The following is a 120,471-nucleotide window of genomic DNA, read 5'->3' on the forward strand; positions in this document are numbered from 1 at the left end:
CTGTAGCTGCTAGCTTTTTACCATAGAATATATTACAACATTTTTCATTAAAAATAACTCTAAAACCCTTCCTAGTTAACGCACTGACTGACAACAAGTTTGTAGCTAAGTTCGGTACATGATAAACTTCACTGATTGTTTTGATGCCTAATTTCAAATTTACTTTTACATCACCACGACCAGCAGTAAATAGTTTTTCACCATTAGCCACCTTGACTTCAGACACATAACCAGGAACAAAGTTATTTAGTATATTCCTGTCATGACACATATGACTACTCGCACCAGAGTCTATTAACCATATATCATTCTGCACACAAGCTGATAATGCTGTCAATAGTAACTGGTTTGTTGAGCTCTCCGCCTTAACTGGTTTCACAGATTTACAGTTCCTCGAGAAGTGACCAAGCTTCTTGCACTTAAAGCATTTGATTTTCTTACGTGCCGCCACCAACGCTGTTGAACTCGTGTCACCTTTTTCATCACGTCGATGCTTCTCCTGCATGAGCTTCGCTTTGACCACTTCACTCGACAACTTGATATTAGAATTTTCAAGTGCCATTATGAGTGGATCAAAGTCTTGAGACAAGCCACTCAGTAAGAGAACTGCAACGAAATCGTCTTCCAGAGGTGAACCAATATCGTTCAGCTGTTGACTTAGGTCGCTAATCTTCGCAACGTAAGCTTCCATGCTTTCACATTCGCATAATTTTGTTGCAAACAAAAGACGAAGCAAACTCAGTCTCCTTGACAACCCCTTGTCTTCGTACGCCTTTTGCAAATTAATCCATGCATCCCGCGCCGTCTCTGCGTTCCTTACATGCGTAAAAACCGAGGGCTTTACTGACAAACAGATCTTAGCAAGAGCTTTCTGAGATCTCTTCATATGAGCCGCATCTTTGACATCTTCAGTTTTATCTTCCGAAACGACGTCCCATAAGTCCTCGTGAATGAGTAGCATTTTCAGTTGGAACTTCCAATTACTGTAGTTTTCTATGCCGCTCAACTTCTCCACAGGAGTTAAAGTCGAAACCGATGTCGATGTCGCCATTTTTACATGTATGGACGGGCGTTTTAGTTTATTTATAAAATTACTTTTATTCTGCCAAAACTCAAAAATAATTATATACAGAGCAAAGATAACGTCCTGGGCCCATAACCTGATGGGTTTTGGGCAGGAAAAAGCAAAGATTGTTAAATAAACTTAAGATTCTTTATTAGACGATGCGCGTAGTACGAAGGGTAAAGACGGAAGAGAGAAATTATAAGATGACACATAGGTATTTGACATACACATTTGTTTATACAAACTCTTTTCACCAACAGTTCGGTCATAGAATAAATTTCGTCGAGATACTGATTTTGTGTCTTTAAACATTTTGAACGGACAGATCGTTCAATTTTATATTGTTGCTTGAATAGTTTTTAACTGGATTACTGGTATCATTCATGCAAAAAAATAATAATAATATTAAACAAATTATAACTACTTATAATAATGTGCAATGCAATCAAGATGAAAAGCATCAAAATATCAAGTCACACTTAACACTCTTGTTTTTCCTTGAAAACTACATCTCTTTCAAATTGTTTCATTTTAAATTTATTAATCATAGTTTAAAGTTTTTGTCATGTTTTCAACTCAGTTTTCAAAAATAATTTTTTTTAGAAATCACTAAAATCCTAAGCTAAAATCGCAGAAAAAAAATCACTGACAAGCTTTGACACATCAACAACTCAGGTTTTAATGACAGTTAACTGGCAAGTGTTGCCATTAAATTTTCGAAATAAAAAGCCAGTTTCATCTTTCGAACCAGACGTGACTAGTATAGATTTATTTATTGATTTAATTTAATAAATGAAACGATACCAATTTAAATTTCACACTGTTTATGTATGATGTGCGCATGCCTTAATGCTCTAAGGCGCATGCGCAGGTTTCAATTATTTTATAACTAGTGGTCCGCCCCGGCTTCGCCCGTGGTACGTATTTAGTATCCTATATCCTTCTCCTGGCTCTAAACTACCTCCCTGCCAATTTTCAGCTAAATCGGTTCAGCCGTTCTTGAGTTATAAGTGGAGTAACTAACACGACTTTCTTTTATATATATAGATTTTAATAACATAAATAATTTAACAATTTCAATGATGGGCCTCTACGGACCTAACGGTAAAGAATACGATTTTCATAAAATTCGCCAATTTTGCTATGGATGGGGTGCTAAAGTGTAACTTTTTTATACCTAAAATTAAAAAAAAAATTATTAAAAAAAAACTAAAGGGGACCTAACGAAAAAATTGTGGGACCTTATAGGACCTAACGGAGACCTATCGATTAAGGTCATTTTTGACCCAAAATTCTATGGATGGGGTGCTAAAGTGCACTTTTTTATACCTAAAATTTAAAAAATTATTTAAAAAAAAACTAAAGGGGACCTAACGAAAAAATTGTGGGACCTTAAAGGACCTAACGGGGACCTAACGATCAAGGTCATTTTCGACCCAAAATTCCATAGATGGGGTGCTAAGTTTGCACTGGTCATTCCTTCAATGTGTGAACTAATAAGAATGTCATCTAAACTCAAACAATGGCAATGCCTACTTGAATATTCTCAAGGCGAGGCGCAGTGTTGCCAACTCTACCAACTTTTAGGTAGATCTACCTATTTTCACTTCAGTCTACCTATCTACCACCCTAGACCTAAAATCTACCAACTTTTTAAATTGTTTGACATATCACCACTTTGCGATATGTTGCAACATGCGACGATGCGTCAAGCTAGAGTCCAGGCCAAAAACCCCAAAAACCATAAAAAATCAGCAACAGTTCGTTCGTTCATGGTTCGTTCGCGCCAATTTCTGTCTTTTGGCAATGGCCCATTACCGATTGGCGCCGATTGGTTGGTTTGTTGCGGAATCAATGGTGAATTGAATATTTGTTCCTGTGTTGTGTCGTTTTGTTGTTAAAACTAAATAACTACGTATTAACGGTGCTGATTGCTGTTTGTTCTGTGTTGCATGTATTTATTTATATAATGGATTCTGACAGCACGTTTCGTCCATTAAAAAAGGAGACCAGTCTCCAATGTTTCCCCTGCTATGCGAATTCGTGAGAAAATTACTCACACTTCCACATAGTAGCGCAAACGTTGAGAGATTGTTTTCTGCAATTAATAATATGAAAACCTTCCAGAGAAATAAAATTTGCACGGATACTCTTAAGGGATTTTTGCGTACTAAAAGATTTATAACAAACAATGGGCAGCCTAGTGCCAGAACATTTAAAACTTTTTAATAAAAATATGTATAATTTTAAAAAATTAACATTTTAAGAACAGTTCATGCATTTTTAACCTCAAAAAATCTTCTTAACCCTTATTTCGAATTTGTCCGTACCACCGGACAAGTACTTTAATAAAATCCACCGCCCCGTCTATTTCTATTTTTGCAACAAAAAAACTACTAAACTATTGGGAGGTCGATCAAATTTTAGTAGAAAAATAAATTTTGCGTGTGACAACCCAGAGTTTGACAGTTGGCGAAAAAATGTTCGCGAAACTGCGAACTAAGAAAGTCTTTCAGGTAATTTATTAAAAAATATTATTTTTTGCTTATGTTGCGTAGATTTTTTATTTGTGTTTTGTGAATTTAGTCTACTAACGTTCAAGTAATACGATTTCATAGCTTTTGCTTACGTTATTCTTAATAATTATCGAGTTTTTTACTTGTCCGCCACACCGTACTTCGTCGAAACACCTGTATTTATTGTGTCTTACAGCTTGTCCGTCACGGCGGACCTTGTCGAAATATGGTATGAAAATTTTTTACGTCACCTGAACTTGTTTACCTGTTGCGTGAAAATTATGGTATTTTTTCTGTAAGTAACATTAGAAGCAACCACCTTAGAGGAGCCGAAGAAAAATTGAGTAGCGAAAAGGCACTGAAAAAGAAATCAAGGGAATCTTTCAGTTAAACCGTCTGTAACAAAAACAAGTTGTCAGTTGTGAGGTGGCATGACAACAAAGCTGCTACTCTAATCAGTTCCTATACCGACGCTGAACCAGTTAGTAGGATTAAAAGATATTGCAAGAATGCCAAGAGGAAAATCGATGTGTAGACTTGGCCGACATGTTGATCGCCTTGTATAGAACTCCATTCAGGAGTAAGCGCTGGTACATGGCGATGTTCGCACAAATTATTGATATTTGCGTCGACGATGCGTGGATCCTGTATCGCAAACATGCAAACCCTGCCACTAAATGCATGCGGCTGAAAGATTTTTCGCTACGAAGTGTACCACAGTTTGGTCAGCACAAACAAAAGTGTTACCTATAAGAAAACGGATGAAAGCACGATCACGACCTTTGTAAAACAAGACCGGCAGACAGTTCACGCTACGATGGAGTTTCTCACTTTCCGTCAGTGAAGGAGGAAGGTCGTTGTATGTACTGCAATAAAAAAACTACGGTTTACTGCCTGAAATGTGATACACGCCTTTGTTTTGTGACGGGCAAAAATCCTCGCAACTGTTTTTTGAGCTCTCATGTTAAATAATACAGGCCCTTACAGTTTCTTTGTACTTTTATAAAAAATAAAGACTCTTTTACTATTATATTCTTTTACTTTATACTATGCAACTTCTTTCACGTATTCGATTAAGTACGCTAGGACGGACAAGTCATTTTAACACTTTTTTTACTAAGATTCGATAATGTCCGGTGTGGCGGACATCGCTTTTCTCCATAAGGGTGGGGGGTAGATTTTTTTTTCTTTTTTTGGAGGTTTAGAAAAACCATGAAAACTAGGTTATACAATAAAATTTTAATAAGTTTACTATCACCTTCTCTGTCGAAATAAGGGTTAATTGAGGAGGTAGATCTACCAATTTTGCATTTTACATTCTACCAACTTCTACCAACTTTTGGCACATAATCTACTAATTTTCTAAAATTGGGGTTGGCAACACTGGCGAGGCGTCTCGCGTTACGACTCGGAATCAATAAGTCTGTGCAATAAGTCGAACGCAAATTACTTCACAAATGCCATTTTTATTCTATTCCTTCGTTAAACGCGACATTTTTATTTGAATGACACCAAAATGACACTCGTAAAATAATTAGGTTGACATTAGTACCCACAGAATCGTTAACAATCGTCCAAGCATTTATTTTTTAAATATTTCCCCTCTTTTATAACTTCATGTTTATTTTAATTCTAATTTCTACTAGACTTGCGTCAGCTAAATCGCAATATCTTTTAAAATTCACTATTTCTGTAGACGCACAATTTTCAGTAGGCATCTTACGTTCGAAATTAGTGTAAAAAAAAATTCTAGACATTATTTTTTACCGGTTTGGACGTCAGCCATAAACTGTAAATACTTACGAGGAAATTCTTCAGGCTTGTTGTGCAATGCTTTGTTCTATTTAAGTACTTAAACAAAAAGTGTGTTGAGATTTATTTGCTAATTGTTTTTTTTTTTTACATTTCGCGTTTCATTCATCGTTGTTTTTTTTTTTAATTATTTAAAGAGTTTTTTTTTATTCGTCTAGATAACTAGGTAACTAGGTACCTATATTCTGGTATGAAAAACGCGTTAATAAAAAAATATAATTTATCTAGAAGTAGGTAAGTACTTAGTTAGTTGGGTAATATTTCAGAAAATAAAATATATAAGTACTTAGTTACATACCTGTGCATAATTTTATGATTAGGTAGGTACAATTCTTCACGCTATAAAAGTAAATAATATTAATGAATATTAACCTCAGTGCGTATATTATCATTGCATGCGTAGGTAATTAATTTAAATATCTGATACTTATCTTTAATTAATTTTAAAAAAGTAAAGGTACCTAGGTACATAAGTAGGTACCTAGGTACTACTATATTTTTAACTTAATAAGAATATTAAATAAAGTATTGCCCAGTATTACTTAGGTTGTTTATTATGGAATATATTGAATAAGTAAAATATGCCAGCACGCACCCCCGACCTGAAAACCATTTTTAGAATACTAGCTGTGCCCAGCGGTTTTATACTTTTTATAGTATGATGACATCCATAGGGGAGAGCGGGGATGAAAGTCACATTTTTAACTTTTTTTATGTAACTTCCAAAATACGTTGTTTAGGAATGATATTTGTATACCAAACGATAGTGTAATTATTCTGTTACAAAATAAATAAACGTATTTTTGTATTATATTATCAGTTGTCGAAATATTTTGTATTTCCACCCTAAAGAAAAATGTGACTTATAACCCCGGGTCAGGGATGGTTGTCACAATGCCTAGGGTAGGTAGTCACATACTAAATAACAGGCAATTTATTAATAGAAAGTCACTTTTTGGTCTTATAATTTTACGGAATAGTTTTTAATTAAGAACTCTTAACCAAATGAAACCGTAGACAGTCTTTATTTCAGTCTGAATATTAAGAATCACAATTTTAGCAAATAATAATAAACGTGAGTCAATATAGAGTCATCAAGGATATATGGACTTCCAGCAGGTTTGTTAGGGTGATTTTCCGGTGTTGATTGAAAATTAACGGCTGAAACAAACAACCTCAAAACGCAAATAAAGTCAGCTCGTATATAGGGAGCTGGTTGACATGTGACAACCAGCCCCCGAAAATTTGTGACATCGAGCCCCATAACACGTTGTAGAAAAAAAACATTGAAAATAAATTCCGGTCAAAGAATATCTAAAAAACTGTACTACGATATTATAAAACACATTTCATCATCATCAAATGAACTGAAACATTATTACTGTGAAACAAGAACGTATAATTAGGAGGTTCGACACAGCAGCACAATTTACTTTTGCTGTGCGAAAACAATAAACTCGTGTGAGGCCCTCATGGCAGATCGGAGCGGTCTGAAGCGAAGTGAGAACAGCGTTGTCACTGTATCGCTCTTGCTACGCTGTTCAACAGACTTATTCGATAGTTCAGTTTTGTGTTAAGACCGCTGTGACAACCAACCCGTGAGACAACCAAACCCGGTCTCCCCTACTAATATTATAAATGCGAAAGTAACTCTGTCGGTCTGTCTGTTACTCAATCATGCCTAACCTACTGAACCAATTTGCATGAAATTTGGTATGGAGATATTTTGATACCCGAGAAAGGACATAGCCTACCTTTTATTGCGAAATATGTACCACGGGCGAAGCCGGGGTGGACCGCTAGTAGAATAGAATATATGTATATAGGTACTCTAACAATGAATGGGCACACGTGAATAATTTTTCAAATTTGACTCGAAGTTTCTGAGATTAGTGCGTTCAAGCAAATAAACACTTCAGCTTTAAAATATTAGTATACTAGCTTAAAAACGCATCAAAATCCGTTGCGTAGTTTTTAAGATGCATAAAATGGGACATAGGGACAGAAAAAGCGACTTTGTTTTATACTATGTAGTGAAATAGGCTATAGAGTATAGATACCATTATAGTATTATCTACTAGATTTCCGCCCGCGGCTTCGCCCGCGTTTGCAAAGGAAAACCCGTATAGTTCCCGTTCCCGTGGGATTTCCGGGATAAAAACTATCCTATGTGTTAATCCAAGTTACCCTCTATATGTGTGCTAAATTTCATTGTAATCGGTTCAGTAGTTTTTACGTGAAAGAGTAACAAACATCCATACATCCATACATCCATACTTACAAACTTTCGCCTTTATAATATATATATATTAGATGCTATAGGTACAATACATTCTCTATTTTATCGTATCACGTTTGTATGATATTTAATTTTCACGTTTTACAACCGAAGCCGATCAGCAATGCGGGACAAATGCAACGGCACATGTCTTCGGTCATTGCCAAGGTTACTACAGATTGGTTCTACATTATTTGTTTATGTTACAGACATGTATGGAATGTTTAATTTATATACGTATTGGTATATAAGTGTGTATATAAGTGACTGCATGCCCGTAGACAGCTATATGAAGAGTTAGAAAATTCTTGTTTTCCCAAACTAGGTACTTTATTATCCTAGTCGATAAGTTTATTTTGGAAATATATTATCTACTTTTTTAAACTTAATATAGTTACTTATTATTAAACTTATAAGTTTTTACCGGATATATAAGTTTTAAATATTGGGTAACCGCAAGTTAGTTACCCAATATTTGAACTTTAAAAAATGAAAAACACATATTTGAACAATAATTTATTGAACATCTGATATGGCAATAATATTTGAACTAGGTGTATAATTATTTTAAACAAGGATACAATAATATTAGGTATCTACTAAATTTAACACTGTACAGTACATATATCAAAACACTACAAAGTATACAGATTACATATTTATGATATACTAGCCGCGCTCCGCGGTTTCACCCGCGTGGCTCCGTTCCTAGCGGGATTATATATAGCCTATAGCCTTCCTCGATGAATGGTCTATCTAACACCGAAAGAATTTTTCAAATCAGACCTGTAGTTTCTGAGATGAGCGCGTTCAAACAAACAAACTCTTCAGCTTTATAATATTAGTATATATTGTCTGTGGTAATAATGAAATGTTGACGTAACAATTTACCACAGACATACAGAAACGAGTAATTCTATTCTAACTTGTCTGTTAAATTATAAATTGGAGGGAAGATACGATGAAAATTATTATTTAGCAATTATATAAATCAATTTAAATATGCTGTGATTAGAAGAGGAAGTTCATTTTTTTTTATTAAATTATTTTTGTGACCTTTCATTTCAGCAGTGACATACTAAACAGATTCTTCTCTTTGCCTATAAAAACTACTAGCTACACCTTTCTTATAAATTATTACTTGCAGGTTACAATATTACACCATGTTATATTAATATACACATTGTCAATAAATAATATGGCTCATACATATACAAAACTTATCAAAATTATTATTAAATATTAATGCATAAAAAAGTACATGCAAAATAATTTTTAGATTTATGCTAAAAATTATGTAAAACGTAGCTTGGCTTCAAAATAATCGTTATATAAATATTTTTAATGGATTCATAATATGAGATCGAGTTGATTTCTAACTTGTACTTTTTATTAATTAACTAATGTACATTGCCTGTTTGAGATCGGCTACAAATTTTGAAATAATTAAATATCCTAGATAGAAAGAAAACCTGAATCTATATAAACAGATTATATATTGATTATAAGAGCAGCCGTACACGGGCAGCTCGAACAGTTAACGGCTGAGCGACATACACGGACGGCTCGAGCGGTCGGTCGTTGACTGCTCGAGCTGTCGTTACAAACCGCGCAGTTGACGGACGTAGTATTTGTATTCTCTTTGGTTGACAGCTTGAAGCGGTCGCGACTGCTCGAGCAGTTCATATACGGCAGTGAATGAATGTCTATAGTTCACCGCGCAGTCACAGCTTCAAGCCGTCGGTCTCAACTGCTTGAAGCGGTCCGTGTACGGCCGCCTTTAATGATATAATAAGCACCGTTGCGTTCACAAAATAATTTTACAATAAATAATATTCACGAAATTATCATTTGACTTTTAAATATTATTTATCTATCTGGATTTTTTTATTGAAAGATATACAAACATTATGTTCTCAAACTTCTATTGTATTTTCTTTTTTTTCTAATAATAATAATGTTGCGTCTACACCGCAATTCGAAAATGTGAGTCGTGCAAACTATAAACAGAGTGACGTTGCTTTGCTTAAACGAACCATAAAATATAAGAATATATATTACGCATAAAATTTTGTTTATTTAATATTAAATATGATGAAATATAAGCCTCTTCTTACATCATCTGTGACCGATTGTTTGATAAGTAAATAGTAATAATAACGTTTTGATATCGTTCTTATTGTTAAATAAACACTATAAATTAATTAAAGTATTAATAATATAAACCATTTTAAATGTCAGTCTTACAAACAATTACAACAATATTAATCTCGATATGATATGTGTAAAGTAAATAAAATTAGTAGCCGCACTTATAATAATTAATAAATTGCAATTTTAATAAATAAATTCCTCTTTTAGAATTTGTTTTAGTGATTCTATAATAAATCAGCGAGGTTAGACCTTACAAATAATTAAACAAGATATACTCATTACTCCTTAAACTTGTAGTTGTGTAATCATAGATTAATAAACTTATTTTTTTTTTTGCTAACTGTCAAATTTTAAAATACATACATCATAATGTACAGTGCCACAAACTTAACTGGCCCGGTGGCAAAAACTGGAACTACGTGCCGCCTCTTTGAAATGTCACATTTTCACAGACTTTTCATACGGAATATTTTGTATAAATAAAAAGTAACTTATTAATGTTAATTTACAACATTGGCAATGACATTATTTTTACCCTTGCATCCGGGGAAATACTATTTAGCGGCACTTAAATCGACATTAGTGACACCGTCACCGGGTCAGTTAAGTTAGTGGCACTGTAACAACTTGAAAAGCTATAAAACCATTTGTCTTTGAAACTATTTCCAAACAGACGGAGCGTACTTCTCCATTTCATATTTATCGTATTAATTGGTTCCTTTATTATAGTAATATAACATTTGCTTCACACAATATGTTTACCGTTTCCATACGTAGCGCACGCGTCTTTATAGTTACTCACGTTAAAAGCAGCGAAATAATCATCATGTATAAACCTAACGATATTCTCGATTGGACATAGATATGTATTGAATGTTTTCGTATCATCGCTCGGGTCCACAACTTTCATGTCCACGATTTGTCTATTCCTACAAAAACTCAATTTATTCGTCACATCTTCGCCATTATAAACTACGCGGAAGAAGAAATCTTGAGCCACCGCTTTTCTTTTAGTAAATTTAAATTCATCCCGTAAATCTTTCTTTCTATACACTTCGAATATCATCCTTGCCGCGTACTGTATATTATAATGCTGGTAATTGTTAAGCCCCAAAGCTAAGATCAACGCTTGCAAAGTTTTATCATGACCAGAGTACACAACAAATTTGGGCTTATTCTCAGATATCATTCGAATCATATTCTGCACTATATTGTGTATCAACCCGTACGCTATTAACAAACTTCGACGCCTATTATTAATATTTTTCACATCTTGTCGATAACTCCACTCTAAGTACGCGAATAGGGACATAATATGGTCCTTTTTGATACAAAAACTCTCTGTCACATCTGGTGTGGGCTCTTTATATTCTTCGTCGAAATCAGCGTCTATTCTAGCGTCGTTCGGAAAATTGAAATCTGCGTCTAAATTTTTCTTAACGATCACAACATCGTCGTAATTGTCTGCGCTGTCTAAGTATCTTTGTTGGTAATAGAGAAGTTTTTCTCTTTCCATTTGAGCGTCGAAGTCTAACGGTTGTTTTTGTTTATCGAACGGTTTGATAATATCCCGCGCTTTTCTGCCAATCTCGTTGTTGAAATCTAATTGGTTGTTGATGTAATCGAGTTCCATATTCAAAGTATCGATGTCAACTTCGAGAATGTTCCGAGAGCGGACGCTATCGGATCGAAATTTTCTTTTCCTATTGGTTAGGAATAATTTCTTGTTAACTTTTTGTTCAAAACAAGGCATCGGAGCTTCATGGCACATATAAGCTAATAGGGCATCCCGTACTACATCTGCATCTGTGTATTCCTGGGATTCGAATAAGACCCTTGATAACTTTTTAATCAATTCCTTGATTGCTGGATGTGAATCGAGTCGACTCTTTGCTTGTATGCTAATTCTCCTGAAAATGAAAAAAACATGTTAAATAATTAAATTCCGGGTAGTTGAAATTAAAAATTTGTCTGTAAGTTGAGAATTAATTTGGCATTTATTAAATAACAACATACATATTGCCTTTATATTCGTAAAAATGTTTATTGCGATCGATATTTCATAAGCAAGCAGCAGCTATTGTTGTAAAGTTTGTTTGTATTGTTGAAACAAGCGTGGGCAGGCGTTTTTGTATCTTTCTGCCTGTATGTGCGTGCGTGTGTTCTTGTATTTGTTCGTAAACGCGTGTATGTAAGGGTGCGTAAGCTTGTCTCGTGTACGTGTATGTGTTGTGCGGATTCGTTTTCATGTGTGTGTGTGTGTTTTTTTTTATTATAGAGGGAATAAATACCGTTGAGTATCTCAATTCTAGATCTGTGACCTGGTATGTCGGTCTCAATCATGGTGTCATGGTCCATACCGACCAAAACAACCCTCTTTCTCCAGTCCGTATCCCCGCGGGATGGCCGGTTAGGCTTTACTTCACGGGGGGACGTATAGCATTGCTGCTCTTCTTCTTATTTAGGTATTACGTCGTACGTGTGTGTGTGTGTGTGTGTGTGTGTGTGTGTGTGTGTGTGTGTGCGCGCGTGTGTGTGCGCGTGTGTGTGTGCACTCACTTGGCGAGTGCGTGGTGTGCGTTGCAGGCACAATGGCGGAAGCAGAAGGCAACGCTGTGAGCTTCGCGCGCGTTGGCCGCGTTCCTTGTGGCACCCCACGCGAGCGCCTGTAGCGATTGGAACGTACGACGGTACCGTGTACTGTATGCTAGCCCACCTGAAACATGGAAATCGAATCAAATATTTCTAAATATTGAAGAAAGAAAGAAAGAAAGAATAAATGTTTATTGCCACAAGTTACATACACTTAACAACTACTTACATTCCAAAAAACAATTTAGTACAATGTTAGAAATAGATCCTAGTAATATTATAAATGTGAAAGTTTGTGAGGATGGATGTGTGTGTGTCTTTGTTACTCTTTCACACAAATACAACTGAACCGATAACAATGAAATTTAGCACACAAATAGAAGGTAACTTGGATTAACATATAGGATAGATTTCATACCGGAAATCCCATAGGAACGGGAACTATGCGGGTTTTTCTTTGAAAACGCGGGCGAAGCCGCGGGCCGAAAGCTAGTAGTTGTATATAGGAACTAATATTACCTGTATCTTTTTTTCCAGTTAATTCCATACTTTCCATGCCGAGATATTCACTGTAAGCCTCTCGTAATATGTTCCCTGAAAATTACATAAGTATAATGTAGATTTATAATTTTTATTTATTAAAAGTATTTTGTCTAATGAGAAACTCCATACTATCCATACTAATATTATAAATGCGAAAGTAACTCTGTCCGTCTGTCTGTCTGTTACTCAATCACGCCTAAACTACTGAACCAATTTTCATGAAATTTGGTATGGAGATATTTTGATACCCGAGAAAGGACATAGGCTACCTTTTATTGCGAAATATGTACCATGGGCGAAGCCGGGGCGGACCACTAGTTTCATATAAATGAACAAAAAATAAATCCTTCCAGCTTTCAAAATTATGCAAAATAAAACATTAAAAAAAGTGAAACATATCCAAATTGATGTATTTGTATATTACATCTGAAAATCACACTTACCAACAGTTATCATCTGCAAGAGGCCATTCGGCGTGAGCTGACCTAACGCACAATGTGTAGTTGCAGTCCGAGGTAGGGAAGGAAAGTTGTGAAATGGCCCTGGACCAGCCACCCACCACGCGCGACCAGACGAACTTGCGTTCAACACAAACTCTTCATAGCTGGTGGTGATATATTATTGGTATAATAAAAAGTTCATAAAAAAGTAGAATAGAATAGAATTATTGTACAATGTACACAAAAACAAAATTTACAGAAATATGTAACTTAAAATAAATGTACAATTTGGCGGCCTTATCGCTTAAAAGCGATTTCTTCCAGGCAACCTTGGGATATAGGAAAAATAAATCAGACAAAAAGTATTTAAAATATCACATTTTTTTAATGAAAATACTTTTAGAATTTTATTTAGATTTTCAAGTAATACACTAAAAATTGTTTCATTTGCTGGATGCGATCACATTTTTAGAGACAGATTAGATATATCTCCTTTTTAAACACTTCTAATTTACTGTAAAGGCAGTCTGCTGGACATAAAACCATTCATCAATTTCAAAGATAAATAATGTTGGTTAAAAAGGAAATAATATGCTTACGCAAACAGGTCAATGTCTTAAACTAAGTTAGAATATATATGTTACCGGAAATTTATGAAATCAAGGAATTGTATACAAATCCTAGGAAATGTGTACAATTCCGATACTATTTAGGAAATGATTAAAATATTGTTTAATCCTTCAGCCCCCGGAATCACAGACACAATAGAAAATCTATTGTGTCGTGGACCAATTAGGCGGCTCGGGGCTCAATGGGTTAAAAAACTATTTAATTCATAGATATCCTAGGAAATGTGTATTATGTAAGTATACAATAATTTATTTCACACATTTCCGTGCGATTTTAGGAATTACAAACATTTCCTAGGAATTGTATACAATGACGGATTACATACATTTCCCTTAACATATACGTTAATCAGCAATCTCAACTGAACCTTTTCAATAAAGGAGATGCAGGCACAGTGTCACATGGTAGTTGATCACCCCCCTTCAGATGTGTGAGTGGTCCTCTGTCACCATGCCTGGTAATCACCAGGACTCCTTGTAATAACCATGAATCGGTATCCACTGCAGCTATAAGGTTAAACATATCATTTTCAGTATATCTATACTAAATAAAAAAACCTGAGTTTTTTGTTTGTTTGAACGCACTAATCACAAGAACTACTGGTCCGACTTGAAAAATTCTTTCGGCGTTTGATAGCCCATTATTATCGAGGAAGGCTATAGGCTATCATCACGCTAAAACTAACAAAAGAGGAGCCACGCGGGTGAATCCGCGGAGCGCAGCTAGTCAGAAATAATATTATAGTATTTTTAGTAGTTACATCATAAAACAATATAGTAAATGAGTCTCTGAATACATAAAATACTAATTTTAACAACCTGAAATAAAATGAATGGTGATTAATAAATGAGAAGTAGCATGATTAGGTATGAAAATTTGTGTCTGTTACCTACTTAAACAAAGAAACATAGATAATAAGAATTATAAATAAAAGTATATGTAGTTATGAATACCTTCTGATCCTCTTACTATAGTTTCATGTGGACTACAAGCTCTAGTATAGGTCTTCTTGTATTTAGTATCAATTTTAGATATATACACACTATGATCAACTTTAATTGCAACTGGATCATCACTGACTGTAATATACTTGTAGACAACTGAAAAATAGATCATCATCAAGATATTTGCAATATAACGTTTAAAATATACTAAAAATGTTATAATGATATTAATATTACCCGTTATAAGGAAGAAAATCCAAATGCTCATTCCAATATAGCAGTAAAAAGCTCGATGTTGAAACGAGAACTTCATTTTTGCGAGAAATAGATGATCATTTTGCAAAGGAAAGACATGAATTTTTATGACATTTTGAAGAATTGGTTAAGCCTCATTGTAGCAGTTATATTTCTACATTTTATTGGTATCTTTATATCACAAAAAGTTATAAATTTGATGAAATTTCAAGGGTCTACTTTGCTGCAGTAAGTTTATTGATCAACAAATATACGTCAAAGTCACTGTCACAATGACCAATGTGCGATTAACGAACACGGAACACTGGCTACTTTCAAAACTCTTTGGCACGAAAAAACCGCTCTCCCTATGAATACGCAAATCACAAAGCGAATAGCGAGTGCACCGTTTAGTGTTTACTCATTGTGCTCATTAATGATCTTAGCTCATGGTAGATTTTTGCCTCGCATAACGTCCCGTTATTCGTACGATTGTGTACATACACCATAATTTAGCATCATGCATGCCGTCAATGTCAAAAATACAATGACGATGACGTCTGTGATTGACGTGACGTAAACAAACTGAAAATTGAAATCAAAACAGAAAACTTGTCTCAACTTGTTGTGAATAGCCGATAGTGAACACTGAACGGTATAAAATTTAATCAATAGTAAATACTAAATAGTTACCTAATTAATACGATAAAAATATTAAATTTATGATATTATGGCACCAACAAAGATAGATCAAGGAACATTAATTATCCTGGACATCGGCAGAAATGTTTCGAAAACGGAGGGAAAAGGCGAAAAGAGTTTTTTTGAAAGTGCAAGGGAATGCACTGCTCGTATTATTGAACGAAAAATAATCAGCCAAGGAAAAAATTACCTTGGTATTATTTTGTTAGGATCTAAGAAAAGTACCGGTGACTTTAAATACATAGAAGTATTTTCTGAACTTCAAACACCAACTTGGCAAATGATACGAAATCTCCCAGATCAGGTATAATATTGTTTAATTTAAGTATATATTTTTTTACCCTTTAATAATGTTCAGTGTGTATTAATTGATAGACTACTTATTATTTATAATCACTCTGAGACTAATCTACATTAATTCCAAGAAGAATATTTCTTAAAAAGGTATAGGTATTTATATTTTATATTATTGCATGATAAATTATACTTAATAAGGTTTAACCTATCAAAGCATAAACTGTGGTTAATTGACAAACAATGTTTAATTTCAGCCGACAAAAGCTAAAGGTAATTGGTTTGATGCAATAATAGTGGCAGCCAATCACTATATGAATGAAGTGAGTGGTGTCAAAATAATGAATAAAAAAATTATTCTGATGACAAACTTTGAAGCTGCTTCATATGTTGACAGAGAAGATATAGAGAAGGTATTGAAAAAAAAAATATAAATAAATAAATAAAAAAAACATGCAAAATCTTAATTATAGGAATAATCCTTTGCTATATCTAATCTGTTTCAGGTCTTGGTTGGTTTCAAGGAATCAGGATTAGAAATTGATGTTTTTGGACCAGATATATATTCAGAGAATAATAAAAATGAAGACCTGGAGTTAGCAAGAGAACTAGTTGAAGGAACTAATGGTACTACCACAACTTTTGATTTCATTATGAAATATTTATTATTCCATAAGAAGAAAGTTGTAAACCCAACACCTTGGAATGTAGATCTTAGTATCGGTCCAAATATCAAGATACCTGTATCAGCATATATTAGGCTAAAAGACCAACCTGTTGTTAAGAATTGGTTAGCAAGTGTTAGAGACCCAGTAACAAATACAGCCAGTACAACAGAGGGTATAATGAAAAATAAAATATTTGTCAATTCAGAGAACCAAAGTGTAGTAGAGCACTCTGAAGTAATTAAAGGTTACTGTTATGGTCAAGAAATTATACCTTTCTCTGAGTGTGATAAAAGTATGCTATATGAATCAGGTGGCAAGTCACTTGCAGTGTATGGTTTCACACAGGAAGACAATATAACATGGCAGTGCTTGAATGGGGATGGTTTATCATATGTTTTTGGTCAGAAAAATGATAAGAAAGCTCAATATGCCATCAGATGTCTTGCTGAGTGTCTCCATGAGTTGAAACTAGTGGGTATTGTGAGAAGGGTGTACAATAATGGTAATGCACCCAAAATGTATGCTCTGATGCCTGTTATAGATCCCAACTTTATATGTTTGTCTATGGTTGGGATCTGTTTCAAGGAAGATATAAAAAGCATAGCTTTCCCACCACTCAATTTGAAGAAGTTTGCTACAACAGATGAACAGGTTGATGCTTTCAAAGAACTAATTAAAGCAATGGATTTGACTAAAGCTTATGATGAAGACGAATTTGATGACACTGAAGCATTTCCTATTGCAGAATGTGTAAGCCCTTCAGCACAATATGTACTTGATTGCATTGCCTTCAGAGCAATGAATCCAGGCAAACCATTACCCCCACCCAGGGATGATATAATGATGTTATTCAAAGTGCCACCATTAATTGAGAAAAGATCAAGAGATCCATTAGAAAAACTTAAAAATTTATTTGAGTTGAAGAAAGTTGAAGTAAGAACGAGGAAGAAGCAAACTGTTCCTGAAATGGATATTGAAAATGTTGCAAAATCTGATAATAATGAAAATATGGATGATATGCCAAAAATAAACTTAGATGTTTACAATAAACCAAACAAAGTTTATAGGGTTGGAACAATTGATCCTATAGATGATTTCAACACTTTGAAAACTGAAGGTAAACCTTTACAGGAACTCTACAAAGAAATGGGTGAAGCCATAGAAAATATGATTTTTAGCAACTTTGATGGTAATTATGATAATGCCTTCAAAGCGATGCTATATTATAGAACAGAATGTGTTAAATCAGATCCTTCATACTATAATAACTGGCTGAGAGAGTTTAAAATGGAACTTCATGATCGGAAAAAGAATAATATTCTGAATATGTTTAGTGACCGTAAAGTTGATTTCATTTTGAAAGAAGAAAATGATAAAAGTACCTTTGAAAATGCCGATGAAGATAGTCAGTTATATGAGATGGAAACCATGCCAACGCTTACCGAAGTCAGTATTAGTACAGAAGTAAATGATATGTTTGATGAGATGTAGATCTGTTTTTATTTTGTTTAAAACGATTGTTATTTTTGTATTAAAGTTTGTGATATTTATTAGTATGTTTCATTTTATTATTTCACCATTGTTGACAAAAATTGTTCCAATAAAAGTAATGCTTTATAAATGCTATTTTCTTTAACATTTGTCATAATTACAACATAATTAGAATTAAAATTTGGTTATGTGTATCATCAACATATCCTATTAATTGATAAATCTTTTGATTAGGTATAAGACTTCTATGTATTTTGAATTTCCTGACTCATTTTTTAATTTTAGTTGAGTCATTGTCTTAAAACATTATACCTATCTAAGAATGATCACATTGTTAGATAACAAAAAAATTACATTTATTTTCAATAAAAGAAATATATAAGTGTGAGGATTTATTGAATTCCATAATATAATTATTTTCTAATTTAAGTTTGCACATTGTAAATTCATTCAGGCTTATAATATATCAGTAAAAGTTATTGAACACCACTGTTTGTTACTTTGTTTTGGGAATGTAAGATTTCAAGGAACTCCTGCAGGGATAGATCTTCCTGGCAATCAGTATCAAGATCATGTTCAAGCTGTGCCTCTAAAGAATTAGCTTCAGGGCTTATTACAATATTTTCGTCGAGAATAACATGATTAAGCCGCGATTTCAAACTCTGTAAGATCTCTTCAAGTTCCATACACTTATTTCGTATCGATGTACCAAGGTCCGAAGAAGGGTCAATATCTTCAATAGATGTACTTTCGGAAAAGGAATTCGCAGGTGTTCGCGTTTGAGGAGGCTGAATTATGTTAAACGCATTGCCTAAAGTTCGTGGGGATTGCATCATATTCAGCAAATTCTCTGGAATACTACTGCCATATCTTCCATCAGGTGAACGAGACTCGGTAAATTCGGCCAATATCTCGTCAATTAAATCTTCGGCATTTTGTCGTGGGTCCACTACTTCTTCTGGGGTCTCGGTACCACCATCACCACTTATCATCTTATTATTGGAATCTAATTTCATTTTATCTGTTTGTTTTCACAAAATTCTCAATCAGATAAAATAAAACTGTAAATAAATAGCACTGGCCGTGATAATCAGAAGTCAGATGATTGATGATTAGAATGTTGCCAGTCCAAATAAATATTACAACGAAAAAAAGTTGTGGAAAATAATAATTAAACAAATAATATTATTTATATGTTATTTTTAATTCAGGTTTGTTTTTATTATTTTAAACTATATTAAGTACATCTCCAAAAAATATTGAAATCTAATTGTTACAATAACGACGTTGTGGAAAATATAAATCTAAATAAGCTTCTTTTCTAAGTTTCTTCTCAATCTCTTCAACAGTCATAATTTTTAATGCAGCTTTGCAGCTATTGTGTGCGTGTGCGAAGAAACAATCTCGTATGGACTACAACAAAAATTAGTATATTATTTAATACCTGCGCAACCTCCAGATTGAAAACTGGCAAGAGATGGCGCAGGATAGATTCAAATGGAGGCTCTTTACTCTTATTGTCGGAGGCCAAGACTCACTTTGGGTCCCTGCGCCACTCTAGTAGTAGTATTTAATACCAAATTATATTAAACATTAAATTCTCCCATTACTATAAGATTCGTTTCGAAAGTAAGTATCAAGAAAATGATAACCTTAATCCATATAATATTTCTTTTAGAAATAAATTTTTAACGGATTTTAAACGCGATTTATTCATTATTACCCCGACGTTTCGCTCTTTGCAGAGAGCGTGATCAGAGGAATACTAATAAATTGCGTTTAAAATCAGTTCAAAATCTTTAATTTCTAGACTTATGACTTAGGAAATATAATTTGATGCAGCTTTGAGCTCGCCTTGCGATGAAACATTATTTTAATATTTGTAGATAATTTACATAATACTTCATAAAATTACCTTAAATTCAGCTAGTTTAGCTCCTTGAAATTTGGAAAGACAATGTTTAAATAATCTCGTATAGTGTTTTCTGCAGAGGAATATCCTATTTTCAAATTGCCAATAGTCTCCTTGAGCGGAACACGAACAGCCGCAGACTCCACACGCATCCAAGTTATATGGAACGCATTTTATCTGTGACACAACGAACGATTAAAATAAATAAATAAAAATATATACATATTATATGTATTTATGTTTTCACTAGTTACCCGATTTTATTACGTGTATTTTATTCTGTAAATTGTTTTTAGTAAGTTTTTCGATTCAAAAAAGATGTTTAATAAAAGTGGAAAGTATAATGTACCTCAACAGCACATTTCAAAACTTTCTTTCCTGAAAAGCTGTATGCAAATTTCATTTCCTTTTTCTTGTATATTGGGTAGTAATCACAGGCTCTAAAATGTAAAAAAGTTAGATAGGTATATCTATAAAACAAATATAATCTCACTTTGCAAAAAATTCTTTAAGTATACTTAAATACTAATTCTGTGCTTGAACGTAGTTAGTAGTTAGTGTAAAGTACTCGTTCAAGTTCTAAACTTAACTATACATATAGTTTGTGTGAAAACTTTTTCTACTACAGCAAACCGGGCGAACTCCGTTTCGCCACCAGAGACACCTTTTCTTTGCTAGGTATATAGTTTAAAGTATAAACCTCACGGAGCCCGGGCCGAGACCTTTCCAACTAATGCAAAACCGTGGAAATCGGTTCGTGCATTCTGGAGTTACAGCGCGCGTCAGGAAAGAACACCCGACTTATTTTTATATACTTAGTAGAGATTTTTATATAATAGTAGTTAGGTATTTTTTTTTTCACATACGCAGGATAATCATTCGCATTAAATAGTCCTTTTCTCTTCGATGTGGAATTAAATGGAGCACAATTTTTTGGTATTGGCTTTTCGGGGGTCGGTTCTTTAGGCGGCGGTTGGTATTCGTGTTTAACGACCCAACGAGGTGACTTTGGTCCGTAGTATAGCTTGCTGTAAATCTGCAACACATAAATAAGCAAGCAAACGTAAATACGTATACCTACAGTAATGTAGGTATAGCGCCCGGCAAACTTCTTGGCCAAAAAGTAGCGTGGTGGGGGAAGTTTGCGCATCAAGGTGAAAAACGAGCAAGAAATATTTTGCATAAATTTTGCATAAAATATATAAAATGCATTAATTTTTATACCCTGTGAGTAAGATCGTAGAACGCATCACGGTCATTCTCATAAGATCCCGGACCTAAATTCTGTCGAACTTCACCCGCATTCCTTCTCATAAATGGACTTAAATTTGGTCCTTTTGTTGGAAGAACTTCCCGATCAAGGGTAGTACCAAAACACATCCGAGGTGGTGCCTTTTTCGTTACAACGTATTCAAAATCTGTATGAATAAGTTAAATTAATATAATTATTTTTACTTTCTTGAATAGGTTTACCATTTTCTTATACGTTCAACCACAATTAGGTATTACTATAATTTTCGATTAAAAAAAAAACAAAAAATATATAATGAAGTCGGTTAAAAATCAACATAAATTAATTTAGAAAATATCGATTACATACTCAAAACATTTAACCCTATAAACTTAATACATTACCCCCATGAAAGGCTTCTTGCATATTATTAGGGCGTAAATAACGTCGTTTGTAAGGACGCAACATTTTGGTCTACACGCGACAGTCAATCCGATGGGCGGACTGGCAATAGCTTTCGTGCTTGTAGAAATGTGGAGACAATAAAAAAATATGATACAACCACCATTACGATCCGCACGCTCGTTGTTATGCAGGGTGAATATGATTTTGGAGTTTGTTTTAATAATTTAATGATAAACTAATACAAATATAAGTAACTAAAATACTTACTTCCTCAACTATAGGGACTACAACTGGGGTGACTAGGTCTAACGTAGTAACTATTTAGTATTTAAATATTTTTATAGGGTGATTAGTTATTATTAGATAGTCAAGCAACATCCCGAAATAATCTGCATTTAGTGATAGTAAGTATATAGCAACTAATAATCAAAATAATTTTAGTTAGCACTACTTCATAATCAACTAATGGCCGAATACTGAAACGCAAAGTCGTTTCACTACGTTTACCGAAATACCTATTTAATTTAAATAAAAAAAGTGTCTGTAAATTTGCAACCTACATTCTAGTCTGAGCTTTTAGTATTTCTCTAATGAATAATTCTAAAACTAGTTAAATGTCATTGAAATCCATACTATACTAATATTATAAATGCGAAAGTAACTCTGTCTGTCTGTCTGTTGCTGAATCACGCCTAAACTACTGAACCAATTAGCATGAAATTTAGTATGGAGATATTTTGATACCCGAGAAAGGACATAGGCTAACTTTTATTGCGAAATATGTACCACGGGCGAAGCCGGGGCGGACCGCTAGTTTTAAAATAAAAAAAATTATCCCGCCTAGTGCATGGAGTGTGGTGACTGAAGCTCGTTTACGAATACAAAGCTTCATAACTTTTGTATGACATGAAATTGTAAGAAAAACTTCCAAGGTTAAAATACTTAACATAAATGAGGTAAAGACCAAACCTAATGTTAAATCCCAGGCCATGTTTAACAAGATCAATTGGAGGTACAATTTTGTTTTCAAAATATAAGTAAACTGGATGCCTGGAATGGAAAAATGCGTAAAATCAGTGATGTTTTTTTGTATCGATCTCTTATTTTAAACTTGTCTGTTTCAGCTCTCGTATTAGTTTCAGTTAAGGTTTCAGTAGATGCCTTTGAGGTCCAATTATAAAATAATAACTCCCTCTTCTCGAACACCTTCCGTGTAAAAAGTGTTTACTTACACTCACAGAACGTGTAGGTGACGGTAGTTAGAAGCAGTATCAATAATACTCGTGTGTTTAGAAATTAATATGTTATGATGATGAACTTATAGATTCCTCTTTCATTATATGAATGACCTCAGTCATTCATTACAACTTTCGGTCTCAAAGAACTAATCCTTATAAGGTATTAATTTTATTAGATACATTATAAACACAATTATGATGAAGTGACTGATACCATGATAGCTTAGTAGTCGAATCAAAATGTTTATCATTTAAGGCCAGGAAATTATTTTTATTTCATTTTACCTTTGTATATTTTATTCTGTAACAAATTGTTTCATTAAAAATAATATTAATTGTGTTGAAAAAAACTCCAAAAATGACAATAACATGTCTCAAAGTGATCCATTATCATGATCCACATCAAATTAGCATCAAACGTACATAGATTATGAGAGAAGCTGTGCATCCGCGTCGACGGCGTCTTATTTTATTATAGATTTAGATGGATTTTTTAACACACAAACATCCAAATCATCCAATTACAAAAAAATTCACTTTGCCTTTTTCCCCGTTGCCCCGTTGCCTGACAGAGATCACTGCATAGTGATAAGGCCGCCATTTGTGCTTTTAATTTATTATTGAAACCTTTATATAATATATTTTGTTTCTTGCACAATAAAGCCTTAAATAAATATCATAGTATTGATTTAGATTTGCTTCGAAATTTTACCATAATTCTACATGCGTGAAACGATACATAATATATCAAAAGTTACTGACATTGATGTGACATTGAATTGTATGTGACATGTGTCAAATTGGATATAAATATTCGTTCGAATTCTTCGCACGAGTTTAATTACGATACGAAATAACAGATAAATACATTGTTTGGATATAAAAAGTTACGATCTAAGTAAGTACAGATCAGGTAATATATAAGAATTCCTAAAAATCCTCTATAATAATGATTAAGTGTTATAAATTAAATTTTCTATCGTACTTACCCAGTATCAGATTACCTATGAAGTAACTTTTCTTTCATTATTATGTCATAGCTGCTAATAGATATTGTATCACTTTCATGAATGTACTGCTACATTGAATTGTGATAAATATATTTAATAATAAGTTTTGTTTAAAGGTATAAAAATAACAGCTTTTATTAGGTCAAGGAAAAGTTGTGATTTGAGTGAAACTTTGGACCCATAATACAAAGGAGCTTGTTTGTTGTTTTAAAACATTTTAGAAATGGATTTATCTATGTATTTGTATGAATCTTGATAATATTTATATGAAAACGTAATTAGTGAAAAAACAAATGTTGGTTAACTTTGTTTTGATATATTAGATTTTACGAAATTAATGTGTGTGTTAGTTAGTCGACTACAATTCAACCCTTTTATATTTATCTCCTTGTTCTCATGTGTTTACATTAGAATTACACATCATTGTTAGTTAATTTGTTGTAGTAAAAATGTAGATGTACCTATTTGAGTTATAATGTAATTCAATGTTAAAGGATACATAAAGTTTGTATATAATAAGTAAATTTGTTACAATTGTTTTCATATAAAAATAATAATTAATTAAGTTTTAACTGTATTTTTTGCAGCAACATGCCTTTCAACACTAAATTGGTACTACCAGTGGCTCTTGGTTTCTCCATAGTCACCGTCACAGCATTTGTTGTGTACTATGTGTTCAAGAAGGATGAGGAAAATGATAAAAATGTGAAAACATCAAGAGTGAATGTGATTGAAGTGCATGTGCCTAAAAGTATTGTGCCTGCGTTGATTGGTAAGCCCCCATTTACATTTTAAGTTTCTCTAGATTTTTTTTAATGGAAACGATTGAATAGTTTATTTAATTCATTTGAGTAAACATTCACTTTACTATTACAATATTATTAATAAATTAATTTAGGGAAGTTATAAAGCATGGCATTGAGTTATAGTTCTAAAAATTATCAAAAAAATGTTGTGTGGTTTTATGACACCATGGTAAAAGTGAAACTTTTTTTCACACTATAGACATTTAACTAAAAATTATCGTATTTGTACGATAATTATCGTATGTATCGTGCTTCACGCGACATGCGCTACACAGACCAAAAAGTTTGAGACGATGTAATAAAAGTTTCACTTTAAAAATAAACTACATCATGCATGCATTAACATACCTGGTGCATTCAATAAGTACCTAGCCTCATCGCCAGAGGGTGCTATTGTTTCAAAATAGGTTTACCACAGTGTAGCTCATTCTTTTTTAATTATTTTTTTAAATTTTCATTCCAATCCCTTCATTTGTTTTAATTTGACAACCTATGGAAGCGAACGTGTCGATCGGTTTTACAAAAATGGAAAAAGAGCAATATCGTTCGGTGATTCGATTCCTATTTTTGGACGGGAAAGAGCGTATCGAAATCAAAGACCGCTTTGTTGCTGTGTACGGTGACTCTTCTCCATCGATAGCCACCGTCAAGAATTGGTTCAACGAGTTTGCACGTGGCCGTACGTCGCTTTTTCATGAACCACGTCCAGCTGCACCAAAAACAGCTGCTACGGAGGAAAACATTAAAAAAATCCATGATCTCGTATTGACAGATCGCTAATTGAAAGTTCGGTAGCTAGTTGAGACTGTAGGCATTTCAGAAGGAACAGTCAATCATATTCTTCACGAGGAACTCGGCATGAGAAAGCTGTCGGCGCGATGGGTGCCGCATTTACTCACACCGGAAAACAAGCGCAACCGTGAGTCCACGTCGGAGACGTGTTTGGCGCTGTTTAAGCGGAATCCAGGGGAGTTTTTGCGTCGTTTTGTGACGGTCGATGAAACCTGGATTTACTGGTACACACCAGAGACCAAGGAGTAATCAAAACAATGGATCCAGACCGGGGAACGTGCTCTAAAGAAGGCGAAAACTGTAAAATCGGCCGGAAAAGTTATGGCCACCGTTTTCTGGGATTCACAAAGAGTTGTTTACATCGATTACCTCGAGAAGGGTAAACCAATTACAGGGCTTTACTATGCCGATTTATTGGACCGATTCGACGCCGAATTAAAGAAAAAGCGACCCCATCTGGCTAAGAAAAAGGTGCTGTTTCACCACGACAACGCACCGGTTCACACGTCTGCCGTTGCCAAGGCCAAATTGGTCGAATTACGCTACGAATTGCTGCCTCATCCACCGTATTCTCCAGATTTGGCCCCTGGTGACTTCTTTCTGTTTCCTCATCTGAAAAAATCCCTCGCCGTAATAGATATGGATCAAATAAAGAGGTTATCGCTGCCACGGAGGCCTATTTTGCAGAGTTTGAGAAAACCTATTTTTCGGACGGGTTAAAAAAGTTGGAACATCGCTGGGCTAAGTGTATCGAACTAAAAGGAGACTATGTTGAAAAATAAATTGCCACTTTTCCAAAATTTTCGTATACTTTTTGTAGGCTAAGTATTTATTGAATCGCCCTCGTATAACCATAAATGGCAAATATTTTTCTGGTTAAGTCATCTCAAAAATAATACATATTTACAAATTAATAATTATGAATATGATGATTGTCATTGAGTGTTTGAAAGCCAGTCACAGTTGATTTAATTTGCATATTTTTACCTCTAGAATTGTGAAACTCTGTACATAATTTAATATTTATGTTCTTGTTAGTTAAGAAAAATAATAGAAAATGAGGTCATTCATTTATTTTTCAAACAAACATTATTATGTCGGTTTATTCATAATGTGTTTTGCATACATTTTTTATTAATAGTCCTTGAGAGGTGTCAAAATACAGATAACACAGTTTAGCGTAAATTTGTGAATAATACCATGGACGAATATAATCTATATTGGGTCCATGATAATACTGAGGAAGTTTGTAATATTGTAAATTTTGTAACTGTTATCATTGTGTAGTCTGTGATCACTGATCTCGTAAGCTCATTGCTGATAAGCCGTTGTATTACTGTATAGTTACTACTTTGTTACTGAAAGCCATCTAATATTTTCAATAACAATTTTGTTGATGATGATGATCAATCAGTTTTCAACAGGTAGCAATTTTGTTTAAGTATAATTATTCTCCCAATGTCACATTGAAAAGATGATGTTTTAATATACTTAAATGTTATTTTTGCAAATAATTATTATCTATAGGTATTAAAAAAGTCATAAGTTACTCCACTTAAAACTCTAGAATGGGAAAACAGATTTTCACAATTTTAACTTTGGTGAATTTGTCTCCAAAGTATTGAAGTTGGTATAGCTACCTCACTTTTAGGCCACTCCATTAAAGTATAATTTACAAAATCAACAGACCTTGCTTTTGCAGATTGTGTTTCTAACATTTGAGGTCATCTAAAGTAAAATATAATATTACTTACTGCCAATTGTCATATTGTTTTTACTAAGAATATGCTATAGTAAATTTAGCTACATTATTATTATATAAAAATAATTTTTTAAAGAATAAATATTCGATCATGAGACAGAATTCCAATTCGTCGCCTGACCACCAGCCAGCTTTTATTGTTATTTAATGGATCATATCTAAAATTATACATTTTACTGACTTACATTAAACAACAAACCTACTAAAATATTTTCAGGTAGAAATGGTTCAAACATAAAAGAGATTGAGAAGAAGTCCGGTGCTCTAATCCACTTCAAGAAGTTTACGGACAAAGAGTATGATGTGTGTATTATAAGAGGACGGACAAACGCAACCCAACTTGCCGAGACTATAGTGCATGACTTTATTAAACAGCAGCCTACTATAGTGGAAGACTTTATGGAGGTACCTGGGTGGTCGGTTGGACGAATTATTGGTAAGTTTTATTAGACATGGGACTTCACTTTTCACTTTTTAATCAGAAATAAATAATATTGTATGTATTTTGTATATGATTTGAATCAATATTTCAATAAAAGAGACTGAAAATTATATTTATTCTTACTTTTAAAGAACATTTTTTTTTTTTTTGTTCTTCATCATCGCAATCTATCAATTTTCAGATATTCAGCGATTTTGTTAAGAATTTTAAGGTTGTTTCGTACGGAAGTCGTCCAGTGACTACTCCGTTTATTGGTGATTATATCTTGTTTAATTTATTGACTTTTTATTTATTTTTTTTTATATCAAATCCTGAGGTATCCTTCTTTTGAGTCTCCTGGTGGTTGTCTGGGCGTTCATAAGGTTTACAGCCAGCTGGTTTGGGTGGTTTTTAATACGCTCTTTATATGATTTAGTTCTCTCAACGATTTCTTCCTTAACCGTGCTTATGCAGAGGTCGTGGTGCAATCTATCATTGGACACATACCAAGGGCACCTGTTACTAATCTTAGCATTTTTGACTGAAATCTTTGAACTATATCCACATTAGACTTTGCTGCCGATCCCCATAGCTGCAGGCCATATGTCCATATAGGCTTTATAATACATTTGTAAAGTAGCAGTTTATTATCTAAGGAAAGGGACGATTTTCTGTTTAGGAGCCAGAACAATGTGCGTAGTTTTTGACTCATTGCCAATCGTTTTGTGAAGATGTGCTTCTTCCACGTTAGACGTCTGTCCAGTTATATACCAAGATACCTTACGTGGTCGTGTTGTGGAAGTTCTCTACCGTTAAGAGTGACAGGTGGGCATGTCTCTTTTTTATAGGTGAAAGTTACCTGAACGGATTTACTCTCATTTGCTCTAATACGCCAGTCTTTGAGCCATTGAGATATTTGGTCGAGGCTGGATTGGAGCTTGTGTGAAGCAACAGCTGGTGAGTTATCTGATACTAAGATTGCTGTATCGTCTGCAAATGTTCCAGTGATTACTCCATCGATCGAAGGGAGGTCCGCAGTAAATAGAAGGTAAAGAGTAGGACCCATAACACTACCTTGTGGAACTCCGGCTTGGATGCTTTTTAGTTCCGTTGTTTCTTCCGCCTGTTTTACAAAAAAGTATCTATCACTCAAGTATGACTTTATGAGGCTGTAGAAGTTAGAAGAAAGATTTTTTTACTTTAAATAGTAATCCATCATGCCACACGCGGTCAAAGGCTTGGGATATGTCTAGGAAGGCAGCAGTACAGAACTTTTTTTTTCGTAGGTTTCGTTTATATGTTCCACTGATCGGTGTACTTGTTCTATAGTCCCATGTCTTTGGCGAAATCCGAACTGATGATCAGGCAGAAGTTTCTTCTCAGAGATAATTGGGGTCAATCTACGAAGGATAAGAATTTCCAATATCTTGGATGGTATAGGAAGTAGGCTTATAGGTCTGTATGATTGGGCCTCAACGGGATTTTTCCCTGGTTTGGCAATCATGATAACCTGGGCTACTTTCCACTGAGGTGGAAACGCACTACTTTGTATGATAGCATTGTACAGGAATGTTAGAAATTTGATGCCTTCCTTTGGAAGTTCCTTAAGGATTTTTCCTGTTATTAGATCGTATCCTGGGGCTTTATTAGAATCTAGGTTTTTTATGACTGTTCTTACTTCATTTATAGTGACCTTTTTCATGGGAGGACTAGAGACTTTGATACTTTGATTTAATAATAGGGCCACTTCTTGGGTTTTTAAAGAGCCCATATCTGGATTGGGTGTGAAGACTTGTTCAAGATGTTCAGCAAATGTATCCGCTTTTTGTGCGTCACTAGAAGCCCATTCAGTGTTACCTTTTCGTATCGGGGGATTGCTTGAAACAGGTTGTTTAAGTTTCTTTGAGGCTTTCCATAGAGAAAAGTTTGTTTCTGCTGTAGCGTCCATTCTTTCTAGCGATGTCTGGATGTTTTGGTTATCTATATTATGAAGAAGTGTTTTGAGTTTCATTTGTAGGTAATTCAAGTGCTTTTTATCCACAGGGAAACCCGTACTTTGCCATCGTTTCCGGGCTTTACGTTTTTCTGCCAATAACTCTCGAACAGATTAGATGGAGTAGCGTACCAAGCAGACTGTTGGATACAGTTATTGAAGTGTTCAACAGCTTCTACTATGTCAGGGTCAGATTTTAATTGAATATTTAATTCCAGCTTATCTGCTACGAGCTGCCTAAATAGTTCCCAATTAGTTCTATTTGAGTGTAATCTGCATGGCTTCGGTGTTTCTGCTATTGTCCTTCTTAGTGTTATTTCCACAGGAGAGTGATCAGAGGATAAATCTGTGCTTGTTTTACAGGTAATAAACTTAGGTGATAACCCTCTTATTACATAAAAGTCTAGCAGATCTGGTATTTTACTACTATCCGAAGGCCAGTAGGTTGGCTTACCAGCTGAAACAACGCCGAGTTTTAATTTATCTATAGCCATTAATAGTTGCCTGCCTTTAGTTGTTATTGTACGCGAACCCCAATATTGATGCTTGGCATTATAATCGCCACCAGCGATAAATCTGGTATCAAAAGAGGAGAAGAACTTTTCGTAGTCTTCACATTTTAATTGATGTTTAGGTGGACTATAAACTGCAGATATTGTGAATGGTCCAACCCAATCTTCAATAACGACATTAGTTGCTTGAATTTGTTCAGTGCAGTAATGAATTATTTCATGGTGTTTAATATTCTGTCTTATGAGCACCGCACTTCCTCCATGTGCGGTACCGTCAGGGTGCATTGTATGGTATATTTTGTAATTTGGGATGCTGAAATGACTTTTCTTCGTAAAGTGTGTTTCTGTGATCAATAATATGTCTATCTTTTGTGTCTCGAGATATGCCTTAACCTCAAGGGTATGTTGTGACAGCCCATTGGCATTCCATAGGGCGATTTTCAAGCAGTCGAAGGTGACAGCTTGGTTGTTAGGGCTATTATAAGGTTTGTCAGTGTAGTAAGTTGTTGCATCATTTGTTTCATCAGACTCATTACTTCATGAATATCGTTTTGATTACTGAGTGTTGTAGCTTCTGTTGTTGAGTTCGCCGATTGCGGTTTATTGGTTACAGCATCTTTGTATGAATATGGGTGATTTAGCTTTTCTTTATTTAAAGAGTTGTGACTTTCTCTAGTAGCATTCGAATCTTTGGTAGATAAGTAGGTTTTCCTGCGTTCTGCGGTCTTAGGAAACTTGAGGTTTTGGAGTTCACGATAAATTTTACAGCCTTTGTAATTTGCTGGATGGTTACCATCACAAAGGACACATTTGACACTGTCTGATCTTGTTTTCCTTAAACAATCGCTGGAGAGGTGATCACCAGCGCATTTAATACATTTAGGGCTACGGCGACAGTAGGTTTTGGTGTGTCCGTATTGTTGGCATTTTGCGCATTGTGGAAGCTCGCGTTTCGGCCGGGGAGGTTCAAAAGATACGATACAGTTCATTAGGGTTTTTACTTCGTAAATGTGCTTGTTGTTTGGTTTAGTTTTTAGTTCAATTATGAACAGTGGTAATGGTTTCTTTGTCACTTTTTGCTTGATATTCCATATGTTTGTGCTGGTGTGCCCTATGTCTTCGAGAGCCTCTTATCCTCATATCCTCTGGGTCTGCTGAAGGATGCATCTTCTTAAGTACCACTTTAAAACCCCGTTCGTTCTTAGGTTTGTATGTGAAAAACTCTGTATTTCTAAGTTCTAATTGGTGAACAATAGTTCTATAAGTCTCAGAGTCTTTCGGTTGTATTTTAACTTGATTGTTAGTGAGAACTTTTAGGGTGAACATATCGTGCACATGTTCATTGAGAGTCTTTAAAAGGGGTTGAATATTTTCAACTTTGTCAACAAATATTGGTGGTGGTTTATTGGTCTTATTAGAAGTAGTATTATTATTTTCTGCCTGTTCGTTATCAACTTCTAAGCTGGAGAATCTGTTTGTTGTAGGTGTTTGATGGCTATGAGATAGCCAATATGAGTCTAATTTGGTTTGCTTTTGGGCCCCATTGTTTTCAGGACTTGAGTTTGGCCTCTTTTTTCTTGTAACTTCTTTCCAGTTGTCATGTTCACTTCCATCACTTGGTTCAGTAAGTATGATTTGCGAACTTTGATTAGGATCCGTGTTTGGATAGTCTCCTAGAGATAATGTTCTGGATCTAGATTCAAACATACCTTTGTGGAATATTTGTTGTGTTAGAGTCTTATTGTTAGTATCGTTCATCATATCTCTTTGGTTTGTAACTATGCATGATCTCTGAATAAAGAGGCTCGGATGAAAAGCCTGCTGCACGAGTTTTTTGTTACCAGTAGCATTTGCTGTCGCAGGAACCTGGTGACCCGTTCCTGTGCAGTTTTCAGTCAAAGGTGCTGGCAAAATGTTGCCCCCCCCCCAGAATACGAGGGGCTGCCCGAGGGTTGCTCGGGGAGGGATTCTCCGGAAATACCGGTACCCTCCTGGGGTAGTTTGTTTTTTAATTTTGCCTCCATCCTTCTTCTCTCCTCTCCACTAAGTTTGCAGAATGCCTGCCGGTTAATCCCGCCAACCACTATCTTGTACTGGGCCCTTTTGGCGCACGACGTCCTCATCGTCCCCAGCCAAGTACTGAGAGCACTGCTCACATACCACTCCCAGGAGTATTGATTTCGGCTCTCCAACCTAGGTTTTTATAACGGAGTTAACCTTCTCCGGCCTTGTGGTCCGCGGAGGATTCACCTCTACCCTATGGATGAACACAGGGCGTTCCCCTATCCGCCACCTGGGGACGCGGCCTCTAGGGAATTAGGCTACCCCGAGGCTATAAAATATATATTAAAGAACATTAAAAATTATTTATATAGCGTTTCAATAAGCTTATATTACTATAACTAGTGCTAATAATGACAATTTTTTCCAAAAATTCTTTCAAGTAAAATTCCTCCTTCTGGTGGGAAAGGAACATGTTACACATTTACTATCAGGACCGTATGTATTATCAAAGATGTACAACTTATTTTCACATATTTGAATACTATTAAACCTCCCAGCTTATACAGTACTAGCTGTGCCGCGCGGTTTCACCCGCGTGGCTCCGCTCCTGTTGGTCTTAGCGTGACAATATATAGACTATATTACTCGTGAGTCGTGGAATGTGGATGATTTAGCTTTCGTATGGTGAAAGAATTTTCAAAATCGGTCCAGTAGTTTATGAGCCTATTCATTACAATCAAACATTCAAACAATGTTTTCCTCTTTATAATATTAGTGTAGATAATAAAAAAATATTCAACTTTCATTAATTAAGTCACAAATTTTACAGGCACAGGCGGTGAAAACATAAACGATATAAGTCACCTGAGCGGCGCGAGAGTCAAGGTTGAGAGTTCAGGCGGTGGGAACAATAACGAGCTGAAGAGAATCACCTTCCGGGGGACCAAGGAACAGATTGAACAAGCGAAGAAGCTTATTGATAATTGTGTGAGTACTTTTCTCATAATTTACTGTGGGTAGATTGTAGAAGCTGGATTTTTTTGCGGATTGTGTTGGGTAATAGTTTGAGTTTTGAAATATGTTCATTTTATTAGATTTAGTTGTGTTCATCCCCAAAATAAATGTAGTCCTTTATGATCTAAATTCTAATAGGTTAGGCAATAATGGCTGAAATAAATATGTACCTACTACCAAGATAATTTGAATAAAATAAGTAATGTGAAATATTTTAATATGTTACTAATTCATGTTTATGCTTAGCCGTGAAGATTCTGATTTATACATTTATGATTAAAGCATTGTGCACAGAATTGAGCGTGAAGAGTAAGTCAGTGAAAGAAATTACAAATGGTATGAGGTTACAAAATAACTCATTCCATAACTTGCATTATAATTTCACTATTTTCACACTCGAAACATTATTTTTTTTAAATCTATGACCCATTTATTTAAAAGCATACACCAAAAAATGAAACTAAGTTATGTTTTTCCACTTCTTTAATATCAATCAATCCTATTCAGGTACTATAAACTCGAAAAAGATAAGTTTCACGAAAAAAAAATTTCAAAAAATTCCCAGGTCGCCCAAGAGAAATGCCGTCGTGAAGTCGAACAGGCGAAGCGCCCGCGTCTCCCGATCAGCATACCGGCGGCTTCGCCCGCGCCGACCGCCACGGACACAGGTGACGCCAAGCGCGTGCGATACAAGCGCACGGGTGAGCATGCTTGTGTGTTTTGTGTGGCGGGAAGATGGAGATAGTTTTTTTTTCTAGCTTTGTTTTGTAGGCTGCCAGAAGTAGTGGCCAGTTTTACTTTTTTTAGAGGCCAGTTTTACTTTTTTATTAGTGTCTAGGGCCTAGGCCAGTTTTAATTTTTTTGCTTTTTTTGTAGGCCAGATATAGTGGCCAGTTCTACATTATTTTTTTTTACAAATCTCGCTATGAGTTGACACTTAGCATACCGGCGGCTTCGCCCGCGCCGACCGCCACGGACACAGGTGACGCCAAGCGCGTGCGATACAAGGAAGGGAAGATGATTTTTTTGTAGATTGCCAGGTATAGTGGCCAGTTTTATTTTTTTTTAGTGGCCAGTTCTCCTTTTTTTAAAGATTTTATCGAAATATGGACCCCGTGGCTGCGTCTCTGCCCACTGTCCTCATTTTTACACGCATAATTTTACAGAATTGAGGCAAAGGTTTTATTTTATGACCATTTTTAGTAGTACTATGTGCGATAAGTAAAACATTATGCGAAATTAAAAAAAAATCTCGACAAAAATGCCAATTATTATTATTTTTTTATTAAAAATTACTTCATGGACATTTAACAAGTTTTTTTTTATTGCATCTAGTTTGTGCCTCATTATACTCCACTTAAATAGAATAGAAGAATATTTAAAGGTATTTTTTTAATTATTTTTCGTTTGTTTGGTGGTAATTTGTTAGTTGTGTGTTTATTTTTGCATGTTTTAGTTTAGTTTTAGATTTTGTGTTTGAATTTTGAGGTACAGGGTGATTACGTGTTACAGTGTTATGTATATTGTCTTATGTTTATTAGGGGTTATATGTAGCATATAAAATGGGATAATGTTTTATTGACATAGTATTTTTTTATTATCTATACATTTTACACAATACCACCTATTCCTAAATCTTTAATAGTTTTTTACTACAGAAAGTACAGTGATACTAAATGAGTAATGAAAATCATACACACAATACACTAGCAATAATTGTACCACATATAAATCTGTAGAAGGGTCAATTCTGTACATTGAAAATATTGAAAAAATAAATAGCAGGGGGTGTTACTGGATCGATACCAAACCCAAATATGTGATTAAAAAATTTTTTGTCTGTCTGTCTGTCTGTCTGTATGTTCAGGCATCACGTGAAAACTAACGGTTCGATTTCGATGAAACTTGGTATAATTATACTTTCTTATCCTGGGCATAAAATAGGATACTTTTTATCCCGGAAAAATACGTAGAAAAAAATAAATCTTAATTTTTCCGCGCGGACGGAGTTGCGGGCGGAAGCTAGTGCTTAATAAAAAAAAATATACTTTTACAATTTCTATACAGAATTCGTTAATTAGAATATAAAAGTAGTTAAATTCTTCATCCGTTTCAAAACGACTAAATTATAGAAAACACACATATTTACATTCATACATGTCATAAACACGCACACAGTATACCCATAAACATACACATAATATAATATTATGAATTATCCATACCAAAAAATCATACCCGTTTGCAAACAGTCGTGTAATTCAAAATGACCCACACATACACAATAATATCACCTATTACAATCCTTCTTTATATTATACTAATTTTTATAAATAATAATTTTAATTACAGACACTAGCTCATCAATCGAAGTGTACGTATCAGCAGTATCGTCTCCATCGCGATTCTGGGTGCAATTTGTTGGGCCACAAGTTGCGCAACTTGACGAATTGGTTGCGCACATGACGGACTATTATAATAACAAGGATAATCGTAGTGCACATGCTGTGAGTATTCATGTTTATTTATTTTTCATTTTGTTGAAATAACTTCATGAAAATTTTACAATTTTATTGTAAGGTATATTAAAATACTAATATACTAGTTATCATAGTGTATAAGTTCAATTTTTTATGAATTTCAAATATCGAAGTTGTCTGAAGCCAGATATTCTACAATCTCTATGAATTTTACTATTGAATTGTCTATGGTTTGAGTGATACTGAAAAAGATTACGATAAAAAAACAGCGCTCTTTTGGCGCCAATTCACGAATGCACTATATTTAAAAAAAAAGTTTTTTTTTCATCAGTAAACTTTTAATCAAAATATTTTCATAAATATTCATTTTCTAGTTAAAATCAGTCTCTGTTGGTCAAGTGGTAGCGGCTGTATTCCGCCATGACGGTCGTTGGTACCGCGCTCGCATCGACGATCTGAGACCGAACGAGTTTGATGCTACGCAACAGGTGAGTTGGGAATGAACGAATGAAAGAATGAATTATTTGTAAATAACGAATATAAGTGTGGTGTAGATAATATGGAGACAAGTTCAAAGTAACTTAAGTCGTGCTACTCTGTTATGTTGATCTGAAAGAAAGAAAAAGAATGAATGAATTGAATGGATTTTTTATTTTATATTATTAGGTAACAGAGGCCTTTATTTTATTTCTATATAAGTAAAGGCAAGTTGTGTAGTAAACAATACAACACAATGATTTATTGTTATAGTTCAAACAATTTATTTATTGTTATAGTTCAAGTTATGTATTTTCATTCAGAATTTGAAAAATGATATTTGGGTCATAATGGACTGGAATATTTGGACAATAATTAAAATCTATAAAATCGTACTAAAATTTTAGGTAGCTGACGTATTCTACCTAGACTACGGTGACAGCGAATACGTTGCAACTCACGAGCTGTGCGAACTGAGAGCTGACCTGCTTCGATTGAGATTCCAGGTTCGTACAAATTGATGTTTTAGAAAAATATATGCACTGAAGATTCCTTGAATCTACACTAATATTATAAAGAGGAAAACTTTGTTTGTTTGATTGTAATGAATAGGCTCATAAACTACTGGACCGATTTTAAAAATTCTTTCACCATTCGAAAGCTAAATTATCCACAAGTAATATCTTCTTAATATATATAAATCTCGTGTCACAATGTTTGTCCTCAATGGACTCCTAAACCACTTAACCGATTATAATAAAATTCGCACACCATGTGCAGTTCGATCCAACTTGAGAGATAGGATAGGTTTTATCCCGGAAATCCCTCGGGAACGGGAACTATACGGGTTTTTCTTTGAAAACGCGGGCGAAGCCGCAGGCGGAAAGCTAGTAGGCTATATATTGTCACGCTAAGACCAACAGGAGCGGAGCCACGCGGGTGAAACCGCGCGGCACAGCTAGTACTTGATAAATATATATAATTCTCGTTATTGCCTATAAAACCGTACTACACTGTCGAAATATGTAAATAATTTAACTTATAAATGTTAGCTTAATTATCGAAACATAATGTTATATCTAATCGAGAAAAAGATATTATGTTAATTCGAAATGAAACATAATAATCCATACTAATATTATAAATGCGAAAGTAACTCTGTCTGTCTGTCTGTCTGTTACTCAATCACGCCTAAACTACTGAACCAATTTTCATGAAATTTGGTATGGAAATATTTTGATACCCGAGAAAGGACATGGCTACTTTTTATCCCGGGAAAATGACGCAATCCCGGAAATCCCACGGGAACGGGAACTACGCGGGTTTTTCTTTGACAGCGCGGGCGAAGCTGCGGGGGGAAAGCTAGTACAACATAATAATACAAAACGTGGGCAACGTCATTCATTACTATAAAATGAATATAGCTCATTATACTTTGACATATTTTTTATAATTTATATTTACCAAAAATTACCCATTTACTAGGCGATGGAGTGTTTCCTAGCGGGTGTAAAACCGGCTTCAGCTGAAGAGCCTTTACCGGGACAGTGGCCCAAATGGCATCCACAAGCTGTTGAACGATTTGAAGAACTTACACAGGTATGTGATATTTACCAACTGTAAAAAATGTGTATGCATACTTTAACTTTTAGGTATACGTTTTTACGCCTTTAGTACACCTACGCATTCGTATGCGGCAGCGAATCTCTGCGAAACTACTGCGTAGCGAAATATCTGCGGAACGTTAGTAAACAGCAATGTTTTCGCAACTTTTTCGCAATGCGTCTGTGTAATGGCCATTTCGCAGTTCCTTGCGAAACAATACTGACAAGGACGCAACTATTTCATCTATCTATGTGCTAGAGTGAGACATATCATATGCGAAAACCTGCCATACTACTGACAGATTTTTCGTTGTTTCGCTGCTGCTCGCGAATGCCACGGTGTCCTGACGGCGTTAAAGATGACTTTTTTCTAACTTTAAATATGTAAAGGGACAGAATTTAATTGATGGATAAGCATATGATGTTTCTATTTTGGTATGAAAGTGCGATTCAATTGGTGCATATTAAATAATAAGGAAGAAATAGTTCTTATAATATATTTTTGAGTAGTCTAATATACTCCTAGATTCATAATCACACTCAAACATAGACTTTTATGCGCAGTAGTTACTTCAATAAACTTTGAACGCTATGGTCAAGAGATTATAATTGTTTATTGCACATCATGACTATGACTTTAAATCTATACTAATATTATAAAGCTGAAGAATTTGTTTGTTTTAACGCGCTAATCTCGGGAACTACTGGTCCGATTTAAAAAATTCTTTCGGTGTTAGAAAGCTCATTTATCGAGGAAGGTTATAGGCTATATATCATCACGCTAAGACCAACAGGAATGGAGCCACGGGGGTGAAACCGCGCGGAGCAGCTAGTAAATAATAATAATATTTCGATTAAGACGCCGAATTTGAAAAATCTTATAATATTATCCAGTATATCTTATTTTTTATAAATAATTAACATTCAGGTCGCAAGATGGAAGCCGCTGATGTCCAAAACGTGTACATACAAGCGAACTGCGTCTATGAGAGGGGATATGGACAAAGAGATACCCGGCATCAAGTTGTATGATGTTACTGATGGTAATATATGTATTTATTTATTTATTAAAAATGTTATTGTGAAAATATGATACATTATCGTGAAGAAAAATTGTACTTTAGTATTTTACTGTTGAATATAATGTAATTTTATTTTATTTCATTCAAAATTACTTTATTATTCTGTTCCTCAGATTACTTTGTAATACTTTGATTGTAGTTATGATTTTTAATATTATGTACACGTGATATAAAAAACAAATGTGTAAGAAGTAAATTTTTAATGTCAAATTATTTTTATGTCCCCTTAATCCAACCGAAATAAAGCACTGACATTTTTATCCAAGATTAACCATTACGGTATTAATCATTACGGTACATTGTTCTAGAACATTCCAAAAGGTTCTAAGCACGTAGACATCGTTTTTAACTCGCTCATTTGTTCTAGAACCTTCCACAAGGTTCTAGATACTTCGACTTAGTCATTAACTCGATTTGTTCTGGAAAATTCCAGAAGGTTCGATTGACATCGGTGAGACGCTGTTAGCAGAAGGCTGGGCTGTAGCAAGTACATCACCAGCCAACACTCCACATCATAACACGCCGTTTGGTGATCTGTCTAATTCTAGGTATTGTATTGAATGAATGAATACTTTATTTGCACCAGAAACAAAATAGCAACAAAACACAAACAATAGAAAAACGTACAAAAAGGCGGCCTTATCGCTACTACAGCGATCTCTTCCAGGCAACCTTAGGATCATGAGAATTACGTAATATATTGAGGTCGATGGTGCACAACACTATTTATAATAAATTGTATTATATTATAAAAAATAAACTTTTTAGATTTATAATATTAGCATAGATTTTAGATTTATAACCGAATATTTTGGGACTAGTATGAAGTTTTGATTTTATGTGTAACTAGCGGTCCTGGCTTCGTCCGTGGTACATATTTACGTTTTCTCTACATAAGGACCATCCTCGTACTTCAAGGAATGTAATAAAAAAAGAATTATCGAAATCGGTCCACCCGTTCACGCGTGATGCCGTGACCAAGGAAAACGGGTTTCATTTTTATTAAATATTTTATTTAATTTATATTAATATTTAAAGACTAACATAATCTCATTTTACTGGGATAAAAGTGTAATGATTATTCATGTTAAAATCACTACATAATCCAAAAATAGTATACAAAAATATTGAGTTTATTCCAGCTTATCTCAGGAAGATTTGTTCTGATTTTGTGACTAGATTACTTCATATCTAGCTCTCTTTCAAGATTTATCAAATGTCATTAAATTACGCCTTTAAAAAGTTTTATTTTTAATTTTATCCAGGGTTTTAGGTATGCTAAGTCCGCGAGCGATGTCCATGCCCAAAGACCACAAAGATGACCGAGACATCACGCCCATCACGCCTGATAATCTTAAAGGTATATATTTTTATTTTTTCATTTATCTATGACAGCGGCTTTGTATGAATATACAAATTGTCGCATTTATATATTATTGCAAACGTAATGTTTCAAATAGGTTATATATTTGAGTTAAAATGAACTACCTTCTTAAGATAAATTTAACGGGCACATTTCCGAGAGCATTTAAATCAGCCCTTATTACTCCCATTCACAAAGGAGGCGATAGAGACTGTGTCAGCAACTACCGACCTATATCCATTTTGCCAACTCTTTCCAAGATCTTAGAGCGACTAATCAATAAAAGACTTATTAATTTTCTAGAAATAAACCACCTACTATCATCCAACCAGTTTGGTTTCAGGCGCGGCAAAGCTACTGGTGATGCTGTGCATGAATTAGTTGACTCAATTATCACAAATTTAGACTCTAAAAAGAAATGCTTAACAGTATTCCTAGATCTAGCTAAAGCATTTGACACGGTCTCTATCCCTCACTTGTTGTATAAATTGGAACGAATGGGTATAAGAGATAACTCCCTAAAACTATTGACTGATTACCTATCGGATAGACAGCAACGCGTGAAGCTCAATCATGACGTGGTTAGTGGGGAATTGTCGGTTAATTATGGCGTTCCTCAGGGCAGTGTCATCGGCCCCACCCTTTTCTTGGCTTACATAAATGATTTATGTAACCTATCTCTTTTTAATGGGAAGATCGTATCATTTGCCGACGATACCGCGCTATTTTTTGTTGGTGACACTTGGGACGATGTGTTCAAATACGCTCAGGATGGATTTAATAAAGTCGGGCATTGGTTACGCCAAAATATCCTAACCCTAAACATTTCCAAAACTAAATATATGGTCTTCGCTCATAAGGTCAATCTACTACCACCTCCTACACTCGTAATATCAGCTCATACTTGTCCCCCAAATCACGTGAACTGTAACTGTCCTGTACTAGAGAGGACTGAAACTATAAAATACCTCGGTACCACTATCGACCAATTTTTATCTTTTAAACCCCACGTAGACACTCTAGTGTCCAGACTACGAAAATTGATTTATATTTTCAGAAGTCTTAGACATGTTGCTGACAGAGAGGTGATAAAAATTGTATATTTTGCACTTTGTAATTCACTGATAGATTATTGTGTTACATCTTGGGGCGGTTGTGCAAAGTCACACCTTATTGAAGTTGAAAGAGCTCAACGTGCCATACTTAAAGTGAGTGCTGGACTTCCATATCGTTACCCCACGTTAGAGCTCTATAGGATGTGGGGTGTGCTTTCGGTTAGACAAACATTCATACTTCACACCATTATGAAGCAACATTCAAAGCTGGTATTTGACCCCACTTTACTCAAGAATAAGCGCCATAATAACACAATTTGTTCATCTACCGCTTTTTCATCAACTCATTCACATAATTTCTTTTGCTTTATGGGACCCTTTCTTTATAATAAAATAAATAAGAAATTAAACATTTATCCCTTGAACAATTACAACTGCAAAAAGACAGTTTCTACTTTTTTGAAATCACTGGATTACCAACAAACCGAAGACCTTCTTAAAGACCTCATTTAAAATTACTCTAGAGTCTTTCTGCTGCAATTCAAGAACACTTTATATAAACTGATATAAACATATAATCACACCTACACATATGATTAATCACACAAACATATACACTTGCGCACACACTCACTCACACACACCCACTCATGCGCGCACACACACACTAGCATACTCACATTCATACCTTTAGGATTTGGTAGGATTTAAATTAAAATTAAAATATATTTTTCTTTTCTCTTTATTTTTTTGTATTAGTGTTTTTTAAGTAAAATTGTCTTCTGATAAGATTTGTATAACTTTATGCATTATTTAGGTACGTACACTTGTGTATTCTCGTATGATATCCGCGAGAGGGGCTGGTGACCTGTACCTCAGACTTCTATGTAGTCTATTTCAGGCACCAGTTTCTCACAACGTTATCTTCTACTATACATTGTGTAGTATTACTAAGTTTTTGTAACCTTTTAATGTTGTGAGAACCAAATAAAGACGATTTTATTATTATTATTTATTATTATAAATATTACCTATTCTCATGTACGTTTTTTTAGATAATATCCAAAAAAAACAAGTTATAATAATTTTTTGTAGAGTTTTTTAAGCACACTAAACAAAAATAAATGCAATAGATTGTTAATTGTAATATTTAATTTAATGCATAGTGATATTATTTTTTAATCTGTAATTAACAGACAATCCAACATCAATATCCATGTCCGCCGGGTTAGAAGCGGCTGACAAAGTGAAATCTGTGTCCAATTTCGATCTATCCTACGACACGACAAAAATATCGGAACGACCGCACGTGAACGGGTCGCACGACTTCATCGCGTCGGAACGACAAAATGTCGACAAGGAATTGCCAAGTTCGCCGACTTTGAGCAAAGACTTGAGGGATGAATTTAAAGCCAATATGAATAGAATTGACTCGCACCACAGTAATTTAGACGCGTTGGGAAGACATGAAAAGTAGAATTAATTTAAAAATAGTGTTTTTGTTTTAAAGTACCAGAAAAAATTGTTGATTTTTGTACTGGGTAATGATAAATCTATTGCAGTTTAAAATTATACACTATAAGTTCTATTATGATTTGATGAATAGAAAGCATGTTTTCTGGTACTTTTAAAATAATACTGTCTGTCCAGTGAAATGCCTACTTTTTTATATTGTTTTACAAATAAATACAAAGTATGATCTGTAAAATTCAATGTTATCTTATGTATATGTCGTGGTCATATCGTAGATTTGATCATTTCATGATATGAGTGGCCATTTCACGAAATGGTCGCATATCGTGAAATGGCCAATTTAGTTTGGCCACATCATGATGTGGTTTGGGCAGATCAATGATAAGAAATCGTTTCACGATATGGCCAATTAACGCACGGTTTTTTCATGAAATGACCAAAATTATTTGATCATATCGTAAAATAGTTACATTAATCGTTGGTAGAGGCGCTGCAAGCTCTGTGTTTATGTGATAAGATGGCGGCCGCTGGCGAAAATTAAATTATTCGCAGTTAAAAACTTCATAATTCGTTTAATAACAATATTATGAAGAAAGTCATAGCAAAGTATTTACGACGAAGAGGTACGAGTACTATGGAAAATGTGGATATCTTATATGTATTTAAGAAAAAATGCGACTTAAATAAAATAATTTAAGAAACTACTACTATATTATTATAATTGTTTGTTTTTTAAAAAGCGATTCGCTTCTGGCACTCGCTGGCCGCTGCCGCGGCACGCTCGCTTTGCTCGCTCGGCTCGTGCGTTGTTTATCAAAGTCTAACCTGACCTAACTGTTTTCTATTGCAAAAACGATTCGCTTCTGGCATTCGCCGGCCGCTGCCGCGGCACTAACTTAAATGACATTAAACAAGTTTTTAGAATATAGTTATTCTGAAATTTTTTAATATTTTATGGACTCTTTATATTTTATACGATCTGGCCAAATGTGGATGACCAAATCGTGAAACGTTGACGATTTAACGATCTGATCAAACTATGTTGGCCATTTCACGATATGCGACCATTTCGTGAAATGGCCACTCATATCATGAAATGATCAAATCTACGATATGACCACGACATATACTTGTGAGGCTATAAGAACGCCCTTTACAGTTCTCCAAAAGTGATAATGCGCATAGAAATCTTCGTCACAGTTCGGTAAGGGTCAACTCACACCAAAAGAGCGTCGAAGCGCGGCGAAGCGGAGCGCAGTTTCCGTGTCATATGAATTTTAACTTTATCTTCATTACTATAATACTTATTATCGCATGACAAGCTCGAACGAGTCGCGCGGATGCCCGCGGCGCCGCTGGAATTCCGTGGAATTCCATTAACGGAGCCGTGCGACTGCGCGAGAAGTCGCGGGAATTCCCGAGAATGCTCGAGCATTCGCGAGCGGCCGCTGGCAATATCCCGCCCCTCGCGCCCGCTCCCCGCACGCGTCGGTGCGCGCGAGCATTCGAACTGCGCAATGAGCGACCCGTGAATTCATCGCGGGAAGGCGCGCGGATTCCCGCGACTGCTCGAGAAGTCGCTGGAATGCTCGAGAAGTCGCTGGAATGCTCGAGAAGTCGCTGGAATGCTCGAGAAGTCGCGGCTCCGCGCTGCGCTGCGCTTCGCCGCGCTTCGCCGCTCTTTTGGTGTGAGTTGACCCTAACTGTCCTATTCCCGGAGCTTCCGAAGACGATATGTATATAGAGTGATTAAATGCATTTTCTTCATGCATAATTTAGTAAAATTTGTTTAGTCAAATGAAATACATTTTGGGAATACGACAATTAGCGAAGATTGTAATATGTGCATTATTAATTTGGAGTACCTACTGTACTTAAATTATATGATTGGCTCTTACTATAAGAAGAAATACATAATATAATCTTTAAAATTAAATTTTTTTAAACTTATGTGTATTTGTGAGGCTATGAGAACGCCCTTAATTTAAATTTTATGATTGATTTTTATAAAAAACTATAGTATTTAACCAACCGTTAAAAAAAACTGTCAAAATAGTGTTACTTCTGTAAAAGGCGAGGAATTTATAATGGCGTCATTCTTGAACTAAACCAGAAAGAATAGAAGACTGGTAGAGGTAAGTGGTCTAGTGCAGACTCGTACATTTAGAAAAAACGCACACTAATTTACTAAAAATTGTATTTTAATGTCATATTAAATGATCTGATGCAACCGTAAGGGTAACCCTGAAAGATAATATGGTTTCTTCTTTCAAAAGGAATTAGAAAAAGATTTTTTGAAAAATACATAAGTAAAAATGTTGAAGAAAAACCAATCGAAACACTAATTCGCGACATAAAAGTGAATGTGTTTGTACAAAATATAAAAGATACATTTATTTATTTATTGCAATGTAACGAAATTGCATTGAATACTTAGAACTTATTGTATAAGATGGTGCGAATATAGTGAAACTTAAATAATAATAGTTGCGTAATTTAACTTTCTATTTCTGTAATACAAAACCTGGTGCTTCATTTTCTACTATTTTCTTAATATTGCGTAAAATAAAACTTATTTTATTTGTACTTTCTACTTAAATATTCATTGAAAAAAATATTTTTCAATACTAACCCACCTTAGAAATGTTAATTGTAAATAACATAATTAAAAAAAAATGTGCGTATTATGATGTGTACAATAGCGTAGGTCCTAATTTATCTGTGATTGCCGATTATAATATGTATAGTCTGTAGTTGTTAGTTTAGCGCCCTTTTAACTGTCATTTTTATTTTTTATCTGTTCAGTAGTCGTAACGTTCGACAGCATTTTGTTTTTCTAATAAAGTAGGTAGATGTATGTGTAAAAAAAACAATTATGGTGCTAACAATTTGTATATTAGATACAAGTAGTTATTTATCCTTCTTTGTTTTATTTGCGTACATTTTTTTGTAATATTGTTGATGTTATCGTTGTAAAATGTATGTTTTATATTAAATGTACTTAGTAAATGGTTGTAAATGATCTGCTTTAGCATAATACTAAAGTACAATTATAGTATTTTTGAATATATTCGATTCCGAATTATATAAGCAAAGAATTGGTTAATTATTTTTTGGAAATTCTAATTTAAATACGAAACTGTAAATTCAAATAAAATATACGTAATTTTGATACAATATTCACGTAAGTGTTGCAAAAAAAGTATTTTTCTGTTATAAAATATGAAACATAAAACACACATTTGCGCAAAAACGAATGCCCTTTTTAAATATTCTAAGGATACTTACATTTATACAAAACTTATTTTAAACATACTATTGTTTTTAAGATGTTTAAACTCGAATAGTCTATGTGGAATATTTTCTATGTGTTTGACATAATAAATAAGTTCTTAAAAACTATTTTGTATTATTTCGTCCTCCTTTTTCTACTTGAGCGGCCCGATCAGTCCACGACACAATAGATTTTCTATTGTGTCTGTGATTCCGGGGGCTGAGTTATTAATTTTGATCAAACTCTCGATCGTATGGTGGCAGGAAATAAAACTACTTATAAGTTCATATTAGGTACCTCATTTATTTTAAACGTATATAGAAAAAAAAGTTTATTGAGCGAGACACTGTTAAAAAAAATAAAACACTTTACAAAGTGTGTGATCAGTGTCCCAGAGTACCACAATAAAGTATCAAATTCATCATGTGCCCGGCTGAATTGAGAGTGGAATGAAAACAAATTTTCTCTCCCTAAAAATTTATATTTTTAACTAGCTTTGCTCCGTGGTTTCACCCGCATTGCTCCGGTCTTACGGTGATGATATATGTATAAGGCTAATAACCTTCCTCGATAAATGGGCTATCTAACACCGAAAGAATTTTTCAAATCGGACCAGTAGTTCCTGAGATTAGCGCGTTCAAACAAACAAACAAAACAACTATTAGTATAGATAGACTAACTGCGCTCCGCGGTATCAAACGCGTGGCTCTGCTCCTGTTGGTTTTATCGTGATGATATAATACTAGATTTCCGCCCGCGTTTGCAAAGGAAAACCCGCATAGTTCCCGTTCCCGTGGGATTTCCGGGATAAAAACTATCCTATATGTTAATCCAAGTTACCCTCTATATGTGTGCTAAATTTCATTGTAATCGGTTCAGTAGTTTTTACGTGAAAGAGTAACAAACATCCATACATCCATAAAAACTTTCGCATTTATAATATGAGTAGGATAGCCTATAAGCGTTCCTCAATGAATGGACTATCTAACACCGAAAGAATTTTTCAAATCGGACCAGTGTCAATGACAATACTATGTACCTACCTAGTTCTTGAGATTAGCGCGTTCAAACAAACAAACAAACTTTGCAATTTATGTGTGCATAAATTTACTATAGCGTTCGTTACATAAGTAGGTATAGTTCGTTAAATACCAATAAATTCGTCATAGCTACCAAATGCACTTTTATACAGTAAAAGCCATTTAAAGTTGAATAATGCCGAGCCGATTAATTTTTTAGTCTTTTCAAAAATTCAAGCATGAAATACGAAAGTAACAGTAAATAAGCATGAGATAGCTAATCATTTGTTTCCGTAAACAATTGTTTCGCAAAGACGTTACGGTGGCTGCTGCTCTCTACTGCAGATTTGAACTGCTCGACTGCCGATCCGTGAAAGTTATCAACTAAAATTAAAACACTCTGTAGTACAATAATTGTCAAAACATTTCAGAAATAGTCTAATAGACATTATTTTGCTATACTTAACAATGTACTGTAAAAATAGAACTTCATGCAATCGCTTAAACATAGGTACTTGACAAAAGTTTATTATATGTAATGCGAATGCCAGATGTTGACGATTTTCATATCATATCAAAAGATCATTTATTTTTATTTAAGCTCGCAGTGGACACACTGCATTATGTTTAAGTTAGTAGGTGAAGTTCTATGTGACATTGAATGTATATTATAACTAGCTTACCGTTACCACCCGCGGCTTCGTCCGCTTTGTCTAAAACCTATCTATCTCTTTAATGCTGTTTGTCTATGTTCTTTGCTGATTTAGTTATATTCTATTTATGTAAATTTATTTTCCTCTCTTCTAATATTTGTATTCCTATACTGCTCATTTCTCCTTTGTTTTTGTATAATATTATTTGATTCTTAAGTTATCTATCTATGTATAATTACAGTTTCTTGTATATGTATGTATTTATGCACTATCTACCTTTTTACTGATTTATTTTTCCTATATCCCAAGGTTGCCTGGAAGAAATCGCTTTTAAGCGATAAGGCCGCCAAATTGTACATTTATTATAATAATATCGTTTCTGTAAATTTTGTTTTTGTGTGCAATAAAGTGTTATCTATCTACCTAATAAATCATATACAAAAACGTTCCTTTTGAATCACTTTATCTATTTAAAAAACCGCATCAAAATCCGTTGCGTAGTTTTAAGGATTTAAGCATACAAAGGGACATGGAACAGAGAAAGCGACTTTGTATTATACAATGTAGGGATGTAGTCACAAACAAAAGCTTGAAGCACTAACGTACTAAAAACAATGTGACATTTGGTATTCATTTACAAATTGCTCTAATGCAAGTTGATTTTAAGTTGCTTTCTTTACACACCTACTTTCCAGCAATACAGAAACCTAGTAATCCCTAAGTGAATTGCGAGTTAATACCTACCTACTGAGTATTACCAAAGCGAGCAATATTTAGACTTTCACAAGCACTAAACTGGATCTGTATTCATCGTGCTTTCAGAAGTATACTTAATACGCAGTGAAGCTTACGAAAGCTTAACGAGTACGAACTAGTGAATTTCGTTGCCAAAAGCACTTATTGTAGCTACCTATTAATGAAATTGGGCAATTAACCGTTATAATTAACACAATCGACCCACAAAATTTATGGGAAAATAGGCATAACAAAAATGACGTAAGAGATAATTGTTGAGATTATATAATTGGTAGATAGATTCGGCGCTTACGAAGTTATTCTTTTGTCTTACTGACTTTACTCCGCTCAGATGGGTACGTTAAATATAAATTACAAAGGTTTTTTTATATAGTAGATGTCATACTTGACGGAATAGTATCCTAGTTTTTTTTTAAGAAATAAAATTGATTTAAGCACATTCGTGGACCTGGAGAAAAATATGACTGATAACTGAATGTACTCTGTAAAGTAAAAGTTTTCAGTTTGATGAAAACTCAAGGTGTACAAAAAATATTTATGTACAAATTTCATGTACGTCTAATTATCTCCTCAAGTTTAATTATTTTACTTCCAATTTAAAATTAGGTCTCTTGCCCAAATACATAATATAGACTTTATGGTTCCCATCCTCGGACCCACGACATACATTTTCTGAGTTACGTTTTTATTTCAACATTGTAAAATATAATTATAGTAAAATTCTCAGAGTTTATAAAATTTTATTGTTTGGATTTCAACTCTACCTCGTGCGACCTTACCTTTGTTGAGTAATTATTATTATGATATGGGATAATAAAATAAAAATAATGAATACAAAATGGAAATAACTTATACTATTATAAAGAGGTTCACTTGCTCTTAGGAACGGAAAAAAATTCTTAGCCAATTTTCAGGAAAACCAGTTGACTACTCTTTAACACTTTTCACATGTAAATACAGTGTTCGTAATTACATTGTTAGAGTGAACTTGCTATTATAACATATAAGATCGTAGGCACTATTTAGGATACGCTCTGTTAAAAAAATTTAAATGGATATTTATCAAATCTACCACTCCATTTCCATCCTGCTTTTTCGACCTAAGTTTCTACAGACATTTTAACTACATATTAAGGGCGCAATAAAAATGTGCTTGCTGTTGAATTATAAAACGATTCGATTGTTTTAAGAGTATTATCACTACTAGAGATGCGTTGATGTCTTTTATATTCAAGTAAAATTAATCACGATGTCTCTATATTTTCTATATATATAATTACATTTTCCTTGACTTTGATTGTTATATGTCGCATATCCTTATGCATAACATCCATACCTTACCTTGAAAAAATGTATTGTAACTTATAAGAGTCGTCCAAAAGCCTGATTCGTCGAAAATAGCGAATATTTCAACGTTATAGATTTTATTTGTTTCTCATAGATTGTTTGTAAGTTGAATATTGATTATATTATTTTAAACTGTCATCATATATCTAGTTACAAATTATAATGACACAAAAAAAATAACAATTTTGCACCAATGACCAAAATATCGGTATACTTATTATGTTCGACTTTGAATAGCATTTCCGAGCGTAGAAATTGAACACGCTATACAACAGGTAGATATGTACCTAATTAAGACTTAATTACATGACAGCACGTGCAATGTGTTCTAGCCAAGATCCTTGAAACAAATACCTACAACGGATGGATAGTTTTACAAATGAGCGAGTCGCATGTCGTGAACATATTTCAACAAGTATAGACCAAGAGGTAATTATGTATATTTTTCTCAGATTATCCATGTATTTGAGTAGAATTAGTAGTGCATCGTTAAACGGTAGACAGGAAATCTGTTTTCTTATAAAGTATCCGTCAATAAAAAAAAAATAACTTTAAAAATTGAAACTTTATTTACCTATCCCGTACCACAGATTAATATAATAGGTTATTTAACATCGCTCAATAATAAACAGTACTAGCTTTCCACCTGCGGCTTTGTCCGGTTTGTCCCATAACACTTCTGACTTAGGTATCATACACGACCTTCCTCGAGAACCACTTAATCCTTTGAGAAAATCGCGTCGGTATCCGTTAAAATCAATTTTAAAGATCAAAGCATACATAGGAACAGACATAGTACTTACTTGTTGATCTAAGAATGTCTTACGAGATTAATAATAACATTTAAATTCATTTATCATCACGAATTATTGTTCTTTGTATCGATGCAGATGGTGTAAGATTGTGACATTTAATTCAGGTCAGTGTAGGTAATTTAAAAGCAACTCGTTTATTAAAACAGGATAAAGATAATCGTAAATTACAAAGAGGGCAATAATAAAAATTATCAGCTCGAGCAATATTTATTTTAAATATTGTATTCTGATATGAATGGCTATATTAATATGAAGAACTTAAAAGCTTTAAGCATTACAAATGCCCTGAAATTTTGTGGGTCGCTTGTAACAGGATGGCGGTTCTACAGGGGTCTTAGTAAGCAATGACAAAAAGAAAAATGATGGTCAGAACGCTGATACCGGATACCTTAAGATACTATAACGTTTTATATTAGAGAATCTTAACATAAAATATTATAGTACGGTGAAGACCGTGTGTGACGCGCTTTATGCGACAGGAAATTCAAACAATACATTTTGAAGTCGATGTCAATTTGAAAAGGTTAGCAGATTATTTACACTCTACAGAACCCACTACCTTTTCCAATAAATATATAAAGACTTAATTTAACCTTTAAAATCAAAATAGGTCAAATACAGGTTTTATGATGATTACAGGAAGCAAAAGATATTTTATACGTTTAAATTATGGTTTATTTTTTCTTTTAATATTGTTTCAATTTGTTTGAATGTGGAATAAGTATCTAATATAGAAGTGTTAATAAAAATATTAAGATTATTAAAAGAAAAATCCTAATAGGTATATTCATAAATCATAATATATTCGAATACATAAATAATTATTAAGTGTAATTAACAACAACTCCTTGACTCGATACCCAATAAGGCAATAAAATACGCAAAAAAGGTTCAGTACAACAAAGGCATTCTGTCGAATGAATTAGTTCTCACTCTAGCCTCTAGGTCCTAGAGTCTAGGAAGTAGTGAACTTTATAATAATATTATCTTACAATAAAAAAAATATTACATAACTAAATTATTAAAACATGCTTTCTAAACGTCTTTTCAAATTTATGTACTGAGATAGTTTTTTCCTAGTATAACATCCTATCCAGCCTTATTTGGCATTTATGTTAGCATAGGAGAAACGTAGAGTCAGTAAAATATTTCTAACTGTCAAAAGCTTTCAAGATTAATTTTAATAAAATGATGTTGAACTCTAAGGTTAAATTCAACATATTTTATACATAATGCATTGTTTTAATATATTATGTTACCATTCTTATCCCCATATTAGGATCCGATGAACATATTTTATGATCATATCTTGTTTCGTATAAAAGTTCAACAAAAGTGAATGTCACATGAAATTAACTGACCTCGGAGGTAATATTGTAGGCTGTGAAGTGATTTATGAGCTGAATTTTAATATTAAATAAGTAATTACCGCTAAATTAAAGATGAATGTATTTTATTTATGAATTGAGTATTGACCAATGATTACAAATAATTTATTTAATCTTTGGCATCGGTTATTGAAGTAATAATTCGAAGTTGTTTTTTTTTTGTTTTTATATTTAATTTCCGTTAAGTATGCGTATTTATATTGAGTCTTAGACTTAATTAAATTTAAATTCTTCTTTCTAAATTAAATTTAAGTTAACCGTGTTAGTTGATGAATGGGATGAAATAAAATTATTTATATATTTCTAATAAAACGAGTATCTACCTATTTGTTCTCACAAATAAATATACATATTATTATTATGTACATTATTCTCTACTTATAGATTGGTCTCTGTTTGATACTTACTGTCAAGGTCGAGGGACACCTTGCAGGTTCCGTTTCACAAGTTTCAACATAATACAAGTAGGTACACACTTACTAACTTAAGTTCTAGATGCCGTTTTTCTATTCTTTAAGTACGTTACATGAACAGTAATTATATATTATCATTTTATTGACTTGTAATTTATTATGGAATTGTTATTAGAAATAAAAAGTGAACAACTCTATATAATTTGTGTAGGTTATTATCATAACATGTAAATTATGTAGGTAACAACATAAAGTATTCAAGTAATATTATATAACGGTTCCAATCTAATATATATTATAAAGGCAAAAGTTTGTATGGATGTATGGATGTGTGGATGTTTGTTACTCTTTCACGTAAAAACTACTGAACCGATTACAATGAAATTTAGCACACATATAGAGGGTAACTTGGATTAACACATAGGATAGTTTTTATCCCGGAAATCCCACGGGAACGGGAACTATGCGGGTTTTCCTTTGCAAACGCGGGCGAAGCCGCGGGCGGAAATCTAGTTGTAAATATTTTCAAAAAAACGTAGTTATGTAGGTATATTAAATATTAATTGATAATTAGTTAGCGAAAAATGTTTTCAGCTCGAACAAGAATATCAGTAAGTAATTAAGTAGTACCTAACTTAGGTATAAAAAAATCATAAACATAGTAGTTAAATATATTTGATAATTCACATAATATTGTTGGTATGTGTTCAACAAGTACGAGGAATAAATTTAGAATATATAGATACTAGCTTTCCGCCCGCGGCTTCGCCCGCGCAGTCAAAGTAAAATCCGCATAATTCCCTTTCCCGTAGGATTTCCGTGATAAAAAAATGTCCCGGGGTAAAAAGTAGCCTATGTCCTTTCTCGGGTATCAAAATATCTCTATACCAAATTTCATGCAAATTGGTTCAGTAGTTAAGGCGTGATTGAGTAACAGACAGACAGACAGAGTTACTTTCGATTTTATAATATTAGTATGGATTATCTACCTACTTACGTTGAATAATAAAAAAATAAATTACATGAACATTATCCTTGTAATATTTTTATTATTTGTTAATCGGAAAATAGTCATTATGAATTATGAAAATTATTCGGAAAATTACCTATTTATTACGATATATTAGAGAATGCACAGGAAAATTATTTTAAACTAGCGGTCCGCCCCGGCTTCGCCCGTGGTACATATTAACGTTTTCTCTACATAAGAACCATCCTCGTACTTCAAGGAATATAATAAAAAAAGAATTATCGAAATCGGTTCAGCCGTTCTCGAGTTATGGAATTACAACGAAAAGTGGCATTGATTTTTATATATTAGATTATATACAACAGTTTAAGGCTAGTAGAAAGCGCCACTCCTCCGTTACAAGGCCCATTGATTTTCACAGATAATGTGCATTGATCATAAGTACTAGCCGATACCATTGACTTGGTCTACGTTTTTGGAACATGATATCTACTCTTTCTTCTTAATTTTATTTATCTTTTATTTTTGTATTATCTAATTTAAAGTTGAGTAGTAAGGTTATTCGACTTAACTTATTGTTCCATAACGTAATAGGGAATCAGGATTTCCAATTACTATACGTCAAAACTCAAAGCATTCATCAGATAAATTGATTAATAACCAGTTACCAGGTGTAACCTATTCCATAAACTTAGCGCGTTTACAACATCATGCAGTAGAAATAGGAAGTAGGTTACCAACTATGATATTATACTCCATAAATAGTCTTTCCGATTTCTATTTAAAAATCATATATTTTTTAATTTTTTCCAACAATTTCCTTCCATATCATAAAGAATTTAATTAAGGATATTATATTTACAAATTCTTTTTTTTTAATAATTGACTAACTCAGAGACGTCACAAAATTAGTACCAAACACAAAATTCGATACAGACCCAGGGTAGTACTGCACTAATAAAGGTAAGTTAAAAGTAGATCATGTTTGACTGGGAGAGAAAGTGAAACTTGGTACAGAGGTTGATATAAGATTGAATTGAACAGCGCCGGTTCAGTCGAGCCGAGACCGCGCTAGCGTTGCTGCATAATGGTCAGTTTGTGTTATTATATCAAGTGTTGTGGTGTCTTTCTGTTCTGTTTCTTCTCTTCTATTCTTAGTTTAAGTCTTTCTTCCATGTATGTATCTTGACTAATTCTATGGTGTATACTGTATACCTACTATGGGTCTTTCTTGTCTTCTGGTTCGTTTTACTTTAATATGTATCTTAAATTAACAATTAATGTACGTGTAACGATATTATAATATTGCAAATAAAAAAAACAAACAAAGTTATGAAATTACTTTTTTTAGAAAACGTTAATTAAACTTATCGTTTTAAATATTTTAATTATTATTTTTAATCTACATTTTATTATGACATTGAAACAACTAATATCATGCAATAATAATATAATTATTACAAGTTTATGAATCTAACAAACTCTACATTTATAGAGCGTGAATTCTAAAAACAAACAAGGTCGCAATATTTCATAAATTTTTATATAATGTTCAATAGTTTTGTTAAAAATATATTTCTTTCAAATATAATTGAGGGTTTTAGTGAAAATATTATTTGAAAATATCTAAATGAATTTTCACAGAACTTAGAGCAAAAAAATATAATAAGCTCTACAAATTACTATAACTGCACGTTTAACCAAAAAATATACCTTATTACATTTATACATATAATAAATCTGTAGAAGGGTCAATTCTGTACATTGAAAATATTGAAAAAATAACTAGCAGGGGGTGTTACTGGATCGATATTCGATACCAAACCAAAATATGTGATTAAAAAAATTTTTGTCTGTCTGTCTGTCTGTCTGTCTGTCTGTCTGTCTGTATGTGAAGACATCACGTGAAAACTACCGGTTCGATTTCGATGAAACTTGGTATAATTATACCTTATTATCCTGGGCGTAAAATAGGATACTTTTTATCCTGGAAAAATACGTAGAAAAAAAATTAATCTCAATTTTTCAGTTATCCATAGACGTTGTTCTGTAGTAGGTACCGCGAACACACGTTGCGTATTATTATAGACCTAGCCGTATTTGGGTCCAATAGATATTTATAAGATGTCATTGTCCGAGTTACTCAAAATGGAGAAATAAACCATCCACGCAAAGACCGACATCCGCGCGGACGGAGTCGCGGGCGGAAGCTAGTAATAAAATATAAATCATAACTAAGTAAACAGTACTATACTAAATACTTATTTGTAAACTATACTAATAAGTATATTTTTATCAATTAGTTTATTATCATATTTTAGTGATATTTTAGTTTTGAATAAAAATGCAGTCAGCTTAGTCGATATGAAAGTCGAAAATTGAATCTTCCAAACCTGAAATTATTCTGTTGAAATTACTTTCGAGTCGAAATAATTTCTTTTTACTATGCAACATTAACCTCAATAAGTGATTGCGTGAAATTAACCCTAATTACTGATTATCGATCGTAAACAATTTAAAGGCCCTTGTACTCTTTTGGTCGAGGTTATTAGAAACTTATTGCTAAACAATTAATACCACTTTGAAATTTAAGTTAGTGTAAAATTAAACAAATTTTAACTGACTTGTGTATTGAAATTTCAATGAAACGCTATTCAATAATAGCGGCTACAAAAACGAGTTCAATTTTCGAAACGACTTCATTTTTTCGGTTGTATATTGTTTGTACACGTCTAATTTCCAAACGAATGTACTAAATTAGATAAATCTTTATAAGTTCGCTATCGTAAAATTATTTTAACTATCTAAGCAACTACCTATATAAATAAATAAAAAAGAAAATTTCGACCCGGTAAAGCCCGCTAGATATCGATATGTCGTCACTTAAACAATAATTATAGCCAATAACACTTCCGAAACGGAAGCAATTAACAATTTCTGTTTATCTAAGGCGTGTCAATTATTATATCACGTTTCATTATCTGTGGTAAGTAGTTAAAAAGACACTTTCAATTGCCGTGCAGTAAAAGTGACATTTACGTAACTGATATCGCGCGAACAATTTGGCGCCAAAACGTTACTTCATGGTTAATTTTTTTATTCGTTTTGTACGCGAACAGACTTACAATGCACATTTAGAAAGTGAAATGTACTGAGGTCGATCGTTTGATAAGCGTACTAGATCACAATTGTGTACCTAATATTAGTGAAACCGCTCTTGATTTCACTTTGGATATCAACATAAACAAGTAAAGTTGATTGTAAAGGTTACTTGATATGAAAGCAAGTAGTTACCAGCTATGTCGCTATTCACGACCGATTTTCATATTTTCCTGTCTCTATGTAATGTAAGAGTAGGTTAAAGGTTTTAAATATACACGAAGTAATCGAAGTTTATGTGGTCAGGTATAGACCAAGGTTTTGATAAAATAACTGAACAATAGATAATTAACAATTAATGTATTAAAATATAAAAAAGGATGAATAATAAATTCTGACGACTTTAGGTAACTAATTTATTAACCAATATCATGCATATTAAATTCGACATAAATAGCGACCGATTGTTTATAAAGGAAAAAATAAAAAAGTATACGATAAATTCGTATTACTAGGTATATAAATTCATGTAGGTAAGTAAATACGCGCCATGTGTTAGTTTGCCCTTTAAGTTTTTTCCCTCCTGCCCATATAAAAAGGACCTACAAATAACATTGTCCAATGGACAATTAAGTATAGGAAGTAATAACTAGGTATCAAAGATCAGGCTACGCCCAAGCCTGTTAGCCTTCAACGGGCAAACCAGGGTGAAAGGTACAATGCCGCTTACTTTGAGAAAACAAAGACATATACCTATTTTGGTCGTTACATTAAAATCAAGGCTCCACTATGTCACTTTTACTTATTTATTTTGCCACTTGAGTTCATAAGAACTTTAATATTTTTTATAGTCAGGATATTTTTCCTGTGTGTCGTAAATTTCAATTACAACGTGTAATTGCTTTCGCAATCCACTTATAATTCAAGAGTTTTTACGAGGTGCAATATTTAAATTTTAGTATGGTTACTAGTCTAATTCACTTTATAGTTTCTACCACAGAGCAAGTACATAATATGGTTTCTACTAAACAAACTACTAGTACTAGTAAGTACTTACTTGTTACTCGTTTTAAAAGCTTTTAACTTTTAATAAATAATATTGAGCATTGCTATTTCAAGAAATTTTCCCAATAAAACATGACAATCGTATGATTGATTTTACATTAAACTATGTTCGGGTACTCATAAAGTTATATCCGTTACATTTGGAAAGTTGTTTTTCATAATATTCTATACAATAATGTAGGCGTTAAAGGGCTGTGTAGGAGTCGGACTCAGTTAATGTTCTCACCTACATTTATTTATTTTAATTACATAACTAAATATACATTCTAAGTATCAACCCACACTTGTCAGAAAGTAATAACTTGTTGTACAAAGAATATATTTACAAATCATTATTTTTATAAAACAATATACTTCACTCTATATTTTAAAAACTAGCCAACGCACAATACAAAATGTATTTAGTATTTCATCTTAAATGTCGTGTTCAAAATAATACGTGATTTTCAATACATACAACTAAAGACGTGCTTCTTATCATTTGCCTCGCTCCCAGTATGAACACATTTCATAATTCAACGTTTAGCGTGACTATAAACACAATGTAAGTTATCTGTGAGAAGGCGGGTAACAATATATCCGCGGTCAGCTTGCAGGCGAGCTCCAATTACGGCTTGCGCAAGCGCACCGTCCGTGACGAGACTTACTACATCTTAACTCGATTTGACATACTTTAGTGGATTTTCTCAAGGAAATGTGCAATGCATTTGTAAACATGCGGATTTGATTTTGTTACAAGTAAATTCCTGCAGAAAAGCAAATTCCAAAAATTCAGTTGTTGTTTTAAAATCAGAAATAGCTGAGCATTCTGTGAGCATTACAGACCATAGTGTCAAGTGAAAAGAACGTAGTATTCACTAAGTAAAATTTTGTAATTTGTTAGTACATACCACAAGTACCAACATTCAAATATTAAACCGCTAAACCACGATACCTAACAAAAATGTTTTTGTAACCTGTATTTCAAAATGTAACTATACAATGAAACAACTTGTTATCATTAACCAGTTTTAGGTACACTAGAATACCTATTATCGAGTCCTAAATTATGACTTAGGCAATAAAATTTTCTCAAATACTACCGAGTTTCAGAGAAGCTACTACTACTAGATAGCAAAGCGATAGAGCACGGTTTTGCCATAAAGAATACCTTAGAATACGAATGTTGAATGTAGCCACCTTATCTACTACCTAGGAATGAATCGTGATTATTAAATATTGATACGTTAATATTACCATTATAGAGAATAAGGCCGGATATACAGACGGTATACCAGTGCACATTGAAATAAATAGAAACCATTTTAAAAAAAAGTTCTGTAGCTTTCAAGCTTTAACTTAGCGCAATGAGATTGCAACTATGTAATTGCAAATAATTTTGCAATTACATCCATGGTATAATAAATATATTAGGTACTTATGAATTAATACCCAAGTAAAACGAAATTCGTCAATCGTCAAGAATTAGTGATATGGAAGACAGCATTAAAACCTAGTTATTGACACGGTATTTAACTAAATGATGAATTTTTTTCTATAATCTACTGGTGTACCTAGAGAGCAAAATAAATAAAACAACAATTTCCTTACAGCATTTACTAATCACCATGGCAATATTGGGGGCAGCATCAGCCCTGCCTTCATACATAGCAGTGCCAGCAGATCAAATAGCCTTCGTTGACCTAACAGCGCTGCGGGCGAGGCGGGTCCCCAGACAGACTTTGGAGCCCCCACTGCCACAGGCTCTATACAATGATGACTATCAACCAATACCCTTGGAGCAATACAACCAGCCTAGTAAGTCATTTATTTATTTTTTGTGGTTGTAAATAGGTATTAATTCGGTATTTTTCAAAAGCCTTTTTCCGTACTCTTCAAATCAATAGTCCGTTTGCTTAGGCACTGAAAAGATGTAGAAGATTTGATGTAACAATGTATCCGCTATATTACCCTTGAACGCTAATATGACGTTTGGAACAATATTGTATTTAACATCGCAAAACCATCACCCGTATACATAATACAAACAATGTTTTGCATAATGTTAACCACTTAATATCCGAACACCACCATCATCAAACATTCACACGTGCAAAGGATTACATCAAACAATACTCGATTGCAAAACTATACTTAACCATTACCACGGGACTAAGTGAAAGTACTCTATACAAACTACAAAGGATTACTTTCTAGCAGAGTACCGAGACGTAACTCGTTTTCCGCTCGATAACATTCAGAACTTTCATCTATTGTCCATATCTGATCTTTGTTATGTAAATGAAGGTTGCAGTTCCCTATTGGCACTATTACAAACAAACAAACAAACAAAAAATACTTTATTGTGCACCACAGAGAAAAGTACAAGTAAAGACACAGAACATAAGTTAGTAAAAGAGCACAACAGGCGGTCTTATCGCTCAGACAGCGATCTCTTCCAGACAACCTGGTGGACAAGGAGACGCAGTGCAAAAGTAATAAAAATAGGGCAAAGTGCACTAAAAACAGAAAAAATAAAAAATAAATAATTAAATAAAAAACTATACATAAATAGATATTTATATAAAGCATACAAATATACATAAACATACACATATATACATACATAATATAATCACTATATAGATAGATACAGACATATATATTACAATATGAAAATAAACATACATATAATATATATAGGTAAATAAATACACATACATAAAATAGGAAACGCACACCGACACAATTAACTAATAAAATAAATAATGAATTACCGACTAATTGGATAAATAAAATTGCTTCAGTAAGTTTTTGAACGTAGATAGAGATTGAGCTGCTCTTATGTCTAAGGGTAAAGCATTCCAAAGTCTAATGGCACGCACAGTAAACGAGGAGTTGTAAACATGATTGACATGCGGCGGCATTGCTAGACGATGTTTATTAGAGGAACGCGGCGGGTTGACGTTAGACACAAGGAACTCAAATCTCTCTTTTAAGTATCGCGGAGTTCTCGGATCGAACAGAACACAGTACAGGAGGTGAAGGATATGAGTATTTCGGCGAAGACGGATGGGAAGCCATTTGAGCTTAGCGCGAAACTCGGAGACGTGATCGTATTTGCGCAAGCCAAACACAAATCTTATGCAGAAATTCTGAAGGCGCTCAAGGCAGTCTAGGTGGTATTCGTAGAGGTCAGGATAGCACGCATCAGCATAATCTATGATAGGTAAGAGGAGTGTTTGGACGAGCGCAATCTTAGTCGGTATCGGCAGAAAATTGCGTAAGCGACGGAGCGAACCCGCAGCAGCAAAAACCTTTCTACGAACCTCCTTTATTTGGTGATTCCAAGATAGACACGAATCAATCCAAATGCCCAGACACTTAATTTCGGAACTATACGGTATAGCAATCCCATCAACTATTACCCTAGGCAAAGTAGAAAAGTCTATTTTGGAAACAAAGTATTTCGTACCGCATATTATACTTTGCGTCTTTTTTGGGTTTACGTTTAGGCCGTGGCTAAAACTCCAATCAACAATAGTGGATACGTCGTCGTTCAACTTAGCAATAGCATTCGGCAGGTCTTCAAACGAAGTGTGACAATAAATTTGAAAGTCGTCGGCATACATATGATAGAGAGAAGTGATGTTGAGGGATATTGAATTAATAAATAAACTAAAAAGAAGAGGAGAAAGCACACCGCCTTGCGGAACACCAGCAGTAACGTCAGCCCAAGAGGAAAAAGAATTATCAACTTGGACACGCTGCTGGCGTTCCTGTAGATAACTACGAAACCAATCAATATCTGTTGGAGATATGTTAAGAGAACTAAGCGTGCTGAGAAGGACGTGCTATTACGTGTCCACTTTCGATTTAATTACGTCGCGTTGCGTTGACAACTTCTCATAATTATATCACAAGTCACGACTGACCTATCTATAATGTAGACTCGTTAGACTAATAAACATTTATGTAATATGTGTTACCTTTGATATATAATTTTATATTACGCATAAACATAGGTTTTGCTCTACGATAGGTACTAAAGCATTTATATTTATAAAATACTCTTTTATGATAGTTATTATACTTAATTTATTTGAAACGTATGAGAATTCGGAATGTAGTATAAAGCACCATACTATTCGACACTTCATACTGAAATAAGGAATTTCTAACATCGAAATTTTAGCATTAAGCATCATCATCATTAACATTTAATTTTTTTTTTCAGCCGTAGCACTTGCCCCGCCACCCTTACCAGAAGCACCTGCTAGGATTCAAGCACAAGACAACAGTCCAGCCGCCCTCGGCGCCGTATCTCAATATGCGGAACGACCCTCAGACTTTGGAGAATATGTAGACTTCGGGGCACATACCGGAGACAATGGAGCCTTTGGGTGGTACGCTGACTACCCACTCAGCAATGGACAAAAGAATTAGAAGCATTTAAATCAATCTTGCCACTACGGCATGTTACCAAAGACCGATTTGTGATGAGTGCTGTTAATTAATTTATATTTGTAAGCAGAATTACCGCACATTTGTTTTAGACGGTTAATTCCGCTGTGCACTCTTGGTAGAAGAAATATTTTTATCGTAGTTCAAATTAAAGTTCCTGAAGTATTTTTAGGTTTAAACAAAGTACACTGTGATATGCGCCTGGTAGTTCATTCTTTTTCGAATTTCTTTCTATTCACTACCTATTCACACTTGCCTGCCTTCTACTCACTATCAACACTTGCTTTCAATTTCACTACATTTTTAAATAAATATTGCACGTCGTTGCGTAATAACCAGTATCTACTGTGTAATGTGTATACCTGTCACACATTTTCTTTTTTCACATACAAAATTCGTCACCTACCTATCTCACAATTCTCGAAACTTAAAATAATTTTAACACCACACTGCATACCTACTATAATCTTTTTAAACTTCTTTTCGCTTACCACTTATTTTCTATCTCTTTGCCTTTACTTTATTATCTTTCTTACACTACTATCGTTTGCCATTTCTTCGACGTTATTACACCCGCTCTATTATTTACTTACTATCATATTGGCACATGCTTAGCACATGCTTATCACCTTTTATTATTAAACTTCATTTTTAATTTCTTTTTTCAAACCTATGGCTTCTCTTCACAGCTTCTCTTATTCTATGTTTACTCTTTAACATACATAAATAATTATTATCATCAAATAATAAATTATCATTTCTAAAATTCTATTTTTAAACTTCTGTCTACATATAATTTTTTCACTTAATACTTTTTCATATCTTCAATACTTATCTAACTTCATTCAATATGTTTTTCCATCTTATTTCATTTCAATACTGATTTATTTTCTTTTATCTCTCTTCCTTTACTTTTATTACCTACTATAATAACATCTATTATCTTAATATCCTATAACGTCACAATTACGAATTCTAACCTAACCATTTATATGAGTTTCTTTTTCATCATACGATCACTCTCACTTATTCTTCCACAATATAATTTCATAAATATAATATCATGCCTTGAAATAAACTTCCTACTCTTTCATCGTTTTCTTATTCTCGTATTTTTTCTTGCTATTTACATCTTCACAGTATTCATTACCTTCTTACCCACTACTACCTATTAAATCACCATACTACTTTATCATGAAAATCATGACTTGAAACCCATGCATACCATGAAAAACATATCTCGTTACTTCATCTTACTTAAATCTTAATAACTAAACTCTTTCCACTACTATGTTCTTATCATTACTATCACTGTTTATTTTTAAACGACTTCAAAAGGACTCTCAATTAATCTTGAAGTTTTTTCATTTTATATTTTCCATCTTCGTCTACTGATTTTATTAAATACCACATTTATATTTCTACTTCCCTTTATTTTTCTTTTTACATTATTTCTTATTCCTTTTCATTTCTAATTAAATCTATAGATTTCACATTTCACTATTTCATACTTTACCTTTTACTTTTCTATTTATCTATCTTTTACTATTACTATCTACTTTTTATCTTTTTCAAACTATATCTTAGTAACATGTCTTTATTTTATGTTTCACACTCAAGTCTATAAATCTTCCGTCATTTATCTACATCTAGACTAACAATGAATTCATTTCACTTTAATACTATATTTTACATCCTTACGTTTTGTCTTGTTTGATCTTTATTATTCTACTGTTGTATCTACTACTTACTATCACTTTTCCTCTATTATTTTACTCTGTTATTATTTTTCCATCTCATCTCATTCTTATCAAGTATCTTATCCTTATTTTGTGATGATGACTTTTTAATTAAATTATCATTATCCTTATTTTACCCTTCTTATATTATCTAAATATCTTTCTTACTGATAAGAAATTAAAGAAACATCTATTCTCTTCTTATCTTCTCTATTTTTCATCTCAGAAATAATTTTATGATGTTTTCTATTATAATGCTATTATTTCTCTATTTCCTTCGAACTTTCGTATCTTACAATTTCTACTTATTTCATGGTTTATTTGTTTAAATTCAAATACATCAGAATCTCTTCTTTATCATTTTAGTTTCCTATTTTCACTGTTTTTCATATCAACTTCTTACTGATATTTTTATTTCACTCTCCTTCATGTAACTCTTCTTGCCTATTCTTTCACAGCATATAACTACCTAATCATTGGTCATTATCTATTTTCTTTTCAACAATAATTAACATTTAAATATCTCTTTACATATATCTTTCCCTATTTACTTTTACATCAACTATACTTTTCTTATTTCTAAAAAAAACTATGAAACAGAAAGTTTCTTACTCTTCCATTCTTCTACTTTCTTCTTAATTCACGTATAATTACTATAAACTATAACTATAAACTATTCTATTTACTTATAAAAAATCACTATATTTTTTCTACGATGCGATGTAATAACTATGAATCTTTATCTTCTGTTCCAAAAATTTTCTTAATCTTCAACTCTTCCACTTTCATCATTTTCTTCTTATTCCACTTATACAAATACCTAAAAACTATTATATTTACCTTCATCTATACCACTACATTTTCCATTCTATTGATTTTCATATTTCTCTTTCATTTCTTTTACTCATCATTACGTAACTCTTGCAACTTACTTCTATTACGCCATTACATTATCTTCATTCCTTCTTTCTAACTATTTCTGTTACTTTTAAATAAGTTCTATAACTTTAAACGTACTTCTTATACTTACTTTACATTCTTACATTTATCACTATTCTTACATTACGAGCTATCTTCCTTCATCTCTTTTCTCTTTCCTTCTGCTTCTATTTCTTCTTTTTCCTTTTTATTTCTCACTTCTTACTTATTTTTCTTGCTAATCTTGTATTTCAGAACTATCAGGCGCTCTCTAGAACTATTTAAATAAACTCACAATGTTGTTCTTGTTTTTATTGTTATTAAATTTTTTGTTACTATATTTTCTGTTTTATTAAGGGCCGATTCTTCAATGCTTGGATAAAACTTATCCGTCCAAAAGTATTACACGATAATATTAAAATGTCACGTAAACTGTCAAATAGGGGCAGTTAGAATACCTTTTTAAAATGGTAGTTTTATAGATTATTCGAGGAATATGTTTTAACCAAGGATTGAAAAATCAGCCCTAAACCCCCTTATTTTTTACCATCTTTATATTCTAGGCGAGTAATAACCATTGAAAACTACTGTTACTTACATTTAATCGTTTATTATCATACGGTTAACATACAATTTCATACAATATTTAAAATAGATTTTTTTATTTGAATAACAGTTACAGAATAGGTGATAGTAAATCTAAAATACTACGTATTTATACTACACACACATGATATTTGGGTAACATAGCGTTATATACAATTTTAACAAATACATGAATAATACTGCTGAAACAATATAAATAAAATGTTTTTTATGAACGCGTTCTCATAAGTTTTCGTTAGAAAAAAAAATTTAATTTTTAGCGAATTTGTGAGCGACGCGATGTTTTCTTCAAAATATAACGTAATATTTAAGGCTTGCACTATAATGAAACTGTATGAAAATTATATAATGGTAAATAAAATTCTACACATAATATTCGTAAAACTAAATTATAACCTACTGAGTTGTCAATTTGACGTTTCACGCATAAGTAAAATGTCAGTCAATAAAATTAAGTACAGTGCAACCGACATTTGCCTTATATGAAAATGTGCAAGCCCTGTACTATGTGTCAAAACATCATAGCTATAAACTGACTTAGGATTCCGAATCAAGACAGTATTATTAAAAATTAAAATTTAAGCAGCATGTTCAATAAGTAATAACAAATTCTGCAAGTGTCGTTAGTTCCAGAAAAATGGCTCACATAGCGTTTCAATGATTTTCATTTTCACCATATTTTATATCAGACACAAGGCGGTGGGGTAAAATACATTTTTACACTATGAAATCTTACCTTATAAGATATACGAAGCCAAATTTGGCACGTTCATTAACATTTATTTCTTGTACATTTAACAATAATCCCACATTTAAATTTCGAGTCACTTACCGTCCATTGAAACATATATTTCACATCAAATACACAAAATATTCTAAACACCCTTATAGGAAATAGTTCTACTAGATAAGTTTAATATGACTCCTGATATTTATATAAAAACTCATAAATAAATGACAAAAAATCATAATTCCATTTTTTCCTTACCAGCATTCTTTCTAGAGCTTTCTAGATCACTATGTTACTCCATAAATCTAAGCTAAACCTAGATAGTTGTAAGTATTCAATAGCTTATTATTTAATAAACACATTTTGAAGTACGAACAGTGTCAGAAGTGAAACTTCTTCGGTAAGATTCAAAGATAGCAAAATCGTCACCTTACGGCATTGCCATGACGCGACTTGAAATTTTACACTCAACGGGCCTAAAAAAATTACTGTATTTAAATTTGGCTATTAATACTTACAACTACCTCCCTTCTTATTCGTACAATCCGTTACCTAATAAGACACAGTTAATTGAAAAATAAATAAATTAACATAAAATATGTATTTAAAAAACTATCATTTTACTAAAACAATACAAAATGACTAGGTTTTAAAGCATATTGTAAAACATATCTATAAATCATAAAGAGATACAAATTGGGCTACAAAAACGTTGTTTACAAAATCTTACCATATTAGTACTAAAAATATTACAATAATAATATAATGATTAGCAAAAAATATATTTTACAATATATTTTCAGAAAATATACTTTCATAGGGTTAAGCTAAGAAAAATGATATGATGAGGTTGTGTCATGAAAAAAGTCAGAGGTACATATTAATAATAACAAAATAATAAAAAACAGCTGAATATAGAATAAGGAATTATGTCAGCCCTAATATCAAACTGTTCCTTGTAAAAATGAACCTTTAACTTGGGTTTATCTTAAAATAGAAGAATATTTTGAGGAAAAAATATATAAAATATGTATAAAACAATGTATTTTCACAACCACACGTCTATAACTTAAAAAGTTTTGTGCATATATAAAGCTATTTTTAAATGAGTTTCATTAAAAAAGAGGTTCAAAATTTTATGTTTTACAAATATCTACATATCTGTAAACATCTACACTATTATTACATATAAAACATAAAAAATAAAAATTTAAATAAATGAGGGTAGTATTGAAAAAATATTATAAATTGAGCAACCCTAGATATCACACAAATATAGAGTTCTTATAATATTTACCCTATTTATGCATTAACCATACTAATTTTAATATTCATTCTACAAGTACACAGAATTTATGCACTAGTTTAATAAAAGGTAAATATATTAAAAACACGAATAACATCCATTTACTCTCCATATTCAGTAAATACGAAGGAAAAAGACAAATTATAGCGGGTAGTTACTATTTAACTCATCTATCTTCAAATAGAATTATAAAAATTCCCCAAAACGATAAACTTACATTAAGTACATGCATATTTTTTAAACACTTAGCAATTTGCAGCACTCTTTAAATTTTGTAATATATAAAAAAAATCAACGAATAAACTATTTTTCAATACCCGCAATAAATAAATCACGGCATATATTTATACATACGTCTATGTATATAACTAGCCCATTTAAACATTGAACACTTATTTAGAACATCCAATTATAACGAATTTAGTATTTTCTAGGGTTTGATTTTACGCGAGTATTATACATTTAGAAATTAAAGACTTTTTAACGGATTTTAAACGCGATTTATTCATTCTATTAGTCGAACGAAGCCACACACAGTTGAAAGACAACCGGCCTACCTACCATATGTGAAGGGAGTTACTGACAGAATTGGAAGAATCCTAAGACGAGCTTCAATTAAAACTATATATAAGCCGCATAAGAAGATAAACCAATTCTTGAGACCAATTAAAAGTAATATTCCTCTACAAGATGCAGGCGTGTACAAGTTAGACTGTGACTGTGGTCTCTCATACATCGGCCAAACAAAAAGAAGCATTGCTAACCGACTGAAGGAGCACATTGCGGATATCAAGCATCGGCGTCACAAGAAGTCTGCGGTATGTGAACACACACTGGACAACAACCACTTCATAAGATTTGACCAACCACAAATCCTTGCCAGAGAAAATAAATTTTTTCCAAGACTTGTGCGCGAGGCTATTGAAATTAAAAAACATCCAAATTTCAATAGAGAAGATGGTTTGAAACTTTCTAACACCTGGGATCCTGTTATTAAGAATTTAAAATCCCATGTCAAACGTACCAAAAGACTAGAAGACACGATCAGCCAATACTGCCAACATCCGGAAAAATACTCCAGATACCAACTACGGAGGAATAGGTGGAGGTAGCTCACAAATAACAATTTTTGAATGACCATCAAGACGTACAACATCTCAGTCTCCCCGTGACCACGCTCGCTGTAAAGTGTTCGAAACGTCGGGAAAATAATAGAATGAATAAATCGCGTTTAAAATCCGTTAAAAAGTCTTTAATTTCTAAATATAACGAATTTTTTATTTTTATTTTGCGTCATTTTTTCACTAAAGTTCAATTAAAAATCGTATAATACAAATATATTGTATCATGTATTTGATTAAGTAATAGATATTCATCTTGATCTTACATTATATACTACATAAAAACAATTAGTAACATAAAAAAAACTGTTAACTGTCAAAGTGACATTTCACGCATAATAAATGTGATATGTTTTTTTCCTTGAATAAATACCGTTTTTAGTAAATTGGTAATATTGGTTCAGGTCGTTTGGATTTACTTATTAAATGTTAGCAATAGAAATAGAAATTTGTTTAAAGGTTGCGTACAATGTAAGTCAGAATTTCTGAAAAAAAATAAAAAACATTTATTACTAAAAAGGGACATTTTATCCTCTCTATTATTATCCAGTTCATTTTAACAAAATACCTCCTTGAATAATATAAAACCTACATTGATATTTTTATTAAAATATTTTCTTCAAGTTAATCAATTCCTATTACCACAAAGATTATCCTTAGGCCTTATTGCACTACTGTGAGCAAAAAATCCTAAATACATCAATTTTTAACAACTTCCATTACATTTATTTACATTTAGATACTTGAAAATATTAATACTACTTACGACTTATGATAATCAAATCCACGTCACATCGAGATTATTTCTCGAACAATTTTAACATGTAGTCAATCTGACTCGAAAAAATGGTCTTTCGAGTCAAAAAAGTGTAAAATAGTTCGTCAGTTTGAATTATCTCGGAAAATGGTCCTTCGAGCCGAAAATTCAATTTTTTTAATAAAGTTTTTTTAGTTGGCCCAAGCCATAACCACTTTGGAGAAAGGTACAAAAACTGCAGTATTTTGTGGTGGGGTGAGGAAATATCTCCTGCCCTTGTAAGTGCCGTCGTTCCGGGGTAGCCCTGGATATTCTGTGATGGAAAACTCTGCTCCTACCACTATGCCACTGTTTGCTGCTGTGCCCCCGGCTATGCCTACGTATCTGAAATTTACATATTAAGTTGAAATTTTTTTAAGAGGGTTAAATTAAAGGGATATAAAATGTTTGTTGAATTTTACGCCATAACTAGCGAATGACATTATCTGAAATTTGGTATGGTAGAAAATATGATACATTTATTGAAAACAAATAGAATAAAAATAACAGCAGCAACTAAACGTGGAAATAGGATATAATTGTGTTTGGAATAATGGATTTGAGCGCAATAGATGATTGAATATTTTGTCATAGTATTGCGACGCTAATAAAAAATAAATAATAGTTTGGAAAAACGATGTAATATAGATAAGTATAGGCTAAATAGCATTAAAAATATTTCAAAACATTAATGTATATTGTGTGATTTGATATGATTAAGATATATATCTATCTATATTTACCGAACTCTGCCCACAGCCAATCTGCCCTGTGGAGTAATAAGTTTGACCGCGTGTCCCAAACGCAATTGACGCGCTTCAGCCGGGATGTATGGCTGTCCCGTTCTGTCTAATGGCGTTTCCACTGCAAGGGAAAGGGATAAAAATATGTTTTAACATAAATAACAGAACGTACTTGTGCAATCGTACAACATTCTACATAATGTTAAGTATATCCATACTAGTTCAGTTAGATGTACGGATGATTCGCAATTTTCTAAGCAATTTTCTTCATCGAAAATTTTTAAATCGCAAATGCTATGCAAAAATAGACTTACAGTCAAGGGACGTAGAGCGCAAATTGTCGATAGAGCGACGCAAGTAAACCTCCGAGTCGTGCAGCAATGTCTCTGTATCGTCACGTCGAACATCCGGTAAGGAACCGCGCCATACGCTCTCTGTGACAAAAATATTATTTTACAATGACTAAAATTATAAATAATAATTGGCTGGATGAAATTTGGATAAAACGACACCATATAAGTCAGAACACATGAACTATAGAAATATTTGATTAAAAAACCAAAAGAAAAAAGATTAATCTTTTCTTTTATGTTTACAAATGAGATGAGAAAAAATCTTAAAAATGTTCGTTGTAGCTAACAAGTTTTTACGATAAGACTATTACCACAAATAATATAATACTATTCTAGTATTATTATTATTTTAATACATAAGAAACAAACCTCTCGACGGCTGCATATAGCCGGTTTGAGTAAACTCCGAGCTTCTGTCCACACTCGTACTGGGCGAGCGATACGAACCGCGGGAATATCTAATGACAAAAAATTAAACGTAATGAATAAAAACTCCCTCTTCATGTATCGCTTTAAGTTTATTTCCAAATATCAACGCTAAGATGACACAATGACAATAAATATTACTATTCGTGTGAACAAGAAAAAAAAATAAAAAATGAAGTTAGATCGTAAACACGTAATAAATTTTTACTTTTTTGTAACTATATATTACTTTGGCTTATGATAATACTTTTGCAGCTATCTTACAAATAATTTATTTGACCTGAAACAAATATGTATTTTGCAAAAAAATAAAACACATAACACTGAAAGATATTTAATAAACTTTTACCGAAAAAACTAAATGAGATCGCCAAAAACATGAGGAAATTTTAAGCAAACATACAAAATATGTAAATACCTGTTATCCTGAGAAGATTGCTGCCTCCGCAGAGTCCACAGCGGTTCCGCTGAACGAGATAACTCTGGCACCATCGAGGTGAAACCTGATAACAAAACAAATACAATAGACTTTTTAATCATGTATCATGCCAATTAATCTATCTATAATAATTTGGTAGGTAAGATTAAGTCGTGTCAATATATTAAATTCATAGGTACCCTCAAATTCTACTAACGAAAAACGGAATTTCACATCGACTTTTACATCAAACTTCCTTTTATAAAAAAAAGCTAGCTTTCTGCGCGGGCAGAAAGCTAGTTATTCATTTTTTGTTTCACCCGCGCAGTCAAAGAAAAACCCGCATAGTTCCCATTCCCGTGGGATTACCGGGATAAAACCTATCCTATGTCCCGGGGTAAAAAGTGGCCGGCGTGATTGAGCAACAGACAGACAGACAGAGTTACTTTCGCATTTATAATATGTATGGATATCTACTGTCTAACATGACGGTAGTCGGAAGATTTTGCAGCAAAGAAGGTAGTAGAAAAATATTACCTCACCACATCCTCAAGTGTTTAACTTGATATCTATCCCCTTACAATACGTACCAATATCGCTCAGCAGCACACGCCTCGCTTCATCAGAGCGGCGTTGTACCGGCGGTGTGTCGGGCACTGTCAGTCATTTCAATAATCACAAGTTAAACTGATCTCTACTTGCTTACAATACGCACCAATATCGCTCAACAACACGCGCCGCGTCTCAATCGGATCAATAATCCACAAGTAAAACTGATCTCTATCCCCTTACAATACGCACCAATATCGCTCAGCAGCACACGTCTCGCCTCATCAGAGCGGCGTTGTACCGGCGGTGTGTCGGGCACTGTCAGTCATTTCAATAATCCACAAGTTAAACTGATCTCTACTTGCTTACAATACGCACCAATATCGCTCAACAACACGCGCCGCGTCTCAATCGGATCAATAATCCACAAGTAAAACTGATCTCTATCCCCTTACAATACGCACCAATATCGCTCAACAACACGCGCCGCGTCTCAATCGGATCAATAATCCACAAGTAAAACTGATCTCTATCCCCTTACAATACGCACCAATATCGCTCAACAACACGCGCCGCGTCTCAATCGGATCAATAATCCACAAGTAAAACTGATCTCTATCCCCTTACAATACGCACCAATATCGCTCAACAACATGCGCCGCGTCTCAATCGGATCAATAATCCACAAGTAAAACTGATCTCTATCCCCTTACAATACGCACCAATATCGCTCAACAACACGCGCCGCGTCTCAATCGGATCAATAATCCACAAGTAAAACTGATCTCTATCCCCTTACAATACGCACCAATATCGCTCAACAACATGCGCCGCGTCTCAATCGGATCAATAATCCACAAGTAAAACTGATCTCTATCCCCTTACAATACGCACCAATATCGCTCAACAACACGCGCCGCGTCTCAATCGGATCAATAATCCACAAGTAAAACTGATCTCTATCCCCTTACAATACGCACCAATATCGCTCAACAACACGCGCCGCGTCTCAATCGGATCAATAATCCACAAGTAAAACTGATCTCTATCCCCTTACAATACGCACCAATATCGCTCAACAACACGCGCCGCGTCTCAATCGGATCAATAATCCACAAGTAAAACTGATCTCTATCCCCTTACAATACGCACCAATATCGCTCAACAACACGCGCCGCGTCTCAATCGGATCAATAATCCACAAGTAAAACTGATCTCTATCCCCTTACAATACGTACCAATATCGCTGAGCAGCACACGTCTCGCCTCATCAGAGCGGCGTTGTACCGGCGGTGTGTCGGGCACAGTCAGTCGGCGCGCGCCGCTCGAGCGGTGCGGTAGTGTCGGCGCCGCGCTTGTTGGCGGTGGCGACATCTGTGTATGAATCATACGAATAAATGTAAATTAAACAAAAAAAATATTAAGAAATAATAAAATATTTAGAATATCTAAGGTCAGATTATAACGAATGGCTGTAAATTCCTAATTATGTTTAAAATGAAATTTATTTAATTTACTAAAACTGACGAATTCTTAATTACGGTTGCAGTATTCAATTTGCCTGCGGCAAATATATTTGGTTTTGAATTCATCAGGTTTTAAGTATATTGCAATAATATTATTTGCAACCATATTCAATTTAGCATCTACATACGATAAGATCAGATCGTTATGGATCTATAAAAACTCTTGAAACTGACCTTATAAGCAAGATATCCATCAGAAGTCCATTTTTGTGGCAAAGCGGACATGTCTGTCTGTGCGGAACCCTCTCGCCGTGAACCGCAGCTCTCACGTAGTATTGGCCGAATCCGGCTCGATACCGGCTTCTGACCGCGGGACCCTAGACGAGATGGTAGTGGCCTAGAGAAGGAATAATTAGCATATATGAACAATTATACAGTTAAAATTCTATCTCTGAATTGTTCAATATGTTTTCATTTCATTGTTTCATGAATCCAATAAGAATGACTTAAACTCTACAGAACCATTTTTATAGAATATTTTTTTAAATTTTTCAATATGATAATTGTTTTATTAGCATAAGATTGAAAGGAAGGTAGAATCTTTTCATTGTATGAATCGTTAGTAAAACGACTTAATAAGAAATCAATAACTCTTACCTATACTGGTAAGGATTGGGGCACGTATTCCTCCTTGAATTTATATTTGCAACGAGGTCATCTTCAGATATACCGCATTTGGATATATCAGTTTCAGCAAACACAGAGAACCTGTGATCAAATCTGCTGGATCTATAGAAGCTGTCCACACTCGCTTCCCTATGCAAAATGTCCATGCTGGATCCGAGCTCGAAACTAGATGACTTCGTGTTATCCAGGCTCATTCCTCGATTATATTCCCCGGTCAAACTATCCACACTGTCCAACCTCCTAGTGCTTGTGTTAGGACTTCTCCTATACAGCATATTGTCCGACTTATTGCTGAAACTCTTCAGAATTCCACGTCCAGGAAGATCCAGACTTCCCTTGTATCCAGCGTGTTTTATTTCTTTGTCATTGGGCAAAGAAACCCGTTTTACTTTTAAAGACGGGTCGTTCATTTGGTGGCGAATGTTTTCGTGACTTTTAATAGGAGTTAGTTTTTGGCCAGGTTGGAAATCTGGGTCCAGAGTGTGGAATTTGATAAGAACTGGTGTCGAATGAGTTGTAGAGCCCGACCCTGGAGTCCAATGATCCGTCTCTCGTATAGACACCAGGTCCTCCTGTGAAGAGGGCAATTGATTGAACGATCTTATTAGCTTTGTGTTTGATTAAAGAAACTTTGTGGAACACAAAGCTTCTCGAATCTTCAAGATAAGTCAAAAAGGCCTTAAGTATCTTTCTTACGTAAATTATGCATAAACAAAACAAAATTGTTGGTAATAAAGCAGAACTCAGCAAGTACGCTTACACAAACAACGAGTACTCAAGTATACATAAATATTCAAGCCAAAGTCGTGTTCGCGTACAGTTCCAATGGCATTCACTTGAACAGAACATGCAATTGAAGTTTAGAATTTACGACGTGAGCGTATTGGGGTTCCACATACTTCTGAATGATACCTATAGTTTGCACACGCAAACCTAACCACTTGACAATTGAAAACTGTAAATTATGGGTAGCGAAATGGCTTTATAGCATTTCGATACTCTATTTAGAAGTGATTTAAAAATGAACAACGGATTTTCCTTCTGCTGTTTTCGTTGTTTGGCATGAGAATTTATGATTTTATCTATTAAGGGAAATGGGCATGGGTTTTTTTTTAATATTGTTTGGCATTTGGCGTCAGAAAATATCTGAATATAATACACATACCGAGCGACTGTTAGCAAATATTAGATATCTTTATGAATATTATAGGCAAAATAGATATTTCTATGAGTTCATGATCAAAGCGATATTTGACTCAGCGAGCAAGCTAAATGAACTGTGGAATGATTGAATCTGACAACATCGTTTGGAAATGCCGATATCGACATAATTAACCCACACTTTCCGATACTAAGCTTTTCGCAAATAATTGAAACCGAAGCTTTGAGCCGCAAAAGCGATTACGTGATAAATACCACTTAGGTACGAAGCATTTAATGAAAGTACTTTTTAGTGGTTTAACAGCTACTTTATGTTCATTAGCGTTTAAAAGAAACGAAGGTTAATTCTCTGTAGTTTTACTTGCGATTGTTTATATAAATATTTGTTTATTTGCCCATTGAGCCCCAAGCGGCCCGATCGGGCCACGACACAATAGATTTTCTATTGTGTCTGTGATTCCGGGGGCTGAGTTATTACAATATTGGTTTACCAAGAAACCCCATATTTATTTTATACCTTTAAAAATAAAATTTATGTATACGATGCTAATAGATACCTACTTAATCTATGAATTTAGTACGTATATTATTATGCTAAGTATATCTTATGTTCAATGCAAAAACCTCGATACCAAATTTATTTAGCAACTATAAATTGCTGAAACCACAGCTTTTCATTGCTACTCCTAATAACTTTTGACCACAATTCATCTATACTAATAGCCTGTTGATCGAAACTTTACCACAATATCTATCACGCAAAATAATGGTGCCAATCAAGATTCCATAATTACTCATTTAGAAAATCAATACAAAACAATTCCGAAGTTATTAGACGCTTGCTCAGAATAATGTCTCTCGTCTGCGATTCAGTGCACGTATCGCGATAAAACATAGATTCGAGTAATTTGCATTAGAAACTTAATTTAAATATATAGATAACTAAGTGTGCCGCGCTGTTTTACCCTGAAATTTCAAGTATTTCTATAGCGAGTATAGAAAGAGTAACAAACACGTCATATCCATCCTCACCAATTTTTGCACTTACTAACTGATAACAATACATTCATCTGGCAACTATAAGTTTTTGACTGTAAAACCATGAAAGACCATCTGTCTCGAATCCATAACTCCCTACTTCTACGCTCACGCCAAATATACGTATATATAGGCCACATCTCAGCTTACCATCAGGCGAGATCGTGGTCCAGCACTTCCCTATCATACAATAAAAAAATTAAAAAAATATACAAACTAACAAGTACAATATAACATTCCAATGTTAAACAGTAACACCATTAAAACACTATAATAACTTACCTGTAAGTTGCTCATATCTTTCGACTCATCTGTGGTGAATATAAGTTCTATATCGTCCACCTCCTCTGACTCGTTCCCACTGGCATTATCGTCTTGCTTGTCGTCTGCTTCCCCGCTCCGTTCCCTTGGATTGCATTCCGAGAACACTGAATTGTCACCTTCTGACATCGACCTTGGTATTTAGAAAAAATATTTTTTACGTTTTTGTGGGTAGTTTTATTTTTATGTAAATAGAAATTTTCTATGTACATTATCATATGTCTAGAATTTCACACTCATAAAAAGCTTTTTTCTAAAAATGTTTAAAATTATATTTTTCCCTTCAGTATATGGTTGCTTGACTAAAATACAAGGAGTAATGTATTTAAAAGAAAAATATAATAGATTATTAATAGGCAACAAATATTAATGAATAAGAACATTTCTCAAAGAATATCTTCTCTTTAATAAGATAGAGTTATACTTAAAATGAAAAATGGCAAAAGTACAGAAAGTAAAGTAAAAACAATACACACCTAAGACTCAGATTATCCACATCCAAGTTATAAGTGTCCCTCTTCCGCACTCTCTCTATAGTTTCTTTAACAACAACACTGTCCTCGGATGTTATTTTCACTTGCACATCAAACTTATCAGTTTTGTTCTCAGCTTCACTTGGCACGGCCATTTTGATATTTTCACTAGATACAGTTTTTATATTAACTATGTTTTCAATATTCTCAAAATGTTCTCTGGTTTCTTCAAATTCTTTTGTACTAGTTTTAGTATCTTTTTTCTCGTCCACTGTTGAATCTGTGTCTGATGTTGTACTGGAAAGTACAGTACCTTCCTTTATAGTTCTCACTTTAATTTTCACATCAAATTTCGACAGCAGTTCCAACTTAGTCTTAAAATTTGGTACAGTATCTGTGTCTTGTACAAATTCAGCTTCAGATCTCAATTGGGATTCATCTTTAGCAACTTCAGAGTCTGATTGATTTGATGTCACAGAAGGTTCTTCAATAATCTCTTCCAACTTATTAGTGATTAAATCACTTTGGGGTGCCACAGGGTCACCTTCTTGGTCCTCTTCTGTATCATTTTCAGTAGTAGCTGTTTTTATTAAAACATCACTATAACTCTCCTTTGTGAAACTCTTCTCAGGGCTATGTGCAACTTCCAAATCTAAATGCTGAGGACTGTCATAGCCATCAGTATCAATGATTTTCCTTCTCAAAATATGATTTTCTATAGTTAGCTTTTCTATAATATCACTGTGTTCTAAACACCGTGAATGCTCTTTGTACTTTTCCTTCAATTCCTTGAGTTCACTTTTAGACAATTCCAATGCAGTCCGCAGGGATACCACAGTCTGGTGCAAAGCTCTTACTGTGTCCAAGTGTACCAACCCAGGAGGCAGTGCCTCCAACTTCCCACCGTCCATTCCGTATTACCCGCCAACCATACAAATCTCAACGTCCCATACATGACTGTCGTTCTTGAAAATACGCCTTAATTTTCAATCATAACGTTTTCCATCGTGCGACACGTGCCATCGAATCTTTAACAAATTACGACGTTAAAAATGAAAATTCACCACTAAATATATACAGCGATGCATTTTTAATTTAAAAATATAACTCACCTGTTACCCGCGTGTATTATTCTACTGACACACATTGTGGATCTGCCGCACATTTTTGATCCTTATCGAGTTACAGTCTCGTATTTCCAGTGTATCGAAGCACGGAAGGACTATGTGATCGATAAAACGATTCGCTTCGTGCAGTAATTAAAGCTTAAAGCTCCCTAAAACTTCCAGGGGCGCAAGTTTAGCTGGTACGATTGGCTGATAAACACCTCAACACGGAAAGCAGTAATTAAGCCTTGAGTATTATCTCCGAATCGTTTTCAGTTTTGACAAGGTTGAGATATCTACATAATACATATTATACAACACAATATCCAAGTCTCTACTCTCCCATTCCAGTCCTTGTAAACAAATCAATACTTGAGGATATATTTGAGTTCGCTGGAGTTCGCGCGTGTTGAACGCTGTTTCTATCTCTTTCCTCTATGACATTAAACCCAATGATTAAACCTTCGTCTATTACTAAGGGAAAATAAGATTCAATTTTAAATTTTAATGACTATTATACTTGAGTGGAATTTAAATTGAACAGATAAAAAACTTCTGCACAAACTAAATTTCAATAAACACCAAATCATTAACCGTTATTTCATTATTAAAATGTTTTCCTCCATCAATTAATAAACGAAAAAGGTACCCGCAGAAATAACAATGACAATTGACATTGACATAACAGCTGACAGTAAATAACCTAAAATTTAAGAAAATTTAATATTTATTACGAATGATAAATTCAAAACAAACATTTTTTATTTAACGTAACGATGTTTACTATTCTCAAAATTTATAAAAATGCCTCCCTATATCCCAATACGTATTTACAAATAAGGCTTAAATCAAAAACACATTGGGTAAGTGCCTTTTGGTTATTAGCTTACAACTATATTATTATTGTTTTAAATATTTGTTAAAGTGATGACTATCTGATTTAAATTATGATTTAGGCAAAGTTAAAAAAGAAAACTGGTCCCAAATACAAAGCATTGAATCATTTCGACGACTTTTACGCGTCTGTTTTTGGAAATAAATGGGAACCTATGAGAGAGGCTCTCCTTCGCAAGTCCAAATATGTAGCTGTTGTTAATAACTATGGTGATGCTGAGGAAACCATGGAATATTTATCAAATACAGGTTATAATTAATACTTTTATATATTTACTATTAATAAGTATTTAGTTACTAAACCAAGTGTAACATAAATCATGACTAGGATAGGAGTAAGCGGTTAATGAAATTCTTTTTTCAAATTGCTCGAAATTTAATTTTTTGAGTTAAGCACAGTCTAGAGTTACTATTAAAATATTTGTAACAACAATTTCAGGTGCTCACTGTCTTAAAAATCTTATGTCAATACAACAAGAGTTTCACAAAGATTATCCAACCAAAGATGCTAAAGTAGAAAAGCAAGTACAAACCAATAGTGCGATAGATAATTTTGTATCAAGACTTCAAAGTGACGAAATATCTCAGATTTACCCGCAAGATGGAAGTATGCCTGAAAAATTGGATTTTCAAGAGGGCAAATTGGAAAGTGTTGAAGATGTTAAAAAAATAAAATCTGAGTGAGTATTTTTGTAATTAATCTCTATTTTGTAGGTTTATCTGCTTATTATATATTCTTACTATTATTGAACTTATTATTTACTCTGTTAAACAGAGACATCATTGTTTAGATGACTTCTTCATAGTATTTAAACTAATTTATCAGTATTTCATAATTTTAACCATATTATAATTACAGGGAACCTGTTGAAAATCTTGATAAAGCAATTGAAAATGCAGAAATTGATTACTCTCGATACATAGAACCAAGTATGGGAATGACATCAGATGCCTTGTACCAGTACATCCCGGCAACCAAACTGAAGGGAATGGACGATTATGTGCCTGAATCGTTGCATTATTCATTTTATTCTTCTCGTAAGTTATTTATCATGTAATATATTTAGAAATAAATGTCTTTAACCATAATTAAACAAGTACAAGTTAGTAATATAAAAAGAGTTTTATAAATATGACATATTATACAACAATATACAGGTAATATGGTGTCTCAGTTGTTAGTAAGGCATAGTTAAAATTGTTTCTGTAAAAAAAAAACATGTTAACTAAGGGCGCTCAAATTCACTTCACTTTACAAATACTCGGCATATTTTATTGTGCTGAGGATTTATTTTTCCAAATGTCTACAAAAAGCCTGTAGCGAGCCGTCAAGCTACAGTAAAGTAGTTAAAAAAAGCAGGAATTTATTATTTTATTATCCAAACCAAAAATTTCTGATTACGAATTCTCGACATATTACAACATGCCCAGCATATGTAAATGGCGAAATACTATAATTTGCCTACGACATATACATCATGTAACCATAATTGATTATATTTCAGAGGGAGGAGAATTTCCACTAGCCATAGAGCCAGAAACAGAATTCAAATTTCCCGAACATCTAAAAATTATGACTTACGAAAGGGACAGTGAAATGCATAGATTCCCTGAACCAAAAAGATCACAAACAGGTTAACAGCTTTGCTTTTTTGTGAATGTATATGTGTTTATTGTTAATGTTGAGCTAATGCAGAAATGAATTATTATAATATTATATTAATATTTATTGAATTTAAAAGTGAATAGGCATCTTTTAGGTCAGCATACTCCATCCTAGACCACGCTTGTCGCTTTCCAATCAGGCGAAGCGATGGTCAAATGCCAATTGCCTAATTCTGATTTAAAAAAAAAATGAAGTTGTTTTTTTTTTAAATTATATATACTTTTTGCCTGTTGGTCTACTTATACAATAAAAATTACAAATTTACAAACATTCATGCATTGGTACGATTTTTGCCTAGTTTAGTTTTGTAGTTTGATTGTTTCGAGTTTTTAACAGGTGTCATACTAATCGAGGCTGACGTTAATTATGAAAATTTAATATTATGATTTTATTATTTTTTATTTACTTATATATTTATAACAGGTGTACTCAACTACTATCCAATGGACGGAGCGAGTGTGCTACCAACACTAGCGCTATGCCTTAACCCCGGTGATCGAGTATTAGATTTGTGCGCAGCGCCGGGGGGCAAGTCATTACTTGCGCTACAAACACTACTACCTGATGTGCTTGTGTGTAACGACGTGTCTATATCGAGAACGAATAGGTGGGTAGAATAGTGTATTTATAGGAAGTTTAATTAATCCGGCTCGAAGGACCATTTTATTATATTATTAAATGAGATGTCTATAAGTACCGGGCTGCAAGTCATTACTTGCGCTACAAACACTGCTACCAAAATATGTGCTTGTGTGTAATAACGTATCTATACGAATCGGTGGGTAGAATAATAACTTACTTATAGGACATTTAATGAATCCGGCTCGAAAGACTATTATTATTAGACTTGTTTTTAATTAAACGTCTATAAGTACCGGGCTGCAAGTCATTACTTACGCTACAAACACTCCTCTCACGAAAAGTGTATATAAATCCTATCCTACTTCCTATCCAACTAATATTATAAATGCGAAAGTTAGTGAGGATGTTTGTGCGTGTGTGTGTGTGTGTTTGTTACTCTTTCACGCAAATACTACTGAACAGATAACAATGAAATTTAGCTGACATATAGAGGGTAACTTGGATTAACACATAGGATAGGTTTTATCCCGGAAATCCCACGGGAACGGGAACTATGCGGGTTGTCCTTTAAAAACGCGGGCGAAGCCGCGGGCGGAAATCTAGTACGAATGTAAGTTAGAAAAATCCATTGAATGTTTGAGAAGCATTTTATTGTTTATTTGCTGTTTCTTATTTGTATTGACTTGGAAGTTTTATATACCGTGATTTACGTAATTTTTGATCCTGTTAAATTATTACAATTTAATTAATTTATTTATTTTATTTACTTGAGATTATAAAATGAGGTCATATACATATAACTTTTTGTAATTTCAGATTGCTGAACATACTACGGAACTATTTAATTGATTATGAAACTGGTAACAAATGGCAGGAACGAGTAATGATTACGCGAAAGGATGGAAGGAATTTCACAGATGATCATGGTTTTGACAAAGTAATTCATTTAAAATGTTTTTATTACATACTTTTTATCGCTTTCCTGAAGACTTTGGTAAATTTTCAAAAAAGTTAAAAATTCAAATATTTCTGAAACTAATGAGTTTCGGTTTGGTAATGTTTGCTTTCTTTTTGTCCAAATGAGCTATACTTTCACTCCTTTAAAACTATTACACCTATATCAAGTCACCCTGTAAATTAACTTGATGTTACTTAAATTTTTTTTTGGGATCAAAATTATATAAAAGTGGAGTAGGAGTGTTTTATTATTTATCTATTTATCAAAAAAGTGTTATAATTTGTCCAAATTTTTCAGGTATTAGTTGATGTTCCATGTACAACAGACAGACATTCAGTCATGGAAGATGAAAATAATATATTCAGGGCCGACAGAGTTAAAGAAAGACTTAGAATACCTGAACTTCAGTCACAGTTGCTTGCGTGAGTTTCCATATTTGTTTCATTATACTATATCAATTAATTCCGTATACCAAGTACTAGCTGCGCTCCGCGGTTTCACCCGCGTGGCTCCGCTTCTGTTGGTCTTACCGTGATGATATATAGCGTATAGCCTTCCTCGATAAATGGGCTATCCAACACCGAAAGAATTTTTCAAATCGGACCAGTAGTTCTCGAGAGTAGCGCGTTCAAACAAACAAACAAACTCTTCAGCTTTATAATATTAGTATAGATGTGAAATATATTCCTTGTTTTCAAGAAATGTGTAAAAAATGTGAAAATTTGGTTAATAGCATCATATTACAATTTTCATTGTACCCACCAAATATTATGTGTTTTCCCTCAAAACTTTCAATATCAATAATCTATACTAATATTATAATGAGGAAAAGTTTGTAATTATGTATGTATGTATGGTTTTCACGCATAAACTTCTCAATCGATTTTGATGAAATTTGGCACAGACAATCTTTAGACCCTCAGAAAGAACATAGGCTACCTTTTATTGCGAAATATTTACCACGGTCGAAGCCGGGGCTGACCGCTAGTATCAAAATAAAGTGTTCCTCTTCCCATTTGTCTTTAAATTTAAATTATTCAATTAGTACATACAAAATACAATAGCGATGTATCAAATACAAAAAAACAATACAAAATTTTGTAATATAATTATTATTATTACATTTTTTTTTGTATTATATCAACAGAAATGCTCTTCGGCTATGCAAAGTTGGTGGTGCGGTAGTATACAGCACATGTTCACTCAGTCCCATACAAAACGATGGTGTCGTACATCTCGCGTTGAAGCAGGCCTTCCAGATGGACGGTATACTTGCTGTAGTGAGGTGAGTTAATAGTATTAATTATTTAGATTGAATATCCATACTTAATATTATAAATGCGAAAGTTACTCTGTCTGTCTGTCTGTTACTCAATCACGCCTTAACTACTGAACCAATTTTCATGAAAATTGGAGATATTTTGATACCCGAAAAAGGACATAGGCTACTTTTTATCCCGGGAAAATGACGCAATCCCGGAAATCCCACGGGAACGGGAACTATGCGGGTTTTTCTTTGACTGCGCGGGCGAAGCCGCGGGCGGAAACCTAGTATAGTATATAGCTGCGCTTCGCGGTTTCACCCGCGTGGCTCCGCTTCTGTTGGTCTTAGAGTGATGACATATAGCCTATATAGCCTTCCTCGATGAATGGGCTATCTAACACCGAAAGAATTTTTCAAATCGGACAAGTAGTTCCCAAGATTAGCGCATTCAAACAAACAAACAAATTCTTCAGCTTTATTTCGAAAGATGAACCCAGTTGTATACTTCCTTTTATTCTAGGAGGTAGCAACGTTGACAAGTGAGCATTTTAGTATAGTTGGTTCTTTGATATGCTGTTCCTCTTGCTATTTCGGTTACAGTCCGGGCTGTCTGGCTGGCCGCAGTGGTTGCGTTTATTAGTGCGCATCTTATCTGCACAGGAAAATATCCTTAATTTAAAGTCATTTTTTAACGCGTAATTTTTAATCGTTTGCCTTTAGATAGATCCATTAGACATACATTTTTATTGCAAGACGTGTTTTTCGTTGTTAAATAGGTGCCAGACGCAATTTTTATTTCAAAATAATTAAAATATCATCGAAATAAGTGAAATTCCATCAACATGAGTCCCAGTGAAGGATCACTGTGTTACTTATACTGTATATAATATTCATTTTACTATTTACAGTTTTTTTGCAACAATCTACCATATCGCCTCCTTTTTCCCAACGAACCTCAAATAGGACGTTAATGTAAACTTGATAAAAACCAAATATCATCAAGAAATTTAAGACTTTTTAACGGATTTTAAACGCGATTTATTCATTGTATTATTTTCCCAAGTCTTTAATTTCAAAATGTATAATGCTCGCGTAAAATCAAACACTAGAAAATACAAATATCATCAAATTCATATTTATACCCAAAAGTGTAATAAATATGAAACCATCTATTAAAAATATTAGTTTACTAATTATTCAATATAAGTATTAAAAAAGGATAATATAATATAAATAATAAAGTTATTAATTACCTTTTAAGCGGACCCATGTTGATGTAATTTCACTTATTTCGATGACATTTTAGTTATTTTGAAATAAAAATTGCGTATGGCACCTATTTTACAACGAAAAAAACGTCTTGCAATAAAAAAATTATGTCTGATGAATCTATCTAAAGGCAAAAGATTAAAAATTACGCGTTAAAAAATGACTTTAAATTAGGGATATTTTCCTGTGCAGATAAGATGCGCACTAATAAACGCAACCACTGCGGTCAGCCAGACAGCCCGGACTCTAACCGAAATAGCAAGAGAAACAGTATATCAAAAACCAAGAAAAACCCAACTATACTAAAATGACTTTTTTTTAAACGTTGCTAGCTCCCGTACTATTTGGCCTAAAGCCCGCAACTTTAGCGTTTTTTCACAGAAATTAAAGAAGGGTAAACCACGAAAAATAAAAATAATAAGATAATTTAGTTACGTTGGCTTCTTTGAAAACAATTGACATTAAAAAAGGAAGTTGGCGGACTGGCGGTGTCTAATATCTAGTTTTATAGCATTCAAATGCTTTATAAATTATTTATTTTCTTTTAAAACTTCTCACATGGTTGCGTAACTAAAAACTAATACAACAAGACTCACAAACACGCTTAAAATTGTATGAAGCAAAACTCTGCCTACGCGTGCAGTAGGTATTTCTAATGAGCGATACATATACTTTGAACATTATTGCAACCAAATAAGGTGCTTATTCCAATGAATATTTTTATATCGCCGCACGGATATTTTTAACGACCTTTTTCTAGTCCGTTGTGATTCTAGTTGTTCATATAACGTCAATGTTTAAAACAAATCAAATGTAATTTGTATTGTTCGTTTAGCATTTAAATTGAACAATAATGTTTGAATATCAGAAATCCAAAGTACTTTTTGTAATTAATTTGCACATTTGCATGTAATTTTTTACATAAAAACTTTATTGAAATATTATTAACTAAGTTATCTGTGTATGATATTTTTTTTATTCCAGGGATATGTCAGTGCCGTTCAGTAGTCTAAGTAGCACCTTGCTACTTGGCACAGGAAAAGCGCTACCCAAGTACGGGCAATTAGTAGTTCCTGATGTATCCGCCAATTTCGGGCCTGCGTATGTCGCTAGACTTGTTAGAGTTAAATAGTTTGTTTATATAGTGTTTAAAAATATATTAATATTTGATTAAATAATATAAGATAATACTGGAATTTTGTTTTATTATAAAAAAGAGTGTGTGTACTTACACGCGTTAGAAGTTATACTTCTATACAACTTGAACATAGTTAACAATTTTCATACCACCTAGAACTAACTTCATGCTGTTAAATTTAGGTGTCGGTGTGCGCGCGCATCGTAAAAATTCACTCTCATGACTCATCATTTTTATCCATCACGCCAAAAGAAGTATAACTTCAACTTGGTGAGGACATGTGTAAAATCCGAAAATAAAATAATGAATTAGTATTCACTATTTTTAATAAATTCCATCTGACTAATTTTGGAGAGTAGGTATTTAATAATGAAACAAGTTTGACACATTTAAAGCATTTATTTTATCAATATGTAAATATATTATAAAACATACATTATTTTTATTTCCTCAGGTCTTTGGCAAGCATTTTATAACTTACAGTAGGTACACATACAATTATTAAATAATACAATGCATAAAACAGTCTTAATTACTATGTTAGCAAAACTTAAGTACCTATCTTAGTTGCCTAATAAGTAACAATAAAAAAATCAGATCAAATTAAATACAAAATTTTAAATACAAAAAAATGCTTATTATCATATTTTATACTTTTAAAAATTAATGATTTTCTCACTGGATAAAAAAAACATAGTATGTAAAAATTGGCTTTTTAACTGACATTAAAATTGAACAGAGGAATTCTGAAGAAATTAATTTAACAATATCAAATATTCATATTGAAAATATTCTTGGCATATATACAGTCCAGTGCAAAGGCAAGTTTTATCGTTTTAAATATTCTATAAGCGTACATTTGAAGTAATGCAATATTTGTTATACTGATGGAAACATTTTAAAACACTATTTAGATACTTCTTATAGCAGTACCACAATAGTGCAAAAGGAATCATTGTTAGTGAATTTATTTAGATATTTTGAAGCTGTTTTTTATTAAGATTAAATATAATATGATATGGTTTTCATTCAATTTCAGAATAAATTATTAGATTAAACTTATGTCTACACTCAATAAAATATTTCTTAAAAATATTTGGAAAGCGAGATTTGATTTGCACAACGTAATTACTTCATGAATTACGTTCCTATAGTCAGAACTAAATCTTTTATCTTCATCAAAGTTAATTTAAACTAAGAAGTCAAATCTTATAGGTAAAACAATAATCTAATTAAAATGCCGCCGTTATTTTATTAGACATTTAAAATTTGAATAATAAAAGCTAATTGCCATAACAAAAAATTCAATAAGTACGAAATTTATAAAATTATCTAAGTACATAAATAGACGATTTATTAATATTAAATTCACTAAGTTTTACACGTGGGTTTTCTCAGATCCATCATTTCTGTCAAATTCTTTGAGCGGTTTCTGTTCGTGAGTATCTTTATCTTCTGGCAAGTTGTTCCAGGGCTGTTGTTCGCCGGAACCGAATATTGTGTATACGGTTATCTCAATAATGTATAGAATTATGGTGACGAAGAATATGATACGCCAGGCTGAGATTGTTTGCTGAAATAAACATACCAGTAAAATTAAGAAAGAATAAGGAAAAAAGATCCGAATAGTATAAATGCAGGATGGAAAGAGAGTAATGCAGCTGGAAACACAATAATATTTTAAAAACCGACAAAGTCGCACGAAGGGTTCCGTACTATGGGGACCCTTAGTAGGTATTTTTAATTTTTAGTATTTGTTGTTATAACGGAAATACATCATTCGTGAAAATTTCAGCTTTCTAGCTATCATGGTTTATGAGATACAGCCTAGAGACAGACAGACAGACAACTCTCAGTATCAGTAGGGGTCCCGTTTTACAGTTTCGTTACAGAAACCAAAAACGTAATAAATAATTTAAAAATAATAATTAACTACTTACATTTCCATGTGTAAGGGCGCTAACGAATAATGGTACAACGATGCCAGGGATTGTGCCCACTGTGTTCGTTATTGCAACCAATGTACCTGAAATATATCATGATAGTGTTAAATGTAATCTTTGAAAAATTAAATTTAAATTACAGTATTTATATACAACTCAATAGTTGCTTGATGTTTAGATAACACAAATAGATTAAAAAACAGAACTAACATTAAAAAAGTCTTGTGGCTTGTGCTTGTTACAAATACAGGGTGTTGTCAAATTATAAGAAAGTGTACTTATTGAAACTTTTTTTAATTAATCTTATGAAATAAAAATCGATATTTTTATAGCGTTTTGTTTCGTTTGATATTTTTTATTGGATATTATTCAACATTTTTTTTTAATGCCATTTAAAGAACACGTTGTGCATAATATGTTGATAAAAGTATAAACTTTCACTATTCTAGTGAAATCTATATTTTCTGTGTTTATACTGACCAGCAAAATTTGGTGCAATATCGATGTGGTTGGACAAGAAGCCGCAGAACATTCCACCAATGCAAGTAATGCCGAGTGCAGTGAGAGCTACCGCTCCTGTGCGATTGCATCCGATGTAGCACAGCCCGATCAGACATGCTGCTGGCACCGCGGACGCTATGAACATAAAAATATAAAATCTATAGCTCTCAATTTTTTTAATGAAAGTTCTTTAGGCACGTTGAAAGTAAAATTTCAAGCTCGCGTTATGCCTTTACCGTCGTTGAATCTTGCCATAGAAGTTTCACTTCGGACACGTGTGCTCACGTGACACAGGCTCTTTTTTTGTCTTGTGAAATTTGTATGATATGTTTTGATTTTTGATGGATTAAATGGTAAGTTTTATATTATAAAGATTTATTTATTAAATTAAAAAAAAATATTTATGTATTTTCATAATAGATGTATTTTCCATGGATCTGTTTTTCTGAGCTGTAATTCCAAAACTGACAAATAAGCTACTTAGGTACGAAAATCCGAGCAAAATCCGAGCATCAAACATAAGTCAGATTTTAATTAATTGATTATAATCTTACCGAAGAAAGTGCCGATCTTCCTAGCAGTAGTGGTGGTGATGTACTGTTTCTCCCGAAGCGAGTCAAGCGTTTTGCTGAGCGCCATACTGAATAGCCATAGCGACAGGAAGGGTAGAGCTGTTGTTACTGCGTTCTGGAAACAAAAAGAATAATTTATTATATAGGACTAACTAATAATGTACAACATTTAAATAATGACGAAAAATACGAGAATAAAAGTATTAAGAATCGACCAATATATTATAGTAATAATGCGACCAATATAATATGTAATTAGTTATTATTATCATTTATCATATGTTTTGTGTATTATGTATTATGTGTTTTATGTATATCAAAGCAATATAATATTATAATATCGAAATATCCAAAGTAAAAAACTACAAAAACAATGAAAGACTATAATACTGAGACCAGTCTATAAAATAATACTGAGATCACAGATGATATACGTAATACTGGATGAGATATTAAAAAAACACAACATAAATATAAACCAGTACCTCAGTCATGTTGAACTTGAGCACCTGCTTCATGTAGAAGGGCAGCTCAATGAGGAGCATGTACCAGCCGAAGTTGGAGCAAGCGTGAGCTACTAAGATGGCCAGGAACGGGCCAGAAGTGAGCACTTGTTTCCAGGGGACTGATGCGTTCTGGGATAGAGAAAATATGAATGTATGAACATGAATGGTACATAAAGATTACATATAAAATATGAGGTGATAGTGTTGAACATGTGAATGATTTATACATACCTTCCAGGAGAATGACGAATGAAGTGGAAGCATAAGGTGTAGAAAGGTCGGTTTACAATATGAGGTGAATTTATTTGTTTTGTCCTCCTTAGCGATCCAGGGGACTGAGGCATTCTGAGTTACAGTTTGTGAGGGTATTTTACAGAAAAATTAACAAGATTGCTATTTTAAAAGTACATATAAAAAATCTATCAAATTCTAATTCAGCTAATTTTTGAACTAGAAGTGTACTATGTAATCTCACTAAAAAAATTATATTACTTACTTTATGACCATGATCATCGCTCTTGCCACCAAGCGAGCTGACGATTAAATCTCTCTCTTCCTGGCTAATTAGCGGCTGTTCCCCCGGAGAGTCCTTTATTAACACTATCCATAGGAAGCACCAGCTTGCAGACAACCCTCCCATCACGTAGAACACACTTTCCCATCCTGATAATATGTAACAAACAATGTTTACAATTTCTTAAAAATTATAAATTATATTATAGTCGGTATAAAAGTCTAACAGACATACAATTTGATAATGAGCAATGTGACCAATATTTAGGTTACCCGTTTTGTTCATTTTTTATAATCATACAAGGAAAAAGAAACAACCTGCATACCAAAATAGGTGATTTATAAAACATCTGTGATCTTTTTATTTACCCAAAGTAGCAGTCAAAACTCCCGCCATAAGCATCGAGATGACAGTTCCTAATGACGTTCCCGCGTAAACGATTGTCGACATGACACTCCTCTCAGCTGGAGGAGCCCATTTTGATAACAGCACGTGCATGGCTGGGAACGTTACACCCTGTATTAGAAAATTTCCGATATTAAAATAAGGTCTTCAAGCGTAAAGTGAACGGATACCTTCTTGGGAAGCGCGTTCTATCTTAGACTAGCTGTGCCGCGCGGTTTCACCCGCATTGCTACGCTCCTGTTGGTATTAGCGTGATAATATATTATAGCCTATGCCCTCGATAAATGGGCCATCTAACACCGAAATATTTTTTTCAAATCGGACCAGTAGTTCCTGAGATTAGCGCGTTTAAACAAACTCTTCGGCTTTATAATATTGGTATAGATTACATTCCACGCTTCCCTATTGACTGACAGAGCAAGTAATATAGGTACTGACTATAAAAAAAGACGTGTGGCACTCGGGGACTGCCGCGGTAAAGCTATTGCATAGCATGCCTTCAAGCCACACCTCCGAGCCCGTCGGAGTAGGGAGCGTGAGGTTTTTTCGTTACGGAATTTCTCGATTCGGTCCCCGCGCTCAAGGCCCGCGATAGAAGCTATGCAATAGCTTAAAAACTTACCCCACCAATACCTTCCCCGACTCTCATCAACACCACAGCTATGTAATGCGCTTCCGCCATAACTGGAGTTAAAATAGTGCACACCACATTTATGGTAACACTGAAGAACATCACCCATTTCGCAGAGAATAACTCCGATACACGGCCACCTGGATAATGATTAATAATATTTAAGACTTAAACTTCATTATTATAATATTTAATATGTGAATAAGCTTTAAAAAGTATCAGTCGTATTAATTTTTGTATACCTGCGACCTGAGTACGAATAATCAATAAGTTTAATCACGCATCCAAATTTTTTACTGATATACTTAGGTTTTTCTATTTGTAGCTAACTATCTAACTTTTCACAAATAAACTAGAATCAAATATTATAGCACTCAATTTATAAGCATTTTCTAAGACTTTTATTGCTGCGTTATTAAATTAGTAGATATGTACGCTTCAACCTTAGGCTTCAACTTATTAAATCGAATAAAAATCTGTGTTATAACTAATGTCAATTTTCGATTAAAAGAGCGAACAAAAGTACAAGAAATATTTATAACAAGCAAAAAAAATTAAATATTTAAAACTTTTTGAAGTTATCTTTATTGTGCCAAATATGTTAATTCTTACGTTCTTAATGCGTTTTTACATTTGTCCAATAAAAACGCCACTCCAAGAATAAAAATAAGTGAATGTTTATATTGTTTACATACCTGGTATTTGGGAGACGAAATATCCCCAAAAATAGCAGCTAAGTACAGTGCCCTGTACTGCTGAAGACCAGATAAATGGTCCGTCTGCGTCCTGAAATTCAATAAAGTATTTGAGACACATAGGTTAAGGTACTTACCTAGTGCTTAAAACCGGAATTACAGCGTTTGGAACTTCGGAGCTCTATTTTAGTAAAATAAATATAAAACGGATATAAATTATAAACCAACGTATATTTTACAAAAATAATTATTACAGTTTTCTTTATGCTTGCTAGGTTATTCTATCCCTCTACTATTGGATCCATCGTAGGTATATTAGATCCTCACAATAATACATAATAATGGATTACCATCGAAAAATATCGTATTAATACCATCGAAAAGATAGTTAGGTTAGAAAAATATTCAAAAGAACTAGGTATCGTATCGGAATTTCATACATACGTAATTATTTCCCGTGAATATTTACTGGGTAAGAATATAAAGAATTTATGAATTTCCTTGTTTGTATTCCAATCACAGTGGGTCATTGATACCATTTAACAGGAGTCGTACCTAATAGGTAGGTAATTGTTCAAAATGTCACCAATTGTAAAATTTAAATAACTGATGAGATGCCGTTAAATTGTTGGCGCCATTCGCTTTCGTTTATTCAATTGGTGATATTACTTAAATTCAGGTCAGATTCACTTGTGCTATAAATTCTATTATCAGATTCAGAGTAAGGACGTGTTTTTATTTACCGATTGACGCAGTCCAACAGAAACTCATTTATTATTTATTTATTTACGATCTGCCACCTGCGGTGTTCCCGAAGAACTACGACATTGGGGCCTTCAAGAAAAGACCTTATTTGTCCATAAAAGGCCGGCAGAGCACCTGTAACACTCCTTGTGTTACAGGTGTTTATGGGCGGTGGTGACCACTTAACATCAGGTGGCCCACCTGCTCCTTTGCTTGCTCTGACATAAAAAAAAATATATCTTCGTCATCTCTGGAGGAACTAAACTGGTTTTGAAAATGATTTTCAGTGAAGAAATTAGAAGTGAAGCGCAATTCAAAATATTAGCAACTTATTATTAGCAATATCTACTTACACTTCGAGAAGGTTGAAAAATAAATGATAGGTACATAAAGTGCGTTAAAAATTGTCCAAAAAATTATTGATCTTAAACTGTTTCAACCTGTATAATATTAATTATTATCATGCTCCTGTCTTGAGATATTTTGATACCCGAGAAAGGACATAGGCTACATTTTATCCCGGGAAAATGACGCAATCCCAGAAATCCCACGGGAACGGGAACTATGCGGGTTTTTCTTTGACTGCGCGGGCGAAGCCGCGAAACCTAGTATTATATATTATAATTTATAACTATGACTAACATGAATGATCTTTAAATAAATTGGTGTGAAGCAAGCTCTATTAATAACCGACATTCCCAGAAAGATTTTCGATTAATGGCATTTTATATACTTAAGCTACTGTATACAAGATATCCATCGAAACTTATTTCACGATAAGACATATAATAACAAAACATTTTTAATTTATATCAATACGAATCATTCTAATCATGCGTTGAATTTGTTGAATTGATATCCTTAATGTAGAGACGCGGTTTTTATAGTTTTTAGTAGGGTAAACTTGCATAATTCGTACCTGCGCTTAAATCGTACCTCGTCTATATCTCGGCTTGGGTAATAGTTACCAGCGCCTCTGGTGGCATAAAATGTCAATAATAGTCGGCCATATTGCCATGTGACAAATAAATACCTGTTACATTGCTCCCGACTAAAATATTTATCAAGTAAGTTTTTTCTTACTTTTTGAGTAATTTTTTCGCACACTTCACAAGAACTATCTTCCAAGTATACCGTTCATAAGTTGTTTAACTGTTTATTTTATATTTATGCGTATATTTGTGAATATATTTCACATAGTAAAGCCGGCTTGTTCGTTGACAGTTTTTTTTGCGGCAAATTTGAAATTCTTTTGATACTTGTGCCTATTTCGTACTCGCAGCAACTTCTTAAAACGTACCTGTACGAACGAACGAAAACACCTCAAAAAGGAAACAAGAAAAAGAAACAAGAACAAGATGAAAATGACAGTTGGTATTGCAAAATATGTCAAGAAGACGTTAAAGAAAACATGATTAAATGCGGTAATTGTGAAGTATGGGTACCTACCCATACTTCACAATTACCTACATGAGCTATGTGCAGGGACAACTAAAAAAACAAAATGTTATTACTGCGATGACTGTCAGGATTTGGCAAAGACCATCCGCTGTATTAATAAGAATTAATCTAGGTACATTAAAATTAAGAAAAAGAGGAGAAGATTATTAAGATTGTGATTTTTAAGACTGTAAACCAATGATAGGATCTCAAAGTACGATTTAAGAATATACTAGTACGATTTAAGATGAATGGTCTTAAATCGTACTTTTTTTAAGTTTTTGAAAATTGTTTATTTCTCAGAAGTTTATAAGATATATGTTATTTTTTGTTGAAATACTAATAGAACATTAGTGAAATTATAATTACTTAATATAAATAACTGTGTATCATTGTTCATTTCCAAAATTTTTGAGGTTCTCCTTAAGTGGTACGAATTAGGCAAGTTTCCCCTACAATTGATACGATTTGCGAATATTTGGGACCGTTCCAACGTTAAATAATGCCCGATAGGTTGACCTGTTACAAGATCAACAGTTACAAGTCTTATAATAGATTCCAAAAATAACTTGGTCCTTTAGAGAATCAGGACAATCATATAAAGTTGATTATTTTATGACTGACCTGGTTATTAAAATAATTGTTTTATATATTCCTTGTTGACATGACATGGTTAAAGAAAGTGGAGTAATGTGTGAATGTGACAGGTGACAATAAATTAGTGAAATGGAATGCCTTCAACCAGTGCCGTCTTTACCATAGGGGCACAGGGGGCCAGTGCCCAGGGCCCCCCATCGTCAGGGGGCCCCCCTGGAGGAGATGTAGGACTGACAATTTTTCTCACATAAATCTCAAAATATTTTATTAAAAAGCAATACAGCTTTTTAATGCCAGAACGTCAGATCATTTTCAGATTTATTCGAATCAAAACATCTATGTTATTACAAGGTTATTACATGGAATAATTCGAGTGATTCGAACACCATTATAATTAACTTATCAGACATTTACTCGAATTATTTATTTACTTATTAACGTAATATAATATATTTTTACTTGAATTATTTTGAGATTTATGAAAATTACTAACAAGTCTAAGTTTACAGAATAGCATACAAGGGCGTTGTGACAAAACTTTAATCTCTGGGCCTCTAGACAAGTGGCAGAAACGCTAGAGAATAGAATCCACTATTGATACTAATTGATATAAGCTTATGACGTTTTGCTAATGTTTCGGTCACACTACCGAGGACGACGACGACCACGACCAAAATTCCCATCCAGTCGAAATTTGGTGAAATTATTAAAAACACAATCTATACTTAATATAATAAAGCTGAAGAGTTTGTTTTTTTGTTTGAACGCGCTAATCTCGGGAACTACTGGTCCGATTTGAAAAATTATTTCGGTGCTAAATAGCCCACTTCTTTGGCAAGATTATAAGATACCAAAATCGTTGAATTACTCCATGACGTTACGGTATTGTTATGATGCGACCTTGAAATTTTACTCTCAACGCGCCTAAAGAAGTTTCACTTCAAAAATATATTAAAATTTCCCGACCTTCTGTTACTACGAAAAAATTTTTTCCTAAAAGTCAACAGATATAGGTTTTTCGTGATTTTTACCGAAACGGTAAGTTTTATCATAATATAACCACTTTTACCCAAATTGTAGATCATAAAATTATCTATACAAAAGAATCAATACATTATTTTCCTAAGATGTAGCTTCCTACCATTTTCTAAGATATAACGATTTATAAACTCATCCCATCCTTATAATATGCACACGTTTCTTAAATCACTTCACACCTAAATGATTTTATGATAAAACTTATCGTTTCAGTATAAATCGCGAAATCACCTATTTTTTTATTTATTTATAACCTGGAATATGTTTTTTAATTCACGTACCGGAATGACAGTTAATTTTGAATTTTATTTTTAGTAATCCTTATTCCTTTGAACAATTTTACTAATTTTCTGCTGGATATGAAATTTTGTAGTTTTGAAGGTCCTAGAATTTAGTGAACTCTGTTCACACCGGACCATTTCTATACGAATAGATGACAAGCGTTTTGACTTTTGCCATTTGCCTAGGCTTTGAATAAATTATGTTAATAACACACGCAATAATTTTGATCAATATGAAACGGCTACGAAAGAAAAAATCCAGATGCAAATTAAAAAGATAAATTTGAAAAAGAGAAAGTTATAAATTTATAAAAAATAGAAAAAATTCGATCACGAGGCGGGACTCGAACCCGCATCCTTCGCGCCATATCGGGGCGGATGCTTGACCAACTCAGCCACTCGTGACCCGCCGGAGCAACCGAATATAAAGCATTTGACTGCCATAAAACCTAAAATATAAATTCAAAGAGAAAGGTAATTTGAAAAAGTAATTCTTAAAATATTTCTTAATTAAATTTAATTAAAGTCAACTTTGGAGCGCCATTACAGCAGCAGCGTTTCAAATGAATTATATAAAAAAAAATAAGGAAAAAAAGTTTCCTCAAAAGACCATATTATAATACAAGATTGGTCATAAGTAACTTTTTTGTAAAATGTATAAAAAAATGGAGCAAAAATTTTACATATAAATTTTCTTTAAGTTTTCTTATTACTTCTTTAAGTTTCAATTTAGGGCAAAAACATATATAATTGTGGGAAAAAATTTGCGTACCTAGTTTGATTTCTTTATATTTCAAAGGGGCCCCCAATTCTTGTGTGCCCAAGGGCCCCGGCATAGTCTAAGACGGCCCTGCCTTCAACGCAACGATTTGTAAACGTATTTACGTATTCTTCGTTTATTTATGATATTAAACTGACTTTTCCTGCTCCTGCATTTCAATTAATCTTAAATGTTCGTGGTCACTTAATTATTTGTATGCATATAAATATGTAACATATAATTCCGAAAACATAGCTACTTTATCCTTATAAAATATGACGTCAAGATGACGCTTATAATTGTCGCTCTACTATACGACAATATGTACTAAAGTAGATAATGCTAACTATACTATAATAATTTAAAACCATAATATAACATACTTACAATTAATCTTATTTTTTAAACTAACCTGAAATAGAAACAACGTAACTTCCTACTGGAACTACATTACTACAGCTACATTCAAAATCGGCTGTGTAGATTTTGAATTTATCACGCAATCACGCATTACTTTACAACCTTGGTTTCTCTTCGCTTTTTGGCGCGAAAATAAAATTGAAATACATGAAATAGATGTTCTATCCTAGATGTAGATATGATGACAATCCCGGGCGTAAATCTAACATTGAAAAAGAATTTAATTTTGAAAATTAATCAAATTCAAACAATCGTGGATGATAAATAATTATGCTATTTAAGCCTAAATCGTTTGTTTATTAACTGAATCTACCTAGTGATACTGACCTATTTATAGTCGGATACCGTCATTCGTTTTATAATAATATGAACTCAATTTTGTCAGCCAAGCAAAGCAGCAAAGTAACACCTACAGTATTATCACAGGTATTACCATATTTTCTGTGCTCAGATGTCAATCACCACCACTATTAAAATTTAAAAAATGTGCTTATGTTAACATAAATATTACCTACCACATTAATGTCTTTTCATCTTTCAAATACGCAGAAACGTCTTATGTATACAGAAAATAGAATAAATAATAGTCTAAGTGGCAATTAATCGTTGGACAACGACGTGGGCATAATACAGGGAGTGCCTTGGCAGCCTCTCCCCCTTGTCAATAATGGCCGATACACCTCATAATTGCTATGATAATATTTTCATGATATAGCCATCAATGATATCTATGTTGATATTTTGATTATCGACTGTTATTCGCATTTACGGTAGGTACTCTACACTTAAGAGATAGCGCGCAAGAGCAACTTTTGTCTCCGCAACTATCTTGTCTCTCCCATCAACTGTATGGGCTAGTAAGAAAGTGCGCGCACGTAGTGACGCAACTCCCCATAGAGTTGATTGGAGAGACAAAATAGTTGCGGAGACAAAAGTTGCTCTTGCTTCTTCTTTCTTTCTTTCTTTCTTCTCTTGCGCGCTAGCTCTGGTAAGAAAAGTATAAATTTATTCATCGTGCACCTTTCCTGCACATCAACACATATAGGTAACCATTCTAATGATTATATCGATAGAGAGAGTATCCCGTAAATCTGGCTTAATGTTATAAGATAAAACAGAAGACGTACCTGTGAACTAGTAGAGTTACTTGTAGGTTGGCACTCCGTAGAGACATTTTCATGAACTGACTCCTCAGGTGCGTCCAATTTCATAGCAGTGTGGTTCAACATGCCCACCATAGCGACAGACAGGTTTACTTTCAACCCGTACACAATAGCCATCCCTATGGAACCAAGGATGGCCAGAATGTACCGCGCTGGTAGGACACCTGCAATGTAGAAATAGAAATAGAAAGCGTTTTATTTGCCACCGTGTAAAAAAATATAAATCTAAATAATCTAACACACAGAACAGAAAAAATAACAATGGTGTAAATATAATATTTGAAATTTAATTTCGGGGGAACGCGGATGATGGAGCGGGGAAAGATCCATTGTCTGCGCGTTGGTGGCGTAAGCCTTCGTTCCAGCAGCCGCCAGCGAGGGGGGTTCTAGTGGTGGGCCTGGAAACGGGCATCTGCTGGGCGGGACACGCGGTAGAGTCGTAACCGTTCCTCATTTCCGTCCAAAGCAGCGCGATGGAACAGAGTGGGGTTTTAGTCGGTAAAAATCCGACATAACCACGGCTCCATCCCCGGGAGCCGGGGGTATCTAAGAAGATTTCCCCACTATAAAAAAAATAGGCTTTATATCTCGGAAATCCCACAGGAATTTTATTTGAAAACGCAAGCGAAGCTGCGGGCGAAAATCTAGTGTGTTAATATGCAACTGTCACAACTCACAAGTGAGGTTTCTAATAGTGTAGATTTTTAAGAATCTCGCATTCTTTGAAAGATAATATGTAAACAATTTAAAACATAGGTACATAGAATTTTTGGTAACAATTTAAAGATTACGTGAAAATTTATTGAGCTTTCCGACTGGGCAATAAACACAATTATTGCTATAATAAACACAGACGGAGACAAAAAGAGTACAAAATAGTGTTAGTGTTGTTATCTATACTAATATTATAAAGCTGAAGAGTTTGATTGTTTGTATGTTTGTTTGTTTGTTTGTTTGAACGCGCTAAACTCGGGAACTACTGGTCCGATTTGAAAAATTCTTTCATTGTTAGATAGCCCATTTATCGAGGAAGGTTATAGGCTATATTTCATCACGCTACGGGCAACAGGAGTGGAGCCACGGGGGTGAAACCGCGCGGAGCAGCTAGTAATTAATAAGTTATGTACGTAAACGTAACAAACAAGTAATTTATAAATCTATATATTTAACGTAGGCACTTAATTATATTATTATTTGTGATTATACAATTTGCGGTAGAGCATTTATCTTATACCTACTTATTTATGAAAGCAAAATATTTAAATAAAATCACAAATAGATTTGAATAAGGACAATGACAAAGCTAACTTATAAAAATCTTTGAAACATTATGTCTGCATCATAATAAGAAAAATGAAGAAATTTTGAAATCAATAATGAAACCTAAAAAAATAGTGATCATACGGTTCACCGAGGGTTCACCAGACGAACGCGGTTGTCATAGCAACGGGACCTTAGTCACGTGACGTTTCTAAAGATCGTTTTCCATGACCTCTGAAAGGCTGAAGGACATGACGAAAGTTTTGAGATACAACTGCAATACACATTATGGTCAACCTTTTTATGTGATTCTTTATGAAGGATTTTTATATAGTTTTTACACATTTTTTTTAAAGTAAAAGTACGGTCTACATCTACATAATTAAATATACATACAATAATAACTCTTTGAAAAAAAATATTTAAAATTGAAAAATTTTCAGTTCCCTTTTTCGTACTGCGAAATAAATCCTACTAATAGGGGAAGTGGGCCCAAAGGGGGCACCTTACCGGAAAATTAAAAAAAATGAAGTTTGAAAAGAAGTTAAACCATTTATTTTTTTGCAAAAAGTTCCATTAATAAATACTTTTGAATGCTAAGTGGTTAAACTTGTCAAAAGTTAAAGTATATAATAATTATTAACAGTTTACTAAAAGCCTACGATTGCCTGCTTTGCCCGAAGGGGAGGCCTAAAGCGGGCTTTCGTTTAGGGCAAAACGGGCAGTAGTTAGGTAAAGCGGGCAGGCCTGGATTTAAACAGCAGATTTCAAAATATACAGCCACAAATAATATATATAATAAATAGAGTAAAAGACAAAAATATTTTATAAGTTATGTATTTCAAACAGTCACACAATTATTTTTAAATTTAAATATGAAACAAAGGAACTTAAAAAAATAAAAGTCTCATAACAAAATTAAAAATAAATTTATAATTGTCATTAATGATGAAACATATTATAAAGGTCAGCATAACATGTGAACGACAAGTATATAAACAAAATAAATCCTAAAATAATGTAATAGGTAGGTATACAAGTTCCATAAATTCTTGTTTAGACAGCCCGTAAAATAAAGAGTCCACGTATTCCAAAAGCTCCATACCTTGTTCCGTAAAAAAGACAGTAGTAAACCCTTAGAGTAAACCTAACAATTAGCTCATTACACGAACCCGATTTAAGATGTCTTTGCAATGTCGTTCTTGGAATCCCATATTTAGTTGCTACTTTTTTGTCAGGTTTTCCTAACTCTTGCACTTCACGCATTGCTTGCTGCATAGTTGAGTATTGCCATGAGGCTTGTGAAGTTTTACGCTTATATTTACTAACCATCTGAAAGGAAAAAGCAAATTCTAAAGCAAAAAATTAACAAAAGAATGTAACATTTTAGCGGACTGGGCAAAGCGGGCGCGTGCCCGCTTTACCCTGCCCGCTTTGCCTTTTTCGACATTTGAAAGGTTCAGACGAAATTCTAGCCTCAAGATTTTTAGACATGTGGATTTTTATGGAACCAAAATACGGCCAGATAGCCACTTAATAACTAACAAATTTTGGTTAAAGGATTGTAAAGACCAAAATAAAAAGAACACATATTACATACCTTGCAATATTTTTCAAAAATCACCGAAAAACATTTATTTGTTGCAGCTTGTAAATGCGTGCTCGCAAGCGAATCGAACGACTGCCGCGAGGTGGGAGGGTTGTGGGGATCGTGCTCACGCGTCGCGCGCGCGCCATTATTTAAAATTTCGATACTATACTGAGTGCCCGCTTTAGGCTCTATGCCCACTTTAGGCCTCCTTCCCCTATTATAAATGCGAAAGTTTGTGAGGATGTGTGTGTGTGTGTGTGTGTGTGTGTTTGTTACTCTTTCACGCAAATACTACTGAACCGATTACAATGAAATGTAACACACATATAGAGGGTAATTAGGATTAACACATAGGATAGGTTTTATCCCGGAAATCCCACGGGAACGGGATGCGGGTTTTCCTTTGAAAACGCGGGTGAAGCCGCGGGTGGAAATCTAGTCATTTATAATATTGAAGTCTTCTAGCTCTCTTCAACTAACAATGATGTTTAATCTCTATATGTAGCCGTAATTAGTGATACTAATACCCTCGTCATTTATTCCAAGAATAATCTCGCGTAAATTATCGATCTTTTTATTTGCACAACATGACGTTTTCCAAACATCGTAGGTACACAATAATATGATGCAATGCGCCTTTTTTAAGTAAGTCTAATAAACTTTTAATAAGGAGCGATTATTAATTGTTCAACTTATTTATAGATAGGGAGGCGAGGTAGCTAAATGACGTAATTCAACGGCGTCGTCGAGACTTATCAAAATCGAAAGAGAAAATAATTTCGAAAAGAAAAGCTTCTATGGTAAAAACCATTTTAGCGGTGGGTTTGGCGTGTACGGATTTTCAAAAATGTAAAAAAAAACAGTTACTTGGGCATTCTCGAGCGCGTCAGATATTCATACTACGTATGCCCCAAGTCCCTCTGATAACAACGGTATACTAATCTGCCGGTTTGCGTGGTGGGGCTAGGCATATAAATTCGTCAAAAATGCACAAAAAAAAAATTTACTCGAGCGCGTCAGATTTTCGGAAGGGATGTTAAGTAGGCCCCAAGGAAGCTCCCCTTAAAAAAACTGACGATTACGACATGACGATAAGTTATGATGAATTTTTGAAAATGCAGAAAAAAAGAGTCCTTTTGAAATACTCGAGCGCGTCAGATTTTCATAGGGGAGGTTTATCTCGGTATCCTGAAAGCATATTTTCTTAATCTGACAAAAATGTTGGTGGGTTCTCTTAATCTGACCGAAAAAGGTTTGTGGGTTTCTTTTTTTTAATCATCGTTATTTCATATCAATTTTTCTTAACTCCCTCAGTTTTCGAGATATACACAAAAAACCGGGAGTTTGACTTTTTACGATGCTTCAAGTAAAAAAAGTTTTAACTTTGGACAAAAATGAAAAGAGACCTTTTTTTGTAAAATAAAATTACCTTTTTTGTTTATTTAAACTTTTTTTTTTGGAAAAAGTAAAGTTCGCGACTTATATGCTGCAACGCGTTTTTCGGAAGATGAAATGGCTCCTCCAGACTTCCGGTCATGCGGAAACCGGCAGATTTTGTATTTTTAGTAAGTTTTAGATTATATTCTTCAAAATAAAAATAAAAACAATCGCGCTCGAGAATGCCGGATTAACGTTTTTTTTTTACAAGTTCGCGACCCTATAACTCGGCGGCGTCAAGGACTTATGGTCAGATTAGTTAAATTTAGTCTTAAAACACTAAAATCAACCCCCAATATCTTAATCTGACGCGCTCGAGTATTTCAGACTATCGATTTTTTTTTACTAATCTGATCGTCTATCCTAGGCGCGCGTCACTACATATAGAGCTAAATAGTTAACAAGGTTGTTCTATTAGGTCTAAGGTATCTCTCATATCTTAAACTGCAACGCTCGAGTATTACAGAATTCCCCTCTTCGCCTCCCTATCTATTATATTAAAACTATACCCTCTATAACTACTGTACGTCAAAATTAGTGAGTATGGATATAAGTCTTATATCCATAATAAGTTTGTTACTCTTTCACGCTAAAACCACTAAACGGATTTTGATAATACAGTGATGTAGCTGATGTTCCAAAATATAAATAGTTTGGAAAATCCAAAAGTGCACGCCTCATAATCTCATCCTTTACAATAAAATTGATTATTTATACACTATAAATATAAAATAAAACAGTTGGAAAAGTAAAGAAAGCGGTACCGTAATAATTGAGCTATTTTTCTTGTGGCCCCACCTAGATGTGAAACTGCGCAGGTTTAAGGGACTGACTACCAACTTATTTTTTTAAACCTTGGCTTATAGTATAAAGAATCGAGTTTATAATGGTGAATTTTGAGTACACTATAAATATAAAAAAAAATAAAGAATATACATAGATATACTAAAATTATGGAGAACAGTCGATATTTTTTTTTTGTTTATTTAATAACAATTAAACCACATCGAATCAGACCCTGAAAAATGAAAGGGTTCTATTCCTGAGCATACTCAAGCGTAAGAGAGAAAAAAAGACTCGATTAGTAAAGTATTTCGGTCGCTATCGTGTTAACAAGAAAATCCTCCGCACATACAGACACACGGACGTCCAAGACAGAACTTTTTTAAACTGTTTTTTAACTAGTTTAAATAACAAAAATGACATCAAAAATATCATGAATGTTAAAAATAGTGTTTTTTCTTAATATGTGTGTGTATGTATTATCTTACAAGTGCAATGTATGATACATAAAGACATTTTAAGTTTGAAAAATCAGATGTTTTGCGCGAAGTGACAGTAGTACACACCTCAACGCTTCGCTAGAGGCGTGCAATAGAAATAGGTAGTTAGGTACCCGCTTTACCTATATATAATCTATTTTTTAAATAATAGCGCGGCAAATTTGGTATATTGATAATATTATACAAGCACACTTTTGAGAAAAAATAAATTCATATTATTTCAAATATGGACATTACATTTATATGTACATTTTACAATACATAGCATAGGGAGGTCATCGACCCTTGGAACAGATTCTTATCACACAGGCCTATATTAAATAAATAAAAGGTACCTACAATCCAAACATTGAATATGTACCTACTCTTGTCATCCATTAAGATATTGTTAAGTTCACAATATGTTGTACCTACATAAAATTATTATTTTTTTAAATAATATTATATTAGTATAATTAAATTTTCCAATAACCCAGAAAAAAATTAATATGAAAAACTGAAAATTTAAACAGGAATTATAAACAAACATGTAATATAGTATTATGCTTACCTACTTAGTTATAATATTATGTTACTTTTTTTGAGGCACAACAATATTCAAACCGCGGTCTTTATAAATTTGGGCATACGGCATACGAAAAATTATCATTTGCAATGAATAAAAAAATATATTTCAGTTCCATAAAAAACAAAACTTACGTCCTAAAACGTTTCCTCTTGCCGGCACGTCCATTTTACACTTTTAATTTAATTTCCTCCAATACCCGAATGATTATAATTTAATAGTTTAGGAATAATTTAATACACAATTGACAAAATGTCAACATGAATCACACGTACAACGGCACCGAGATGAGCTTTACGTATGAAACCCTGGAGTGTACTTTTCGAATAATATTATGACACATAGTAGGTACGCAACGTGTTGAAATACCAAATCGTATGCAGCGTTTACTCTACATATTATATGCTATCCAAGAGCAACGTGCAGACCAGCATGTATGTACACAGAATACGTGCTGTGTGTCCACTGCCCCATGGTTTAAGCTTTCGCGCCTCAAGGTGACCTTCAAAGCTTTCAAGGATCAAGCTTACTCAAGGGCGTTACCTCAGAGGGCGTTACCAATTTCTCAAATAAACATATTGCTTATTTTTACGCAAAAAAACATGACTGTATGATTATAAAATCAATAAAAAGATTTTATTTTATTGATTTTATTTACAGAATAATAATTACTCTTTGATCTAAATTTGGTTTAAATATCGTTTGTAGAGCTTTTTATATTTTGAGCATTAAAATTTTTGAATAAACTGCCATCTACAATATGTATCTAAAGCTTAAAAGAAAGTAGATTTATCAATTTTGCATATATTTTTCCAGATTTATAATAATATCTACTACTACAACCATGCTATAATATTTAATTTTTACATTAATAATTGTAAAATAATGTTTTTGTATTCTTTTAACATTCTGACTTTGGCTGCAACATGGTTTCTGACGTTGCTTGCGTTGCTCTCAAATGGCAATCTGCTTTCTCGTTTGTCATTTAATGTCATGTGTCAACTGTCAACTGTCAGTTTGGTTTATTTTTAAATTATTTAGCGTTCGACGTTGGAGAAGTATAGTCGCGTATAAATTGTTTAGTTATTTTTTTATATTAGACGCGAAACATAAGTAAGCCTTAGTAAAAGTGTCTAAATAATATCGCTATATATCTCCGATGAATAATTGCTACTGTGTCTTGTGAGGGCCAACCATGGTCCAACTTTGACATAATTTGATCTTTATGACGGATGTTCAAAGAAAAGTGGTGTTTGGTCGGTGAAAGTTTTGTTTTAAATGTTGCGTGCCAAATCGTGAAGTAATGTCCCTCGTCATTGGGTTGTAATTAATGATATTTATTTTATCGACGTCGCATGCTAAGCAGATAGACGATTTCATTTTTTGTTTGGGTCAAACTTGCAAGCAGCCGTGAAGATGGCCCTAAAAGTGCAACCAAAAAACGACCTCGATTTCATTTTGAGGAACCTGTTAGCAGGAGGTACGTTCTATTTATTATACATATTTTTTCTTTCTAATAAGTCATTCACTTTCATTTATTAAACTAGCTTTCTATATTTTGTATATTTTTAGTTTGTTGTTAGTGCATGTATTTTTAACTAAAATAACATAATATTCACGGTTATATGTATAAAAGATGAAATATCTGTATGTTTTATTTTAATTTTTATGCATAAATTTATATTAATGCCAGTAACCTATACTAAAAATACAACACAAAAACCTATACTTACTTATAAATAGCTATATACTACATTATTTTATATAGTAAAATTCCTTAAACCTGCTTTCTTTTTAGGTGTGGCCGGTATGTGTGCTAAGACCACAGTAGCCCCACTGGATAGGATTAAAATATTACTACAAGCTCAGTCGGCTCACTACAAGCATCATGGTGTGTTTGGAGGTCTAATGGCTATTGTGAAACAGGAGTCTTTCATAGCTCTGTATAAAGGCAATGGTGCACAGATGGTCAGGATATTCCCGTATGCCGCGACACAGTTCACAAGCTTCGAGATTTATAAAAAGGTATGTTTGTACCATTTTTTTCTTAAAAGTGTATTAAACTGTCGTATAGTCATCTTAAACTTAAGTATATATAATATCTAGCCGTCCGCCCGTGGTACCTACATATGAAAAATAGATGTTGGCCAATTCTCAGACTTACGCGATATGCACAGAAAATTTCATGAGAATCGGTCCAACTGTTTCGGAGGAGTATGGCAACGAAAACTGTGACACGAGAATTTTATATATTAGACTAAGTATATAGAATACAAAACAGGTCCATGTTGTTAATACCAGGTTAGTCTAAAATATAAAAATGATGTATTTTAGTATGTAACATCATGTCGAAGTTGGTGTTTCAAGTTTAATGTTTGACTTACATTATGCAACATAATTTTGATGATACACCCATTACCTACCTATACATTCATATATTATTTGTCATTAATTGGTAGTGTCAATTTTGCTCAGCTATTAAAAAAATCTATAATGATAATATAAACTTATAAAGCTAGAGAGTTAGTGGAACATAGAACATCCCGTTTTTTTAATTCAATTAAAAATTAATATTTAAAAGGGGCAGGTTCCTAAGTGACCAGTTAAGCATCGCAATGCATTTTCATTTGTTCTGTACTTGTGCTATGTAAATGTTGTTTTAATTGCATATTAATTCAATAAACATCATTTTATGTTGTTGTTTAATATAAATGGTAGCTATTATAGTTGTTTTTGCCTCATGGTCTTGATCAATTATTATTAATTAGATAGTATGGTCTATTGTCTCTTTAAGTGTAAACAAGTTAAAAGATTTAATTCTGTTGCTGAACAATCATATTTAGATTTAAAATTGGAATAATTTTATATGTAACTAGCTGTGCCCCACGGTTTTACCCACAGTTCTCTGCTTCTGTTGGTCTAAGCGTGATGATATATTGCTTATAGCCTTCCTTGATAAATGGGCTATCTATCACCAAAATAATTTTTCCAAATCGGGCCAGTACCTAGTTCCTCAGAGTCAGATTAGCGCATTCAAACAAAAAAATTCGTCAGCTTTTTAATATTGGTATAGATATATAACTAGTTAAGTATACCAAATGAAAAGAAAATTAATATGATTCGAATTTTATAGATGTCTGATGGACTTATAAATTAAATTATAGCCAACATGCTATGAAAGCAACGAAAACACGTCACGTTTTGTTACTTTATTATCAATGAAATCGTGTCTGTCATAAATCTTTTAATTATTTCACGTGTTCTGTTATCAAATTTTATACTTTGGAATAAAAACTAACTTGTTAAAATAATATAATATCATTATGCAAATGTAAAAAGTTGTATCGGTTGTATTTAAACATTTTTTTCCTCTGTATCTCCATCAAAAACTATTATAGACCTCATAGTCACGTTGATGATTCCTTATCAGTAAATTTCGCCGTTCAAGGCCACGTACTTTGTTTGATACTTGAAAACTCGACCTTTGAGTTATTTTTACTTCTTTTTTAATAGTACAGTCTCGAATAATCTAAATACAAACATACAAACAGCTCTTTGACGAAAATCAGAAATATATATATTTTTTTTATTTTAATTCGTAGGTGAATATTATTCCCGGCATTCTTCATTTTAATTCAATTCTAAATGCACAATAGATTTATCACTCTGTTTGTTGATGTTTCAATGTAATTACGTATGGATTATGTACGATATTTAATCGGGATTCTGTTAATGTAGCGGTGTTAACAGTTACATACTAAGCGAAGCGTTGCCGTCACACTTAGACAAACAACCGAACAATACAAAATATTAAATATGTAATGCTATACTGAATCTATAGAAATTTATTTTGGATGATTATGTTACGTTAGCGTGAGCCTGTAGCCTTTTTCGATAATAGACTATCTAATACTGAAATAATTTTTCTATATAGGTATCGCTAAAACAGGAGCGGAGAAATGCGGGTAAAACCGCGGGGCATGACTATTTGCGAAAATAGATTTTTTAAAAAATTAAGTAGATTATCATGAGGTGAAAGACTATAATATAAAGTGAAAAAACTAAAACCCAACTACGACAATAACCGGCGCTGAAAAAGTATAAAACAAGATTTCAGAATACTGAACTGAACAAAGTTGCTAATGTAGTTGCAAGTAAATGGACACAGTAGACTCTACCAAGATGCCTTCGTTGTAAATTGACAATAATGTCATACAATACTATTCTGAAGTATGCAATATTCCACTATGTAAAGATAAATTTTCATGTTTGGAAAGGCGTAGTCACACGTTGTTGAAGTGCTACGGTAGATAGGTATATTATGTTACGTGTGACTACGCCTTTCCAAACATGAAAATTTATCTTTACATAGTGGAATATTGCATACTTCAGAATAGTATTGTATGACATTATTGTCAATTTACAACGAAGGCATCTTGGTAGAGTCTACTGTGTCCATTTACTTGCAACTACATTAGCAACTTTGTTCAGTTCAGTATTCTGAAATCTTGTTTTATACTTTTTCAGCGCCGGTTATTGTCGTAGTTGGGTTTTAGTTTTTTCACTTTATATTATTTGTACTATTTTGGTGTTAAAGTGTATTTGGGGGCATAATATCAACAAAAGTTAAACTGATGAACTAATAAAGAAGCTATGGACGAAAAGATGTGAATTATATGCAATCAGCCCATGAATACAGGTAAAGTCACGAGAAAATGCTAGTGATATATATATTCAAAATGTACAAGGAAAGCGCTTTCAAATGATACTAAACACGGGATATTTATCTTAACTTTATTTTTTTTCTTTGTATGTTTTGTCCGATAAAGGACGCCACATTAGATTTTGTGAAACCCCATATAGCCTATAACCAGCGGACAATTAAGACGCTTCTAATGATATGTCATTTGTCTAATTCTGATAAGTAGTTTAGACGTTACGAGGGAACAGATGAACATACATACATACATACATACATACATACATACATAGCCTGTCAAAATCATAACCCTCCTTTTGCTTTGCCGTAGTCGGGTAAAAACGTAAATCCACAAATATTTGATAAAAACCGGCTTCCATGTAGCACGTGAGTTGACTTATGGATCGTAGGTGCGGCATTTCGTTTGCATTTCATAGTACCTACCTACCTTGTGCCTAGATGCGATGTGCGAAGTACAAACTTCACTTAAATTTTTATCTTTACATAAATAATATGTTTGAGATATTATCTTAAACAAAAATGTGATTTGAAAACTAGTATGTATGTACTTACATTTTAATTTTAAAGCGAAAGTTATCTCAAAAATATGTAACTTGAAAGTAAACTTGTAAGCATTTTTATTTAAAAGGGATCCTTTCTATGCTATGTGATTCCCGGTTTCAAAATATCAAGAGCCTAATAGGTACCATATGTCATTCAAATTGATACAAAAGTTTGTATACAAATAGGAGAAATATATTTCACGTGAATTTGGAGAGTTCAATGTTAATACTAATTATGCGCATTATAAATAAATAAATAAAAATTAACTTTAAAATTATCCTCACGGCATTTATAATTTAATAATGACTTTAGTCACATCAGTTGATCTTCCTACTCTGTAAAATATTGTAAATGTGCTATCTTTGTTCGACACGTAAACCTACTCAATTTATAAGATATCAGAAAAGCAGAAGTATGCTAGAATTGCAGAAAAAAATGGGAACAATTCTAAAGTCTGTAGTTGGAAAGTAAATCTCCAAAGCGAAAGATTGAACCGTGTCTAAATGGTCTAAATGTAAGTAGGTACATTTTTTACCATAAGGACTAAAATATATCAATGTTCCAGGAAAAGATGGCTTAGATAAAATACCGTATAATCTACGTTTTCTTATCTACGTTTGCTACCAAGTATGAATGGAAAATATCAATTATTAGTGATCCAAAATATAGAGACTTCTATACATGTTTTCTTCCTTTCAAAGCATATTATATCCTGTTAAAAAACATGAAAGGATATTCTAAATACTGCATGACAACGGGCAAACAAATACTTGAGAATAATTTAAATTCTATTGTTAACAATCAGATCAAAACACGTCTATAAAAAGTATATCGACGAGCCATTGTATTAAGCTCGTCAGTCAGTTCATGTAATTACTTCACTTTATTGATTTAAAACAAGGATATCCATAATATAATGCAAATGTGTTTCATTAAAATATCATTTTTTTTAATTATTATTTAATTGCGTTTTATAGTAGCGATGATATAAGATGATGAAGTATCATTTAAAAGGTAAATTTTATTTTTTATAACAAACTTTAATACGCTACCATTATTGTAGATCTATTATTATTACGATGTCTATAATAATTTTCCATGTATAAATTGAATGTATCTTTTATACAACATATTAGTTCCATCTTAAGAAATAAAAATCGTACCATATCATGGATAGATTACCTATTTCATGCACCCTGCATATAAAAATCATTTTACGTTATTAAGGTCGGCCCAAACGGGTCACCGTTCACAACCACTTGTGTGTGTGACAGCCATTTAACATATATTTTGTATAAACGTACCGCCCACGTATACCCGGTGGCGACCACTCGCTACAGAAGTGTCCGCGTCAAATTATATGACAAAATGTATCAAGTGTTTGTCGCTGGCGAGTTAGCGCCCAGTAGCTTTGTGGTCCGTTTGCGCCAACCCTCTAAATATCTATGCTACCTATAATATATACACACAAGTTATACAATAACTCATAACTGAACCTTTCCAGTACCTCAGCGGGCTAAGCATACCACTAGTCCAGCATGGTGACAAATTCCTCGCTGGAGCGGCTGCCGGAGTGACGTCAGTGACCCTCACATACCCTCTCGACACGATCAGAGCGAGACTCGCCTTCCAGATAACGGGAGAGCACAGATATACGGGCATCGCGCATGCCGCGACTACCATGTTTAGAACGGTGAGTAGATCAGCTTCTGCGTAAAGTGAAGCTTTGGAACGACATACTGCATGTGGTGTTCCAGAACAATAATGTAATTTTAGGGATAAAAACTATCGTATGTGTTAATCCAGGTTACCCTCTGTGTGTCAGCAGAACAACAGAACAAACATACAAACTTTCGCATTATAATATTAGTAGGATTGGAACAAATGTTACTATCCGATTCTAAGTATTTCCTATATTTACTTGAATCAGTATAAGTGTTGATGGACAGTGGTGACCAATTTGCCATCGATGGCCCATCTTAGCGTGCTTTGTCAACAAAAAGGTTCCTGTGCGAAAGATGCCACAATGATTAGAGGATCCAAAGTCCAGTGAACTGTCCACAATGACAAGGCCATTTTAAAGTTTGCCTTTAAGATTATCTTTGATGATTGATGGATAATGATAACTTGGATGGGTCACCTTTGAAATAAGAGATATTCCAATCAACCGTGCATGTGTTGTTCTCACAAACATGAGGTAGATAAACTATTATTGAATCACTAAACTGTTGTTGAAAACGTGGGATCTATAAAAACTTATTGAATGCATATTCTGCAAGTATTTATTCTTACGGTGCATTTACATCGAACGAACATAGAGCTAGAGCTAGAGAAAGAACATTTCTTTTAGAGTAAATGAAAACTCGTATTCAGTATTGTTCAGTGTTAGAAGTTAGAACATTGCATAGAATCTTCGAAAGAATGCTCTACGCCTAACAATAAAAAATTGACATAGTGGGGTTATTATTATGGCCATTCGCTCGTTTAATGTACCTAAATGCCCCTTTAGAGAGCATGATAGATTCAAAAGTTTACAGACATAGTTATAGTTAGAATGGGTATAAAATGAGGGATTAGATTCATTAACCTGTTTCAAGGTGCTAACGAAAGAAGCCGTACAAACTTGTAGGGTATATTGTATAAATACAGATAATAATATTATGTAATATTATTTCCGCCTGGGGCTTCGCCCGCGTTTTCAAAGAAAAACCCGCATAGTTCCCGTTCCCGTGGGATTTCCTGGATAAAACCTATATTACTCGTGGATAATGTAGCTTTCGAATGGTGAAAGAATTTTTAAAATCAGTCCAGTAGTTTATGAGCCTATTCATTACAATCAAACAAACAAACAAAGTTTTCCTCTTTATAATAAGTATTAGTGTAGTATGTAGATGCAGGTCGTCAATATAAGGCATAAGCAAATGGAATATATGTATTAATATTTGATAGTACATATTTATTTTGTCTCCCTATCTAATAGTTTATTGGTATTGTCAACCATATGTTCTACAGTCAAAAATCACAGAAAAGTATGGAGATACCGTAAAAAGTGTTATATATTACGGATCATATCAGCAAGCGATATAGGCCCTTAGTATTACCAAGTACAGTTTTTGATCATTGATTCACCTGATAATAACGGATTATCAGTTTAATCAATGTACAATTTCCCACATTGATAAGGAACATAATTAATTATAAAACTTGGATGTTTCTTATTAAATATAAAAAAATACAGTTTATTTGTTGTATTTATTAACCCCTTGATCACCGAGCGGCCCAATGAGACCACGACACAATAGATTTCTATTGTGTCTGTGATTCCGGGGACTGAAGGATAGGATGAAGATAATAAACATGAAAATACGCTCAAAAATAACGATGTTATCAATGTAACGAAATTTACGTACATAACAATATTTAAATAGATTTTCTTACAAAATTGTATATTTCTCATATTCGTTAAGATATTCCATTCTCTCGTACAATTTATATCAGTCGTACCTACAAAATTTCTTCCACTAAAATATTTTGGGTTCGACAACAAAGCATCAAATAAAAATTCATCTAAATAATATACATATACCTACCTAGTCTTGTCAAGTAGTCAATGTACTTTAGTATAGCATAGTCTACACATATAAGCGTGAACAGGTGCTAATTGACCAATTTTTCGGGTTGGGAAAAAAATTTAGTGTAACATTTTTTCGTTACGCGTGACATTTTTCAGTTACGCGCCATCTTTTTCTTATCTCTACCACGCGTGATTCGACGTATTTCTGTCAAGTTGCATATAGTAAATTATTTTTTGAAAAATAAGATCATAAAGAAGTTTCACTTCTTACGTGTGTACACTAGTACACGTACACATTTTTTTCAACATAATATTATTTATCAACATTACATGGTATTCTGTATACAGGAGGGCGGTATACGAGCTCTATACCGCGGGTTCGTCCCCACAATGGTCGGCATGGTGCCGTACGCAGGGTTCAGTTTCTACTGCTTCGAATCGTTAAAATACTTCTGTATGAAGTATCTGCCAACTACTCTGTGTCGAAAGTGTGATCGAAATACGGGTAAGTTGTTTTTTAATACGTAAAAATTGCTAAATATAATTACATTATGGGATATATAAAAAAGAGCGCGTGTCAGAAGTGAAACTTCTTCACTTCGTTGACTTACTCCATGATCAGACAGTATTGCTATGACGCGACCTTGAAATTTTACTCTCAAGTTTCACCGCACCTAAAAAAGTTTCACTTCAAAAATGTTGTTTATTTATTATTTATTCTATAGCTGAGGAGTTTTGTTTAGACTTTAGAGAGATAAGCGCTATCAAAATGAGATAATCTCTGAAACTGACGTTTGAAAGTGAAAAATTATTTTTGTCCGTCTCAAAAACGTAAAAATTAAAAATATTCCTTTTCGGAGAAAACTCCAGTGAGAAATCTAAATATTATTGAAACGTATTAAATGATTATAGAATTATTCAGAGTTGTTTTCTTGTCTAATTATAAAAATGTTAACAAGTTTATTTTAAAATGGCGTCGTTGCTAATATGTATACTATATTTGTAATTTAAATAAAAAGCGAGGTTGTTCACACTGAACATGTTTACTTGTATGGACAATGGTCGGAGGACATTCATGTTGACATACAGTTAATAATATTTTCCTTTTATATTTATACATATAACTGAATAACTAATTTAAACGCAAATATGGGAAACACTGAACAAAATTACTTATAGAACCAGATGTCTCTAAATGCTTATGCTAGTTATGCTGCCTGCGGCTTTGCCCGCTTTGTCTTAAACCTAATAAATTATTTATTATCACTGCATAGTATAAATAAAGTCGCTTTCTCTGTCTCTATGCCCTTGTATGCTTAAATCTTTAAAACTACGCAACGGATTTTGATGCGGATAGAGTGATTCAAGAGGATGGTTTTAGTATATAATTTATTAGGTTTTAAACAAAGCAGGCGAAGCCGCGGGTGGTAAGCTACTATATACTTCCTCCTTAAAAACCTTCCTCGAGAACCACTCTATCTGCATAGGGACAGAGAGAGCGACTTTGTTTTATACTATGTACTATGTAGTGATAATTTGGATATTAGACCAGCTAAAGATTAATAACCAATCTTTCATGCCCCCAGGCGGTCTAGTACTAACAGTACCGGGTAAGCTCCTATGCGGCGGGCTCGCGGGCGCCGTGGCTCAGTCGGTCTCGTACCCGCTCGATGTGACGCGCAGACGTATGCAGCTAGCCGCTATGGACCCCGCTACTAGGCACTTTGGGTGAGATACACATACACATTACACACGCACCTGAAACACGCATCTACACGAAAAACACAGATACACACACACATACATGAAACAAGCAGATGCAGGGATATGTTAAAACACAAAAGAAGGGATACACACACGTATGAATAACACACCATACACGTACCATACGAATTTACAAACACAGAAACATACAAGAAAGTAGGTACGCGAATACATTCTACGATAAGCGAAACACGCATTTAGAAATACACGTAAACACATAAACACACAAAAGAAACACACACATTTATGCACAATGAACTCACGCAGTACTCGTATACAAATGACGCAAAGCACGCATCTACAGACTCAACAAAAATACACCGTTCAAAAAACTGTAAAAATATGAGTATTAAACACAGACAAATCACCCAAGACTCGAATCTATACGTTCATAAAACACACACGCACTCTTACACACTGAAAAACTGAAAACACACAACCTAGAAACACATAGTTTAACCATTAGTGTACATATAAATTTGTCAAAGTATGAAAATAATATGTGTATTCATAGATTATCATGAGCACGCTGTATATTATGTAAACGCACAATTACGTACGCATGCACGCACAAGCCACTGTCTCTTTCTGTCGATAACCTTGTCATAGAAAAAACTTAAAACTTGGGATTTGGTGGCGGAATACCAAGGTTTTTTTTATGTTCAATAATTAAAACATAGTTAAGAAGTAATTTATTATCTAACCTACTCTACCATCGTTTTAGGTAGACGAAAGTCTAAACTCTGATATGCAACTAAACTTAGATTTGCATAACAGTTTGTCGAAATATCAGTGTACCTATTAGTGCATTCTCCATATAAAACTGAGCTAAACGGTTTTCTAAATATATTCATGCACTGTATTTTATCGTAAAGGCAATATAAAAGTTGTAACATTTCGCATCCAATTGAGTGGGCAATTGGGAATAACTGGGTACACAAGGGTTCACGGATGATTTGCTGAGCAAATTGATTTGCACAGATTCTCTTTTAACTTATATGTACGTTAGTTAGCATCCTATTGCATTTCCTTATTAAATCATAATGCAGTTTATTATATTTTCTATAGAATACATTCCGCTAATAATAATTGGCTCCTATTATAAATGACTATGAATATAATCATCTCTATCTTAGATACTTAGCTGTTCTTTTATACTTTGATCATTAATTATATTTTTTTTTCTTATATTATGTACCTAATTATAATAAACACTTCTTACTAACGATTAATTTTATTGCATATTTCTTGCACTGGTGTTGGCGAACATAACAGGAGGTTCGTAGTTATTTTATTTATTTATTTTTTGTGTTGAATTTATTTTTCTTTTATTATATTTACATTTTATTATGTAGTTATAATATTAATAAATGTATATGTTCGTGCGTCATTAAGTTTTAACTATTTGACGTAATTTTCGTCTTGCTAAGTGATAATTATACTTATTCATACTAAATTAATTTTCTTTTACATTTCTGTATTTTTATTTTATGTTAAATTTTAATCTAATTATAATTTTGTTCAAAATATTTTCATCAAATAACTTAGTATATCCTAACCACTTATATTTTATGAGATATTTTGTGTTTTGTGTGTAATTTTTGGATAAAAAATAAATAAATATATGAACATGTTTTTGTAAAATTTTCCAGTATCGGCATGTTCAAAACCCTCGCTCACATATACCGGGACAACGGTATAGTGAAGGGTTTATACCGCGGTATGAGCATCAACTACTTACGTGCTATACCGATGGTGGCCACTTCGTTCTCGACTTATGAGCTCATGAAACAATTACTGAACTTGGATACGGGAATAAGTGTTTAATATTCGTTGTGCTTGCGATTTGACTTCTTGTTTTTTATGTAACGATATTTTTTTGGTAATTTTTTTGTTGAAAAGGTTAAACGGTTGTTAGCTAAAGAAAATCTTGGTCAGATCAAGATTTGTGAAATGTTTCGATGTAATCGATCAGTTTTAGTTTCGAACGTTGAGCGGTATAATCTATTTGTTAAATTTACACTTAGTGACTTTCTGGATGTCACGTGTAGAGCTTGAAGCCTGTTAATTTTTTGAAGTTATACTTCTTTTGGCGCGATGGAGAAAAACGATGAGAGTGAATTTTTACGATGCGCGAGCACACCGACAACTAAATTTAACAGAATGAAGTTAGTTCCTTCTATGTGGTATGAAAATTGATAACTATGTTCAAGTTGTATATTCTAGTATTTTTTTCCATACGCCAAAGAAGTATAACTTCTAACGCGTGTACATAAGTACACACACACTCTTATTTAATTCTGCACAAGTATTGTAATAACTTATAAGATAACTGATCAATTTGTATAATATCTATCTGTATAGGTTGGCATGTGTTACAGCTTAAAGTTTTCTGTTAAAATTAATTTATTTTAAAATATCATAATGTAATCGCAAGCCGACAAATAAATACTTAAGAATGTGAGAATACGGGACGTAATATTGTATGTAATATATATGTTATTTACAAAATAGGATAACGGTTCTACCTATGGACATTATTATACAGGGAAGTAATGTGATCATCCTTTGTTGAGTGAGTTGACTGAGTCAGGTTTTGAATTGCATATAAGCTGAGAAAATTTCAGACAGGTTTAATTGAAATTTTAACAAAAATTTTACAAATTGACTTCAATTTTTGAAATTGGTTATTTGTAAAAGTAGTGTACTGGGATAATTATAATGGTATTACTAAAATATCGTTTGTAGATATTATATAGTTTGTTTCTAATTTTATAAACTCCATTGTATTCAGATGTTTCTTCCTTAGATTATTTAATTCATGGAAACAATAATAGGATGTTAAATTATCCTAAACTAGCTTACCGCCCGCGGCTTCGCCCGCTTTGTCTAAAACCTAATAAATTATATACTAAAACCTTCCTCTTGAATCACTCTATCTATTAAAAAAACCGCATCAAAATCCGTTGCGTAGTTTTAAATATTTAAGCATACAAAGGGACATAGGGACAGAGAAAGCGACTTTGTTTTATACTATGTAGTGATTAATTTCTTAATTGCCCCAGTGCACTTTTTTCTTTGCAATTAATTAATGAGAAGAGTATTTATTGGTTTGGGTAGAATAAGTATGGTCTCTGTTTTCCACGGTATATGAAATGTATGTAATTGTAGATACTAAGGAAACCAGTATTTTAAGTAATTTCATAGAGATAAGGCTCTGGTTGTAAAATAGCATTTAAATATTATATTATTAGTTAGCACAACTATGTGAAATTTATCAAAGCTCTCAATCTTTATTTGTTAAGTAGTTAAATTATGAGGTAAAAATTATATTTTGGAGATCCATGTGAATAGCTTTAACTTTTTAAATGTTACATAAGATGTAACTTATTTCACTATAAGAGGCTTATATAATAACGGTCTTACTAATAAAATGTTACCCATTCGCTATGCAGTGGATTAGTTATGTGTCTTGTTTTTATGATTGACGTTTCATGTGAGCAAGAGCTGGACACAGCTATGGTTGAATATGTTAGAAATTTATCCATTGTATAACTTTTTATTAGTAAGGCCGTAAATATTTATTTTTGTATGGTTAACTCTTTCTGTTAAATTTTAAAAGGTCACAGCTCTGTATTCTATAATTTGGGCGTTTTTGGCATTGTTAACATTTTGTGTGCCGATCATCAAATCATATTTATTGAAAATATATGTTTAAATTAAACAGTACTTGGTCTTTTTATTTCATGCCCTTGATAATAATTATGTTTTATCTAGGAAAATATCAGAGAAAAGAGGTTAACATTTAATCTACGTCAAAAAAAGAGGATCTCCGTCGCGTCTGTCCTCTATAAGTATTTCATTTTGTCTCCTCGACTGGTGATACCATAAGTGATGTCCAAAAGATTCTCGATTGTGATACCATTCCGATTATAAATTCAAAATATTATCAGAAATCGAATCAGGTAAATTACATGTCTCACAGCCAGGAGGCCCAAATATGCCAAAAAACTGACCTGTGGTTCTTACGCGACAACCCTCTACGGACTTTCATTTTGAAATATTCTAATATGCTCTCTGAACTAATACATTTTTTTTACATAAGTTTTAAATTTAGCACTACTGTCTACTGAACTCTTTAATACAATGTGGAATTCTGTTGTAAAAGCGTGTAGGTAGTAGGTACCTTGACCCATAAATGAATTTTTAAATTAAGCTAACCGGTAAATTTTATTTCTGTTTCTTGTAACATAACAGTGTCTATCTCCTACTCTTGTGTGTAAGTCAGCAATTTTGTTTACATGCAAAATATTATTGAATATATACTGTGATGGTAGTTATAGTAAGGATACCAGTTATTCTTAGAGATCTTTTAGCGAGTTCCGAAGCACGTAAATTATATATTGCGAATTGCTCTTTTCTGTAAGATAAATATATTTTATATATCTGCAACCCTGCCCCACAGTAGAATTCCATAGAACATAATGCTAAAGTAGCTGAAATAAGTTATTTCAGATAACCAATCTAGCCGTATCTTCATCGATGAGATGCCTTATATTTCGGACTGCATATGCTGCTGAACTGAGCTTATCTGCACCTGAGTTGACATGGGCTCCCCACTGTAGTTTCTCCTCTAATAGACTACCCTAGAAACAGTAGATTCTGTAGGATGTAATACCTCCCCGTTCAAAGTAATATCTCTGTTCAACTTTTTTATGATAGGAAGTAAAAATTCAACACAAGTTGTTTTTTTTTTTTTTTGTCATTTAATAATACATTATTAGCAGTTAACCATTCAGATATGTGTAAATCATATGTGTTTTAATTGGTTTTAATCTTGTTTTAATTAATTTCTAAATAGTGCCATCTGTTCCATAATTACTCAATCCCGACCACAGATGTCACCCTAAGTAAGAATGGAGCTAACAGAATATAATTATTGTTACTATCGAATAATAGACAAAATAAAAATTTGAAATAAAATTATTTTGTGACTATGAACTGAGATGTAAGATGTATCATATCGTATCTTTCCAGTTAAATCAAACTGCACCCGGTGTGCAAATCAAATTTAAAATCGATTCGGTATGTAGTTTTGGAGTCAATCGCGCACAAACAAAGTGACACGTAGGTACTTTATAATATGTATAAAGAAGGGGAGCTCCAAGGATAGAACAGACAGGATGGTAATAATGGTTCCGATAACAATGTGGATGAACATTTTTAAATAACAAGCTAGTTATATCATGAAGTAGGATTTGAACCTGCGTCTTCCGATGTACCGTGGATCTCAGCCTATTCAGGCACCTATGATACCATATCAGCAATAATTGAAGTTTTACGGTTTTAGTGTATAAGAGGCAATCAACGCCATCTATTAAGATAATCTGACCACCAACCATCTTAAAAGATTACAATATTGTATCGATGGAGCTCGGCCTTTATTTAATACTAGCTGTGCCGCGCGGTTTCACCCGCGTGGCTCCGCTCCTGTTGATCTTAGCGTGATAATATATAGCCTATATTACTCGTGGATAATGTAGCTTTCGAAAGGTG

The 120,471-nt window shown here is 33.4% G+C and overlaps 10 protein-coding genes across 13 annotated transcripts; 5 read left to right on the top strand and 5 right to left on the bottom strand.

Annotated features, from left to right (window-relative positions):
• Window positions 1–8,181: 8,181 nt before the first annotated feature.
• Window positions 8,182–15,489, bottom strand: LOC123697742 (2-phosphoxylose phosphatase 1). The gene is made up of 7 exons (XM_045644280.1): window positions 15,213–15,489; window positions 14,985–15,131; window positions 14,399–14,537; window positions 13,405–13,565; window positions 12,938–13,012; window positions 12,386–12,542; window positions 8,182–11,736 (listed from the first exon to the last, which is right to left on the bottom strand). Exons 1-7 carry the CDS (start codon window positions 15,286–15,288, stop codon window positions 10,572–10,574), a joined length of 1,920 nt encoding a protein of 639 aa, XP_045500236.1. The 5' UTR covers window positions 15,289–15,489; the 3' UTR covers window positions 8,182–10,571.
• A 300-nt stretch (window positions 15,490–15,789) lies between these two features.
• On the top strand, window positions 15,790–18,423 carry LOC123697743 (X-ray repair cross-complementing protein 5-like). The gene is made up of 3 exons (XM_045644281.1): window positions 15,790–16,215; window positions 16,463–16,618; window positions 16,712–18,423. Exons 1-3 carry the CDS (start codon window positions 15,940–15,942, stop codon window positions 18,362–18,364), a joined length of 2,085 nt encoding a protein of 694 aa, XP_045500237.1. The 5' UTR covers window positions 15,790–15,939; the 3' UTR covers window positions 18,365–18,423.
• A 320-nt stretch (window positions 18,424–18,743) lies between these two features.
• Window positions 18,744–19,481, bottom strand: LOC123697744. The gene has a single exon (XM_045644282.1). It carries the CDS (start codon window positions 19,378–19,380, stop codon window positions 18,841–18,843), a length of 540 nt encoding a protein of 179 aa, XP_045500238.1. The 5' UTR covers window positions 19,381–19,481; the 3' UTR covers window positions 18,744–18,840.
• Window positions 19,482–19,594: 113 nt separating this feature from the next.
• Window positions 19,595–23,537, bottom strand: LOC123697746. Of its 2 annotated transcripts, none has more exons than XM_045644284.1 (7): window positions 23,436–23,537; window positions 22,882–22,962; window positions 21,501–21,694; window positions 21,143–21,312; window positions 20,626–20,716; window positions 20,280–20,453; window positions 19,595–19,777 (listed from the first exon to the last, which is right to left on the bottom strand). In XM_045644284.1, the coding sequence occupies exons 2-7, from the start codon at window positions 22,901–22,903 to the stop codon at window positions 19,631–19,633; spliced, it is 798 nt and encodes a 265-aa protein (XP_045500240.1). In that variant the 5' UTR covers window positions 22,904–22,962; window positions 23,436–23,537; the 3' UTR covers window positions 19,595–19,630. The 2 variants fall into 2 exon arrangements, with proteins under 2 accessions (XP_045500240.1, XP_045500239.1); XM_045644283.1 differs by lacking the exon at window positions 23,436–23,537 and adding an exon at window positions 23,145–23,359.
• Window positions 23,538–23,931: 394 nt separating this feature from the next.
• Window positions 23,932–43,248, top strand: LOC123697747 (tudor and KH domain-containing protein homolog). Of its 3 annotated transcripts, none has more exons than XM_045644285.1 (13): window positions 23,932–24,048; window positions 24,748–24,932; window positions 27,738–27,956; window positions 33,280–33,437; window positions 34,030–34,165; window positions 35,817–35,971; window positions 36,319–36,432; window positions 36,829–36,927; window positions 37,907–38,020; window positions 38,954–39,068; window positions 39,541–39,655; window positions 40,373–40,467; window positions 42,722–43,248. In XM_045644285.1, exons 2-13 carry the CDS (start codon window positions 24,752–24,754, stop codon window positions 43,000–43,002), a joined length of 1,782 nt encoding a protein of 593 aa, XP_045500241.1. In that variant the 5' UTR covers window positions 23,932–24,048; window positions 24,748–24,751; the 3' UTR covers window positions 43,003–43,248. The 3 variants fall into 3 exon arrangements, with proteins under 3 accessions (XP_045500241.1, XP_045500243.1, XP_045500242.1); XM_045644287.1 differs by having other exon boundaries at window positions 34,030–34,132; XM_045644286.1 differs by having other exon boundaries at window positions 23,967–24,063.
• Window positions 43,249–54,665: 11,417 nt separating this feature from the next.
• On the top strand, window positions 54,666–62,846 carry LOC123697748. Its single transcript, XM_045644288.1, has 3 exons — window positions 54,666–54,723; window positions 59,390–59,594; window positions 62,014–62,846. The coding sequence occupies exons 1-3, from the start codon at window positions 54,721–54,723 to the stop codon at window positions 62,220–62,222; spliced, it is 417 nt and encodes a 138-aa protein (XP_045500244.1). The 5' UTR covers window positions 54,666–54,720; the 3' UTR covers window positions 62,223–62,846.
• Window positions 62,847–68,803: 5,957 nt separating this feature from the next.
• On the bottom strand, window positions 68,804–78,544 carry LOC123697749. The gene is made up of 11 exons (XM_045644289.1): window positions 78,204–78,544; window positions 77,095–78,119; window positions 76,580–76,751; window positions 74,069–74,670; window positions 73,646–73,808; window positions 73,184–73,319; window positions 71,397–71,481; window positions 70,922–71,010; window positions 70,514–70,633; window positions 70,200–70,320; window positions 68,804–69,801 (listed from the first exon to the last, which is right to left on the bottom strand). Exons 2-11 carry the CDS (start codon window positions 78,000–78,002, stop codon window positions 69,609–69,611), a joined length of 2,589 nt encoding a protein of 862 aa, XP_045500245.1. The 5' UTR covers window positions 78,003–78,119; window positions 78,204–78,544; the 3' UTR covers window positions 68,804–69,608.
• Window positions 78,545–78,918: 374 nt separating this feature from the next.
• LOC123697750 (5-methylcytosine rRNA methyltransferase NSUN4) lies at window positions 78,919–86,026 on the top strand. Its single transcript, XM_045644290.1, has 10 exons — window positions 78,919–79,060; window positions 79,154–79,340; window positions 79,531–79,771; window positions 79,951–80,129; window positions 80,597–80,725; window positions 81,181–81,364; window positions 82,156–82,276; window positions 82,595–82,719; window positions 83,445–83,582; window positions 85,815–86,026. The coding sequence occupies exons 1-10, from the start codon at window positions 78,974–78,976 to the stop codon at window positions 85,960–85,962; spliced, it is 1,539 nt and encodes a 512-aa protein (XP_045500246.1). The 5' UTR covers window positions 78,919–78,973; the 3' UTR covers window positions 85,963–86,026.
• Window positions 86,027–86,352: 326 nt separating this feature from the next.
• Window positions 86,353–104,575, bottom strand: LOC123697752 (sialin). The gene is made up of 11 exons (XM_045644291.1): window positions 104,449–104,575; window positions 98,143–98,342; window positions 91,736–91,826; window positions 91,032–91,180; window positions 90,373–90,520; window positions 89,987–90,153; window positions 89,470–89,619; window positions 88,967–89,099; window positions 88,392–88,547; window positions 87,909–87,994; window positions 86,353–87,541 (listed from the first exon to the last, which is right to left on the bottom strand). The coding sequence occupies exons 1-11, from the start codon at window positions 104,480–104,482 to the stop codon at window positions 87,347–87,349; spliced, it is 1,509 nt and encodes a 502-aa protein (XP_045500247.1). The 5' UTR covers window positions 104,483–104,575; the 3' UTR covers window positions 86,353–87,346.
• Window positions 104,576–105,368: 793 nt separating this feature from the next.
• LOC123697753 (graves disease carrier protein-like) lies at window positions 105,369–118,644 on the top strand. Its single transcript, XM_045644292.1, has 6 exons — window positions 105,369–105,794; window positions 106,113–106,339; window positions 111,082–111,270; window positions 113,500–113,656; window positions 114,738–114,879; window positions 116,568–118,644. The coding sequence occupies exons 1-6, from the start codon at window positions 105,731–105,733 to the stop codon at window positions 116,740–116,742; spliced, it is 954 nt and encodes a 317-aa protein (XP_045500248.1). The 5' UTR covers window positions 105,369–105,730; the 3' UTR covers window positions 116,743–118,644.
• The last annotated feature ends 1,827 nt before the right edge of the window (window positions 118,645–120,471 follow it).

Source organism: Colias croceus, chromosome 15, assembly GCF_905220415.1.
Source record: "Colias croceus chromosome 15, ilColCroc2.1".
Classification (NCBI taxonomy): Eukaryota; Metazoa; Arthropoda; class Insecta; order Lepidoptera; family Pieridae; genus Colias; species Colias croceus.

Excerpts from the sequence above, each read along its gene's own strand:
- LOC123697742 (XM_045644280.1), bottom strand. The coding sequence starts at position 15,288 with ATGAAGTTCTCGTTTCAACATCGAGCTTTTTACTGCTATATTGGAATG. Across the intron at positions 13,013-13,404 it reads CTTGCAGATGATAACTGTTG|GGAACATATTACGAGAGGCT; the intron begins GTAAGTGTGATT and ends TGTAATTTTCAG. Across the intron at positions 11,737-12,385 it reads GCACACCACGCACTCGCCAA|GAGAATTAGCATACAAGCAA; the intron begins GTGAGTGCACAC and ends TTTCATTTTCAG.
- LOC123697743 (XM_045644281.1), top strand. The coding sequence starts at position 15,940 with ATGGCACCAACAAAGATAGATCAAGGAACATTAATTATCCTGGACATC. Across the intron at positions 16,216-16,462 it reads TACGAAATCTCCCAGATCAG|CCGACAAAAGCTAAAGGTAA; the intron begins GTATAATATTGT and ends GTTTAATTTCAG. Across the intron at positions 16,619-16,711 it reads ACAGAGAAGATATAGAGAAG|GTCTTGGTTGGTTTCAAGGA; the intron begins GTATTGAAAAAA and ends AATCTGTTTCAG.
- LOC123697744 (XM_045644282.1), bottom strand. The coding sequence starts at position 19,380 with ATGAAATTAGATTCCAATAATAAGATGATAAGTGGTGATGGTGGTACC.
- LOC123697746 (XM_045644284.1), bottom strand. The coding sequence starts at position 22,903 with ATGGCCTGGGATTTAACATTAG. Across the intron at positions 21,313-21,500 it reads TCTACGATCTTACTCACAGG|ATTTACAGCAAGCTATACTA; the intron begins GTATAAAAATTA and ends TATGTGTTGCAG. Across the intron at positions 20,454-20,625 it reads TTTTGAAATGTGCTGTTGAG|ATAAAATGCGTTCCATATAA; the intron begins GTACATTATACT and ends GTTGTGTCACAG.
- LOC123697747 (XM_045644285.1), top strand. The coding sequence starts at position 24,752 with ATGCCTTTCAACACTAAATTGGTACTACCAGTGGCTCTTGGTTTCTCC. Across the intron at positions 24,933-27,737 it reads TATTGTGCCTGCGTTGATTG|GTAGAAATGGTTCAAACATA; the intron begins GTAAGCCCCCAT and ends AAATATTTTCAG. Across the intron at positions 40,468-42,721 it reads CACGCCTGATAATCTTAAAG|ACAATCCAACATCAATATCC; the intron begins GTATATATTTTT and ends TGTAATTAACAG.
- LOC123697748 (XM_045644288.1), top strand. Across the intron at positions 59,595-62,013 it reads GGAGCAATACAACCAGCCTA|CCGTAGCACTTGCCCCGCCA; the intron begins GTAAGTCATTTA and ends TTTTTTTTTCAG.
- LOC123697749 (XM_045644289.1), bottom strand. The coding sequence starts at position 78,002 with ATGGACGGTGGGAAGTTGGAGGCACTGCCTCCTGGGTTGGTACACTTG. Across the intron at positions 74,671-76,579 it reads AAGATATGAGCAACTTACAG|GAGGACCTGGTGTCTATACG; the intron begins GTAAGTTATTAT and ends CCCTCTTCACAG. Across the intron at positions 71,011-71,396 it reads CAATCTTCTCAGGATAACAG|ATATTCCCGCGGTTCGTATC; the intron begins GTATTTACATAT and ends TTTTGTCATTAG.
- LOC123697750 (XM_045644290.1), top strand. The coding sequence starts at position 78,974 with ATGTTTACTATTCTCAAAATTTATAAAAATGCCTCCCTATATCCCAAT. Across the intron at positions 80,130-80,596 it reads TTATTCATTTTATTCTTCTC|AGGGAGGAGAATTTCCACTA; the intron begins GTAAGTTATTTA and ends ATTATATTTCAG. Across the intron at positions 82,720-83,444 it reads CTTCAGTCACAGTTGCTTGC|AAATGCTCTTCGGCTATGCA; the intron begins GTGAGTTTCCAT and ends TTATATCAACAG.
- LOC123697752 (XM_045644291.1), bottom strand. The coding sequence starts at position 104,482 with ATGGACGTGCCGGCAAGAGGAAACGTTTTAGGAC. Across the intron at positions 91,827-98,142 it reads GTAACTCTACTAGTTCACAG|GACGCAGACGGACCATTTAT; the intron begins GTACGTCTTCTG and ends ATTGAATTTCAG. Across the intron at positions 89,620-89,986 it reads GCGATGATCATGGTCATAAA|AACGCATCAGTCCCCTGGAA; the intron begins GTAAGTAATATA and ends TCTCTATCCCAG.
- LOC123697753 (XM_045644292.1), top strand. The coding sequence starts at position 105,731 with ATGGCCCTAAAAGTGCAACCAAAAAACGACCTCGATTTCATTTTGAGG. Across the intron at positions 111,271-113,499 it reads CGACTACCATGTTTAGAACG|GAGGGCGGTATACGAGCTCT; the intron begins GTGAGTAGATCA and ends TTCTGTATACAG. Across the intron at positions 113,657-114,737 it reads AAAGTGTGATCGAAATACGG|GCGGTCTAGTACTAACAGTA; the intron begins GTAAGTTGTTTT and ends TCATGCCCCCAG.